The sequence below is a fragment of the Cupressus sempervirens genome, chromosome 4, assembly GCF_028749045.1.
Source record: "Cupressus sempervirens isolate cs-2001-9-10 chromosome 4, ASM2874904v1, whole genome shotgun sequence".
In the NCBI taxonomy this organism is placed as follows: Eukaryota; Viridiplantae; Streptophyta; class Pinopsida; order Cupressales; family Cupressaceae; genus Cupressus; species Cupressus sempervirens.
The window spans coordinates 34,700,436-34,844,614 of NC_143121.1; the positions used below are offsets into that span (position 1 = coordinate 34,700,436).

The 144,179-nt window shown below is 35.4% G+C and overlaps 1 protein-coding gene across 3 annotated transcripts; it reads left to right on the top strand.

Moving 5' to 3' along the window:
- The first annotated feature begins 12,250 nt into the window (after positions 1 to 12,250).
- On the top strand, positions 12,251 to 108,997 carry LOC149559817 (3-oxoacyl-[acyl-carrier-protein] synthase II, chloroplastic-like). 3 transcript variants are annotated; one of them, XM_089824310.1, is made up of 14 exons: positions 12,251 to 12,361; positions 14,938 to 15,502; positions 15,764 to 15,969; positions 16,375 to 16,578; positions 16,717 to 16,827; positions 16,922 to 17,017; positions 17,120 to 17,165; positions 35,294 to 35,373; positions 35,516 to 35,584; positions 36,710 to 36,794; positions 36,876 to 37,030; positions 37,142 to 37,222; positions 106,535 to 106,594; positions 107,754 to 108,997. In XM_089824310.1, exons 2-14 carry the CDS (start codon positions 15,130 to 15,132, stop codon positions 107,832 to 107,834), a joined length of 1,647 nt encoding a protein of 548 aa, XP_089680436.1. In that variant the 5' UTR covers positions 12,251 to 12,361; positions 14,938 to 15,129; the 3' UTR covers positions 107,835 to 108,997. The 3 variants fall into 3 exon arrangements, with proteins under 3 accessions (XP_089680436.1, XP_089680435.1, XP_089680437.1); XM_089824309.1 differs by lacking the exon at positions 107,754 to 108,997 and adding an exon at positions 106,697 to 107,463; XM_089824311.1 differs by lacking the exons at positions 106,535 to 106,594; positions 107,754 to 108,997 and adding an exon at positions 76,016 to 76,389.
- Positions 108,998 to 144,179: the final 35,182 nt, after the last annotated feature.

A 144,179-nucleotide genomic window follows, 5' to 3' on the forward strand; every position in this document is an offset into this window, starting at 1 on the left:
CTCTCGGCTGTGTGACATCTTTTTGGTCTCATCTATGGATTTGGGCCTCACGCACCTTGCGTATATCGAGGACTCCCTAGCTAAACCAACTGTCAGCCTTGCAAACAACCATCTAGGATGTTAATGTGTTTGAAGTGGCTGATCGAAACATTTGTAGAACATACACACTCCTTGGCGCAAGTATCACATTCTAAGAACCACAAACTTCTATCTGGGTGTTCTTATCTATTGCTTGATTTTATTTTACTTGTTGAATGAATGTTTGCCAAACTTGGTCAATCCTAGCTTAGGGCACACTTAGCGTAGTCACTGCTTATTTTAGAAGTTGAATGAGTCGAAGCAAAACAACTGAGATCTCTCAAAGCCAAGCAAATTCAGAAATTTATGTCGGAACAACCCAAACCAAACATAAGTTTCACAAAGTCAAAATCAAGCCATCTCTGGCATACCAAGAACTTTCAGCCAAGAGAAAAGAAATAACACCAAGCCCACGAATTGCCAAACTCCACAAAGCAGAGGACAAAGCTATCGACGAAGCACTTCAAGAGGCCTGGTTAGAGCGCACCATAAAATTTAGCCAATGTCCAGGAGTTAATCCTGCTTATGCCTTACCAACTAGGCACAATTTCTATGATTAGACACCCTTGTTTCTCCACATCTTCTTGGATAAGCTTCACTTTAGAGTCATCTTTGTAGAAAATACAGCCATCTTAGGTTATCCCCTTAAGCATTGTTAGCTCATCCATCTCATTTAGAACCAAACCATCTAGCCAGCAATCCAAAATCTTCACATCCAAGCCTTCAAAATTTGTTGTCACCTTGCCAAAAGTTTGCCATTCCTAAAATCTTCCAAATCCACCAATCTCACCAAGGTTATCCCTTTGATAGAGCTTTGTCACTTGTTATCCCTCATCACCTTGAGCTAAAGGTTGGGATCCACAAGTGGTCAATCTCGTGTTCTTCCTAAAGGATCATCAGTCTATCCTTAAGTTGACACAATCACCACCAAGCTTGCACATAGGAAAGCAGACCTTTTGTGCTTTGGCAACATATCTTTGAAGTTAGAATCCCCCAACCCAATCCTCCTTAGGTTTTGTCATATAGCTTTGCCTCAACCTAGGAAATCATTTGCATAGAAAAGCCTTCCCCCCTTTTGCATCCATCAACATTTATTGCATCTCATCCCTAGGAGCATTTTTCATGCCACCCGTCACTCGCTTAGCCAAGAAGAAAGAAACAATGGAGCCCTATCATTTGGATCGAACAGCATCACCCCCCTTGAGCACTCAACCATCCTTCAACCCAGAGAAAGCTATGCCATCACCTACTAACATTGAAGCTTTCATGAACCAACCAGAAAATGCAGTATTGGTAAACGCCATTATAGACAAGAACAAAGAGACAATCATGGCTAATTTTCGAAGGGACAATGTAGGAACCTTTGACTTTGGAAGACCCCCTCCATTATTAGATCCATCTCACCCATTGTTTGGGCAGCTACCACCACCCATAGGCTCTTATGATCCAAATTATCCTCAATATATGCCAAAAGAAGAGCCTCCATCCAATCCATATGATCCAACAGACCCAAACATACCATCATCCACCCAAGTTGAAATCTCCATGCCGCAAGCCAACCCAGCCACCACCACTCCATCCTTGGTTCATACCTCTCCACTCCAAACCCCCTTTACCCAAAACACCTCATCGTTCACCGCCTTCACTATTGTTGTTGCTGCTCCCCAACCCAGCCTTCCAAATCCACCCATTTCCCAAATTAGTGCTAGCATCTTTGGCCAACCTTAGCAATATACAACAGGGATGCCACCCATGGGGCCAAGTAATCAACCTTTCATCACCCCCAACTTGTTCACCATAGCCCAAAGCACAATCCCATCATTTCCATTAGGTCTTGGGAGCTCAATACCATTAGCCACAAATCCACAAGCTACTACCCTCACTCCATAAAGCTATCAAATCCCACAAGCTACTGCCAATTTTTTGCCAAGCTCGCAAGTGACCCCAGCTCCCGCCACCACTCTACCAAGATTCCAAATCTAGCCACAAAGCTATCAAACCCCATCAATTCCATTCCCAAGCTTTCAATTCCCACCACCTCCACCACCAACTAATCCATTACCACCTATTACCAACTAGTTTTCAATGCCACTCCTAGGAGGTAATCCACCACCCCAGCCAACCACCAATTATTTGCAGATACCATCCCAAATGGGGGCACAACCCACATATATTGGTCAAACCCCACAAGCCCCCCGATCCTTTCCCCAAGCCTCACAACCATCTTATACCTTACCCCCACAAAGCAATCCATTTATCCCACAGCCAGCTTATGTTCCTCAAGCCCAACCTCAAATCCCATATCAACAACAAGCCTCGCAGCACATGTAGCAATATGCACCACCTCCCCCTCAACAACCCATCAACCACCATGCATCTGCCCAAACAATGTACAATCCCTATCAAAAAATCCCTCATAACCATCCATATTCAGTGGCCCCATCTAGCGCATACCTACCTCAAGGCACTCCTACATTAGGGGCACCCCAGCCATCACCTATCAATTCAGAATGGGAGCAAATGAAGACAGCTCTGAAAGCCATCCAAGAAGGGAATGATCTGAAGACATTCAAGTTTGAGAATGTGTGTCCTTACCCATTTGATAGAGCCATTACCATGACACCATTTCCAAAACACTTTGAGGTACCCAAATTTGACAAATTCAGAGTAAAAGGAGACCTTGTCACACATATCAAAGAATTTTACATGCACTGCCAAGACGTGGCATACAATGATGTCTTCCTCTTGCGCCTTTTTCCCAAAAGCTTGGCTAGACCAGCTCTTGAATGGTTTTACAGAATCCCCTATGGCACAATTAAAAACTTTGCTGAATTATCTGAGGCATTTGTAGCCCAATATGCCCATCTTGTTGAAACAGAGCTATCAATAGTTGATCTTGTCCACACCAAGCAAAAAGGTGGAGAAAGCCTTGCCGAATACCTGCAAAGATGGAAAACCCTTACCACCCGCATATCTTGCACCTTGCTAGAACGCCATGTGGTGAAAATGTTTATTGATAAAGCACATCCCAGCTTGGCTCACCACATGACCATGAACTGTTTGCAAACCTATAAAGATATCAAAGAGAAAGGAATGATCCTTGAACAAGGACTCATTAAAGATGGTGTGGTCAAGATTTACAAAGAGGCCAACCAAAATCAATTACATTCCAATGACAAGTCTAGGTATTGGAACAAAAACAAGCATGTTGCAACAGATGGGGTTACTGACACCAGACATGTGAATATTGTTGGTCCTTCTCAAAACCAATCTAACCCACCATATCAACCAAACAACCAACAAGCTATCAATTACCAACAACGGAATAACCAAAGCTATCAAAACCACAATACAAGACCCAACTTTCAAGGGTCTAACAATCAAGCTAATGCCATCAATGTAGCTGCAGGGCAAAAACCCAGATTCCAACCTGCACCTAGAAACTATACACCCCTTGGTGAGCCATTGGATGTCATTTTTGAGAAATTGGCTAAGGAAAACCTCATCAAATTTCCTCCTACCCAGCAAATTGATCCAAGCCAATCCAAAGCTGCATGGTACAAGGACAATGAGTATTGCAAGTTCCATAGGGTAAACGGTCACACCACCCTCAGATGCATGAAACTGAAAGATTATGTGCAAGACCTCATTGATAAAAAAGAAATCACAGTTGGAGCACAAACCTCTCCCAATGCAGGCTTGCAGATCTATCAAAATGTGTTTCCTCCTCATAACCAAAATCCTGGAAAAGCACCTATCCAAAACAACAACAACACCAACAACTGCCAACCAAACCAACAACATGGGAAGAACAATGACCACACTTCATCCTATATAGACTATGGTAGCCTTATAGGTTGTATATTCAAGAAAGAGCCTTCTGTCAATGTTATCAATATCCGAGGACCAGATAATGAGTGTGCAGTCACCACTCGAAGAGCGCGATTTAACATCGCAAGCCCACCAGTTTCATCAGCATCATCAGCTCCATCAAAAAGTCGGTACAATATCTTGGAACACCTTGGGAACATGTCAGCCCAAATCTCCATTTTAGACCTTCTTAGCACTAGTCCTGTGTACAAAGACATCCTTGACAGTGCTCTCATAGAATCCCGTGTCCCTTTTGATATCAATGCTATTGATTTTTGTAATCTTGTTGGACACCTTTCATCCTCATGTGCCCTATCTTTCAAACCCATCGACATACCCGCGGTTGAGCCAGATCACACCCTTCCGCTTCGCATAGCCATCATGGTATCCAATTTCGCCGTGAAAAGAATAATGATAGATAATGGATCAGCCTTGAACATTTGCACCCTAAAATTCATAAAACAAGCTGGGTATACTGAGGCAGATATGATCAGTGAAGTTATCACCATCAAAGCTTATGACAACTTGGAAAGAACTACAAAAGGAACTATTTTGCTACCAATCAAGGTTGGGCCGGTCATCCAAGAGACAGTTTTCTATGTTGTTGATCTAAACCTACCATTTAACATCCTCCTCGGTCGCCCATGGATTCATGCTATGAAGGCCGTTCCATCCACCTACCATCAGTGCATCAAATTTTTGCATCAGGGCACTGAGGTAACCATCCATGCTGATCCAGAACCCTTTGCTTACTGCAATGCGGTTGAAGCTTCATATACAAACCATTGCCCTGGAATAGACATCGGCACAGCCATCGCCAGCTCATCCCACACTTGTAATGATGCAGCAACCATCCTCGCCTCCACCCTATCTACCATAAAGATCAACAACAAAGGTTGTGGAGAATATAGTCTGTCAGATGCATTTGCTATCAGAGCAATCCCACTTGATCCACATACCCATGGACGACCGACATATCACAAAGCTAAGGAGATTCCACCTCCTCGATACAAATAGTTTGGCCCAACAACCTTTGTATCCTCAAAAACCCCTCTTCATGAGGAGCTCACTCCAGATATCAACAATTGGTTACATAAGGATGCACCTCCAAAGAGGGAGATTGTTAAAATATGATTGAAAAGATCATTGTTGAGATAGATTATTGAAAGAGGGAGATTATTAAAGAAGACTATGAGTTTCAATCATTGTTTTGTCACTGATGTCAAACCTGCCATTTGTTGGTAAGACAATTACTTATAAGATTCAAGTACTATCACTTAGTTGATTGATGAAGAGGATTTGATCAATAAGAGGTAACAAAAGCACCTAGAGGAAAGGTTTAGTTATGATTATGTGATGAAGTACAAGGATTAGTTAAGATAGTGATGACATGATGTATTGATAATCTACTTAAGGTTACAAAGGCTGGTTACACTTCGAAAGTTAAGAAGAACAAGTTACACAAAGTTTGTCTACCAAGTTTGACCGAGTGGATAGTAGGTGCTGAGTGAAGTTAGTGCAAACCAAGCAGAAAATTAGTTGGAGCCAAGTAAAAGTTCATTCTAGTGTATGTCGAGCAAAACAGTTGATGTCAAGTAAAGTTTAGTTGATGCCAAGCATCAGTAAACTTTAGTAGGTGTTGAGTAATTTCATAGTGGATGTCGAGAAATGTAGGATGTGCCAAGCATTAGAAGGTTGATAATGTCGAGCTACTACATTATTTAAAAGATCAAAGATTTGATGAATCTGTGCCAACAAGTCTATTTTCTTGAATTTTGTCAACTAAGTGGAAGATAAGGTTGATGAGTTGGCAGCATAGAATTTGAGATAAACCATTTTTAGGTGAATTCAAAGTGGATTCTAGGAGAAGTTTCTATAAGAGATATGAGATATGGGGTAGATACATTGTATCGTACCTAATCCATCTGAACTCTAAATTGGAGGATGAAAATGAGCGAAAAAATATCTTAATTTCCTACTTATAGGAATGTTTGGTCATGAAGAAAAGTTGTCATGTTCAAGAACCTAAGGGAGACAAGGAGTCAAGGGTTTTGCTTCATCAAGTGACCTAAGAGAAGAATTTGCACTGAAATGTTAAGCAAGAAGGCTTAAGGAGATGAATGCTTGAAAGATGAACAAGCTATCAAAGTTGCAAAGTATGAAAGCCAAGCAAAATTAATGACTGAACAGAGATTTGTAATCTGCAAGAGAAGTTGTAAGTTGTATTAGATCAAAGCTCTACTATTACTCTTTAACAATTGTATCGGTCTAAGGTAAATCCTTTGGATTAAGGTTGACCTAATAGTCATTTGTAAATCCTTTAATCGGGTGGCATTCCAAGTGAATGGCCTAAAGTCCTCTAACAAGGCTCACTCCTAACAGGGTGATTGAAATCCTTTAACAGGATCCTTTAACAGGGTCACATCTAATAGTGTGTATTGTAACCTTTAATAGGGTTGGCCTTTCATAGGGCATCACTTCAGAAGAGTGAAAAAGAGTAGCATGTTATTGGTGTTTTTTTCCAAATTGGGTTTCCATGTAAATCATTGTGTCAAGTGTGTTGATGAATCTGTTTTGTTTCATGCTTTACATTCTTGCAAGTTGATTTGACAGTAACCTATAAGTTTTAGTGATTGCATAATCTTATGGATGCATGCATGAGTATGAATGTTTTATGGGTTCACTAAGATGTGAAAAGTTTTATTTATATATCTGGACCTTAGATAATTGATTCACCTCCCTCTCAGTTATTCTAAAGTATTCCAATATTTGGTAGCTTCTGGAATTCACAATTAAAATAAATAAATGATCTGTATTTATCCTTATAAAAAACATTTTGCTTTTTTATTTCATTGGTCCAAACCTTTGCCTTGGGATCCATAAAATCATGTTTCATTTCCAATAAATCTTACCTTATCTTTGCATTGATCTCTGTGAACCGTTTCCTAGCTTGGTAGTAATCAAACATATAGAATTTTGTGTCTTTATAAATATTTATACACTTCTTGTGATGCTAGGTATATATTGTCTATTCTACTGGTAAACTTGACGTCCTTTGGTAACATATTCATGCTTGGTCATAACTATGCTTAGTATACATACTGCTTAGCTATCTTTGCAAATACTTGCTCGATTGTCTCTACGCTTGAACCTTATTCTGCTTATTGACTTAAGCTTCATTTGGGGTCCATAACTATTCAATGCCAGGGTTCATCGACCTCTTTGACAACCATCAATCGACCTTCCTCTTTATCATAGATTGACACTAATCCGTACCATATCAATTGTTGGCTTGAATAAGAAAAAAATCGCAACTAAGCTGTTGTGCATTGACGATACAACACAATCAACCACAAAGTTAGGAAGTCAAATTTTAGTTACTTCCTTAGTTTGTATGCACTCCCTGATTAAGTTTGGACTATTTGTCCTTAATCCCTATTAACCAACACACTCTTCCTATTTGGGGGTTTTGGGATCCCTTTTCAATGTGCATGTTCTTCTTTGTTTGCTCCCTCATGGGCACCAACATACCTAGCAGGGGACGGATTCGCAGGGCCCCCCATTTTGAATGCGTAATGTCTATGTAGTAGGACCCCCCTTAGATGAATAATGTTTTTGTAGTAGGCCCCTCTAAAGGTGTGACAACTACATTGGGATGAAGGCTTGCATGTGTAGGGTTAGGATCCCTTATATTGCCAATCACCATGTACCTACTAGAAATTTTTAAACAAATTGATCAAACAATTATAGAGACTTATATCTTATATTTATGTACAACTAATTTATGCAACCTTTTAATAACCAATTTCTTTCTTATAATTTTTAGTCTTGTTGTATAAACAAAGTTGAAAATTTGAAGAAATAAATTAGTTATTAAAATGTTGCATAAAATAATAATAAAAATATTTCTTATTTATTAATTATAGTGGACTATTGATAAGGAGTGTGGGCATATATCAATTAAACATATTTCATTGTATTAAGAATATTATTATAAAAAACGAGATAATTTTAACAGTCTAGCAATATATGTAAGCTTTTTTCAACATTTAATTCAACATTTTTAAAATTTTAAAAGCTCATATAAAAGAACACATTGACTAATTGTTGAATGAATCTAATTTAACCATTCCAATTAATGAAATTTATATTATTAGATTTATATTAGTTTTAATATTCCCTAAGAATAGAATTTGAAAGCTTTATACAATATGTTTTTTTTGTTACAATAAATTTTAAAACCTCAAACTCATTAGATCTGGATAGAATTATTCAAATTTTACTAATAAATAAGAACAAAAACTTTTAAACATATATTTTAACTCCTAAATAAATTTTAATTAAAAAATTGCAGACCCACTAACTATCAGTAATAAGCTTTGACGTAGAAAATAATAAAAATATTTCATTTTTCTCCAATGTTGAGGAATGGAGAGACGTTTAGGTTGTAGTTTTCTTGTTTCGGTAAGATTTCTTTTCAACTTGTTCGGCTTTAAACTTTGGGAAGGGAAGAATTCATTTCGTATAAATCACGTAGAGATGGGAGGTGTTCACGGTTTATTCTTAGCTCCATATTTTCTTTGTTAACACGCTTCATAATTATTTTTTAATATATTTGATTTCAAAGTAATTATTATTAAAAAAAAATTGTGATGCATTTTTAATAATTTATAATTTAATTATAAAAAAAGTTGTGATGAATTATGTATCATTTGTATGTTTTTGGGACTATGAGATTTAAGGATTCAAAATTAGTTGTTATATGAGTTTAATTTCATTTTTGATGGTATTATTAGATCTTGTATTAAGTAATATTAATTTATTTAATTAAGAAATAGACTAAAGACTCAATGACAATTAAACTATATTGTAGAATTTAAAATTAATTGTATAAATATTCTTATTATATATTTTATGTAGTAACAATAATAATAATTATTTTTGACCTTCAAAATAATATAATAGATCAAATACCTTATCAATGATAATTTACTACACCACTTTCACATATATTTAAATTTTATTTTATTTTTAAAGCCTCATCAAAACTTCATAACATAATTATATTTTATATAAAAGCCACCCTAATTTTTGTCATATGCAATAAGTTCTTCATAATTCTAATGATATGTAAGACAAATTATTTTATTTTTTATATTATTTAAAAATAAATATAAATCAAAGATAAGCATGAATAATGACAACTGCAAAGGAAATAGAAGTAGCTGGGAAGACCAAGATTGCCTTCACATTAATTTAAGGATAAAGATTAATTTTTATTTGTTTATTTGTCTCTTTTATTTGTAAAATCTAAAAGTTTTTTATGCCTTTGAAAAATAATATTAAAATATATATTTTATTGATAATAAAAAGAATGTGAAGAGAATAAAGTTTAGAATAAAGAATATGTAAAGAATAAGATTTAGAAAATCCAAGATAATCATGGTGAAATTCTATATAAAAAATGAGATGAGAGGACACCAAATTGAGACTACATTTATAAATTGTGAAGGATAATTTTTTATTTGTTTTTCAATTTCTTTTATATTACAATAATATGATTGTTTAAAATTATAGTTCCATAATTCTATAAATATTGTATTTGATTTAAAAGGTCTTGTAATGAGACTTTAAAAGTATTGAACATGAATCTCGGAAACTCCTTGAGAAAGGCTAGATAAAAATTAACTTCGATGGGGGCACCTAAGGGTAATTTGGGCCCTTTCAGGTGCTGAGTATGTTGTGAGGGATTTTAGAGGTAACATTGAGATTCTAGAAGGGGAACAACTTTTGGAAGGGACAGACAATGAGGTAGATGTCCAAGCAACATTATTAGCAATAAAATAAAATAAAACTTAAGGTGACAAAAACTTCATTTAGAAGGGGACTCCTAGATAATTATCAATGACATTATCAAAGGAGAGTTAGGAGTATGGTATTTAAACAAATACATATGTAGAATTAAGGCCTTGTTGGAGTTTTTCATAGATTAAAAAAAAAAACCCATGTTAAGAGAGAGGCTAAAGAGGTAGTAGATACAATGTCAAAGCTTAGATTATCTCTGATCAAACAAGACAAGGGGGAAGTTCTAGAAGATTTTAGAGACATCGATGTGGCACAAGTGGACTTAGATATTTGAATAAGCATAATATATGTAAACATCAAAGTGAAATTATGCTAATCAGAATGACTCATTAAGTTTGAGCATTGGTATGGGACGGAATGTATCTTATTATAAAAAGTTGATATTACCATGGAAATCAAAATGAATGTCGGTTGTAATGATGATAAATTATGTTGAAGGCTAGTGGAGGGCAACCATCACATGACACTTGCAGTCCCATTGAATTCAACAATGATCCATAAAATTTTGTGAATTGAAACTTATTGTGTTTAAGAATAATTTGAGAGGCTCTAGAAGAAGTGGTGGGGATTTAACAAGGACAATTAGGGCTAAGTAGGCATTTGGTAAAACAACGACAAATGAGGCAAGAAGATAAGGATAAGATTTATGGGGGTGAATTTCTCATTGCACTCCCTTAATCATTTGCTAGCTTTTAGAAGAAATGTGACCATTTGTTGAATGAAGGGGATTACTTTTGACCAAGAACAGATTATGGATATATTATGTGCTTTCTTGATATGGGTGTTTCAACTAGGAACAATGGAAGATACATTGTGAATTATGTAGAAGTGTGTAAATTTGGAGTGGGCTAGAGGTGCGTGATCCTAATCATTGGGATGGTTGAGCCAAGTCTCGAACTCATGTTAATAAATGCAGGATAATGACATGTAGTGATATGAACAATAAGCTTTAAGCCCTTTTTGGTCTAGAGCACTTCAACAAGGAAGAAAAAGTGAATGGAGGAAGTTTGTGGGGGTTGGGAAGAATTGTTGGTAGAGTTGAAGATTTTGGATGAAGAGAAAAAAATAGAGGAGGAGATGAAGTCAAAGGTGGAAAACAAGGGCAAAAAGAAGAAGGGAGGAAAACACAAGGTCACAAAAAAGATCACCAACTGACAACAACGAGTGACCAAAGAAGCAAATGATCAACACAAAGGGTGGCATGTTCATTCTAAATAATAGAAGAGAGACCATGCTCAAGTGGTGGAAGGAGCAAAACAGGTTTGAAGTTCCTTTGTTTCAGATTAAATATTAGGTTTGGATATAGCATTTTCAACCCATTATAAAATGGCATGGGTATAGATACTTAACAATAAGGACACTAAATAGAGTCAGGTCTCTCCCATTTTGACTATAATTACATAGTTATTCATGAACATGGGTAGGTAGTTGTGATTAGTTAGGAGATAAAGATTATTACCTCTAGGTTACAAGTTGTCTAGAATGACAGATTGTCCATTGAACTTTATGATAATGTTTTGACACTTATGTACTTAATATTTTAAAAATAATAAAAAAATCTATAATTACTGGTAAAATAAAGTTAAATTTAAAAATAAGAAGTTTACCAAAATGTCATTTTTTTAAAAAAAAGATAAATTTTTTCAAAAATACATTTTTTATTGGAGAAAGTGTACTAGTAGTCATTATAGCTAAATTCGCTTGCTATAAGCTTTTAAATAGTACATACATTTCAATGATTCTTTTAATTTCTTTGTATGTGAGCTAATTGCTTATAACTAATCTTTGGTAACAAGAGGAACACTAGAGGATTCCATATATATCACCTCAAAAGTTTACACAACTAATCCAATACATATTGATCTTTTGTTGCTTCAAAGTTATTTGGTATCAACATTTTAGATCAAGGGTGATCCATCATCACCATGAAAGAGTGCATAGAAAGAGGAAAAAATGATAAGTGAGAGTCTAAGACACACTAAAAAGGAGGTAGAGAAGATCAAAACAGGAACACAAAATTCAAAGAGTTGAACCAATACTTATATACAAATGCCCTAAAAAATGATAGTAACATTTTTCCTTAATTTACACTTGGTTTTGAAACGATAGATGAACAATTTATTAACAAACTTATAATTATTATTCTTTCTAAATTTATTCTAAATCTAGTAATTATTAGATAATTGTTGCGGGGATAAATGATCTGTCATTGAATGGTGTTATGTACTCCTTCCCTTGTACTCAAAAGATTTAAATTTTCAAATAGTGTTGATGAGACGTGAAGGATGACAAATGTAGTGTGCACAAACTCACAAATTTCACAAGCACTGTTTTCTCCACATTTACCACATGCCACCTCACTCGTCACTTTTAAACAGTGGCTACCGCGTCAATGCTCTAGTTGACCATGAGTACACATGAAGTAACGTATATGTGGGCCAGGACTGTCTTCCATTTCTCATATCTTTGCACTGGGAAGCGGGTGCACACCAGCGAATTTTGTTTTCTTAAAACACTCATATTTCAGCGACGAAATCGGGGGAAGCAGGTTCTTTTCTGGATTGTCCTCTTTCTTAGGCTTATTTATGAGTAATTTATGCTTAATCTGCCTGTAACAGCCTCTGTGATGTTTCTCATTACTGTTTGAAAGCTGGATTAGTATTGTTCTCTAATAAACAGGAGACTTTTGCATAAATATATAGTCTGCCTGTCTGAAAACTTCAATCGAGCTTTTACGATTTCGGTTTTTTTGTCAGGCTCCATTTTCTGAATTTTCTTGTTTTTGCTTGTGAATAGTGGTGAGTATTAGGTTCTTCTGTTTGGAATGCTGTTTTTACATTTGGAAAGTTGTAACATATATAAGTTAATATCAGGCTTCTGTTTGCTTTAAAAACCTAAAACGTTCTGTGTTAAAGCTGAAATGCATTTTCATGGCTTTGGGTTTTAGCTTTTCGTTGAATATTCAGGCTTCTGTGGTTCTTGAAGTACAAAGACTTTTTTGGCCATTGTCTCTGTTTTCTGTAGGTTTCTTCTCTTGATAGTTCTATCACTAAGGGTTCAGGCTTCAGTTACGAGCCTCAGTGTTGAAATTTTTCTTTCTTTTAACCTTGGGACCACTCAAGTGTTTCTTTTCTGCCGAGTACCGTGCCTTTGCGTTTCGAAAACTTCAATTTGATGTGTGCTGTTAACTACTGGACATTTGGCATGTTTAAAGTGGAAAGATTCTCTGTTTCGAAAACAAAAATGCATTTTAAAGGCACTGTGGCTTTCATTTAATATGAGGCTTTCAGGGTGCAAAATATTGCATAGGATTTTCATCTTGACATTTTCAGCACGTTTTGAAATGTGAGGACTCATGTTTGACATATTTCACAAATATTGTAGTCTTGAATTGAGACTTCCTAATTTTGTTCTGTAACGCGCGCTGTGTGTTTGAGTCTTTGAGATCATTGAAGATTCATAAATGGACATTGAAAATTCAAAAATTATAAACAATTATGTAAGCAATACATGGACAATACATATTAATATTGGAGCACTACTTATATAAGGCCTGAAATCTTTAGGAAAAACAGCCGATTGAAGATTTAACAGCCCTCAGGGCCCCAATAGAGTTCCTGGAGGAATAGCTCTATTCCATAGATAACTGGAAATGACCACACTAATTAGGACAGATAACTAGAAATGCCTAAACTAATTAAGAGGTTCTGATTAGATTAGACATTTCTAGTTACCTTACCAATCAGGAGCTATTTAGGTTGGACATTTCCAGTTATCTGTACCATAATGATAAAATAGAATTGAATGCGCAAAATAATTAGGAGCTCATTAAATTGGACATTTACATTTATCTCTACCATGGAGTAGCGCTAAATATCCAATCTAGTTAAGAGCTAATTAGATTGGACATTTCTAGTTCCCTGTACCACGGAATAGAGCTAAATGCCCAAACTAATTAGGAACTCCCAATTAGTTTGAACATTTCAAGTTATCTACCATTGTATAGAGCTATTCCTCCAGGAACCTTATTGGAGCTGTAAGATCTTTTATATCTTGAAGTTGTTTTTGTTCTATACTCGAGGAAATTTCTATAAAAGCATTGGAATCTTTGAAAACAACGCTGATTGAAGGTATAAGATCCCATAGTCTCAATAAGGTTTCTGGAAGACAGTTTCTATTCCATGGTACAAATAACTAGATATGTCCAACCTAATCATTACACCTACATCTTATCATCCTTAACAGTACTACTTTACCCATTCTGAAAACAATGAATGAGTAATTTTGAAGTTACTTTAGCGAAAATGTTCAGACTTGAGGAAATTCCTTAATTATGTGCTTTTTCTAGTTACAAGAAAATTGCAAATTCAATCAAACAATGCCTTTGTTTGTGAGGCACAAGCGACTGACAGCGAGTACGGGTATTTCCCTTTTCAATCAATTTATAAAGCTTCCGTCCACAGAAATTTCCCAGCCTTTCATATTGCATTTCTCTGATACTAGAGTTTTAATGCAAAAGTCAGTAAAGTACATGACGATTAGGGTTTTTATTAAATCTTTTTAATTATTTTTTCATCTGTTTTTTTTAGCATATGAACAAAATCAAAGATCCATGTCAATTATCTGACATATTTAAGAAACTCTTCAATTGGACGTCTCTTTATTTTTGAGGGATGTTTCTGGCAGATGACTAAAACGCTACATGACTTCAATTGAAAGTCTCCTGATGCCTGCAGATGTTCACATATGTGAATAAAATGGATTTGTATACCAAGGGTTAGGGCATGACTTTTCGGACAATTATGATGGTTTGCTTAAATATAGTGGAATGGATAATGATTTATTTTGAAAGATCTGTAAAACTAAACTATAAGTGTAAATTCGTGCTTGAAGTTTGGATGAACATATATAATTCTTGATTGAGGTCCGTAATGCTCTGGACAAGTGCTTCTGTCACCTGTGCAAAAAATTTTGGCTGCAGATGACAACACTTAAGAACTAATAATATATTGAAATTATGTTGTTTTCAACTGCGCACACACTGATTCACTCATTTGCTTCTGTGTTTTAAAATCTGAAGCTTTGGTTTCTCCAAAATACTAACTTTTATGTCCTGAATTCCAGGTTCTCATTTGAAGGAGCATTTAGGCAATTCATAGGGTCAAACAGCTGATAAATATGATCAGTCTATCTGTAGAGTTCACCAAGTAAATTTGCTCAGGAACATATCATATAGTTGAACTCTATTTGTCAAAATATTAGTTTAAGGAGGATTACAGTGCCACGTTTTTGCTTACTGTGCTGGACAAAGTGCAAATGGCGACAACAGTTGCACCTCTCTGCAGTTGGCTTATTGCTGCTTGCGTTTCTAGGACTGTATTTGAAGTTTCTGGCAATGAACCCAAGGCCATTTCTTCTCCTCTGGGAAGGAGAGCTAAAAGGCGAATTGGCCAGTCCAGACAGATGTCATCAAATTATTCGTCGACTCTCTTTTGTAAGGATCATGCAGTTGCAGGAGGAAGTTTAGTTGGCCTCTGTGGTTCGAGCCTTCAAGGTCTGAGTTCTTGCTTTTCCTTTGAAGCATGTCCAGAGTACAATAACTTAAAGAGATCCCAGTTTTTTCCAGACAGCTTCTTTGGATCCAAACCTATAAAGATTGGTTGGAGGCGGCGGAAATTAAGAGATGCAGGTGTGCAGTTTAATTTCTGTGACAGCTGCATACCCAGTTTTAGACTCCTACAAGAATGACTGAGTATTTTATTGCAAGAAGCTGTATATGTTTAATTCATTATAGATGTACACAGTTGATTAACAGTACATAGAATGTTTGTCCTATGTATGCTAGTTTTAGAAAGGAATCTAAGTTCTTTATTGCCACAATCTCTTAGAATTGATGCACTCTTTTAAATGCGGGCAATTTGTTTTCTAATTCAATCCATTCAATTTGCAGGCAGAGCAATGGCTGTCGCTGTACAACCTGTGAAAGGTGCACTAGAGAAGAAGAAGATTACTACTAAACAAAGAAGAGTAGTTGTGACTGGAATGGGTGTGGTCACTTCCCTTGGTCACGATCCAGATGCTTTCTACAATAATCTTCTTCAGGGAAAGAGTGGTGTCAGTGAAATCGAGAGCTTTGACTGCAAGGATTTTCCAACTGTAAATGTTTTTTATATTTTTATTTTTTAGGATGCTTCCTGTAGTCTAAATTATGCAACTGAACTACACAAGGTGAAAATTTTGTGGGAGGCTATAGTAAACTCATACAACTCACTCTCTGAAAATAAGCTATATAAAGTTTTCTAATGCAGGTCCCAGACATCAGATTAGCATTCTAGTTTGGTGTCCAGGCAGCAAATGATTAGAACTTCACGATGGATAATTTAAAAATGAGCATTACTTCTTGCAAGAAATTCTAGAACAGAGTAATAAATCCAGAGTTTATACTTGACATGGAGGTGGTTTAATGAATGCATTAAAATGTCTTTGACAATTTAAAATTTCCCTAAATATTAATGAGAAAAGATGAAAATTATTGTCTGATTCGCGGGCTATGTTTTGTAGAGAATAGCAGGTGAAATAAAGTCGTTCTCAACAGATGGTTGGGTTGCACCAAAACTTTCAAAACGAATGGATAAATTTATGCTTTACATGCTTACTGCTGGAAAGAAAGCACTGGCTGATGGAGGAATGGACGAGGAAGTACTCAAAGATTTGGACAAGTCAAAATGTGGAGTTTTGATTGGTTCTGCATTGGGTGGAATGAAGGTAATGTCAAATTTCTGATAACATCTGCTTGAAGCCAGCAAAAGCAGTCAACATCAATGGATATTCATGCACTTCTGTGAGGGCAGAATTTTGGTAATAATTACCTATTCTCACGTTAAGTTTAAACTGTTCCATTAGGTGTTCAATGATGCAGTAGAAGCACTAAGGATTTCTTACAGGAAAATGAACCCATTTTGTGTACCTTTTGCAACAACGAATATGGGATCCGCAATGATGGCAATGGATCTGGTTAGTTAACTATGTAGCTACTTATTACCTAATGTTTAGAGCTCCACAGAATAGATGCACACTTACTCTTGCATATTGAATGTGTTGATTGCAGGGATGGATGGGTCCAAACTATTCTATATCTACTGCTTGTGCAACAAGCAATTTCTGTCTAATAGGTGCTGCAAATCACATCATTCGAGGAGAAGCTGTAAGCCATTTGTTCTTCTCTTTTTGCCCTTTATTTTTGGAAAGAGAGATTCATGTTGCAGAGGCATGGAATCATCTAATTTTCAAATTGTTGCGCTTTTAGGATGTCATGCTCTCTGGTGGTTCTGATGCTGCAATTATTCCAATTGGTAAGTCTAACTGCTAATTGTTTGTGGGTGGGCCTAATATTTTTTTTCTCTGATAGCTTACATCTACACACATGCTTATAATCTTGCCTTTCTTGGTCGCAGAATAAATTTTTAGAGGAAAGGTATTTTAGTTTTGTTTTCTGCATGCTAAAAACTCATTTTATCATTATTATTTTTTGGATAATTTAGCTGTGGGTTTTATTGGGGTCCACTCCGAATTGAATTACTATTACAAGTTGATGTATAAAGGAGTCCTAACAAAACCAGAAAGCTTAACACCAATAGAACAGAATAAACCACACAAGCATAACTCCAGTTTCTATAAAATCCTTGTATTCAGCTATGAACCCCAGTAATGAATGGTGCTGTAAACAAGCTGGAAATTTCAATATTCATATCTCTAAAAACCAACCATAAATTTTTGACAACCATTAAAATATCCAGACAGAAATTTTCAACATTGGATAAATGGTTGTCTGTAACAATTAGCCAGCTGAAAACTCCTCCATTTCAACCTGCACTACCTCGAACATCTTGCTTTATTCATTCCATTTCCTTTTCCATGCTTTCATCTATGAACATCAACTTGTTGATCTCCATAAGGGAATGTAAAACCACTTTTGCTCTGTGTCATCTTCCATGTCTAACTCAGCTTCTCTCTAAATTCTGCATAGCCAAAAATGGCCTCATTTGTTCCCCTATGCCCAGGGCCTCTCAAGCCATACTCTCCCAAAAACAATATGACAAAGGACAAAACTTCTAGACCAACTAAAATATAAATTCTGCTCAGCCTTTCATTGCCCACTTCTTTCTCAATGTTCATATTCTTGTATTCCTTCATCCCCTCACGAACCTTGCACACAGATCCTTTTAAATGCCTTCTTTGATCGTCCTATGCTTTTTTTTAAATGCCCCATGCTTTTTCATAGTCCATGCACTAGGCTGTCTCTAACTATTATTACTATTCAAGATTCTCAAAACAAAGCACTAAATGTTAGACAACCTGAAAGTTGGAGAAGGGGGATATATTATATGTGTATATTCATAGAGAAGAGATTCCTATCTGGACCATGTTGACCCCACAAGTCTAATTGAATTAATGATTGAAAATTGGTGTTGTCATTGATTGGCAATTGGTGGAGGAAAGGAGATGTTACAAGGAAACACTACCATCGGTATAAGATTGAACCGGTACACATGCCTATGTTAATTCAGTCTAAGCCACCAGTGACAAATCGACATGAAGGATGGTTGATCACTGATCAACTGCCAAATGAATAACCATGGATGTGACAAGTCAAGAGATTAGTCAGATTGGATGTGACAGGAGCAAAGAGCGAAACGACAAAAGCAAGGAAGGACAAAGGCTACACATAGGCTCACAGAAGGATTGGCAGGGCTACCAGTTTAGATCTGAGGAGTAGAGGTCACACTTGAGGAGTAGGGGTCACATGTTTTCTGTGAACAACTTGAACATGGAATTCAAATTTGAATTCGAAATCGAGCGAGATTCTTGTCATGGGTAACTGTGCCCTTACACTCCAGAGTGCATAAGGACACTTAGACTTCATGAAGAATGCCAAAAATTGTTGCTAATACAATTTTTGATATAGAGCGATTACCAAGAGAGTAAGAATAGAGAGTTATTAGAAGTGCAAGCATGCGAAGAGTGCAATTGCAAAGGGTAGTGATATAACAGACAGGCTGTTCCGAACAACCAAGGATGGAGGTGAGACTGGAGTGCTCACGAAGTGAGGAGAGAAAACATGAAAATCAAAGTATCTTCGAGGACACGCAACATAGATCTACAAGGCAAGACAATGTGATCTTTATATCTTACATTAGATTGCTTTCTCACCATTGCATCTAGTTGTAGCTCTTAACAGGGAAAGCTTCTTCAATAAGCTTTTGTAAATCCTCTAACAAGGTATCTCTTAGAAAGAGATTTGTAAACCCTCTAACCAGGTAGCTTTTGTAGGCTCTTGTAACTCTAATAGGTTATATACATTCCTAGCAGGACATGTTTCTAGAAGAAACAACTGTAGCTCTTGATTGGGCAACCCTTTACATGCATTATAAGGGCTAGTGGGTATATTACTCCCACTGTGGTTTTCATCCTCTCATTGAGGGTTTTCATGTAAAAATTTGTGGGTCACTTGATGAATGCCTTTGTGTGTGAGTTTACATGCTTTTATCTTATTGCATTTATCATTGCTCTAGCTATTAAGTGGTTGTTGTGTAGTTTTGTTAGAATGATATTCAAGTAACAGGTTGGAATGATTGTACTAATTCACCCCCCATCTAAGTATCGGTTGGGACCAATAGACCAACCTTTGCCGAGAAGTGGAGCTAATCTACCCTTGAGTTTGCTAATTTATTGCTTTTCTAAAAGTAGTGTTATTAGTCCGTAGGGTAAAGGCCTTGATTTGGTTCTGGTCCAGCTCAAATACATGTTTGGATGGGGTTGCTTAGGGTCTTGCAAAACACTTGCGAGTTTGTTCAAATGAACTTGAATGTACTTGCAGTAAATTTGGTGGGTATTTCTGTTTAGGAGTCAACTTTTGATGCTTCAATTTTTTTAAAACTTCTAATCTGTGCAAAAAAAGAAGAAAAATTCACCCCAAAACCCTAAAATGTGGTATTCCTGACATTTAAAAGACAAACAAATTCATTTTTCATATTATAAAAGGAAAAAAAAAATATTATTCATCCATGTTGAACCATCATTTTTTCTTGTCATTGCATGAATTAGAGCTGAAGATTGATCCATAAATGTTGGTTTGTTATTTGTACACGTTTGCCAGAATTCATTTGTTACCAGGGAGTTCATAGAGAGATTTTTACTAAAAAGAGAGGTTTATTCCTACATTATTTTACAAGTGAACTTTTTTGTTTTGTTTTGTTTTCATTCTTTGGAAATATGTTGAAATGCTACAACTTTTGGGTGGTGTGGATGTGATGTTAAATATTCAAGCTCATACATATTAGATTTGTTTTTAGCAACAACATTAGGGTTAGGGTTTTGTATTGTTACTCGTGTTTCTTAATGTTTAAGATTACGATGCCAACTTCTAATTTGATGTTTACCTATATACCTACTTGAATTCTTCATAAGTTCATATCTTAAGGGTTTGTGGTTCATGGGTTGACCGACCACTTTATGTTTGTTGCTACCTTAAGCCACTTCCCTTTGGTTTGATATTTATCGGGTCATCTCTTCGGTTCTTTTGTTTTTTCTAGGTCACAGCTAAATATCTTAACAGGTCCCTTTTGCATGACATCTTAACCCTATTTTACTATGCATGTGTGCAAAATGCTTTTAAGTTACATTGTCTTGGATCTCGCTTGTTAATGCATTGAAATGTTTTATTTGTTCCATGAGCTCCCAAGCTAGTGGTTGTCAAGCCTAGCTATCACATGAGTTAGTCCCTAATGTTCGCTCACTTGCTCATTAAAGTCTTCACATTGTTCCAACAAGTCACCTAGTTGGTTTTGCGTGCAGGTGATCTTTTGTTAGGTTTAAGCGCAAGAGGTTGGTGAAGGTTTTAAGTTCCCTCAATGCATTACCGAGCGATGATGTAGATGCCCTTGAGATTGATAAAACCAATGGCTTATTGAAGTATTTTGAGTATTTGGTTGAGTCGATGAGCGATAATATGAATGGATATGTAGAAGATGAACAATCCATGTGGATTCCCTAAAGAGTGAGCTTGCTTGGTGGCTTGTTGGGAGTTTCTTTATGTTCCCACGAGATGGCTAGTAAATGATAATATGCCGACGTGGAACTAAAATCCCTTGTAATGACCCAAATTCCTAACCTTCAATTGACATCTATTATTATATAGAAATGAGCAAATTATGGGTTCTTAAGAAAGGGAATGAACTGTTATAACAGATTAATTGTTTTTTGGAAATATCATAACTAACAAATGATAAAAATAATTTGAAAACTAACTGTTGCAAACAAGATTAGAAGATCATTAACTAGCAGTGCACTTAATTATCTTTACATTTACCCAAAGGAAAGTAATACTACGGTAACAAAATTAATTAGACATCAAATTGAATTTAGATACACATGGAAGGAAAAAGATACTCGTTATCCCTATTAGGCCAAGTTGATTCCTGATTTTTCTTGTGAAAGTCTTGGCATTGGTGAAGAGGAAAAGCATTGACAAAGGCTTAACCTCATAATCACAGACCCAATGTATCCCCTCTCATGCTCCACTAAGAGTGGCCCTATCCTGTGTGAGAAAGAGCATGGGAACACCATCACATCTTGCCACCTGAGCATTTTGGTGTTTGGTGTTGACCACGCAGCTAGCTAGACCTTGGATTCCCTCCTAAAAGTCTATATATCCGACTGGTGGTTACTTTGACCTCTAGTGATCACAACAACATCAATTGCCACTAAAACCTTCCTTGGCCAGAAATTTGCATGGATATTGTGTACCCAATCACCCACCACTCAACTTAACAAACAAGACATCCATCATTGAACCACAATGAGCCGACTAGGTTATATTATCTAGACACAACTTTACTTTCCTTCTTGGTTATTCCTACTAACATAATTCAAAATCTACAGGACATTCCCACATAGTCCATGACTTCATGTTATGATTCATGTTTTACATCTTTCATCTCGACCCAACTTGGCTGTCCTTAATTATTCATCGATGTACCATTTATATTTATTTTGTTCACAGATTACTGGTCTTCCAAACAGGTTTCTCATTCCTTAAGAGGTTATTGTGTGCGAATTTGATGTTATTCTTTGATTTTAAAATGTGATTTACAAGCTGGAAGAGACATTGTCGAGGGATAAGCTTTCCAGTCTCAAAGACATATAGACTTTAATGCCCTTGTACTTACAACTTTCTCGGCTAATCATTATTTTAAGAGTTACTATCAAGCCATGAATCAATGCAACATGAATCGGCTCTCATTGGGCCTTTCAAATTTAATGGCAGAGAGTGGTTATGCAATTATACAACATGTTTATGTGAAATCTTTCATGAAACTTGACATGTATAAACTCCATTTGTAGGCTCGATATCTTACATGAAACTAGACATGTATAAATTTAAAGTATATGTAGACTTGATATCTTTCATGAACTAGACACGTACTAATCCAATCATATGCAGGCTCGATATCTTTCATAAACCAAGTGTAATATCAATAAGAAAATTTTAATCAGTAGAGATGCAACTTGATGATCATGAGACGCTGGAAATATATTGCAGATACTCCAACCACAATCTGTTGTAGCTGTGTAACTCTAAATGCAATGCAAAAGAATGCTTCCTAAAAATCTTGATTACGATCATTGATAACAAGGTGATTATTGCAAAATACGTGTGGTAGATACAAGAGTAGACACTCAGAATGCAAACTCAGAATGGTTGTGATCCTCTTATCATATAGAAAGAGGCTTGATTGTTTTAGCACATGAGCCGAAAAAGAGAGTTATGTGCATGGAAAGAAAGTGTAGGGTAGCGCATAGGAGTTACAATCTTGGATTCAAAACGCAAGACCAAAAGTAATGAATAAAATGATATAAACGATGGCTTGAAAATAATTCATTGATATTAAGTGGAATTAATTTATTCCTCATGTCTCACTATAATGGTATCTCACTTATTTACATATATTTGCATATGTTGCACACACATACATACATACACGTGATGTTCCCAAATATATGTATTTTAATGCGTACGTTGCATTTTAGATATATGTATACATATATATATGTCATATTGAATATACGCATACATACATATATATGTGTGTAACATTTTCAGATGTATTTAAGTACCATGGTACCCATTATACTCGAAAATGTCTGACTTTACAAGAAAGGACTTGAGGTTGACTCACTTTTCAAAGGTAACCTTTGTTTTTAATTCTCTCTGCTGCATATATGAATGTTTATATATCTTATTATACTTGTCCTAGTTAGCTTATGGCGGTCACTTGACATGTGTCTAGTTTGTCCTAGCTTGCGTTCCCTGACCATGGTAATTTAGATTCATACCTGTTAACTTTGGTGGCAGGATGGTGCTCTCGTACTCAATTCCCTCTTTGCCAATGCTTCCCCCTGTCGCCTCGCTACCTACAAGAAGAAATAGCAAGGTGAAAGCATGCTTCCACATTGATCAACTATAATTTGTCATTGTAGCAAATAACCAATTTAATTGCAATAGTAGGTAACTTAACTAACTTTTTTCTTTTCACTTGAACATAAAGAACAAGTATTTCCATTCATATGAACTTCAAAAATGAGTAACTGATTTACCTAACTGCTTGAACTATCAACGGTTAAATGAATATTTTTCAAAACAACAAAATAGGGATATAACATCCTCCCTCATCAATACGTTGAGATGACTCCCCATGTTCCAGCAAGTAAATGAGTTGATTGGATGAGCAGTGAAAATAAAGGACGAGCCCACTCATTGGCTCATGATGATGTTTTGTTCCTTTTGTTCAGTTGTGGATGTCTTGAGTATATGCATGTATACATCCACATGGGTAAAGATTGGTGAAAGTTGGTAGCTTGTGATAGAGCCCTTTTGCAAAATAGGGCCTTCATTTGAGAAATAATGTTGGAGATTCATGATGGAAATATTGCCATTATGTCAAAGAAAAGAAAGCAATATTATTGATGACTTTATGATGATGATGCAACATTTACTTCATCTATTCATATTAAAGATTGTGCATTTGTAAATGAAAAGAAACATCAGACATGTGAGCAGTTGTATAGAAAAAATAGGGAAAATATCACTGAAGGAAGTATAAGGAAGATAGCATAAACAATTGAATACTATTTTAGAAATGATACCATACAACGATTCCATGAATGTTAAATATAGTTTGCACGAAAGCTTTTTCATTAAACAAGATATAATACAGGACAAAAAATAAGGTACTCTCAGTATGGCTTCAATCAAGTAATACAAAGCCGATGAAAAACAATGATGCAGAACCTGAAGATCAAAGGAGACATGCTATGACTAGATGTGGAAAACCAGTATGAAGCAGAGCATATATACTGTAAATGGCTGACGTGTATCTTTCAAAGGCTTTGTTGTTCAAGCAATAGAAGAGCCAACATCAACACCAAGGACAAAGCAAGTTTCGAAGGATGTAACAAATACGTATTAAGGAGAATCTATAGAAATGTGGTCAAAGAAATGTGCGAATGTTTCACAAGAACATCAGCTGATGTGGGTCCAAATATTCCTAAGTTCTTCCAAGAATGCACGCAGTGGTGGCAGCGATCAAATTAATGGCGACTATGGTGAAGGTTTGAAACAGTGATAACATAAAGATTTCCAGTCAAAGAAGTGTTGAAAATGACGGGATGTGAATTATATATTGTAAGAAGTTGATGTTTAACATAGAAACATACGCAGCGGCATCTTTTTAAAGGGATGTGTTCAAATACCTTCTGGCAGCATAGGTGACACATCAATAACAGCAACAGGTTGAAATAGAAGACACACGCACACAGCAAGAGTTAACAATGAAACAGTAAACAGCAACAAATCATAATTTAAAGTATCCATGCCCGAAAAAGAACATTGACAGCAAGGAGCAATGTCAATAAAAGTCACATAAGATACAAAGAAGCTAAACCTGCATGATAAGTGCCATGAATAAAAAATAGAGTCTGAGAGTTGTAGCAGTTCATTGTGTAAGAGCAAAGTTATAATAACAGCGTGTCTTTGCTATTTTGTGGTTGTGATGAAAGTCTCAGTTTGTGGTGGTCAAAGGCATTCATTATGAAGAGCAACAAAGGTCACGATGGAGTCTAAATCATGCAGATATGTTAATACACAAATGGAGCAGCTATAATAAATCCAGATGGAGTTAATTGATCATTATTGATGCCACAATGGAGGTAATAATATTACACATCCCACTCACAGTGTGACACGAAGGCAATGTTCTCATACCAAGTGTGGAAGAGGATATTTCTAATTATCAAAACGACATCGAATAATTTTCTGGTAAATGACAATGGTTATCGTAACCGTGGATAAAACTTATTGTGTAAAAAAAACTGAAAGAAGATCTGCATAAAAGTGGTGACTATTAAAGCGACATCATGGGCGAATAGAGACAACGATGGAAAGTTTGAAATATACAATGGTGATTTAGAAAAAGTCAACAAATGACAAATATATTGACAAATAGAATAATCAGCAAAGGTATATGATTCTGTTGAGAGTTTGATCAAACCCTTAATATAAAAAGATGCCATGTCATTGATCAAGACAATGATAAGGATTGAATATTTTGAAGTATAGCTATCAAGATTGAATCTGTTTAATTAAAGCAACTTGATTGAGGCTTGAGTTGTAAAGAGGATAATAAAAATAATTTGAATTGTGATGGGAAGACATGACTCCTCTTAAAGAGATGTCTATTCTAAAAGTGATGTCTTTTCAGAAATAAAAGACATATATAAGACAGAGATAAGTAAGCAGTGGGGGGAAATAAGGGTGAGAAGGCAGCAGTCAATTGGAAGATAAAAGAGAAAAAGGAATATATGTTTTATGCAGTTTTTGGTATGTAGAATAGTGCAACTGAAGCACAGACTATTTGTACTCATTTTTCAAATTTAATGCAAGAGCCTTGTTTTTCTTCTTTAAAATCGAAGTTCAAAGTATTTTGTTCAGATTTATCCCCTGTGATTATTGATTCTAAAATTAATTTCTACTAATGATGAAGAAGTTGATTTCAATACAAGTCTTTGATTATCAGAATCTGCATATGAAATGTCGTCTATGTGAATTTTGTCTAATTGGTTTTCCCAAAGAAATTAAATTCAACTCGACTAGGGTTTGTGTTACCAATTGAAGCTTCAGTCTATAAAGTAGCGGACAGTGAAGTTTGACTCTATTTACCCAAGGTTGGATAAGGGACTGCTCATAGTTGCATAAATCTCTCCATCAAGGATGGATCAATTTGTGTTCATAAATTTCGTTGTGGTTGTGTAATTGCATAGTTTAGGTTTTTATTTTCAAGTAAAAAATGAAATGCTTTCTGTGAATTGCAGGAACTATGTGAGAATGGTAGTGATTCATTAGGCATCAAACTCTGCCCTAATGATTTAAGGCACTGGTTTTATTTTTTTTAAGCTGCTAGTAACCACCAAAAGAAATCAAATCACTTTTACCTTTCATATTTGTAGGAATAGATTTGTATCTGGAATTTTACTGTGAGGGGCATATTAAATGATAAGAAGTTAGAATAGAGCTGTTGTAATCTAATTCTTATCTGTTCTGGTTCATATAGTTGAGAGTAATGTGCTAAGTCTTCAATATTCACCGTTATTTGTTCATATCTGTTAATGTTGCAAAGAGTCACTCCCTTAGGTCCTACAAAGCCTAAAGTCTAGGAGATTTTAGTCTTGCGACTATTCTTGTCCATTGGCCATTTGTCTTAGTTTTCTATTGATAGGAGAAGGTTAATCCTTAGGTTAATATGAGGAAATAAATGTTGGAACCAACAATACAGTTGAGTGAAAGACCATTTTTGTAACATCCTTGGACTAGGCATTAATTTTGCCCAGGCAAAGATGGGAAACCTATTTTAAAATCACAAGCCATGGCATATATTGAACAGGAATGAGATCATAAATCAAGTCATCCTTTGTTAAAGAAAGGATCTTGAGGAATGATGCCCCCTCCACTGCCTTCTAATGTTCATTCAACATTGTTGGTCACACCTAAAGAACAACCTATGGCTGTCCTTCATATTTGAGATCAAAGGGACTGTTGGAAATGGTATTTCAAAACAAGTCTTAACAGAGTACTGATCATTACATAGTGAGATGGTCTCTATGCAAATGGATTGTCATTCAATATTGTTTGCTCTCCATATTGGCAACAGGTGAAAGCAATTAGTGAGACTCAAAAAGGATACAAGGTTATCAACAAGTACACTCACTAGACTGTTACACAACAGCCTGAGTGTTGAAAGATGCTTTCACTTTTTATCTTTACACTCACAAATGTGGAAAACATAATTCACTTTGCAGTTTAGAAACCTGCTTTGTATTGAGTGATGCAGTTGCAATTAGGATTCCCAATGAAGGGATGCTGCAGAGCCTCAGATCATGCAACCCTCAGAGTTATCACAAGAAGATAGCAAATTAAACATCAATGAGGAAAACAAGGAAATGGGCTCGGAGGATTGCTTCTTACAGTTTCAAAATTGAGAGATTTGAATACAAATTTCCCAACATGAGATCCACAGCAGCTCTTTTTATAGAGTTTGCAACTACTCAAGTCTCCTTTCATGCTGTTGTCTGCATATTCATGCTTTGGCTACCAAACAACCACTACTGATTTTGCAATGACATTGATACAAATATATCATGACACAACACAGGCAAGGAAGTTGAACAGTTCACAAAACAATATTCCATCTCAGTTTTCACCTTTCATTTTGTGTGTGATTCTTCATCTTTTCTTCTGTGCAAGTGCACACAAAGGTCAATGTTTATGCAAGACATGGCCAACTGAGTGACCAAACGCAGAGGTTGCTCCAATGTGCAAAGTTGCACAAGACATCACTAATCAGGTGAGTGCACCAACACGTAATCTGCTCCGATGTACAGGGTTGCACAAGGTTCTGTTATGGCAAGTCTACATTGTTGTTAATAAACAGTAGAGAAGAAAGCTCCTCGTGTAGATTTACAAACACGATGTCTCTAAAAGAAACAATTATGAACTAAAGACGAAGATAGAAACTACTTAATAAACTAAAGACTAACTAACATGACCATTAAAGAAATATTATAATATTCTACTACTATTCCTTAATGGTCATTGTCTATGTACAGTTCTGCAAATTCGTGAGCCTTGAATCAAACTTACAGTACAGTTCCAAGATGCTGAGACTGATCTCTAAGACAATATGTGTATTCAGATTTTATGATGCAGATATAACTGATGTTTTGCTGTATGAACAGTCTTCTATATTAGATCTTGAGTAATGGAGAATATCTTAGGTTATATCTTTGGAAGGAGAATGCTTGGAGAATCAGACTGCTGTAAATGTATGTGTGTTCTCCAAACTACATTCTCAACCCTATATATATCCAATCTAGAGGGTATGTCCCTCAAGGGACATGACCCTTAGTTTAGGCAATAAAACAACATTAACCCTAAATTGGCGATTTCAAGTATTATGTTAAGAATAAACACAACTAAGCATTAGTTTAGTTAAACTCAAAACAATAACACCAATATGAGAATCGCCGGCACCTATAGGGAAGATATAAAAGTATTATTTGCCAATCTTTGGACATATATTACCCATACAAGAAGGTACGGCCTATACTAATAGACCTGTAGTATTATACAGGTTACTTTCTTAACACTCCCTCTTAACCTGATAATCCTACAGAGAGATATCATGTCTAGCAACATCAATATAGATGTTAAGCAAGAATTAATACTCTATATCTGTCTGTCTTTTCTTAGTATGTAGTATCATAGAACACATGATACAAAGTCATATTACTAAATCTGTGATATGACAAATCACTGCTACTAGTGATAAGACACATGTTGTGACTCATAGAAACTGGTATTTCTAAATCACAACGAGATTCTGAATTTAAGATCTACCAGAATACAGGATAAACTTGGCGAATTTCTAAAATTCTTCCTTTATCCAATTTGTGACCTATGAACATAGCAATGTCAATGTCACAAGACAATCTAAAATTCAACTGGATCTTATAGTAAAATTTACTGTTTAGTACATTATCTAAGAGATCGTCACCTCTCATAATGCCTTTTGCACAAGTATTAATTATTTCAGATATCGTCACCTCTTAAATAATGATTACACATGGTGGAGCCCATAACAGTCAATAGCCTGACAAAATAAAATTTATTATTTTATTAATAATCAAAAGAGTGCAAATTTGAATTACAACTCAACCATACCAAGTCTCTTTCTAAAATGTTCTATCTTTACTCTAGATAGAGGTTTAGTGAGTATATCTGTTGTCTAATCTGTAGTACAAATGTATTCCAATTTTACAGAGTTCCTATCTACCATATCTCTTACATAATGGTAAGGAATTTCAATATGCTTGGATCTATCATGGAAAACTGGATTCACCAAGGGCTTGATGGAACTCTGATTATCACAATGAATAATTGCAGGATTTATGGCTTGCCCAAATAATCCCACAAGTAACTTCCTCAGCCATACTGCTTCTCGAGAGGCCATCGTTGCTGCAATGTATTCGGCTTTTGTGGCGCTTTGAGCTACTGAAGACTGCTTTCTGCATATCCATGAAATCAGAGCTTATCCTAAATTGAAACAACATCCTGAAGTGCTTTTCTTGTCTTTAACACTTCCACCCCAATCTGAATTGGTGAATCCATGCAAATTTAAAGCAATTTTATCATATTTGAGTCCATAATTAAGAGTGCCTTGTAAGTATCTCATAATGTGTTTAACGGCAACTAGGTGAATCTCCTTAGGTTCACACATAAACTAACTTATGGCATGAACAACATAGCAAATATCAAGTCTTGTATTTACTAGATACATCAAGGACCCAATTATCTGCCTGTAGAGAGTAGAATCTATTGGAGGTGATTCTGCAGTTGCTTCTTTGAGTTTATGCAAATTGGTCTCCATTGGAGAAGACATAGACTTGCAATTCCACATTCCAAATTTCTTCAAGATATTTGAAGTGTACTTTCCTTGATTCAGTATGATACTATTAGAATTCTGTCGTACTTCCAATCCTAGGAAGTAATGGAGAAGCCCCAAGTCTTTCATCTCGAATTCTCTAGTTAGATCTTTCTTGCACTAATCTATAAGATGATCATAACCTGTGATTAATAAATCATCGACATACAATATTAATATTACCATACCATCTTTATCTCTTTTATAATATAAGTTTGGATCGGCTTCATTCTTAGAGAATCCTAAGCTGGTGAGATATTTATCAATCCTCTCATACCAGGCCGTGGGAGCTTGTTTAAGCCCATAAAGAGCTTTCTTGAGTCTGCAAACAAAGGCATTAGGATCATGGGTTTCAAATCCTTCTGGTTGCTCTAGATAGACTTCTTCTGAAATCTTTCCATTGAGAAATGTTGTCTTTACATCCATCTGATGTACCTTCCATCCCTTAGATGCGGCAATTGCTAAGACAACTCGAACGGTAGTATATTTGGCAACAGGAGCAAAGGTTTCTTCATAATCAATCCCTTCTTTTTGAGAAAAACCTCTAGCTACAAATCTGGCTTTATATTTCTCAATACTCCTATCAGCAGCATGCTTTATTTTGAATATCCATTTGGAAGATAAAACAGATTTTCCTTTTGGCCTTGGAACTATTTTCCAAACATCATTTTTCATAATTGACTAGTATTCTTTTTTCATAGCTTCTTTCCAGGCTGGATGTTTAATAGCATCAGAAGGATTGGTTGGCTCTGTTTTGGATAAATCAATCATATTTGCTATATGACTAGAGAATCTTTTAGGTCTTTTACTTTCTCTGACTAATCTTGAAGGTGCAGCAAAGTCTTGAGCTGCTTCAATTGTTTTTATGGCCCAAAGTGGTCTTTTCTTTGAACTTTCCTCAAGGCTTATTTCATCTTTGACCTCTTCTAAGTTTTCCCTCTGGGATTCAGATTCACTAATTCTTTCAGAACTTGATAAAGGAGAGGGTTCATTGGAACTTATTGCTCTTTTGAATGCAAGATCTTCCTCAAAGATTACATCTCTGCTAAGTTCAATAGTTTTTTGTCTAGGTATGAAAATTCTATATGCTTTAGAAGTTTCACTATACCCTACAAAGATACCTTTCCTCCCAAATGGTTCTAACTTGGTTCTTTTTTCTTTTGGAACATGAATGTATACAGGACATCCAAATTTTTTGAGATGACTTATATTGGGTTTTACTTTAGTAAGTACTTCTTCAGGGGTTTTATCTTTAAGATAGGAGTGAGGGCTTCTGTTTTGAATATATACAATAGTACAAGAGGCTTCTGCCCAAAGATAGTATTCTAGATTTTGGTCAAAAATTGTAGCCCTAGCAGCTTCTATAATTGTCCTATTCTTTCTTTCAGCTACCCCATTTTATTTTGGGTTATAAGGAACAATGTACTCCCTCTTGATCCTTGATTCTTTACAAAACCTTTTAAATAAATCTGAGGTATATTGTCCTCCATTATTTGTTCTAAGGGTTTTAATTTTATGTCCTGAAAATTTTTCAATTAATGCTTTGAATTCTTTAAATCTTTGTAGGATTTCTTTTGATTCCTTGCATTTTAAAAAATAAATCCATGTTTTCCTAGAGAAGTCATCTATGAACAAGATATACTACTAGAATCCTCCAAGAGAGGGAACGGACATAGGTCCACATAAATCTGAATGAATTAACTCAAGTACATTATTTGTTTTCCTAGTACTATCATGAAAGGGGCTTCTAGTACTTTTACCCAAAGCACACCTTTTACAAATACTAGGGTGATCTTTATTTAATTTAGATAATCCAGTAACTATCTTTTCCATAGTTGACAAGGTTTTAAAGTTTAGATGCCCTAATCTTTTGTGCCATATTTCGTTTGAATCTTCTGCTTTGTGAACTAGGACTTGAATGGATCTACTGGGTTTTATATTTAGTTCATACAAATATCCCTTTCTTTGACCAATTACTTTTGCTTTCTTGATGGAAGAGTTCTTAGCCCAAGTTAATACTTTGCCATCCACAAATGCAACATTGTGTCCATCATCTTCTAATGCTGTAATTGAGATTAGGTTTCTTTTAATCCCCGATACATAGAGTACATCTTTAAGAAGAAGAGTATTTCTTGTCTTTAGTTTCAAAGTGCATCTACCAATTCCTTCAACCAAGTGTGCAGAGTTATCACCAATAGTAACTTCACCGTTGACTTTCTCTGATAAGGAGTCTAGAGTATCTTTGTATCCTGTTATATGTCTTGAAGATCCACTATCAATTACCCATGCCTTATTCGAGATTTCATTTGATAGAGAGGAATACAAAACACGGTTCTAAGGGTCATAAGTCCCTTATTCTCTAATAACATTAGTACAATTTGCTTGTTGTTTGGAATTTTCTGGACAATTAGATCTATAGTGTCCAAATTTTTCACATTTGAAACACTTTATTTTAGATAGGTCTTTCTTGGGCTCTCCATTCTTCTGATTTCCCTTTTTCTTCTTGAAGTGCTTTTTCTTGCCTTTATAAGAGTTGGCATTAAGAAGTGAAGTTCGTCATCTTCTACTTTTGGTTTTCCTCATTTTTTAAGTTTTCTTGACTCTTCCTGAAGACAATCATTCTTGAGTCTGTTAAAGTCTGGAAGCTGATCTCTAGCACTTATTCCTTGTGCGAATGTTTCCCATGATTTTGGCAATCCATCTATGGCCATGAGCATTAGTTCAGTGTCATTAATGATGGTTCCTATGCTTGATAATTCATCTCTAATGCCAACAACTCTTAGGAAATAAGAGTTTATTGATTCTTCTTTCTTTATTTGGATGTGATTTAGTTGTCTTTTTAATGCAAGGACCATAGTTGCATTGTTTATTTCAAATGCATTTCGTAATGCATTCATCATATCGTAGGCAGTTTGGTGTTTTGTAAGCATAGGTACGATATCATTCTTAACTCCATCCAAGATGATTTGAATGGCTTTTCTATTTCCATTGGTCCATATAGATTTGTGAGGTTCAACTGGTGGCTGTTTAGATGCTCCATCAACAAATTGTCTAACATTGTTTTCTTCAAGAATCATCAAGATTTGAATTTTCATGCTTCAAAGTGTTCCTTTCCATCAAATTTGTCCTCAGGCTTGATTGTATATGCCATTGGAAATGGAAGACAACTACTGAAAAAGGTTTGAATACTGAAAATTTGTAGAGCCCTAGATCTGATAACTTGGCTTTGATACCATGTACAGTTCTGCAAATTTGTGAGCCTTGAATCAAACTTATAGTATAGTGCCAAGATGCTGAGACTGATCTCTAAGACAATATGTGTATACAGATTTTATGATGCAGATATAACTGATGTTTTCTGTACGAACAGTCTTCTATATTCGATCTTGAGTAATGGAGAATATCTTAGGATATATCTTTGGAAGGAGAATGCTTGGAGAATCAGATTGCTATAAATGTATGTGTGTTCTCCAAACTACATTCTCAACCCTATATATATCCAATCTAGAGGGTACATCCCTCAAGGAACATGACCCTTAGTTTAGGCAATAAAACAACATTAACCCTGAATCGGCGATTTCAAGTATTATGTTAAGAATAAACACAACTAAGCATTAGTTTAGTTAAACGCAAAACAACGACACCAATATGAGAATCGCCGTCACCTATAGGGAAGATATAAAAGTATTATTTGCCAATCTTTGGACATATATTACCTATACAAGAAGGTACGACCAATACTAACAGACCTGTAGTATTATACGGGTTACTTTCTTGACAATCTAACTGCTGTCTTTTGGTCACAAATTCTTCAAAACATTCTGCTGCTGCTGATATTGTCCCTGGGTCTGCAGAATGTTAATGACCAAGAAGCCAAAATTTGTCCAAAAAAGGACAGAGAAGGATGCTCCCTTATGCAGAAAGAGCCAAGAGCCTATCACTGACTTTGCCACTGAGATGAGTCCACCTCTAACCCTCCTAGAATCAACAAATCTTTTGACAAAAAATCATCACAAAATTCCAACCTGATGTTGGATAACAAAGCTGCCCTTCCTTGTAGCCAGAGACATACCAAGAAGTTAGAACAACTGTCATGATTTTGAGGAAAAATAGGTAAACCCTCCAAACTTTGCAAATGAGCAGGATGTCCCGAAACAAATTGCAAGATACTTTGATTTGAAGTTTATAGAGCATTGTTTTTAGGAGAAAAAACTGCAAAAACCCAACACAATTGAGGTGAAAAATTGATCAAAACCCAACATGATTCTTGAGGTGAGAAATCAATCAAAACAAAATAGAATCAAGACATGGATAAAAGAATAAAAAACAGTGAAATCCAACAGATAGTATTTGAGGAAAAAATTATTAAAACCCATCATAAATGTTTTGAGGAAAAAATTATAAACCCAAATAGAGAAATCTTCATGCAACAAAACAAAAGACTTCTCATGGTAAAACAACACATGCAACTCACAAAAAACAAATGCAAGTACACAACATACATGCAAGTACATGCAACCCTAAAAAATCGGATATTCTTGCTCAAGCCAAGAAATCACGCAATCAAAACCCTTGAACAAGCTCGCGATTTCCAACTAAAATCTTCGGAAATGAATCACAATTTGTTTCATAAAATACCTCCGATGATTTTTATTTATCAACATTGAAAAACAAATTTTTGGAAAAGTATCCAGAACACAAAATTTTTCTTAAAAGTTTTGCCAAGATTTATGAAATGCCATTGACACACTTTGACACCATGTTATGGTAAATTGATGTTATTAAACAAATGAGACTAAAGCTGCTTAAATTGAATTACAAAGACGATGTTTCTAAATGAAACAGTTGTGAACTAAAGATGAAAATAGAAACTACTTACTAAACTAAAGACTAAGATGACCATAAAAAAAGCATATTTATGTTCTAATAGATTCAACATATGTGCAAGACTCATTTATGCCTGGCACATATGCTTCAACTTCTAAGCAAAGATTTGTTCTTGTGCAAGGGTACAAGGCTTCATTGCAACTATGTCATGCTGTTGTGCATGAGCAAGCCACTTAGTTTTTTAATTTGTTTTTCTTTGGTTGAGGTAGATTGCTCATGCTCTTGGATACTCTGGCATCATTGTCGCAAAATATATGTTTTTAAAAAAATGTTTGGTTTAAATTAGATGATTTATGGTCTAACATTGCCTGGAAGAGTAAGCGGCCCTCTGTTTTGTTTGCTTATTTTGTTTGTGATACTGAATTGTCTTTAATAAGATCATGTAAAAGTTCTATACAAATCATATTCAGAGATTTACTTTTAATGGGTTTGACTGCTGTCTGGCACCCTCTGGAAGTTTTCATTGAGTTTTGATATGGAAGAGGTATGATTACCTACAGGCCTTGGGGGATTTGTAGCTTGCAAAGCATTATCGCAAAGAAATGATGATCCCACAAAAGCATCGCGTCCATGGGATGCTGTATGATTATTTGTTCATTTACTAAATCTTTATGCATTCTAATTTATTTTCTTGTATTTTGCAATGATGTCAAGTCATTTCATGATTCTTTGTTTGAAGACAGTTTTCCAGGTTGGCTAAATAATTGTTTAACATTTGACAGGGTCGTGATGGGTTTGTCATGGGGGAGGGAGCAGGAGTTCTGCTTTTGGAGGAATTAGAACATGCAAAGGTGCACCCTTTCACATAAGGCATTGTTTGCCAGTGATTGAATTTTTTTTTTGTATTGAAAAAGTTCAAACAACATTCAATCAAACTTGTCACTTTGAAAAAGAGCCAACCCTCAAAACTATTACAAAATTGGAGGGAGGAGCAACCCAACTAAAAGACTTTACATAGAGTTTCTAATATGAACATCCAAGACCATATAAGATATATCACTATTTCTTATAAGATGATACATGCACTATAAAACTATAAATTCTGAAAAACATGATCTGGCTGATCAGTCTCATAAATATGTGCTGAAGTAGTTCCAACACATGTAACTGTCTCCTTGTCAGCATCCAGATGACACTTTTCCATAAGTATGCTCAGATCTTCAATCTCTGCTTGTGTAAGGAAACTCTGATATCTTTCAATGTAATGAGCAGCTTTAACTTCATCTTTGTAAATCAGTATCATCCCATCATGCATCAGCTTCATGAATCTGGGCTTTGTAATCTCCAAGCACAAAGAAACCTGTGACATGATGTAAAAATGTGTGAGTTTAAGATTAAACTCAGTAGGGGATCTTCTCACGTTTTGAAATATCTCCCTGTTCCTTTCCTTCCAAAGAAACCACAGTACTTCACCAGTAAGAGCAAACCAAAATCTGTTAAGAGATAAGTGAAAAGATCTCACATAACCAGCCAATATTTCACACCAAGTAAGACCATTATTTTTTTTCCAATCAATAGGGTACCCAAAGAAAATGGCCCAAACTTTAGAAGCAAAAATACATAAAAAAAAGATATGCTCAAAGCTCTCAGGTCTATTACACAGATTGCAAATCACAGGCTCAACTTTAATGGATGATAAAACTGACCCTGCAGCAAGCTTTTTAAGCAACAGCAACCATCTAAAATGAATAACCTTAGGCTCACAAGGACTCTTCCAAAAGTAATCAAAGAAAAAATGCCAGTTTGAGAAAGGACAGTCAAGACCCCGACAATTAACTAAATGCTGTAACACAGATTGATCATTTTTAAACATATTATAAATCTGCTTAATAGAGGTGATTGAACTTTGGGAAACAAATATATGAATAAATATAACCTGAACGATTTGGGTTTGCTCATTTTTCTTGTTTTTCCAGAAAAGAGGAGCAACGATATATGCCGAGTTCCTTGGGGGAAGTTCTACATCTGATGCTTATCATATGACAGAGCCACATCCAGAAGGTATGAGATTCTGAAATGTTTCCTGGCATTCACAGGCCCTTGCTAATGTCAATTCTTTTCCAAACATTTGAGTGTTTTCAGGCACAGGTGTCCTCCTATGCATAGAAAAGGCCTTGCATCAGGCAGGTATAAGTAAAGAAAGTGTAAACTATGTGAATGCTCATGCAACTTCAACTCAGGCTGGTGATTTGCAAGAGTACAAAGCCTTGATCCGTTGTTTTGGCAATAATCCCGAGGTGCTTATTGAATAATGGAAGTCTTAAATTTAGGGTTTGTTTGAAGTGATTTTGGAGAACTTAACATTGCATTTGCATTTGATTGATCACAAGGCTGGGTTTATGTTTCAGCTGAAGGTGAATTCCACAAAATCTTTGATTGGACATTTGCTGGGTGCAGCTGGAGCTGTAGAAGCTGTCGCAACTGTCCAGGTAATTAATTTAATCTCATGCTCTGAAACAATAGTGATTTGTAAAGTCAAGATAGGCAATATGGATAAATTTTTTAAATGGTGCAGTCAGTAGAATAAGGTGTATCCTCGAGCAGCATGAAAATTGAAATATTATGAGGGAGATTTTCCGCTACCAAGGGATATACACTATTTATAGCAAATACACTTGTAAAAGCTATATAAATGTTTCAGCTGTCTAGAATTGTGCCCTGTATTTTCTTGCCTTTCAATGTGTTTTTAATTCTTCATTTAGATGAACCCTAGTTCACAAATGAGGACTTAACGCACCCAAAATTAAAAAAAATTAGCAAAAAATTGTAAGAAACTTGTAAATTATGGGTAACTTAAAAAGTACTTGAGGCAAAAAAATGAAGCTTTTAACTCTACAGTCATGTTTCTAAGTCTACAGTTGTGTTTTGGGCACATGATTCAGTAGACAGGCAGTTTTAGGGAATGCAAAAGGTACAGTCAAAATACCAGTTTTTGCAGTGTTTTGGGCATTTTTTACCAAAATTTTTCATGTTTCAGTGAGTTGCGAGTCAATTCTGTGAGAGAATTTTTTTTGGAGTACTTGGCAAGTTTGGAAACCATTATGAACCATTTCAAGTCAACTTCCTAGACATTTCACATCATAGGGGGTATTGTGCCAGGTTTTGAATAAGCAACTGTCGCAAAAGTTATCTACTTTACTGCTAGACCACAGCTTGACAGATACTGATGTGGTCTGTGGTCACTTGGAGATTAAGGATATGGGTAGTGGAGGGAACGTGCCATTTTATGAGATGGTAACGTAATGTTGTGGCTATGTTAAATTTTTAATATCCCTGAGTTTCCTGATGACTATGGACAGAAACCTAATTCTTATACGTATATACAATAGATAGATGGTAGTAAAAGCATCTGTCAGGTAATTGTTGACAGTTTGTATTTTGTCTGTATCTGGTATGAAAATATTTTATTGTACTTGAGATGGCAGTGACCCTGTAAGGAATTATGATGTCTTAAAACACCATTTAACAATGTACACCTGTCTTGAGACGTGCCCTGTATTTTGTTGCCACTTATCTCATTTCCCTAAAAGACACTGTAGTCTGTATTTCACTTCTCAAATGAACCGTTATCCATACCTTTATGTACGCTTGTATCTATGCAGGGAAATGTAATGGTAAGTTGCATTTGTGCATAATTTGTACCTAGTACAATGTTGCAAAAGATTATTGCTGAGTGCATATGCAAATGACAATGCAAACTTGTGGCAACCAATTATTGATTTCTATGCTATCTAAAAGTTGTGAGAGGTCATTTTAAAGATTGTACTGTTTTCTCTGAGTATATGATAATGGTATGATATATCAAGTTTTGAATATACTTAGTGGAAATGTGAGTGTACAGATGTGACTCTAATGCTGAGTTTCCTGGTGACTATGGGCAGAAACTTAAATGTATGGGTAGATGCTGGTAAAAACATCTGGGAGTCAATTGTTAAGTGGCCTAAAGTAGTTTCTCTGTGGTTGGTATCCATGTTTCAGTTTTTGCCAAATTTCTAATATAAAGTTTGAAATCTGGCAGACAGTGTGAAAACAAAGAAACAAAAAAATCGTTTTGGTTTGCCCTAATTTATATGGAAGAAGGCTGCATTTGTTGTTAAACTATATTTTAAAAACATGTTTTCAACTAGATTTTTTTCAGATTTATTCTTGTGGGCCTTGTATTTTGCTTTGTTCTGTGAATCTTTGTCTTGTGAATGTTGAGTCGTTGAAAACTGGTAGCTTGGTGTTGATAGTCTGCTGCTCGCTGTTTGCAGATGTGGTGGCTGCTTGTTTTATTCATGTTGACAGTCTCACACTCACCATCATAGAGATGGTGGCTGCTCATCGAGATTTGTTGACAGAATCAATGTAATTTGATTCTGTTTGAAGAGTTCAGCAGCTAAGCTGATGTCAGAGGCATATGTTATTAGACAGGAGGGCTTGTTTGTTGGCTGTTGAGTGTTATTGCAGAGTTATGTGGTGCTTCAATGTGCTGTGGGGAAGCTGCAGCTGCAGGAGGAAAAGCCCTACCACACTTAATAATGTCTGTTTTTAGGTTTCATTCTTTTTGTCTTTATTTTTATTTTCTTTAATCTGTTGTTTCCTATAAAATTTAATACCTTAAAATGTAATATGTGGGATTTTTTTTCTTATATTAAAATTTAATATTTTAAATTTTAATTATTGATATGCAAAACTCAAAATACAACATTTATATTAGAAATTAAATACTTATATATGTGTGTGTATATATATATATATCTATACATATATGTATACATATATATACATATCTATACATATATGTATACATATATACATACATACATATATATGTACATATATATTTATATTTTTATATAGGCCAAGTGTATTGCAGTCTTGGAGGCTACACCCGTTTTCTTTAAAATATAATATAACAGCTTTTCTTAATTGTAGTGAAATCCTAGAATTCCAGTAGCTAATGCTCTATAAGCAAAATGTCTCAAAATCACAGAATCATGGATTCTCGATACTCTCTACGGTCTTATTATATATTTTGCCAATGACTTTAGTTATCCTCCTTAGAGCTTTTCATAATTTGGGAAATGATCCGTTTAATTCTTCTATCCCCACCAAGATGCAATGTTTGCTTCAAGAATTCCACCAATTTAGCCATTTGCCTCCTTCTTGGCCCCATCGGTGGGTTTCTAGTTATAATAATTGACTTCCAACGTATGTTTTTGGAACTAGTGCTCATTTCCTATTGGCGGTCTGATCTCTGCAGCAACAATCTGGAGAATCTTATTAAGCACATGATTCTTCATCACCAATTTTGTCATTGAAGCCCCCCTCACCTTCTCTTTGCATAGGACTAGCAGCATGCCCATGAACATGTATGATAATTGAATTTGCCCTACACCTCTGGTTTGTGACTAGGAATTTCTCCCCCAAGAGGCATTGAATGGCATATGAGTAGAAGGAACTAATGGGGTTTAAAAACTTTTTAGCTCAAAATAATTAGAAGAAAAATTATTTGGTGGGTATCATTGGTGAAATGCAGACATATTTCCATACTATCATTGTTTCTAGCAATGGATGATAGTGTTTTATATCAATTTGTCTCTAGAATGCTCCTCACACTCCTTTGCTTCTCATGATGACAAGAGTTAAAATTGATATGGCATTTAACCTTTGCTTCCCATCTTTTCATGCTGGGAGATCTCTTTCCATCTCAACCATTGTTAAATATGCCAACTGATTATTTCTACTCTTTGAACACTTCCATTCTTTCCTCGTGAGAAACGGAGTCGTTTTATTCCTTGATATTAATTTGAGAATGCAATTCTTCCCAAACATTAACATGATTCCTAACTTCTTGGTCCTTAGCCATGTCAATTTTGAAAGATTTTCGGTGATCCATGAGCTTTGTAAGTATGCTAAATAATGAAGGAGATGGGAGAATGGATACATGACCAGGCCTATAATAATATTTTGTTGATTTTCCAATAAACCTATTTCCATTTATAGATTGAGATATTAATGATCGTCAAGTTGCCTTTGATTTCAACATTCTCTAATTCAAATACACAACAGTAGCACCTATGCCTTTGCCTCATTCATTACATCTTTAAGTTTCTTTGAATTGCCAATGATTAAATTCCCGTCCAATTTTCAACAATTCCACCAACCCGTAATATTTTAGGGTTTCTTGTAGGTGCTCCGTCAATGTTCAGTTTGGCCCATAAACTTGGGTATGGTTGCCATTTTGTGTTGTTTCCTATCTGTTGAATTTATATCACCAATCCCATGAATGAGGGGGTGCTTGCACTTTTATTATAAATATAATCTTATATCATTTTTTTCCTTATAAACTTATCATAACATCTATTTTCTTATATTAATATTCTGTTTTTAGCAAGTTTATATTAGTCATGATTTCTTTGAGTTTCTTTTAATTGCCAATGATTAAATTCCTGTCCGATTTTCAACAATTCCACCAACCCCAAATATTTTAGGGTCTCTTATAGATGCTCCATCAATGTTCAGTTTGGCCCAACAACTTGGGGGTGGTTGCCATTATGTGTTGTTTCCTAACTGTTGAATTTATATCACCAATCCCATGAATGAGGGAGTGCTTACACTTTTATTATAAATATAATTTTATATCATTTTTTTCTTGTAAATTTATCATAACATATTTTTTCTTATATTAATTTTCTTTTTTTAACAAATTTATATTAGTCATGTTTTCTTGTTATATTTATTGTTTTGCAAATTTAATCTGAATTTTATCCATGCTGAATTCAACATAAACATGAACATGACCTTATGTCATACTTTGGTAGTACTCATTCATTTCAAAATATTTTGTTGAGGCTGTAATGAACTTGTGTTGAACTTGACATTGTTGGATAACAGTTTGTCTTCCTTATCTTTTTGGTTTACACCTTGACTCTTAATTTGCCCAATGGCCTATGGAGGACAAAGATGTTAACAACAAAATGGGTCAATGTAGTAATCTATCAATGACCCTTGAATTGAAAGGTACGGCTCCCTTTTGAATGCAAGATATGCAATGAATTTTGTCTTTCGGGTTTTGGAGGTATGCTCTTAATTAGAGAGTAGTAGAGGCAAAATCCAAGTTGCTCAACACTTTAAACAACTTAGGCAATTGAAAGGGGGACTAACTCACAACATGCAATCTATTCTGACCTACAATGCAATAAATGGAAATATGCATAACCAGCTACGATAGCAAGAAGAAAGGAGATGGCAAAATAGGTAATTCTTGGACTACACAATTAGCTGATGTTTTGACAATACTTGGATTGTCCATCTCTTAGCTTCACACACCAGTTTCTGGCTTCCTCATGCAACTAACTATACTAAACACACAAACTACGACATACAACAAAGAGAACAAAAGACATGCTTACGCTGAGGAAAGTAAGACATACAATCTATTGAACAAAGGAAACAAAACCAAGTTCATTCACATTCATTCAATTCTCAACAGTAGCACATTCATTCCATACACTAAACTAAAAGTAAATGAACAACAAAACTTGAAATGGACTCAGAGTCGCACACAGTAGTCCCAGCTATAGGGGTTTGCCCAAAGTAAATTTTGCCAATGTTATTAACATCTTAAAAGGTTACATTTATAGGCCTTCTCAAAATGGCTGGTTACACTAGATGATTGTGTCGCAGAGCATCTCTAAACAAAATCAACTAAAAATAGGACAAGCTTGAATCATTGTCCGTTATAGAGACTGACAAAATGCCATGAATGGCTACAAAAGAAAGAAAAGGGAAAGAATGACAGATGTTTGGAAAAGCATTAGAACATCATGTCTTCTTAGGAGTAACTGATTTGGCTCTATAAACTTTCATGGCTTCAGTTACTTTACCCAGCTCTTTGACATCTAGAATGATGATGTTGTCAGTTTAGACCATCCAGTAGCCATGCATTTTTGTCAGTTCATCTATTATGGCAACCCTTGACTGAAATTTCTCCATTTCTCTCCTTGTGATTGCGTCAACGACTTCATCGAAAAATTCCAAGAACCTTGATTTCATTCTCTCAATATCCATGAGCTTGCCTTTAGTGGACACAAAGGACTCTCTGTGAAATATCTTCAAATATTGAAACAACTTTTCAATGACCTTTTGCACTAGATCGTGTACATCCTTGAGCTCATTTGCAGATCTCATGGAGCTTTCTATAACGAACTCGAAGGATTGTTTTCAGTGAAACAGTGACTCCTTGCCTGTCTTAAGGATTCCATGAGCAATGGCCACATTTGTCTTCATGTCTATTACTTCTTGTAGAAGGGCCAAATTCTCTGTTAGCTTGTCTGCTGCTTTTTGTATGGTTGTCTGATGATTTGAAGTTGCTTCCTGGAGCTTGTGAGCATCCAACACTGGGCTTCCCAGGTTTTCAACTTGTGGGAGACCTTGAGCCTTGATCTGATCTACCCATGCTCGTCCAACCTACCCTAATTGCCTTTCTTGCTGCAACTTTAGCATTAGATTTTTATTCTCCTCTGCATTCGGGTCAAATTGACTTGACGAAGTGCTTCCAAGTGCAGACCTTATGTATAACACCAGTTCTCTGTTCGAGGCCTTCAATATCTCCTTTTTTTCTCTAAGCTCTTCCAGCTTGTCCTCGATTTTCTCATTGGTAGATTTTCACATGTTCACCATGGAGTCATGCATTGGGATGCCAAGATCCACTACCCTGATCTGAAAGTCATCCTTGGAAAGCTCATGAACTTTGCCTTCCTTCTGTGGCTCAACAATCTCAACTAGCATACGACCAGTTGTTGAATCTGGAGCCAGTGCAACAATTGTCTTTTGCTTCTTCGTCTTCTTGGATGACTGAGAGGAAGTGACTTGTGTGATCAAGTCCTTCGATGGGGCTGCTTCCTCATATCTCCTCTTCTTCCTATCAGTTGACTCTTCGAGCCATGACTTTGTAGAGAGCACATTGATAACAAACTACAATGTAGTAGGATTAAATAGCTTCCTCAGGATTAATGGAGTTGGCTTGCTTTGAGAAGCAATAGGGAAGGCGGTGACCTTAGTTACCAAAAGGGCTAATGTATCCCCTTGTTGAGATGCATCTTGTTCCTGGCCATCCATGGGGTTATTGTCACCATCCAAATTGATGACTTGGATAGGGGAAGATGGCTTGGCCACTGATTTTTCTTGTTCTTTCCCCTTATCCTTGTCATCTTGCTTCTCCCCAACCTTCTTGATGTTCAGAAGAGAGCGAGCTTCGTAGGTAGGAGTGAGTGGCACATTCTTTTTTGGAGGTTGGTCTCCACCTTGGCCAATGGACTGTAATGGCCCTGCAGATGTTGATGTAGTAGCTGTGGTGGTTGTTGTTGCGGTTGACTGGGTGGCTCCAGTTGATACTCCACCGGTAGAACCAGTGCTTCTAGTCCTCTTCTTCCTCGCTCGGGTCTACTCCACCCATTTGTTTGTTCTCTTGATTATCCCATGCATAAGAACCTCCATAGTGTCAATGATTGGATCTGCAAGTGGGGTAGACAAAATTGGGGTGCCTTTGATCTTCTCATAGAATGTGGGGTGCATGTAGGCTCCATCATTTGCAAGGTTAGAAACATCAACAAATCATTATATACTTTAATCTCATTAATGATTAGCCACGACCAAAATCTCTCCTGAGTTTGGTACTCGTTGAGACACCCGGACCAAAAGTCTTCAATATTTGGAATATGCTTGTAGGCATATCCCAACTTCAAATGATCTCTTACAAAGTTAACTGGATCATATTGAGGCCTGAGTACCTCATAGTCTAACAACTTAATTTTGCTCTCAAAGATTTTTACCAAATTCTGAGCATCTGATCCAGAGGCATATGAATATAGGCCAACCACTATAGGGAAGGGAATCCCGACTATCTTCTTCACATTAGAACATAGGGTGTTCACTTCAAGGATCTGTCGACACAGTTCGACTAGAACCACCTTGTCTTCTAGAGATCTTGGCAACTTCTTAGGAAACTCTCATAAGCTCCTATTCGTAAATAGGTTGGAAATTGGATGAATGAGCTTCCGAATTGGCTTATGGCCAAAATTGCCTCTGGTGAAAATCTCCTTTCAGGGCATCCTTGCAATTCTCAGCATAGCCTCATTATGAAGGGATCATTAATAGTCACATACTCCTCATAGCTTCTTTGCAGTTGCAGATGTGGGTAAAATTTGTATACTTTAGTGTGCTCATCATAATTGAGGATGCTAGGGAGGCTAGGTTACAAGTGGTGAGTTGCCAAGGCGTAGATCAGATATGAGGACATGTAGAATTGCTTGAATCCTCTGGCCGAATTCAACCACGAGGCGAGCTCATCACAAATAATTTGTGTCGAGTCAATTTGCATATCCTCATCACATATAACTTGTACTGGGAAGAAATGGTGCTTGATGAATTCCAAAATCTCCTCTTTTCCTTTGAGTCTGAGAAGGAGCGCGAGGATATCCACAATGTGGCTTTTTAGATTCGTGCCGAACAAGGTCTTCGACATTTTGCTCTTCTTTGAGCGGGCAGTTTGGAACCATGTCCTCTGCATGTCTTCCCGTCTAAGTGTCTTCTTTTCGTTGAACATGGATGTGGAAGAGCCGAAATCAACATCACAATACTGCTCCTTCACGGGAATACCAAATGCGGACTGCATCAGTGCCTTGTTGATTGAGATGAGAATAGATTGATCGGGACACAAGATCTGCTTTGTTTCCGGATTGTATCTCTCTATTCATTCCTTTACTAACTCAAGTGCATGAACCACCATTGGAAAACTTGCTGCTTCAACTAGTCCGCTCTCTTTAAGTTTCTAAGTGATTGGGTGAATGGGTTGAGAATTGAGTCTTTTATGAAGATCACCCAAATCGTAGAATTTGAAAGATCTGTCTATAAGATCTTTTAACTCACTCTCCAAGCCAATTAACTTATCATAACCAGCAGCTCTGAATGCCATTCGCTATGATTGTACAGGATGTAGTTCTCGATAAATAGCCATTTAAATATACTTGAAGAAACCAATTGCAATCCATTCCGATGAAATAGGTATAGGAATTAGAACGTTAGCACCACATGAACGAAATTAAGTTTGACCAATGATTATAACGGCAAGATTTGCATTTATTCCCATGAGTAACGACTATTTAAACTTTCTGTTCATTTGCATGTAAAATATTAAATTCTTGAAAGCTGTATTACTTTACTTAAAGTAAAGTGATATGACTAAGAATCACTTCACAAATGCTTTAGCTTTTCGAGAAGTGCCTTACTTTGCTTCAGAATTTGGAATGCAGATATACTTGATAATGTTAACATATTCAAGAGAGAGAGAAACTTGGCTTTTTCGCAAACCCATTTTCCTTTTATCCAGGATCGCAACACGGGGAGTAATCCTTTTGCTAGCTTGCACACTTCATTCTTTCACTTTCTGCCTAAAGCTTTTAAACTACATCTGTAGGGTGGAAATATGACTCAAGTACACAGATATATGCAAATGGTACAGAATAATGTAGTTGAGATACACATAAAGTAAAACATATAATGTGCCATTAATACCACAATACTAGTAGGTGAGGAAATGGTTTTTTTATTAATACCAAAAACATCATGCGTACATTGACAATATTCCAAGTAATTATAGAAGGGTCGGTTGGTTGGGAAAACCAATCGACGCATTCCCTCACCTCCTAACTACCCAGCCCAACTAAGCTTTAACAAGTACTAAGCATAATAATTACTTTATTTCGACTACATCTATCCCCCCCAAAAGAAGAAGTTGTCTTCTAGACGACTGTTGAACATGAAAATAACAAAAAGAACTTTGACTTCAAGAAGAGGGATGGGAGGACATCCTTGTGCTTGGAGCTCCCTGTAGTTGATGCAGGTCCCGTTTAGCTGTCTTTTGTTTTGTCCAAATACCTTGCAGTACCCTTAAAGCGTCCATTTTCTTTGCTTCTGTTGCGACGGTCTTGCTTTCCAATTCCGCTTTCTCTATGTTCCAGGCTTCTTTCATGGCAACTTTTTCTGCTTCCCACTGATTGTGAAGATTTTGTCTTTCCAGCCCCCATGCCTTAGCCAAGCTTTTCTTCTGCTGAAGTTCCAAGAAAGTTCCCTGAAAGGCAACTTCAATCGTTGTGAGGGCCTCCATGAGGGATGGCGATTGTTCCTGTCCATTGGAAATGATAGAATTGCTTGTCCATGTAGCAGCCATATCCTCCTTTGAATATCCACCCTGCTCTAACAGTCCCCAATCTGTATGGCAGCCAGTCTGCATAAGTGCGGCCAATGCTACCGTTGTTATGATAGTTTCCAAATTTCAAGACCTAGCCTGCTGCATGAGCTCCCTCATAGAATGTTCCATTGCATGCAAATTAGTGAGAAACAACTCTGCCTTGGCTGCAAAAGAAGCCGTGTCCAGAGGTTCCCCATGTTCACTTTGTATCTCTACCTGTTCCTTAGCAATTGCTCGTAGAGGGGAAGACACCATGCCTTCTTCCTTGATTAACCCGTTAGCCTCTTCCAGAACAATATCCGCCATAGCCATAGCCATCATACTCTCCTGAGGGTGTATTTCTCCCTGCTGGTTATCCACTGTTCCTGTCGACTGCACTACGAGGGCAACTGGATATACTACTTCTGGGCCTAGAGGTGTTTGCAACCTCACCTTATGTGCACACTTTGTCTAGCATCTCTAATCTATTAGTTGAGTACGAGAGTGCTGTTCTGGAGAGATTAGTGGCGCCATCATCAGAAGTGATATTCTGGAAGCCGCCCATGTCGAAATTTGTTGCCTTTCACCTGCCCCTTTCTCAACTCTTTCCTGATTGGGGTCAAAAATATTTTTTGTAGCAGTCTTTTCGGGATCACCAGTCATGTTATGGTAAATCTTTGGGGATTCTGATACTCTTGTTAGAAGTGGCCCCTCCACAGGTGGTAAGAAAGTAACTTCTCATGGAGTCCCCTGTAGATGACTTAGGTGGATTTCTACGTCTTGTGAGTTTGAGGAAGATGAATCCGTATTGCTGGCCTCCTCTTCTAAAGTCTCTTCGTCCTCTTCATCCTCTTTGAGTGTCTGAGCCACAATTGCTTGCTTTGGTTTCTTTTTCTTTGGTTCGTCACCATTGTGAGATCCTATACTCATGGTGTCCATATGGAGCCAGTATGTCATAGCAGGTTTGTAGGGTTCCACCCTATTGGCTGGTATCAATGTCCCTCGATGCTTGCTACTCACTTGAGTGCGTACTCTTAAAAATAAAACCACGGCATGATGGGGCATGTAAAAAGCTTTGTGTTTCAACTCCATGAATTCTCGAAGTTTGTCAGAAAGAAATTGAGCCCAGCTATTTGCTTGTCCTTTATACAATCCATCCACTATGGGAAACATCCAAAGGGCAATATCTGAAGTGTGGCTGCAGGCTGTGAGCCTACTTTTCAGAAAATCTACAATACATCGACATTCATCATTTATAATGAAAGTTTTCTTGAAACCCCTATTGTTCTTCAAGATTACTTCCCATTCAAAATTTTAAAGATCTTTTTGGCACATTAGTTTCAACCACTTCTTCTTGTCCTCTACTGTCATAAGGGTTTTTTTCTAGTTCGTGCCCTCTATTACGAATTCTGAAAACCCTACTTATTTCCTCCACTGAATAAGAAACTGTCACTTGTTGTTGGAAATACTGCACTATAGATCTATGACATGATTTCTCATAACCTGTGATTAAATTCCATAGTATAGGTTGAAACTCCTTCAATTCAAAAATTGGCATGAAGATTATTTTGTCTACCTTTGCTGTACACAACGCCTTTTCAGAGGGTGATTCGCTTCTATTTTCTCCCACTAGGTCCTGCACTCACTTTCCATTACACTTTCAAAAGTGATATTCTTAGTCGTGATTTTCTGCGCCATTTTGCCCTTGCCTTTTGTTCTCTTCCTTATCTCTTTCAGTGCTTTCAATGTGGCATGCTTCTTCTTTTTGGAATCAATAATGTTCCCTCTGTTGGGGTTTCCTATACTTAATTTCACCATTGTGTGGTAATACCTCACTTCCCAACAACATCTCCATTATATTTGGGTTGCATTTGCATCACTAACTTTTTCGGAAGTATCTTTTGAGCATCTTCGAAGGATATTCGCATTTTAGAGTAACTTGACTTTCTATTTTCAAGGCCTTTGGAGAAGTAGCCTTTTTCATTGCCTTGGAACGGAAAACCCCTTTCTCAACAAGATATCTCGGATTGGAGCACAACTAACAACACTTCATTCTTTCACCTCAGTTTGATGGCCTCAAAGCTAGATCTCAAGCATGCCTTATTGATTATGAGCCCATAAATGGTTCATTTAACATCATGCTCACACTATTTGATCATTGGGATTGAGATTTGGCTTAAGTTTATACAACATCGGAAGCAGAACAAAACAACTTCGGTTCCATGAGTACGCAGTAGAAAACCCATATACCCATGTTCCCTCGTAGCACTTGATTTGACCTCTACAAATTTGAATGGGATTCATTCTGGCTTGGATCCATAGCTTCGTAGGCCTTCTCTAGCATAACATAATCATATTTGCAGCTTGTTAATCACTGTCACGGCTTCATCCTTTAGATTCGCATTTGATATAGTTCGCTCAAGGGAAAATCAGCTCGAAAGCTCAGAATTTGTGGGACATGGAATGTTAGGGCAAGATAGCAGTGAATGAAATGCAACGAAACTTACTGCTCATCGGGAGGGCGCTAGAACACACCCCAACCATGCCTAGATCACTTAGACCCCGCATGCACCGAAAAAACATTAAACCCACACAACATGATAAGGAGACCCTGAAAGCAAAGAAAGTGAAATACTCGAGAAAGATGAGAACTAACCTAAAGGATACTTACACATCACACTTGAACACAAACTCACTTAGATTCCAATCTCTTCAAGCTTTAAAGGGGAAGACTAAAACTTGGCAACAAAAATATAATCGATCTTGCATGTAACAAACCACCCTACTTCGTTTTTTGATTTTTGCAATATAAAAATGCAGTGCAATGCAATGCAATGCAATGTATTCAACACTCTTTGATCATCTAGATCTTGGATTGGGCGAGGTGAGAGCATATGGTGTTGGCCCGAACTGATAATGTAATAGGTAATGCTCTGAATGTATGTAAAAGAGTCATATTAGTTGTTATATTGTCATTAATGTCAAAGGCTTAGTTGACTAGACATTATGCTAACTCAGTAAGTGCCACATCATTTGATTGATGAAGAGGATTTGAAGAAAGTATGATGAAGACAAAATTGATATGTAAGGTATTCAATGGGTACTTGAATGAGTTGGATAGTGATAATGTATTATTGGTTTGATTGTTTTACAATCATGTATTGTTGCAATGTATTGAAGAATACAAGCTTAACCGAGTGACAAGGTTAATGAAGGGAAACTGTATTCACCGAATGACTGCTGCATTGCTCGAGTGATTGGCAAAGCAAAAGAGAAATTCAATATTACCCCAGTGAGTCAGTATTAACCGAGTTCTATATTACTTGAGTAAATGTTATGTTTACTGAGTAACAACTGGATGAACAAGTTTGGAGAATTGGAATTTAAGGTCAACTATTGATAAAAAATTGGAAAGTTCGAGATGGTTTAAGGCACGAGTCAAAGTTTGTCACAAGATCAACAATTGGAAAAATTCAATAAGGCTCTGGTGATGGAGATTGAAGAAGGATAAGGATGGACACAAAGTTCAATGGAAGTTATATTTTCCCAGTGTCTAGATTCATTGTATGAAGTTTTGAATCTAGAAATTTGGTATGAACCTAAGATAGGCAACTGTGATTAAGCGGTAGGAAGGATTTGGAAGCTTGAAGATGACTATTTAAGGAGCAAGTCAAGACAATTTTAGGCTACTGGTTTTGTTTTGTTGCTGGTTCGAAGTTGATTTAATTGATGATCATATTATTGGGGTGTTAAGTTGTGAATGTGAAGTTGAAGAAGGTGAAAAAAGATAGTTGAGCTAGGTGAACTGCGCAGTGGGAGGAGAAAGAGGTTAATCAGCTAGTCAAAAGTACAGAGTGAAAGGAGATCCAAGAGAGAGGTCACACAGAGAAAGAGCAAGAATATAAATCTGAACAAGAAAAGGTAGTTGCTATTCTTAATAGATTATTTCTTTGGTTACTTTTTAACCATTGTAGCGAAAAACCTCGGAAGTACCGAGTGGACCTAACAAGTCTGTGAAATCCTATATTTTAACATGGATTAGTGGTGTTTGTAAGTCCTTTAAATTAGGCCACTCTTTAGTCAAGAAAAATGAGTGATAAGGTCTAGATGATCTTTTGGTGAAATCTCTAACAAGGTCACATTAACAATGTGTATGTAACCTTTAACAAGGTTGGCTCCGAGCAGAGCTCACTTTAGAAGAGTGAATATTTTTGGGTTGTTGGTCCTAGGTGGTTTTTCCCTTAACATGGTTTCCACGTTAAAATCATGGTGTTAAATGTGTGAATGTTATTTGTGTTGCAAGTTGTTTTACATGTTCTATAAACTACTGCAACTCAGTAACAACTAAGTTTATGGTCGGTAATCACTAAGTAATAATATTGATACTCGGTACTGTAAAGAACAGTAAGTAAATAGTTTGGAATAAAAGAGAATGAAAGAGTTAAATGATAAGTTGAATGGTTACACTGAGAGATTGCTGTTAAAGTTTATAAAGTTTTGCTGGTACTGAAATAGTTTGAAGGGACTGTATGATAACTGGACATAACAGATTGTATGTATGCAATGTAAAAGGATTGACCAGATTAGTAAACTTGATTTCTGTCCAAACAGCCGATAATGCCAGCATGTTCATGGCAAATGGGCTGAATGAAAATGTATTTAAATGAAAGAGTTATTTGAGGTTTCCAAGATATTTGTAAAATGCATCAGAGAATGGCATGAAACTGCTGCAACAATTAATTTATTGTTCTGGCCAGACTTATAATATTGCTGCAAATACAAATTAATTGCCCAAGAACATAGAATATTGTTCCCGCAACATTACTTCATTAATCCGCATGAAATATACTTCTAAGAGTTGATGCAGGAGGCTGATTATAGGCGGAATTATGCTTTGTTCTTCTGTTAATACTGACAAATCAGAAATGAATAGTACCGACAACACTCAGAAATCACTACTTAGAAACACTCCAACACAAAGAAACAACAACTAGAACACGCTACAAATCTGATATCACTAAACACACCCACACACAGGGAAAAACTAATTTATCAAAGTGAACATATTTATCAGACATTAACAGTCTGAAACGGTGGTTTTTACTGTTGGTACAATGGGTACAAGTACAAAGATTGAAATCTCATCAACTCTTCATTTGTCCATCTTGTAATGACTTGGAGCCATCATGCAATCCTAGAGTGCCTCCAAATCACCTGATAAACACTTGAAATCTTTGGTAGCTCCATTGCTAGGTTCACATGCTCCCGTCCCCGTTTTGACATGTACAACCTACTTGCAGATGGTTGATGCCTTCACAATTCTCCAAAATTAGTATGGCCCTAAAGCAGCATAAAATGGGAGGGAAAACATCAGAATTAAACCATCAATTTATTTATAGTCAGCACTTGCAGTTGTTATGGCCTTTAATAGGTGCTACAACCATTAGGGATGGGTTGGTACAAATTGCACAACAATCAAATTCATCTCATATCACTCCGAATTCACCGATAATGAAAACATTGGCAAAATGATTAACAAATCAAAATTCTTAAAAACATCCATCTTCAGCAACAAATCTGAACATCTTCACATTAAGGCACAACTATGACTTTAGTATGAAATCATCAAATCCTGCCATGTAGGTTTTCATCCCCAAAATCGACATTTCTAGACGGTTTTAGTGCTCAAGAAATAAGAAACTTAAAATCTCCTCAGAGCAAAATAGGTACGAAAAATGGTGACCCTTATTTCTTCACAACATCTCTTTTTATACTTTTCATGGGGCATAAATATTAGTTTTCTTTTTGTTTTCTCCATATTTATTTATTACTTTGAAATTATTATGAATTGTGCAGGCCAAACTAAGTCTAGCAAAGTCACAAAGATATCCACAGTTTCTTGCATTCTAGGAGTAGAACAACTTTCTAAACCCTTATCCTTTGCAGTTTGTTTGGTTGGAAGGATGTTTGATGCAGAGGGTCTAAGTTACTCCAAGAATCCTTTAGTCATTCACTTGTTTTTGTTTCCAACTTGGCACCACCCAATGGTCCAATCTCCTAATCCTCTTCAAGAGGTCCAAAACCTTCTCAACTTGAGGCTCATAGAATCAATATTACTAGTGAGGGATGGGGGACAAGAGACTAAACCTGCCATTTCAACTCTAGGCTTGAAACGGGTGCAAAGGGAGGATCACCAAGCCAATTCACACTACGCTATTAACTAGGGGCCCTGAATCCCTAATATTGAATAAGTTGTCTCCCTTTTCATTCAATTCATTAGCACAACTTCCTTCAAACCCTCTCCCTTTCCCAACAATCTCGAGCAATTCCTACTTTTTTGTGAGATGCCACTTCTCACATCAAATCCACACTTCTCATAAAGGCATTCTTGATAACCAACCCTAGCATTCTCAGGATCTTAGCACAATTACTTGCAGAGAGGTTTGTGTGGATGTATTCTACAATCTTACTAACTCAACTGACTCATTTTGACCCCTTGGAACTAACATGAGACACCCAATTCTCTATTGTTGATGCGAGTTTTGTATCACTTACATAATATATTAGCAATTGAACATTTGATACGAAGTATCAAACATACAATTCCTCTCTTGAAAAGTTATTGCTCATGAGACATGAGTATAACTCCAATGTTCCTTACATCGTTGGATACTCGCTCAGTTTTATCGATGTGATTTGCTGGTAATCACGTAGGCGGCCTTACGCTGTTCATTCAAGGATGACATGGACTTTCATAGAATGATGGTGATGGTGATGGGTTTGTGAAAGCTAAATGATATTGATGAAAAGTGATGGTGGTGGAGGGCGAATGGCTATGACTAGTGTTCTTCTAACTATCTTCTCTTAAGTTCTAAGTCCTAAATTACTTGCTATCCTACTACTCCTACGAATGGAAGGTTAGCAAATGGACGGAGATCGAACCTAACGAGAGCTGACCAGCGGCCTCACTTCCACAGGTGCAATGATTCAAAGGAATAATAAACTAGTTTACCACACAAGGCTTCCCAACCAGCTGCTAGGATGCTAGTAGTCTAGTATTGATCCCTATCAAACATCTACCAATACTACTATGCAACTTTCCATCTACTTTAACTTCACTTAAACAACTTCAAATGCAACCAACTTTAACAACTTGAAAGAAAATCTATGTGGAAGTAGAAAACATGCAATAACACCCAATTTTCTTAATCAACATGCAAATCGCAACAATGAAGAAGAGAGCAATTTTGGTATTATCTTCGCAACAATTTCTCTAACACTTTACAAATGAGAGAAAATGGCCTTGTATAGGGGCCAAAAATACAACGAACGGTGGGGATCAAAACAAGATCAACGGTCCAGATTGGATTCTCAAAACCCTAATTAGGGTTGCCACCCCATCAGCCAATGAGAAGACACCACCTTGTCAATGGACCAATGAAAAAAGTGCAAAAAGTGGCAACCAATGAGAAGGCACCAAAATGGTGGCCAATCAGAAATAGACACTTGTCCTATTCTAGAAGAAAGGGAAATTGCCACTTGGGCTTACATCAAATGATCTAATATAAATCTTCCCTTTTCTTTCATTTTCTTAGCTAAGGCAATGAACTTAGCTAGCCTTTCGTTAACTTCTTCCATAGGAGGACAAGGTGTGTGCTTCGCCCTGAGTTCCACTGACTTCACCACATTGCTTGCTGCTTGTAGTATCTTTTCGTGATCCTTCTCGTATTCCTTTGCAAATCCAACAAAAGCATTGAGAGAGGAAAGGGTGCCCAAATGCTTCTTCTTGATAACAACTTTTTTTTAACTCATCCAACCTTGATCCAATATCTGTCTCATTGATATCCTCTTCTCAGATGTCTTCAAAATCAAGGGCTGCTCCGTTGTCGCTCATCATGGTCGTAATGGAAGTGTCGATGCCTGGGCTGTGATGTGCAACTGCTTTTTGTATATCCTTTTATTGTACTGCCATTGGTATCGGTTATTCGCCTCATTTTCAAGAAGGGTGTTTTGGGCATCATATCCTCTTTGTCTTTCTTAGTGTTTGTCTGCTTGGGATTTTTACTTGCACTAACATCCTCCATGCTCGTCGCCCTATTACGGGATGGTAGAGTGGTGGACCAGAATGCAAGTAGAACCAAGGGAAGCAATCCTTAGACTAGAACGAAAGAAGGAAATCCGCTTAAGGACCCCTTTCAACTCTAAATGATTTGAAATTACCTTTACCAATAGCCAAGGGGGATTGCCCTTCCTTTAATCTGTCCATCCGTATCATGTCCACTATACCGATATTGGTGTCGGTTATTCTCTTCATTTTCGAGAAGAAGGGTGTTTTGGGCATCATATCCTCTTTGTCTTTCTTAGTGTTTGTTCACTTAGGATTCTTTCTTGCACTAACATCCTCCATAATCGTCGCCCTATTACAGGATGGTAGAGTGGTGGACCAGAAGGCAAGTAGAACCAAGGGAAGCAATCCTAAGACTAGAACGAAAGAAGGATGTCAGCTTAAGGACCCCTTGCAACTCTAGATGATGAAAAGTCACCTTAACCAATAATCTTACAGCGACTTTTTGGAATTAGGACTTGATTTTAAGAACTTCAAATCCCTTGCAAATCAGAAATTTATCATGCAATTCACCTCCAAATAAAATTACCCAACCTAGGGCCAAAAATCACAACTTCTTGCAAAAATTAGAATTTTATCTTCCACAAATTTCGGCTCCCACAAAATTCAGCTCCCTCAAATTTCGGCCCCCACAAATTTTGGCTTCCATAAATTTTGCCTTCCACAAATTCCGGCTCCCACAAATTTCGCCCTCCACAAAATTCGCCAAGCAAGAAGAGTGCAAATATGCTCTTGCAAAATCGCCAACACCTTGAGAAGGAGAAGTGAGAAGTGAGGAAGAAATGTGAGAGAGGCCTCCTCTTATACCCAACTTTCTTACTTCCCCCAAGCTAGCCAACTTGGACCCTGGGAGCAAGAAAAACAATAATTAATGCAGAATTATGGCCCACAATTATATACTTAACTAAATATTAATTTTGCTAAAATGAAAATTGCCAATTAGTTCTAAATTGCAAAAAGAAATTAAATGGTGCCTTGGAGATGTTAAATATTTCCATTTAATGAGGATTAGTAATTAATACGTCATTAAAATTGGATTTTGGCTAACCAAAAGCCATTTTTCAATATTAAATTACCAATTTCATAAAAGGCAAAAAGTTTTCAAAGCAATTTTAATCTATTAAAGCCAATTTTTTGCAATTTTTTTCCAAATTGATTTTGCTATGCCAATTAAATAATTGCTTCTAGAGCCAAAAATCGATTTTTTGCAACTTAGCCTAATTTCTACAAAATTAAAATTTTCACCAAAGAAAAATTTAAGATTTTCCAAAACCAAATTTAACAAAATTTTCATTTTTTTTTTGAAAATTATCCAAATTTATACAATTATATCCAAAATTACAAAAGAAAATGTCTAAGTACAAATTTACAATTTTATCCTGCCAAATATTGTTTTTTAAATTTGTTCAGCTCAAGGATGAAATTGGTTGCTTTGGAAAATCAAGCGAAGTCGGGTGAAAATAAGCTAGTCTCTCCCACTGACCTGAAGGTGTCCAAGGCTCAAAAATATCGAAAAATCGGAAAATGTTGGACAATCAAAAAATTTGCCGAGGCGATCAAAAAAAAAGAGGGGGTCCCCAAAATTTTGGGGCGATGGTGTGAAAACATCACAACATCTATCTTGCATATTAGACGTACTGGAAGACCTAGTACCATTTAGCCCTCCAATTTGACCTTTTTGCCTCAAACTTGCAAACTTCTTGAATGAGGGCCCAAGTAGAGACCATTTACGGATACCCTTTTGGAACATATAGGATATATAAGAGATTGGGAATTGGTTTTGGTCTTTGACCACGTCAACATAACAGTGCCCAAATCAGGCCTATATGGCAATTACACTTGGGGTTTAATGGAATTCTTTACTTCCTCTTAACAGATGGCTTGTAGATTCATGTTTGCACATGTCTAGGGATGTTAAATCATCAATTAGAATGCATCCACAACTTGGTTTGTCTCCTCTGCAACACCTTTTCCTACTCTTTGTGGCTTGTCACATGACCATGCCAAGCCTAGGGCATCACCTCAAAAATCAGGAACTGGTTGAATCGGTCTAAAACCTTTCGTGTACATGTATATACCTAACATATCCCAAAGAAATGACCAGATCCCACGGTGGAGTGTTATGAAAAACCCATTTGTTTCTGAGGCCTTCAGGTTTGAAGGGTTTCTAAAATGTCTGCACAAAACTTAATGGATCTTGCTTGTTCCTTCACCAAATGAGATCAGATCTATTGCAAATGAAAGAAGATTCACAGGCTATACAAACATGTCAAAGAATTTGAAAACATGCTCTAAGGCTTCTACTCCTTTTTCTTATAGATCCAACAAATTTATTAATCTAGTTTGAATCTTGTTATCCCCTTCCAAATAACTTTTCATGAATTTCAATGTCAAGATCTTAAGATCCATTGGGAATTTAGGTTCTAGATTATAGACTAATTGAGAATGCTAATCCTTAGGATTTCTCTCTAATAGACTTTTACATTTTAATGATTGTTATCATGTTCTTATTAGTTGACTCATGTACATTATTACCTTGATCGTAATAATTGGATGAATATTTAAGAACTACCTTAGGCTCAAATGTTTATTATAGTAACTAAGTAGAAGACAAGGTTGGGTTGTTGTCACATACTAGTAAGAAAGGCATCTCGATCCTAGTCACGATGAATTCCTCGAGGAACTTGATGATCACTTCTGAAGTTGATTGCTTGCATGCTACATGCAATGCCCCCTTTTTTATGCCATCTTATTCTGCAAGCATTGGGCAGTTTTTATTAAATTTCCAGATGTGAAGGAAGTGTTCCAATGTTCTTGGAGAGATTGAGTTACATTTCTTGGTTTTTGATAGCAATTTGGGTGTTGGTGATTTTTCTAGATCTTTCTACTTATTTTTTGGCGTTCATTTTCCTCAATCCTTGGAGAAAGCCACTATCTATAGTAAGTGCTCATCTGATAGCAATATTTCGAGGTCACTCCTTAGTTTTTAAAGAACATTGCTTTTTTTAGTAAGCACTTGTATGGCAGTGACACCAATCTTTCTGGATTCTTATGCGTTTGTTCCCGAACCTAGAAAAACATTGCTATTTAGAATAATCTCTCATTTGGCTCTAATCTTTTTGTGTTTTTCCTAAGTTTGTTCTCCTTAGTCCTTGAAGAACCTACTACTATTTATATTAAGTGCTAATGTTAGCACTAGTCATCATCTTTAAACGTCTGTTAGTTTTACATGAATGAATTTTTGTTTAGTGTCTTGGCTAGGTTTTATAAGGTGATGGATATTTTTCTAATATTTGCACTAAAATAATAAAGTGACATTTACTTATTCACTCTAGTGTTTAAATAACAAAGCGTCAGACTTAAAGATTTTTAAGTGTATGTTGATAGTTTTATAAGGAAAAACAGAATATTTGAATAGTAAAAGTGCCCTAATTTCCTTTACACTCTAATATAGTGGAGTTTTGGCTCTCATTTTTGAATTGATAATCGATTGATACTCAATACTAAACAAAGGAGAAGAATACTCCTGATGAAGGGTGCTCCCTTTAATACCACAAACACAACAAAAATAGAGAAGCAACAACAATTTGCAAGGAGAATGGGCTTCTTATTATCTCCAAAAGTATGGAATTATAGATTTCAGATATACAATATGCAAAACCACATGGGCGTTTTCCTTACAATATTTTGGAGGACAACCGCTAACAACCACCCAAAACTGCCCTAGACAACCCTACAAACCTTCCTTATATAGGTCATTTCCCCCTGTCCGGGAAGGTTCTAGAATTTGGCCCCAACCCTTGAGGCTGACCAAACTTAAAATTATTTTTGTTTTCATATTTTTAACATTAGAGTTAGCTCAAAACAATTCCAAATTATAATTTTAGGTAGCCAACTTCCGGAGGCCATAACTTCTTAATCATAGACCTATTGGCTATTATAACAACTTTTTGGAAACAACTCTTTTATCTACAGTGTTAGAGGGCACTGTTGGTTCCCAAAACTGTAGATTGGAAATCTAAGAGCCTGCCACTTCTCCGATAGGATTCCAAATCAGTTTTGGCCAATGAACGAGAATCACCTTGATTCCCTTGCACTTTAAGTTTCGCTAAACCTAGGCAGGTAGACGTTCTTCTCGAACTTGATCACTTGGTTTAGAGCTTTTCTAAAGTGAATTTAAGCTTTGGAGGGTTCTTTGGTTGGCAAAGTCCTAGAACTCAATTAAAATGAAATTGAATGCTGAGTGTTTGAATTGAATGAATTGTATAAGGTTTTAACAATGGATTTGTGTTTTGTAAGAAGGAAGTTATAGATTTTTTGACTTCATATATAAAATCAATACTTCAATGGTAAAAGACCAGTGCTTTAGCTTATTCAGGCAACAGAGTCAACTATAATGAAGATTCTAACATACAACTTTATAATGTTCTACGCACAAACTATAAACAGTTTAATAATCAAGACGTGACAGATCAAATATATATACGCAGTTGTAAACTAGTCCAGATTGCGCTTTAACTCCTAAGGTTGGAGAGAAAGATTGGAGATGAATTCGGAAACAATTAAATATTCCACAATCTCTATGATGATTGAGTTCAAAATGCCATAGATGACCTCGTCCACTTATTTGACATAAATTGTTTACAGAATAAAAAATGAATATAAAGGATGAATCAATTGTAGTTTAATTCTACACGCCTTCAATATAAACAAAAAGCATAAAAGGCTTTTATTTATTCATTAAAATATAATAATTAAATTTATTTTACAAAGTCATATTTAAGCACCTTATTCCTCCTTACAAGTGAATGTAAAAATACTTCTTATTGAATATTGAATCTGTCCTCTTTCTTTTTCTAATGTCCCCTATTTATACATTGATAAAAGGGTAGATGTAACTTTTCAAATGAAAAGTCATTCCCTTTGCAAAACTAAATTGCACCTTTAAGTTAACCAACTCTCGGTTTGGATGCATTTTACTTATGAATTATATTTATTAATCTTAGTAATTGCTCTTATTATTATCATTCCCTTGCAATGTTTCTTTTGACCTTATACTATTGTCTTAATAATAAAATGATTTCTATGTGTGAAAAACCTCGACAACATCCATGAATGACACGAATTTGAATGCTTCTGAAAGCAACCGCCTTCCCATATATTGTGTTTTGTTTTGAGCGAATTCCATGTATAAACACGAATCTCAAGTTTAATTTCTTCATGAAATCCTACTAGCGATCCACTGCATCTATTATCTAGGAACGCTATCGAGTCCCACCACTCATATCTCAGGAAAGCATTCAAATAACTGAGTCCAAGGATCTCATGATGCGCAACAAGTATGACTTCTAGAGAACTTTCTTCGCTTTACTTGCTGACCATGACTAGGTTCAACACTGGTGGCAAAGATGGAATACAAGAAAAGTTGTGGATATCTTCCACACATACTTCAAAGGGCAACGTCTTCATTTCTTTGAGCATCATGGACGATATTTTAATCAATTTATTTCAACGTACTTGACACAAACTTGTATCCTGTGCTGCCAAGAGGTATTTGAACATTGTTAACCTTTACTGAGAACTTTCAAAGGCTCGTGTTTGCCATCACTGTCTTCTCTAGAATTGTTATTCGAATATACTCCACCCGTCAACTGCTAGCCTGTTATGATAGTGCGTGACTGAGACTTACAATTGAAGGCATAGAGGAAATCATGATCGATACTCTTCAATAGTTCCTCAATGCTACCAAAATATTCTTTTTTTTTTCTTCCTTTTTGAATCCCTTACTCTGGCTTTCTATAGTGCAAACGGTCCTTTTCCATGGGATTTCGACTTTGAAGAAAACTTCTTGGTGCCACTGTGTATCAACGCATTCCTCAGATGTTGTCACTGGTATGCTATAATTGGAATATTTCTTAAAATATTTTCAGCCTAATTAATTCAAATAATGGTATTGCTTATCACATAACGACAATTCCCACTCCACAATATCCTTTGATGACGATTCATCAAAATTCAATGTATCTTTCATCTTGTTCGAATTATGTGATGTATTGATCTGTTCAACGTTGGACTTTAACTTGCTATTTTCGAGTGTTGAAATGATGTGTGCGACTTATGACAGAAGCTTGGAGATGGACTGGCTTTATTTTTCTTGATCAAATATATTCTGAATTTCTTAAAATATTAGGCAATCCATTTGATGCCCAATAAACAACTCCTTAGGTGCAATTTTCTGATACTGCTAAGGAACAACCTCTTCCATTGCATGTGCAAGAAAATTTTCTTGTATAGACATATCTTCTATCACCGGCTTTGGAGTAGATTGGAAACGAGAAAGCACATCCAACCTTCACACATAACTTCTTAAACAAAAGAGTTACTGTGTATGAACAATGTTAACTTCATTATTTTCACTTATTTGTAATATTTATGAAGCTTAAGAAGCGAGTCTTCTTTGCTCAGTTCAATTGAATTGTTTAGAAAAATTTAGTAGCTTGGAGAGAATAGAACTAATACTTCCATCTCTAGCCTTTGATGGTCTATAGTGTAGTTCATTCAATATATAGAACTTCAACAGCTTCTAATAGCTCACTCAAACCTTCGTAGTGCTCCCTTCTTCATACAATTTGATTCCTTATAATCATCAAAATGTGATATCAAAATTCTTGTGCAAAAATGGATCGTTTCAATTAGAGCTCCATTAGGTGCAAGCATCACTTAGTAGGGGTTTGACCTTGCTTTGGAGCCTCTAAGGCCTTCAAAATTGAGCTCAAAATTTTTATACAAAAAATTATTCCGAAAATCCTCAATAACATCACCAATACATATGATATGGCAACGAAACACAACTAACAGGCTGATGTATCTATGATGAACGTGCACTTGTGAAATTACAACATTCTGAGCTCGTATGACCAACTTACTAAAAGTAGTAAGGTTCCACAAATAGAAACTCTGCACTAAAACAACCCTATTGAAAAGATAGAAACAAAAATGTTTTTGGGTGATGCAAGATTGCCCTTATACCCTAAATGCTCCTACATCAAACACCTGGGGTAATTTGAGAAGTGACCTTGTCACGTCTTAGGTGTTTAGAAGAAAGCCAAGACGGTTAACCTCCTCCTTTGTTAGCCATGATGAATCTTCTTTAGGTTGTCCTTTCCATTTGACTAGATATTCTTCATATGTCTTGTTCCTTGTGCTTTTGCCGACATAACTGTCCATTATATCCTGAATTTCTTTTGTAGCTGAAGTAGTCGCTAGAATACTCCATTGGGCTTTTGTGACTTCATCTTCAACACCCGCTTCATCATACTCTATCGGATCTGCAATGTTAAATACTAGTAAATATTCAATTCAATGGGCAACTCTACTTCATACGTATTTCTTGAATCATGCTTCTTCAATATCTTACATGGTCCAAACTTCTTCATTTTCAACTTATTATATATTCCTATTTGAAATCGCTCCTTCCTTAAATGAACCATGACTTCATCCCCAATTTGAAATTCCTTATGCTTCCTTTTCTCATTTGCCTTAGCCTTGTATTGTGTATTCATCTTGGTAATGTGCTTCCTCACCTCCTCATAGATGTTCTTCAAGTGCTCTGCAAAATCCTCAACTTCAACACTACTTATCTCCTCTTTGTCCAACTTCCTCAATTCAGAAGCATTTCTGGGACTACTTCCATATACAAGCTGGAAAGATGATTTACCAGTGCTTTTGTTGACAAAATTATCATATGCGAATTCCGCTTGTGGTAAAATCAAATCTCATCCTGTTAGCTTATCTCCAACCAAACATCTCAACAAATTCCCCAAACTCCTATTCACCACCTTTGTTTGTCCACTAGTCTATGGATGATGTGATGAGATGAACTTCAAATCTGCCTTTAACTTCTTCTACAATGTGCACCATAAATACTAACGAACTTGGTGTCTCAATCTGGAACTATGCTCTTTGGTAGACCATGTAGTCTCACGAGTTCCTTGAAAAACAATTTTGCCACATCAACAACATCATTAGTTTTCTTGCAGGGAATGAAACGTGCCATCTTTGAAAACCTATCAGCCACCACAAAAATTGAATCATGCCCTCGCTAAGTCCTTGGTAAACTAAGAATAAAGTCCATACTAATATACCCCCACAACTTCTCTTGTACAGGTAATGGCTGATACAACCCTATATTTTGCTTTGCTCCTTTTGCCATCTGACATACTTGACAACTCTGTACAAACTTCTTGATATCTTGTTGCGACTGTCGTCAGTAATAATTCTCGCTAACCAGAGCAATGGTTTTATCTCGACTAAAATGTCCATCCAACCCTCTCCTATGCTTCTTTTTGATGAGATTCTCCCTTATAGAACTCCTTGGAATGCTCAACCGACTCCCTCTGAATAGCATACCAATCTGGATGATGAAATCCAACCACTAATAGGTTTTATACATGCTTTTCAAGCTTCTCCAAAATCAAGATTCTCTAGATACAAACTCTTGAGTTCCTTGAACTAAACCACTTCAATCTGCAACTCTGTCAACAAAAGTTGTCTCTTGCTAAGAGCATCCTCAACCTTGTTAGACTTCCCGATCATGTGTTTAAAAACAAATGTATAACTTAAAACTGAACCCATTTCAAATGCCTTTGATTCAACTTTTCTTGACTGTTCAAATATTGCAAAGCTTGTTGATCAATATAGAAAACAAACTCCTTAGGAAGAAGATAGTGTCTCTACTTCTTTAATGCCTGAACTATAGCGTAAAATTCTTGATCATAAACAAAATACTTTCTTTCGACATCATTTAATTGTTGGTAATTTGGCTAGAATAAGTTGATAAGGCTGTCATTATGGCAACATATTACCTATTTTGAGATGTTAGATCTTAAGGACAAGTTTGGAGTTAGTATAGTTAGAAAATTGTCTAAGTATAATGCTGATAAACAAGGTACAAGCAGAGAAATTTGTTCGGCGAGCTTAACTTGAAGTATATTAGGTTTTGCGGACTTAGAGGAATGTAGTATGGACACCAGAGAGTATATGTTCAAGATTGCAGAATGTTATTTTGAGTTTTGAGTAAGTCATGTACAGATTAGCAGAGATAGGTTTGACGGAGCATGACAGGGTAAACAACAGAGTATTGGCTTTTTGGTTAAGGAATTATTTCAAATTGCCAAAATAATCACCTCACAAAGTTGAGACGACATCCTAGACGTTAACCCACACATGGTAGAAGTTAGTTTTAAGTCTTGAGTAACGTGCAAACATTGCAAGGCCAACAGGTTAAAGATTTTGGTACAAAAAAACTTATCTTTTTGTTTAGCCAAGTATGACATTGTATTGTAATCATATAATGTTTATATGCGTACTTTGTATGCCTGCTATAGATGCAAATTTGATGTATAGAGTAGAGTAGTAGCATTATTGTTTTGTGAAGAGGAACAAAAAGGACTCATAAGATATTGTACATATCAGCAACCGCCAAATTTTGGTATTACTCTATATAACTTGTAAAGTTGTATATGCGTTGTTGAATTTTAATCAGATTTATGAATTATCTGATTTATAATTATAATTATCATACGGTTATAGATATATAAATAATTATGAGATTATATATATTAATATATATATTTAATACATATCCATACTATATTTCTATAATAATATTTAATCAAAGAGTTGTCCTTTATGATTACACCTTATGTTTTTTCTGACTAAAGCTATAAAACATTAACACTCCCTCTTAGCTAGGGAGGATATACACACGGATAAATATTACTTCAATGTAATATTACAAATAACAATTTTAAGGATATTGTAGAAGATTTCCACCATTTGATATCGCATTCGATATCATGAGTATTGGTCTTCCAAATTATCGACACATGATATTCACCGAGTACCCAAATAAGGTTTGATATCATGAGTTCTGGTCTTTCAGAATATCGGCACATGATATTCACCAAGTACTAAAAATACTATCACATCTAATATCATGAGTATTGGTCTCCTAGAATATCACATTTGATATTCATGAAGTACTCAAAAGTTTTGATATCACATTTGATATGATGAGTATTGGTCTCCCAAAATATTGACATTCGATATACACCGAGTACTCAAAAAGCTTTGATATCACATATGATATCATGAGTATTGGTCTCCCAGAATATCGACATTCGATATTCACCAAGTACTCAGAAATGTTTATAATGTTTATAAGGTATGTGGACACAAATTCTCATAATGCGCACCATATAAACATCTACAATGCCAAGTATAATCTATCATGATTTGCAAAAACATCATAAGATATCCATCATAATAGAAAATTAAGTTATTGTAAGATCGTCACCTTTTAATAACTTCTGCAAATACAAGTGATAATCATTTGAAAGTTGTCACTTCCTCATGATGTACATAGGGGGTAGGCCAATTAAAATCATAGTCACTCACAAGGACTTTTGAACTCCCTATGGATATCAGTTATCAGAGGTTCATTTTCAAGATTGCTTTTGAAGAAGTATTAGACTCCCTCTTCCTACAATAACATTCTCGGAGGAAAGGATCAAGGTACATAACTCTTATAGTATGTATTGAAAAACACAAACAAATAAATGAGATTTTAAGGTTAGATTAATAAAAATAAAATATTACAATAATTTGGTATTTTGAGACTCCATCTTAGAATATGTTTCCGAGCTGAATTCACTATAAAAGCATTTCAATTTATTCTTCATTTTGATGAAGATGATAAGGAAATAGAGAACTCCCTCTTAATCCAATATTTCACATGTGTTATGGATATTTGAAGTTCTTTAGAATGGACATCTTTGTGAATCTATATCTGAATTGCTGACTTTGGCAAAGGATGCTTGATGTTTCAGTCTATCAGGGAATTGAAATGCTAAGTGACCATCGTTGTCACATGTCAAGCACTGCATTTTAGAGTAATCTATCTGTTTCCGTTTCCCTTTGAATTTAGGAGTAATCTATCCCGTTTCTGTTTCCCTTTGAATTTAGGTTTCTTCCTTTTACCAACTTGGGTTGTGTGAGAATTTGAATATCACCTCCAAAAGAAGTATCATCTTGAGACATTAACATGCACTCTTCTTATAGGCAGTCAACCTTTAGTTGTGCAAGTTTAGGAAGCTTGGATCAAGAACATAGTCCTTGTTTAAAAGTTTTCCATGATGGTGGAAGTCCTTTTAGTGCTATCATGGTCAATTCTTTGTCATCATAGGTGTGACCAATTGTAGATATGAGATTTAAGAAAATTTGAGCGCACTGGATAAATTTGATCAGGATCATCTCTTAGGCTAGCTCTGATAGCATGTTGAATCATAATCAGATTTATGAATTATTTTGATTTATATTTATATTATCATACAATTCTAGATATAAAATTATTATGAGATTATATATATTTAATATATATCCATACAATTAATTTTATATATATATATATATATATATACATATATATATATATATATATATATATATATATAATAATATTTAATCAAAGAGTTGTGCTTTATGTCTACACCTTATGTTTTATCCGACTGAAGCTATAAAACATTAACATGCTTTGTATGAGTAGTAAGCTCCTATTTTGTATTGTAATTATAACTCCTAATAGAGTTAAGGCTTCTAACAAGGCCTAGTCCTCCAAGAAGGACAAATACAACATACAGATGTAGTAGACTCCTAACATAGTCCATATTTTTCACAAGATACTTTTGATTAGTGAATCATATTGTGGGTACCATCCCCACCAGGGTTTTCCCTTGGCTAGGGTTTCTCCAGTTAACAAACAATGGTGTTATGAGTTTCATTGTGTTATGTTTATGTGTACTTCTCATTTTTATCATCTATGCAAGTTTAAGGATTGTTAATAATATCCATAGTTGGACAAAACTTTGTGGGATACTAATTCATCCCCCCTCTCAGTACTCCTTGTTTCTATCATTAATTTCTCACTAAAATAAGCAATAGGTCTACCTTCTTGGCTCAAAACAACTCTTATTGCATTACAAGTAGCATCATAGTCTATTTGAAACACCTTATCAAAATCTAGAAGTGCTAAAGAAGGTTGTTCAGTAACTTTTTGTTTTAACAATTCAAAATTCTTATCTACTCCTGTAGTCCACTTAAACTCCTTCCTTTCCAATCTCATTGTTTCGATGAATTATCCACAAACATTGCCAAAACTCTTGATAAAAATTCTTTAAAAGCTAGCCAAACCATGTAAACATCTTACCTTAGTAGCACTCCTTGGAGTAGGCCATTTGAGGATAGCCTTAACTTTCTCTAGGTCCATTTTTAGACCTTTTGCTGAAACTACAAATCCCAGATACACTAGCTCGGTCACAAAATTGCACTTCTTCAAATTAATCAACAATTTCTCTTCCCTTAGCTTCTTAAACACCCTATGAATATGCATTACATGCTCCTCCAATGCCTTATTGAAGATAAAAATATCATTTAGGTAAACAATGACAAATTTACTTAGAAAGTTTTTTAGTACCTCATTCATGAGCCGCATGAAAGTGCTACTTGCATTGGTTAGCTCAAAAGGCATTACTAACCACTCATACAATCCTTTTGTCTTAAAGGCAATTTTCCATTCAGTTCATTCTTTGATCCAAATCTAGTGATAGCCACTTTTAAGATCTATCTTTATGAAATACACCGCTTTGCTCAAACAATCCATAATATCATCCATCCTCGGCCAAGGAAATCTATACTTGATTGTGATTTTATTGATAACCCTAGAATTGGTACACATCCTCCATTCTCGATTCGTCTTTGGTGCTAACACTATTGGTACTGTTGGTTCCCAAAACTGCAGATTGGAAATTCGAGAGCTTGCCACTTCTCCGATAGGACTTCTCAATCAGTTTTGGCCAACGAATGAGAATAATTCTTGATTCCCCTGCACTTCAGGCTTCGCTACACCCAGGCGGGTAAACCTTCACCTCAAACACTTACTGTCTGGTTCAAGGCTTTTCTATAGCGAATTTAAACTTCTAGAGTTCTCCGGTTGGCAAGGTCCTTGATCGATGAAACTGAAACTAGATGCTGTGTGTGAATTGAATGAATGTTTTGTATAAGGTTTTTTAATAATGGATTTGATGCTTGCAGAATGAATATATAGATTTTCTGACTTCAATAATAAAAAGACGAGTGCCTCTGCTCATTCGGGCAATAGAGTCAACTTCAGTGAATTTTCACATACAACTTAATAATGTTCTTATACACTTTACTGCCAACAATTAAATAATCAAGATGCAATAGATCAAATATTTATGCAATCTTAAATTAGTCCAGATGAGTTTTAACTCCTCCGGGAGACAAACTGGACACAGATATGGAAACAATTAAATATTTCACACCACCTGTGATGATTGAATTTAAATGCTAAATGACCATGTCCACTTATCCGTTATTTAAATTGTATACAAAATTCCAAAAGTTAATTACAAAAGACGATTCGTCTGCAATTTAAATCTCCATGCTTTTAATAATAAACAAAGAACATTTTATTTTATTATTAAAATAAAAATAATAGAATTTATATTACAAAGTCATATTGTAGCCCTTATTCCTCCGTACAAATGGATATAAAATACTCCTTGTTGTAAATATATGTTTGAATATTGTTTCTTGTCTTTTTGCTCCTCTTTTATATCTTTCTTCACAAATAGGTGTAACGTTTCAATATGAAACATTGTATCTTTTTATTAAATTCCACCTTTTCATGATTTCATTTTGATTTAAAATACTGGTAAGGTATCTATCGATTTGATTGCATTAGGAACTTCATCATTCGTTAGAGATCGAAAGACTTGCGGTAATAATATGCACAATTATAAGACTACATTCTTAACTAAAGCATCCCATCCATTCAAAGATGTAACACCTGAAACTGCATATCGTTGAGAGCCACAAAACCAAACACTACAGGCAACTTTTCAATTCCAATGACTGTAACGCTTCACAGAAGGAATGAATTCAATAGTTACACACATACCTATTGCAAAGATGCCAAGATTGATACTACAAAGTCACTTAACCAATTCGTAGCATCAAATACAATATCCATTGGTGTTTCCCATCGCCAAGTATATCCATAACAGTTCGAAGCCATATATAATTCAATTGATTTTGATATCTCCTGTGTCTTTACTGCATATATGTTATTGCCATCACCTTCAAACCCATTATTGTGCTGGATATGCAAGATATTGGGATATCATAAAACTGTCTTCACACTTATGTTTACATGTTTGGAATTCAATGTCATTAAATTCTCTTTATATGACATCCAATCACGTCATTTGTCTTTGTAATATATTTGTCGCACAACCCTGCCATACACATGCACATATATCTACATGATGGTCATTGCCTCCTATATTATCAAAATCGCTGATCCTTTGGTTAGAACGATTTGTGGATGATTAATATTTGCTTGCTCCAAACATTATTATTATTATTCCCTTTTTATTAGGAAATTGGGTTTGATTGCTTTTAAGACTAGCAGAGCTCCTTATTCCGTATGACTCCATGAATATCTCTATGCCGTGGTTTACTACACATGATAATTCCCACTTATGCATAGTGCTGTCAATTACTTGGAACAGTTACTTCTCCCTTTTCTCATGCTCGTGTAAAACCTTATGTGCTCACTCTCTTCCATAGCAGGGCCCTCACTGGTATAAGCTTTCAATCATTTGTTTGAACATTTGTAGCTGCAAGGATCTTCAGAAATTAAGTGTTGAGGATTTGAGTTGCCTGGAAACAATTATTCTTCACCACTGCTATATTTTGGAAATTATATCAGGAATATCTGATCTGGGGAAGCTGATAGACTTAAACTTTTCTCACTCTTTGAAGCTTGAACAGAAAATTTAGTGTTTTGAAGAATATCAAACTATTTATTGCAATGTCACTGTCATTATCCAAATCTGGAAGCACTGTTACTGAATGCTTAGGGTTAGTTATGATGTTTTAGAGAATCACTAAATATGGAAGGTAGGTGAAATTTTAGGATCTTATACAACGCTTTGTGATATGGCAAGGAAATCATTGAATATCACTGACATACAAAGGAAGAGAGTTTCCCAACATGATCAATTTTATTTTTTCACAAAGGTTTATTATTTTTTAAGGGCAAGGGAATCATGTCAGCATAATTGGAACCTTAAAATTTGGGCTCCATCAGGTACAACATATGGACTTAGACTCTTTCAAATCAACCTCTTCTCTAACAACTCCTGTACTTGTCTGTTCAAGTCTTCACTTTCTGCTGGTGTCATTCAGTGCACTTCCTTATTTGGTAAACTGGATCTTAGAATCAAGTCCATCTAATGACTGATCTGCCTTATTTTTGGTAATCCATCAGGCACATTATCGGATACAATATCCTCAAACTCATTCAACAAGTATGTAACTTGTACAGGTACATCTTGTACTTCTTCTTTACCATCTTTTCAAATTATAGTAAAATACATATGTTCATGTCTCATATCCTCTAGGAACTTTCTTCCATCAACAAAACATATTCTGGCATTACTGCATACCTTTTCTTCTACGTCCTTCAATAACTTTAGCTTATGTCACACTCTATCCTTTGTTATGGAATAGGTATTTGCATGACTATCATGTATAACACCACTGTCAAACTGTCATGGCCTATCCAACAACATATGACATGCATTCATGGGTATGATATCACATAGTACCTCATCATGGTAGCCCCCAATCTTGAACTTCACCAGACACTGTTCATTGACTCTGACCTTGTGGTCATCCTGCACTTAGGCAATCCGATATGGACGTGGGTGTTTGTGCCTCCTGAGTTTGATACAAAATTGTCGGTGCTTTCACAATTGATAACCACATCACAACACTTATCCTCACACTTGCACCTGGTGCGAAACAAGCTCTTCCTTTTCTCAGGTTCATTCTCACTACTCAGCAGGACTCTCTTGTTAACTAGAACTTCTCTTCTTTCAACATCTTCAGAATGTGACGACTTGGCATCTTCATCCACATCTGCAACTCTGGCTTGGCCTTCAGTTCTCCTATCCTTCCTTCATTAGTGCTGAGGACATTCATAGGTCCTAGACTTTTGTGGTGAAAACATTTTCCACGAAACCTCTTCTAGGTCCTTGTCCTCTTCCTCTTCATCTTTGATCTTTATTATTCTGATCATGAAAATGATTGAAATTATTTTCCCTTTGATTTTGGCTAATGCTGGCCTCATCTTTCTTGTGATCTTCATTTTGGCCTCCATAAGGTCGTCCATCGGATCTTCCACCACGACCTCTTCCACTTTACTTGCTCTCAAACTTCTTGTTCAATTTTTCCTCCACTCTTGGGGCAAACTATTATGCCCCTTCAATAGTGTTTGTTCTGACTAGAATTAACTCTTTTTGAATACTTGGCCTAAACCCATTAAGGTAACAAACATCTCTCTCCTTGTTAGCTTCTGCATGCCCTATTCTGATGAGGACTTGATAAAACAATTTTAAATGCTCCCAAACAGATATTCCCACTTGATTCAACCATTGCAGTTCTTTAATAAATCAAGCTCATAATCGATAGGAGTGAATTGTCGCTTCAATTTATCTACCATTCGATCCCATCTTGTGATTTTCTTCTTTCATCTTTTGTTTCGCTCCAATTGAATTTCTCGCCACTAGATCTTCATATGACCCTTCAGTTTGGCCTTCACAAACTTGACCTTATTAGGATCCTTGATATCTTCATACTCAAAATACTCTTCTACTTCATTGAGCTAGTTGAACAATTCCTCTAAGTTACAATTTCTCAAAAATGTGGAGACCTGAACCTTAGGTCATTTTCCAATCTTGGAAATGGCCCTGAAAAGTCTTCCTTTCTCTTGGTTCATAACTTCAGCTTCTCCCTGATCAAGATTTTCTTCTTCCTCGAACTCATCCTCACTTTCATCTGTTACTGCAAAATTCATCCCTCTGCAAATATCTTCTCGCAAGGCATGCACTTGCTTATAGAGGTCAGGTGTCACACCTCCGACTTTTTCGCCACTTTCCCCCTCAGCCGTGGAATTTTTGTGCATATTGTTGAAACCCTAAACCATGGTCTTGGTGCAAATTGCCTCACAGCCAACGATTTGTTTGCATATTTAGGAACTCTTGCTTTGATACCACTTGATGAAGGGTACTCCCCTCACTACCACAAACACGTAACAAAAATAGAGAAGCAAAAAAAATTTGGAAGAATAGAAATTGGGCTTCTTATTATCTCCAAAAGTATGGAATTATGGATTTTAGAAATACTATATGCAAAGCCGCATGGGTGTTTTTCTTATAATATTATGGAAGACAAAGCCACGAAGAACCACCCAGGGATGCCCTAGACAACCCTATGAACATTCCTTATATTGGCAATTTTCTACCATTTGGGAAAGTTCTAGAATTTAGCCTTAACTCTTGAGGCTGACCGACCCTAAAATTATTTTCATGTTCATATGTATTACATTAAGTCAACTCAAAACAATTTCAAATTTAATTTTAGGTAGCCCAACTTCTAGAGGCCATAACTTCTTAGCCATAGACTTGATTGGCTATTATAACAACTTATCAAAAATGACAACTGTTGATATATTTTGCTCAATGGGAAAAAGCATTTGTTTGCCAGGGTTTGACCTTGTTTTGGAGCCTCTGAGGCCTTCAAAATTGAGATCAAAGTTTTAATACCAAAATTCCTTAATAACTTCACTAAATCATATGGTATGGCAATGAAACACAACTGGCAGACTGATACATCTAAGATGAACCTCCACCTGTGAGATTAGAACATTTTGAGCTCGTATGAACAACTTACTAAAAATAGTAAATTTCTACAAATAACAACACTGCATTGAAACAACCTTTATTGAAAAGATAGAAACATAAATATTTTTGGGTGATGTAAGATTGCCCTTACACCTAGGATGCTCCTACATCAGACACTTGAGGTAATTTGAGAAGTGACCCTATCACGTTTTAGGTCTTTAGAGGAAAGCCAAGATAGTTAACCTCCTCCCTTGTTAGCCATGATGAATCTTCTATAGGTCATCCTTTCTATTTGACTAGATATTCTTCATATGTCTTGTTCCTTGTGCTTTTGCCAACACAACTATCCAGTATATCCTCAGTTTCTTTTGTAGCTGAAGTAGTTGCCAGAATACTCCATTGGGCTTCTGTAATCTCATCTTCAACACCCCCTTCACGATACTGTGTCAGATCTGAAATGTTAAATATTGATGAAATATTCAATTCAGTGGGCATCTCTACTTCATAGGCATTTCTCGAATCATGCTTCTTCAGTATCTTACATGGTCCAAACTTCTTCATTTCCAACTTATTATAAGTTTTTATTGGAAATCGCTCCTTCCTCAAATGAACCACAACTTCATCTCCAACTTGAAATTCCTTATGCCTCCTTTTCTCATTTGCGTTGGCCTTTTTGTGTATTAATTTGGTAATGTGCTTCCTCACCCCCTCTCAGATTTTCTTCAAGTGCTCTGAAAAATTCTCATCTTTAACACTACTTATCTTACCTTTGTTCAACTTCCTCAATTCAGAAGCATTTCTAGGACTTCTTCCATATAAAATCTGGAATGGTGATTTACCATTGCTCCTGTTGACAAAATTATTATAAGCAAATTTTGCTTGTGGTAAAATCAAATAACATATTGCTGGCTTATATTGAACCAAACATCTCAGCAAATTCCCCAAACTCCTATTCGCCACCTCTGTCTCTCCATAAGTCCGTGGATGATGTGTTGAGCCGAACTTCAAATCTATCTTTAACTTCTTCTATAATGTGCACCAAAAATACCCAACAAACTTGGTGTCTTAATTTGAAACGATGCTCTTTGGTAGACCATGTAGTCTCACCACTTGAAAAACAATTTTGCCACATGAACAATATCATTAGTCTTCTTGTAAGGAATGAAATGTGTCATTTTTGAAAACCTGTTGATGGACCCCAAATTTTCGGTCTCCATTTGTGATATTGGAAACTCAAAAAGAGTGGGGTGCTTGAAAATTTGAGCTCCACTTTCCGTCAACTTTCACCAAGGAAAGATTAGAATCATAAGTTCTATGGTGATACACTATTGAATAGTAAAATGTTAGTTCATGTTGCAGATGCAGGGGAGATAGCTGTTGTTATTTCAATGCTTGAAGGTGAAAAGGATGGCTCAGAATTGGATACTTGGTAAAATTCTAAAGATGTTGTACTTATGGAAGAAGTAGAAGTTGCTAATGAAGTCTTCGTGCCATTATGTGCTGAAGTGAACATGAACTTAATAGGAAGAGAACGACATTTACCATTCCCAAAGAATATACTCAATGCTGAAGGCCATAAAGGTTTCACATATTTCCACCCATGAATGATTTGAAACAAGTGTTGGTTGAAGACTCTAGTCTGAGACCCACAACTATGCCACCTTGTAAGGAAACCAACCAAGTAAATACAGTATCTAGAGGTGAAGTTTCTGATTCTGCTACAGAATCAAGGGATAGAGATATGCCTACTTCCTTGGTTGGGAACTCTCAAGCTTGTATGTTCATAACTGATTGCCAGAACATAGTAAAACCTTCTGTGGGCGAAAGTTAAGAGGAGAAAGGAGATGTGTTGCAGAATTTCTTCCTCAAATTGCTGAAAGCTTGAACAAATCACATGCTAAAATAGGAGAGAAGCATTCTGGTAGTCATCTTGTTGACATATCTCTCAGTCAAGTTCCAACTAATGGCTCAAGATTATCAGCTGGTAAGGACACAGTAAAGAGGGTCAATGCAGAAGTTGGTATTATAGATGGAGAATCATCCCAAAGAAGCAAAAGGAAAAACCCAGATTCAAAGGATTCAAAATGCTGAGATGTAGTTGATACATGGGATTCTATGTTGTTCAATCAAAGGCATGGAAAGAATGCAAAACAAAAGGGGCAGCAATGATTCCTTCTACAGTTTTTAAAGCAGACATGACAATCAACAAGAGGTTCTCAGTCAACGTTTCCATTAGCAAATGTTTCTAAAGCATCATCAAGTAGCAGAAGGAGGAAGTTGAACCGTCAGCAAATGTCTGAACTATCTCATTATAACAGAGATTTTCAGATTTGAAAAGTAATCATTAGCAATCAATGATAAATTCAAAAGAAGCTGCTGGAAGTTGTGATTAAGATGAAGTATGTATATAGTTCCAGAATATATCAAGTAAAGGTTAATAAGCATCAGGTCTGTGCAAAGTAAATACAATTGTGGTGCTGCCTGGTCTACATTGGTGTCTTCGAATAAGGGAAAATTTAAGATGCACACATGATTGTAATCAGGAGAATAGCCTTTTGCATTCTGCAACAACAGGGAGTTCATGCATCCTTTATCTAAGCTGTGCTTACATGAAGATTTTCAGACCTGGAGCCTTTCCAAATCACCGAAATTTGTATCTGAAAATGTGAAGCGATATTTGGAAATAGTGGAAAATTGCCTTGGAAAATGATTGTTAGAGACACGACAGTAGAAGTGCATCGAAACAGAAGGAGCCTCTGCCTGAAGGGACACGCACAGGATAAACCACTGGAAGGCTATCAATCATTGTTGAGAGGACTCCATTAATTATACCTGTAAACTGTAGCGAAAATCAACCCGATGATAATAATTTATTTTTGTGTTGCCAATCGCATGAGGTATGGCCGGATTTTGTCTTCAGCAAGGGGTTTCAAGTCTTGCGCTTTTGTTGCTTCACGCTATGAGTAAATTCTCAGGCGAAGTATTTCCTAGGATTGCGTGAGTGGTAGTTCTGCCTATTCATCAGTAGTTTGACGTTTTGTGTTTTGTTTTGCAGGTCCAAGTGCGTGGGAAAATCTGGAGTGATCAAACATTTCAAAATGGAGCATTATTCATATTACTAATTTTATCTTCGGATAAAGTTTATTGGCATTGATTATACAAAGTTTGTATTAAGAATAAACTTCCAAGATATTTGAAGGGAGTTACGATTGGTTTGTTGTTATGAAGAGTTGCATCATTTTGAAAAAATTAGATGCCGAATGGGTGTGTCTATTCACCCAAACACCCTTTCATCGCCTATAAATATATGATGTAAAATCAAAATAAGGAGATGACATTACATTATTCATATTTTAAATTTTTTGCCTGCCTATGCACGATGATATATTATATTATTTTATTAGTGGAGAAATGAAGTTTTTGAACTAAGCCCGTGGGTTGAATTACGGAGTAAATTCATATGCGATTCCAGATAAATTCGTAGTAAATAGATCATCTGTAAGGAGTGTCTTTATTGTGATTTATTTCTGGCAAATTTATTTATTTTAATTTCGGAGTTTTAAATTATTATTAAGTTGTGTCCTTTGTAAATGTTTTTAATTTATTTTCTATAAATATTTTAATATTCGGATAAGTGGATTGGATCATTATTGCATTTTAAATTTGATAAACATAAATATTGTGAAATATTTTATTGTTTCCGTATTTATGTCTAATTTGTCTCCACAGGAGTTAAAGTGCATTTTAGAGTTATTCAAAATTGCATTTATATAATTGATCCATCGCATTTGAATTATTAAAATTGTTTATAGTTTAATATATTGAACTTTATAAAGTTGTACATCTTAGCTTATAATGTTGACTCTGATTGCCCATTTAATTAGGCACTGGTCCTTTACTCTTGAATCATAATCCATATGCAAGCAATTTTTTCATTTCTTTCCCTTTAAGGAATTAATATTCAACTGTTGCATTAATCTATATTTATTTTTTATCTAAACATTATTTCAATCATTTACTTTTGTTCTTAGTTCAAAAATTGCAAGTTTAAAGTTTTCCTATAGTTCTTGCCATTTGGGAAACTTTTATTGTATTTGTGTTCTAATCGATCTGTTTTAAGCATCTTGGATCTAAGCATTTCGTCCAGGATTAGGTACACCCGCCTCCGTCTTGCAGAGCCGAAAGTGCAGTGAACTCGAATCGTGTTGTTCAGTTCTGCAAGTTGGCCTTAACCAGTTGGATATCCCAGCATCGAGCAGGCAAGGTTCGTAGGATTCCAATCTGCGGTTTTGGGAACCAACACCTGTCAAGCACCACAAAAATTGAATCATACCCTTAGTGAATCCTTGGTAAACTAAGAACAAATTTTTACTGATATCCTCTCACAACTTCTCTAGTACAGGTAATGATTGATACAACCCTATATTTTGCTTTTCTCCTTTTGCCATCTGACATACTTTGCAACTCTGTACAATTTTTTTGACATCTTGGTGTGACTGTGGCCAGTATTAATTCACATTAACTAGAGAAATGGTTTTATCTTGACCAAAATGTCCAACCAACCCTCCACTATGCTTCTTGATGAGATTCTCCCTTGTAGAACTCCTTGGAATGCACGACTGACTCCCTTTGAATAGCATACCACCTTGGATGATGAAATCCAACTACTTTGTTTTGTTTAGAGTAACAGGTTTTGTACAACCTTTTCAAGCTTCTCCAAAATCAGGATCCTTTGGATACAAACTCTTGAATTCCTTGAAGCCAACCACCTCAATCTGCAACTTTGTTAGTAAAAGTTGTCTTTTGCTAAGAGCATCTGCAACCTTGTTAGACTTCCCTCTCATTTCTTTCAAAACAAATGTATAACTGTGCAAAAAATCAACCCATTTCAAATGCCTTTGATTCAACTTTTCTTGGCTGTTCAAATATTGCAAAACTTGATGATTAGTATACATTAAAAACTCCTTATGAAGAAGACAATGTTTCCACTTTTTCAATATCTGAACTATAGCTTAAAATTCTTGATCATAAACAAAATATTTTCTTTTGGCATCACTTAGCTTATTATTGAAATAAGTAATAGGGGTACCTTCTTGGCTCAAAACCACTCCTATTACAATACCACTAGTGTCACAATCTACTTGAAACAACTTATTAAAACCTCGAAGTGCGAAAACAAGTTGTTCTGTAAGTTTCTGTTTTAACAATTCAAAGCTCTTATCTGCTCCTATAGTCCACATAAACTCCTTTCTATCCCTTGTCATTGTTTTAGTCAAGGGTCCACAAACATTGCTGAAACTCTTGATAAACTTTCTGTAAAAACTAGCCAAATCATGAAAAGATCTTGCCTCAGTAGCACTCCTTGGAGTAGGCCATTCAAGGACAACCTTCACTTTCTTTGGGTCCATTTTTAAACCTTTTGCTGAAACTACAAATCCCAGAGACACTAACTCCTTCACAAAACTACCCTTCTTCAAATTAATCAATAGTTTCTCTTCCCTTTAACTTCTTAAATACCCTACGAATTGCATTATATGCTCCTCCAATGTCTTACTGAAGATCTAAATATCATCTCGGTAAACAATGCCAAACTTACCCAAAAATTCTTTCACTATGTCATTCATGAACCACATGAAAGTGCTCAATGCATTGGTTTGCCCAAAGGCATGAATAACCACCAATATGATCCTTATTTTGTCTTGAAGGTAGTTTTCCATTCATCTCCTTCTCTGATCCCAATTTGGTGATATCCACTCTTCAGATTTATCTTTGTGAAATACACAGCTTCGCTCACATAGTCCATTATATCAGACATCCCTGGCAAGAGAAATTTGTACTTGTTTTTGATTTTATTGATAGCCTTAGAATTTGTACACATCCTCCATTCTTCATTCTTCTTTGGTGCTAATACTGTTGTTACAACATATGGATTCAAACTCTCTTGGATCAACCCCTTTTGCAACAACTCTTGTATTTGTTTGTTCAAATCTTCACTTTTTGTTGGTGTCATTCAGTGCGTTGCCTTATTTGGCAAACTGGCTTTTGGAATTAAGTGCATCTAATAATTGATCTTTCTTACTGGTGGTAATCGATCAAGCACATTATCAGATACAATATCTTGAAACTCATTTAGTAAATTTGTAACTTCTGCAAGTACATTTTCTACTTCTTTACCATCTTTTGGAACTATAGAAAAACACTTATACTCATGTCTCATATCCTCTCAAAAATTTCTTGTATCAACAAAACATATTCTAGCATTACTGCATACCTTTTCTTCTATGTCCTTCAATGACTTAAGCTTATGTTGCACTCCATCCTTGTTAGGGAATAAGTATTCACACGATCATCATGAACAACATGCTTGTCAAATTGCCACAACATATGACATGCATCCATAGGTGTGATATCACATAGTACCTCATCATGGTAGCTCCTAATCTTGAACTTCACTAGACACTGCTCATTGACCTTGACCTTGTAGTCATCCTACACCTAGACAATTTGTATGGACATGGGTGTTTTTGCCTCTTGAGCTTTAATTTCATGAGCATCTCCTTTGACACCAAATTGTCTATGCTTCCACTATTGATAATCACATTACAACACTTATCCTCACACTTGCACACAGTGCAAAAAAAACTCCTCCTGTGCTTAGGTTTATTCTCACCAGTCAACAAGACTCTTCTGTTAACTAGAACTTCTGCTCTTTCAACATCTTCAGAATGTGATGATTTGGCATCTTCATATGTGCAACTTTGGCTTGACCTTCAGTTCTACTATCCGTCCTTCCTTGGCATTTAGGACATTCATAGGCCCTATGACCTCCGCAGTGAAAACATTTTCCACAAAAACCTTCTCTTCTAGGTCCTTGTCCTCTTCCTCTTCCTCTTCCTCTTTGATCCCTATTATTCTGATCATGGAAATAATTGAAATTATTTTGCCTTTGATTTTGGCCACTACTGACATCATCCTTCTTCTAATCTTCATATTAGCCTCCATAAGATCTTCCACTGGCTCCTCCACCACGACCCCTTCACTTTGCTTGTTCTCAAACTTCATGTTCAAATTTTCCTCTACTCTTAAGCAAATTGGTATGCCTCTTCAATATTGTTCATACAGTTTTCACCTTGTCAGCTTCCGCATGGCCTGTTCTGATGAGGACTCGATAGAATTCTTCTGTATACTCGTGAACAAATCTTCTTGCTTGCTTCAACCATTGCATTTTCTACAGCAGATCAAGCTCATAATCAATGGGAATGAATTGTTGCTTCAATTTATCTACCATTCGATCCCATCTTGGGATACTCTCCTTTCCTATTTTGTTTCACTCCAATTGAATTTCTTGCCACTAAATCTTAGCACAACCCTTTAGTCTGGCCTTCACAAACTTGACCATATCAAGATCTTTGATATCTTCATATTCAAAATATACTTCTAATTCATCGATTCGACCGATCAATTAATATAGATTAAGATTTCTCGCAATTGTGGGGACCTCAATCTTAAGTCTTTCCCAAATCTTGGAAATGGCCATGAAAAGTCTTTCTTCCTTGTGGTTCATAGTTTTGCCTTCTCCTTCTTGATCAAGATTTCCGTCTTCCTCGAATTCATCCTCACTTTCATCTATTACTGCAAAATTCATCCCTCTACAAATCTCTTCTTGCAATGCTTGCACTTGCCTCTGGAGGGCTCTAACCTCAGGGTCACACCTTGTTACATCCCAATTTTTGACCTAGTTTGAAATATAACCGTGGAGGTTCGCATGAAGTCAGTTGACAGTTTAATTTGATATAATCTAGTGAATTGATAAGTTGGTCGTTATGATTTCAAGTGTAGATGACATGTTAGTTGATCGTTAATCGCCAGTCCATGAAATTAGGATGAAAGGTTAACTGTTATGATTATTTATGATTATATAATTTATAATTTAAATTACGGAGAAAATTCTTGCAGGGAGCATGCCAAAGGGGTGGAAGCATTGTCAGAAAAGAATTAGGCAGGGCATCGCCATCACTGGGCAGATGGGTAAAGGACCTAGCCAGAATACATCTGCGGGACTTGCATGAGTTATTTAATAATTTAATTAAAATAATTGGGATAAATATTAAACGTATATTAAAGGATTTTAAATTATCTTTTGTTGTAGTATTTTTAATAATTTTTTATAAATGATCAATGATTTGGCACCATTATAATTTAATAAGTAATGTTCCTTATACATATAAGATTTTAATAACGTTCGAATTATAATAACATTTCAATTATTATAATTCTTGAATTATAACTTTCTAACTCTATTCTTTTCGATCAAATATTCTTTGCTTTTTAACGATAGCACTTGGCATGGAGATTGATTTATTGTTGACAATTTGAATTGTATAGTTATTTTTCAACTTTATTTCTTTAAAAAAAATAAATTTGATTTGATAGGCTTTCGGATGGTTTCTTGTAACTGCTGGAAGTCGATTAGCCAAGATCATCTTTATATTAGAAGCTTTCCGAGTGCTCGGACTTATTCTTTTCATCATTTTTATTCAGACGGATTGGGGACTTATGGCTTCCAACATAAGAAGGAAACTGCAAGCTTAGTTTTAGATAATGATCTCATTCTTTTCCTACTGCACTCATATCTCCCTGTCCATAGCCAAGCAAGGATCAAGTCTCTCTACCTGCCATAAGAGAGTTCAGGGCCAGTCTTTTATTTTACGGCCACCCAATTTCATCTACTGCGGGTCTCTAAGCAAGATAGACGGGATTATGAGACATAGACACTTCTCAGGCATTAGTGGCAAAAAGTCACGTAAGAGTCTACCTTTAAAACTCGTGTTACTTTCCATTGCTATCCATAAGACCCGAGCTGTATATAAGTTCTTTGTTTTTACTCTGCAAAGTGTGTCGTTCTTCCTGTGTGACATCGATCTGTGCTTGATGCACATCGTATTCCATTTAAAAGTTTGCCACTTCCTTAGTTGCGATATAATACAATGATAAAAGCCGGTCATAATCTCTCCAAGTTTATTGTGTTCTTTAAAAAATCTGTTGTGACCTTTGCAAGCAATTGTTTTACCTTGTGATAGACTATCAATAACTAATGCTCAAGTCTGTGAAATATCTTGTAGAACATTCAATTTCCCTTGGTGTTATTCTGATTTATACACAAGTTTGGTGTTTCCTTTATTTAAATACACATCCAAATATGAGATTTCTTTGATTCATGTAAGATCAATGGCCAGAATGTTATTATTTTTGATGGTAATCAAATGCATTTTGATATATTACAAATAAAGGGTAATGAGATACTGAAAAATAGTACACCAAGGATTTCACCCGGCATAAATGCCAGTATAGGGTATAGAAGGTGTAAAGTATCCATGTGGAAAAAATCTAAAGGCACCAAGGAATCACTGGCTTGATGGCCTGAGAATGGTGAGATGTAGAGATAACTGCAAACACAAAGGATATTAAAATAATAATATAAACAATGCATAAGCTCATGCATGTACCACTCATGAAGTTTGTTGTGAATAATGATGTCAATTTCATGATCTTTAAAGAATATAATCACAGAATGTGAAATGATGATTGCATGCAAACTTCTTGAATAAATGATAGAGCTGTCTACTCTAAGAATTCTGGGTACCTGGGACTCACCCAATTGTGTAGCCAGAAGAGGGGTGATGAGGCGTGAGAAAGGAATCATCAATAATATGAACCAGTATCAGTTAGGACATTTCATTATTTATCTTTTATTATGAATTAATAGCTCATGCAAATTCCTGTTATGGTGATCTCCTACTGCCAAGTTGTACGGTGAGTTAATTATCAAAAAGTCCAGTGAATGGTAAGATGATCCCTGTCAATTCCGGGTAGGGAGGGCCAATCTCGTTAGAGATCGTGTGGGGATATATATTGTGGTCCGAGGTTGGGTGGTTAAGCCCCTGGCAATGTTTCACCTCTCTCAAGATGTTGTATATGCGTCAGACAGAGATAAGCCATGCAATCAATTGTTTATCGGAAATAGGTATTATCATTTTTGTTTATGAGAAGGTAAGATTAAATTGAAGTATTTCATTGTTATCATTATTTTACTTTCATATAAATGAATATTGAATATAAATAATTATCTAATCTTGAGAAATTGTCACAGATAAGCAATCGGAAGGAAAAGAAATCCGAAGCCCTGATTGATTGTGTGACAGCTGGAACCTTAATTGATACAGTGGTATTGGAAGCCCTAACTGAATCCATGGTATCAAAAGCCCTAGTTGAATCCGTGGTTGCGGAAGCCCTAAATTGAATTTGTCGTCGCGAAAAACCCTAGATAAGATCCGTGGTCACGGAAGCCCTAAATTGAATCTGTGGTCGCGGAAGCCCTAAGTGGTAAAGCGGTATCAGAAGCCCTAAATAAACCGAAGAAGCATACTTATATGATCTTCAGTGTCAATTTTTCGAGGTATGTGATTTCAATTTTCTGAAATAATTTCATTAAAAGGTATTTCAAGTATTTAGTTAAGAAATTTTTATTTAACTGACTTTAACGGTAAATCTTCTTCATATGAACCTGAATGATGTAACTGCCTTCTTATGAAATCGAAGTTATAACTGTATTTTATGCTTATGTTAGATGTTAAATTAGACCTAGAAAATCTGGATGTTACACACCTCTGGCTCTTCCACCACGTTCCCTCCATGGAGGCATTTTTGTTTTTTTGCTGAAACCCTAAACCACAGTTCTCGTGCAAACTACTTTACATGTTAATGTTGTAGCTTCAGTCTGATCGAATTGATCTAGAGTTAATCCCCAATGGTTATTGGTTAGACATTATTGCATTTGATTAATCATCAATTAGACACAAACACACACACACACACAGAGACATATTGTTGTTAATAATGTCTAATGGAAATTAACTTACCATAACCAATATTGATTAACATAGAGACATGTCTCTTCTACTCCTATATATATGCATTCGGATCTGCACTTGGAAAACACAGACCACGACATTAGGGAGTGCCATTACACTTGCAGCGATCCTATAACCTCAACATGGTATCAGAGCTAGGCTGCAAATGTAACAAATGATAGAAAAGGAAGAAGTTATTCAAATAAGAAATCACTACATACCTTTGTGATTCTCGCATGACAACAATAGTCAAGAATTGATGAATGATATGGAGTAACAAAGATTAAAAGACAACATATAACCAACAATGTGTAAGATACAATGTTTTTTTTCAGCCACATCGGGGTAAGAGGAGATGACATGAAGTATGGGGAAGATATATTTTACGTTTAATTTTGGCAGCGCTTAAGGAACATATCGCAGCCAAGGGGGTATTGACCACCTTGGCGAGAGGGCATAGACCACACGATAAGGCAAGAAGACTGGAAGAACATGTTAGTTAAATCACAAGGAAGACAGTATCAAAGACACAAGTATGGATATTTGGACGAACACTCAACATAAAATTTGAAGAATGACGGGGAACAATATCATACATCAATGATATTGAGTGAGATCACATTACCTTGGAAACGGTATAATTAATGTGAGTTTCTACCAATGATAGAACAATATTCAGGCACCCCTGCATTTATCTAGCATATCAAAGAGATAATATTAAAAAAAGGATATTTAGGTTATAATTATATCGGAAGTCTATTAGTGCAGATAATAATAAAGAGTGAGCCTCTGCCTCGTTTAGAAACGATATATTTCTCTAGCATACTTTGATTATTTGCAATACAATATTAAGATTGCAGAAGACCATGGGAGGATGGTGGCCTCATAAGAGCGATGATTTAGCAAAGTCTTGTGGTGGTAAAGATGGAAGCACCTAATACGAACAGTACAAAGTGGGAATCGCAAACAAGAATAGCAAGAGCCATATAGATTTCAGAGGGAAAATATTGACAACATGGATACATGCATAATAAAATTAATAAAAATTACGGAGATTGGCAATCTACAAGACATTTGATTAGCATTCAAAGAAGAACAACTAATGAATAGAGACGTTATGTATGACAATTGGGAATGCGACTTATCATATTCAGGCATGGGAATTGGCCCACGAGATGTAATTCTGGTGATTGCTTAAGCCGCTTCTTTTTGAGCTCATTCTATCTTCGCTATCTGCTGTGAGAAACAAGCTACTGTTGTTGGTTCATCTAAGAGTTGAGTCATCAAGGATTTTGTTCAAGACTAATTGGAAGATCAATGAGAGTAGATATAATATATTTGTGCATAATACATCTGTGTTTGATGTTCGTCACATCACTCGTCTGAACTGAGTCCTCCTTGATCAGGCATTAATCATTCATTCTGGGCGTAAGTATTTTTTTTTGGGCACAAGGACTGCTGGATGACAGCAGCTTAATTCTCTGAGCATATCGGAGTTTTCCCTTTGGTGTTTGGATTAGAAGTGGCATAAGCTATGTATTGATGCATTGATAAAGATTTTTTTTTTCAGTGCAGCTCTTGGAGTCTTAGTTTGGATGCCTATTCTCATATCATGGCCCTTATTTCTGGAGCAATACCTTGTATGTGTCGCTTGTTATAGGATAACATGGCCTTGGCCGACTTGAGATGGCTACTCAATTATTGGAGGCAATGTCAATTTGCATTTCCAAACAACAATATCATTTTGAGTTTGATCTAATCCCCTTTCCATTCACCACAATACATTTGGTTGCCAATATTCTGATTTTGTTTTTCTGATATCTCTTCAACAGCTCATCATTTGTTCTCTTTTATCTGACTCTGGTTGCTAAGCTACACCTTTAGGGATTGATTTGTATTGGTGCATTCATTGCATCAAAGGCATGAGTTACTGCTGTATTATTTAGATGTTCAAGATTTACACTTATCAGAGGTTGAAGCATGTGGGTGGGTGTGATGTGGTGACTACAATGACATCATTATAAACAAGTGGAGGTATTTTGTACTATGCTGAAGGAAGTGAAATTAATCTGCCAGAATAGAACTATGTTGAACAAAGAAAATTGTTGCCTACTTAAGTGTGGGAATTTTATGAGAGTTATGGGTCACCTTTGTGATTACTCTGCTTCTGAACATGTGTGTGGAGTCGCTTCTACTTCAATATAGATTCTTCAAATTTGGAAGGCTAATTCTTTCATTGTATTTGGTACGTAATTCATTACTAAGAGCGTAATTCATTACTAAGAGCAAATAATTTATATTTGCAAATACTTTGGACTGATTGGTTATTTGAGTTTGGAGTCTTTTGACGGTTGCTTCAAATATAGAAGTTGATATTAATTCATGCATGATTGTCTTTCATTGGACTTAATAGTGATCTATAAAATGGAATAAGTGGGAATTTTACATTGTGGGGAGGGAACAATAACCAATGTTCCATTCCCATTATTTGACAAATGCTTATATGGAGGCATTTTCTGTCTTGGCGGATATGGACCATTAAAGCAACTTGTATCAAGGATGCACAAATAAATATTCATTAGCTTTGAATATTACATATTTCTACTCATTGTATTCTCTCTCTTAATTGTATATGTACTATAAGAGTTATTTTCCTTGATCTTTTCCTTAATGCGTAGGGATGTTCTTGCAAGAAAAGAAGGCTGGATAAAGTGAAGCTCTTGAAACGAATATCTTTAATGATTAAGATTATGAGTATCCTTCTATATCAAGGAGTATGATACTTCATCAAAGGCAACCTTGTATGAGGTCAGCAGGTTGATATTAGTCTTACAGGGAGTCTGACATTCCATCATAAGCAACCTTGGATGGAAAAAGTCAACAAATTAAGAGGGATAAGATCAAGGTGAAAGTCCTTGTAATGCATTCTTCTCTTTGAGAGAGAAGTTTGAGGTAAAAGCCTTTGTTCCGCCCTCTAGGAGCAGTTATGGTGGACCCACCTTTTGACATGGTTCATGGTGGATATCATGTGAGTTACCCGTTTGCATGTGGATAATGTCATGAAAGGTGATGATCTTTCATTGATGTGTTTGTGAGATCGCTATTGTAAAGTGACGATCTTAACAATGACTTAACCTATTATCATGATGGACTGCATTAAGTGGTTGTCCCTCAATGTGTCGAAGATCTTGATAATGAATGGATCATGACAGACTACATTAAGTTTGATGTCCTGGAATGTGTCGGAGATCATGATACTTATCATGATGGACTTCATTAAATTGTTGTCCTGGAATATGTCGGAGATCATGATACTACATTTGTTCTTCTTGAGTTCTTGATCAATTGTCATGATAGACAACAATGTCTTAGATTTTGCTAGAGATAATGATAACTAACGTATCACGATAGACTACATTAAGTTGATGTCCCAGAGTGTGTTGGAGCATAATACTTGTCATAATGGAGACTACCTTGTTATCCTTGAGATCAAGGTTGTTATCTGATAGACTACATTCAGTATTGTCCCAGAGTGTGCCAAAAATCAGATAACTCATATTTTTCTAGGATATGACATTCTTGTTGATAGGCATGTTGGTGTTGATGCTAGTTCTCACATCACAAGAATGTGAAATTGATAAGATTGCTCAGAATCAAATCAGCATTTTGTGAGATGGTTGTGTTGTTTAAATCCCCTCTCACTAAGAGGGAGTGTTGATGAGATAACATTAGTTGGATTATATCTGATTTGACGGATATATGTATATATCCTTAAATATGTCATTCCAAGAATATCATATTGAGATGATATCTTCTATATGCTTGAGAGCATAATGTGTTCTATAACAAGCCTCTCTAACCAAGAGGGAGTGTTAATTTTGTACCTTCAATCGGATTGAATTGATCTAGAGTTAATTCCCAATGGTTATTGGTTAGACTAGACATTATTGCATTTTGATTAATCATCAATTAGACGTGTGTGTGTGTGTGTGTGTGTATGATGTAGGAAGGTACAAGAATTTCTGTACAACATGTGAAATAAACTCAACTTAAACACAACCAATACTCCCTACTTAGAAATGCATAGGAAGCTACACACAAATTAATGAAGACATGGAGAGTACAAGGCCAAATGCAACATATTTGTAAATGTATTTATTTCACTTCACATTTAAAGAAACCACAACATGCCCGATTGTGAGGCCTTCCAGGTTGCAGTCTTATACAAAAAACAAGAATTATGCAATCTCAGAGCCCTAGCTCGCATCTTCTATCTTCTTTTCTCTAGGAATGCTTTTCCATTACTACTTTCCTACATCTATCCAAGCTTCTTTTATAGCTAGCTGAGTCACAAGTAGGCTAGTCAAGCATTTAATTACAATATAGGTCCATACTTTGAAGAGTAAACCAAGATCCGTACAAATGACAATATGAAACAATGCACACTTAAAGGTTTGTCAACACTTGTGTTAGGAGTCGGCTCCTAACTGCACAAGACGCCACATAATCAATGAAAACCATGCCAATCAGAACAAACGCTACATAGGATGAAAACAACAGGGAAAACAAGACCGCAAAGAATGACATAGAGCTTGAGAAATATAGAACATAAGAATTTGTGCACTTAAGATAAGGATCTAGGATAGGTCTTGGACATGATGACAACTGCGCATAACATGAAAACAAAGCAGCAACGACTACCACACGAACAACAGACTGGTATAGAAAACAAGAAGTATTTTTGGTTGATGCAAGATTGCTCAAAGACCCATGATACTTCTGCATCACTGTATATTGTTAATAATGTCTAATGGAAATTAACTTACCATAACTAATATTGATTAACATAGAGACATGTCTGTTGATGTGAGTTTTTGTACCACTACATAACATATTAGTAATTGAATATTTGATATGGAGCATCAAACACACAATTCCTCTCTTGAAAAGTTAATGCTCATGGGATATGAGAATAACTCCAATGTTCCTTACATTTGTGGATACTCACTCAATTTATTGATGTGATTTGCTGGTAATCACGTAGGTGGCCTTATGCTATTCATTCAAGGATGACTTGGGTTTTGGTGAGATGGTGATGATTTTGTATGAGTGCCAGGGGATGTTGATGGTGACAGTGATGGTGGAGGATGTAGCACCAGATAATGTTGATTGCGCGAGGCAATAATGCTTCTAATGACTTCTACCTTCCTAACTTTCTTAGAGTGAAATTCGACTACTCAACTACTTGCTATTCTCCTCCTCCTATGAATGAAAGATTAGCAAATGGACGGGGATCGAATCTAATGAAAGCTAACCAGTGGCTCCACCTCCATAGATGTAATGATTCAAAGGAAAAGAGAACTAGTTTACCACACAAGGCTCCCTAACCAGCAGCTAAGATGCTAGTGGCCTTGTTGTAGATCCCTATCAAACATTCACTAACATCACCATACAATTAGCCATCTACTTCTACTCTAACAACATGAAATGAAATCCTACTTTAATTTGAGAGATGAGAAGAACCATGCAATACACCAAAATGATCATGTATATTGGCCATGCAAGCCACAATAATGAATAGAGAACAATTTTGATAGTATTTTGGCAACAATTCTCCAACATAACTCTCTCACAAATGAGAGCAAAATGGCCTTATATAGAGGCCAAAATTACAATCAACGGTAGAGATCAAAAACAAAATCAACAATCTAGATTGGATCTTAGAAACCCTAATTTGCCACCCCTTAGGCCAATAAGAAGACGCCACCTCGTCGATGGACCAATGAAAAAAGTGGAAAAGTGGCAACCAATGAGAAGACACCAAAATGGTGGCCAATCAGAATTAGACACTTGTCCTATCTTAGAAGAAAGAGAAATTGTCACTTGGGCTTACATCAAATGATCTTCTAATATAAATCTCCCTTTTTCTTTCATTCTTTTAGCTAAGGCAATGAACCTAGCTAGCCTTTCGTTGACTTCTTCCATGGGAGGACAAGGTGTGTGCTTTATCTTGAGCTCCGCCGATTTCATCACGCTGTTTGCTGCTTGTAGTGTCTTCTCATGATCCTTCTCATACTCTTTTGCAAATCCAATAAAAGCATTTAGGGAGGAAAGGGTGTTTAGATGTTTCTTCTTGATAGCAACCTTTCCTAACTCATCCAATCTTGATCCAAGTCTTGCCTCATTGACGTTCTCCTCTTCTTCGATGTCTTCAAAATCAAGTGCCACCCCAACGTTGCTCATCATGGTTAAAATGGAAGTGTTAACGCTTGGGCTGTGCTGTGCAACTGCCTTTTGTATCTCTTTTTTGCCAAGGGGGATTGTCCTTCCTTTAGACTGTCCTTTATCTGTGGCATATTTACTATACCGACATTGGTATTGGTTACTTGCTTCATTTTTGAGAAGATAGTTGTTTTGGGCATCATATCCTCTTTGTCTTTCTTAGTGTTTGTTCTCTTATGATTCTTGCTTGCACGAGCATCCTCCATCTCGTTGCCCTATTACAGGATGGTAAAGTGGTGGACAATGTGATGGACTCAAATTTTTCATGTTGGAAACCTGAAAGAAGTATGGTCATAGATATCAAAGATTTCCAGAACACTATACGTAGAGATTTTCATTTGTGCAAAATGAGTGGGGTGCTTAAATACTTGAGCTTCATTTTCTGTCGATTTTCATTAAGGAGGGATCAGAATCATAAGTTTTGTGATGACACAACAAGATGTCAATACATATTGCAAATAAGGGAAGGATAGTTTTTGTTGTTTCAGTATTTGATGGAGAAAACCATGTTTCAATTACAGAAGAATGAACCTGGCAATGCTGCATCCTATAGAGCTAAATATAATATAAATAAAATTTCTTCAGCATTACAAAATCAAAGAAACATGGAGAAGATATAGGTACTATTGCACCTGCTAAAGATGCATTGAATTTCCAGAAGTAGAGATCTGCATTGAATCGGTTTCTTGGAGGTTTGAGTCAAAAAAGATGTAGCAAATGATTATTCTTCAAGAATCAACACAGCTAATAAGAGTGGGAGGCAACGACAATTCAAGGGCCATATTCAGCAGTAGTGTTTCAATGCATCCTGAAGGTTTCTTGAGTTTTGTCCGTGGTGGAATTCTCGTAGATGAAATGGGTCTACGAAAAGCAGCTGAACTACTTGCTTGCATTTTAGCATACCCTAAAAAATCTACTCAATCAAATATGATTTCCAAAGGGAGACTGACAGAAAGAAATGAATGTGTATTCCCTTGAAAAGGCCAAAACTAGAACGTGTTGAATGTGTTTGTGGGGCTGTTACTGAAAGTTACAAGTATACTGGCTTTTGGATTCAGTGTGATGTATGCTTGGCAACATGGAGGCTGTGTTGGAATTAGAGACAATTATCAAGCAAGTGGTAATATGAGGGATGGGAAACTTGTAAATTTTACACATGCATTTTGGAGCTTTATAAGTAGCTCTAGAGATACGAGTTCAAGAAGGAAAAAAGCTTCAGTAGTGAACGACGTTGTTGATGTCACAAAGATTAAAGAGAAGTTTATATGTAAGACCTGTGCAGAATTGTTTCAAATTGTAGGTAGTAAAGTGGTTTCAGGTGCAACTCTTATTGTTTGTCCCGCACCAATATTGCAACAATGGCAGATAGAGACTTACCATCATCCAAAGGGGGATTTTTAAAGGTTCTAGTGTACAAAGGTTTTAGAAATCTCTCAACTCATTCTCCATTTGAAGCAAAGTATTTGGTACTGAAGATTGAATTTTTCTCATTTATGCTTTCTTAACATGAGCAGATCCTATCTGAAAGGAAGGTGAAGCATTTATTAATTATTTTGGAAACGGAATTAATAGGCAGCAAGTTAGTTAAAATGCAATCATTGGCATGGATGTCGTTACATCCCTGGAAGGTGATATCATTATTAGAAGATGCCCAACAATCAAGGAATGTACATGCTTTCAGGCGGAGATGTCTAGAGACAAGCGAAGACTGGAATTTTGTAGGTTTTTTAGAGGATTGTGTACATGTCATGAAGCCTCCCGCGTTCGCTTTTCACCAACCCGTATGTTGTAACATTGTCTGGTTATTGATGTTTAGTGTTTCGTTTTTGTAGGGTTGAGTTCGTGGGGAATATAGGAGCTTTTCTGCAGCAGTAACATTCAAACGAATTATATTCTTCATCCCGCGTCCAGGAGTTATTGTGATTCGCAAGAGGAAGAATGAATATAACCAGCAAGCGTGCGGAAGGATAGATAAACGTCGTCGGGAGTATGAGAAGAAGCGATATTTTGCCTAATAAAACTGTTCGCCGGAATCATGAAGACCACTGCTTACAGATATCATCATGGCTGCCCATGCACAGGATCTTGATCAAACTAGTTGGCATGGCAAATGATTTTCCTTTTGAAGGATATATGTGGAAGTAATTGGGGCATCAGAGTTTCGAATAGTTTAGTTTCTTTAGCAAAACATTGAACAAAGCAACTCATCGATGGTTAATTAATCACAACCATATTTCAGTTTTTTGTTAAGTTGTGATTAGGTATGATGAAAAGGTGCGATGTTTGATTTGAGCAACTGATACCTTTTCAAATATTTATAAATATAAGATGTAAAAGGGACAGAGGATATTATTGAGATTGTTTCCATTTTGAAATCTGTAAAACTTCTTATCAATGTTGTTTGAATCTTTTTGTTTGAGAGAGAGGCTGGAGATTTGAACAAAGCAAAGGGGAGTTCGATTTTTTCAGTATTGTTTCCAAAAATTGTATGGATTCAGTTGTGTTGGATTGAGCATCAAGATTTTGAGTGTCTGCATCACGATTTGTCCAACAATAAATCAGTAAGAAATTTTATTTTGTCTTAGAGTTGAATCATACATAACTCATCCTTTATAGTTGAGGTGTTCATTTGTTTTTAATCTATTAATTTGATAAGTACATTAAAATTGTTCGTTGCTGTTCAGATTTGATCAATGCAAATAGTGTAGGATATCATCTTGTTCTCATTATTTGTATCTATTATGCTTGTGTGATGTTTAAATCATAATAGACTGATTTGAATACATTAAGTCGTGACAATTTGTGGCATCAAATTAACTAGATTATTAATAAATATCATGCCAATAATATTGTAAGGTTGTATGTAAGAAATGTATGTTTGACTCTATCGCCCAATTAGAATTCAGCATTGATCATAAATCTGCTCATAAATTTTGAACCCAATGCTAGCATTGCTCTATTCTTTTCCTTTGGCAAGCTGATTTCATTTAGTAATTTATCTATTTTCATTTCAGCGACATATAACATCTTAAATAAAGTAATTGAAGTTTGAAGATAAATAATCCAGAACGTTTCCTTGATGCTTGCCAATTGAGGAGTTAATTTGATTTCTGTAATCCTATAAATTATCTTGGAATTGAGTTTTGCTATCCAAGATTTAGATAAATAGGCCTTGGTCGAGTGGAACCAAAAGCGAAGAGGATTGAAGTCAATCCTATCAAGTTGGCCAAAATCAGTTAGACACCCAGCATCGAGCAGGCAAGGCTCGTAGGTTTCTAACCGGTGATTTTGATAACCAACGCAATGAATGCAAGAAGAATCAAGGGAGACAATATCTAGACAAGAATGAAAGAGAGAAATCAACTTAAGGACCCCTTTCAACTCTATATGATTTGAAGTTACCATTTACCAATAGTTGGGTTTTTTTTTGGATTTTTACTTGTATCATGTTTACTGTACCGACATTGGTATTAGTTATTCACCTCATTTTCGAGAAGAAAGTTGTTTTGGGCATCATATCCTCTTTGTCTTTCTTAGTGTTTGTTCTCTTAGGATTCTTGCTTGCATTAACATCTACCATCTTGTCAACCCATTATGGGATGGTGAAGTGGTGGATGATGAATGCGAGAAGAACCAAGGGAGACAATGTTTAGACAAGAACGAAAGAGAGAAATCTGCTTAAGGACCCCTTTCAACTCTAAATGATTTGAAATTACCTTTACCAATAGCTGGATCTTCTTTTGGAATTTAGGATCAGATTTGAGAATTTCAAATCCCTTGCAAATCTTGAGGCCCTAGCTGAAAAAATCAGAATTTTGTGCTTTTGGAATTGTCTACCATTTGCCCCAAAAAATCAGACCTTATCACTTGTATTCTTCACCAACAAAATTGTCCAATCTCTAGGAGAAAATCGCAGCCCCTTTTGAAAATCAGAATTTTGTCTTCCACAAATTTCGGCTCCCACAAAATTCGGCTCCCTCAAAATTCGGCTCCCACAAAATTCACCTCTCACAGAATTCGACAAGCAAGAAGAGTGCAGACCTGCCCTCACTCATGAAAAATTGCCAAACATAGAGATCTCTGCTATGAAGAAATTTGCCAACAATAATGCCAATCTGCCCTAGCTGGAAAAATCACCCAAAGAAGATGCCAATCTGCCTTAGGAAAATCGCTCAAGGAAGAGAAAATTTGCTCCTAGCCAAAAATCGCTTAAAGAGGAGAAAATTTGCCCTTTTAAAATCGCTTAAAGGAGAAGACATCTGCTCCAACTCAAAAATCACCTAAGCACCAAAAAGGAGTGAGGAATGAGGAAATGAGAGGAAAAAATTTCCTCTTATACCCAACTTGCCTCTCCTTCCTAGCTGGCTGATTGGGACCTTGGGAACAAAAAAAAATTAATTAGAACACAAGACATGGTCTCCAATTAAATGCTTAGCCCAAAATTAACTTTGCCAAGATGAAATTTACTTTTTTAAATTGCCAATTAGACCAAGATTGCAAAAAAAAAAGTAAATAATGCCTTGGAGATGCTAAATGATGATTTAGTAATTAATATATCATTGGCTAGCCAAAATCCATTTTTCAATATTAAATTACGAATTTCATTAAAGGCTTAAAAAATTTTCAAGACAATTTTAATCCATTAAAGCCACTTTTTTGCAATTTAATTCAAATCGATTTTTAGTTTTTTGACAAAAAATAAAAATCATATCTAGAGTCTAAAATCGATTTTGCAATTTGATTTCATCTTCACAAAAGAAAATTTTTTCACCAAAGAAATTCAAGATTTTCCAAAAACTCAAGTTTAACAAAATTTCACTTTTTTGAAAATGATCTAAATTTATACAATTACATCCAAATTTTCAAAAGAAATCGTCTAAGTACAAAATTTTCAATTTTACCCTGCCAAGTGTGGTTGTTTGAAATTTGTTTGGCCTAAGGATGAAATTGGTTGTTCTGGAAAATCAAGTTTGGAACCAGGTGAAAATAAATCTAACCCCCTCCCCTCTGGCCTAAAGGCGTCCAAGACTTGAAATTTAAAAAAAAAATGAATTTTTTTTGGACAACTCAAAAAATTTGCCAAGGTGATTAAAAAAAGGGGGGTCCCCAAAATTTTTTTTTGGGGCGATGGTGTGAAAATGTCACAACAATGTCTCTTCTACTCCTATATATATTGATTCAGATCTGCACTTGCAAAACACATACCGCAACATTAGGCAATGCCATTACACTTGTAGCAATCCTATAACCTCAACATTATAGTCGACAATATATCTACACGTGTTGGAACTCCTGCTTTGATACCACTTGATGAAGGGTACTCCTCTTAATACTACAAACACATAGCATAAATTGAGAAGCGATAATAATTTGCAAGAACAGAGAATGGGCTTCTTATTATCTCCAAAAGTATGGAATTACAGATTTTAGAAATACAATATACAAAGCCACATGGGTGTTTTCCTTACAATATTCTGGAAGACAGAGCCACAAACAACCACCCAAAACTATCCTAGACAACCCTACAAGGCTTCCTTAAATAAACAATTTTCCACCACCTAGGAAGGTTCTAGAATTTATTCCTAACCTTTGAGGTTGACCACCCTGTTAGTGAACAGATTGTCCTTCGAAGAAATGTGTGCAAATCTGACCCTGAATGCCCAAGTGAAAGGACAAATCAACACCAACAGTTGGACAGGCTATCATGGGATTGATAACCTTCCTCTAAATTTTATCAGGTACAGCTCCCCGTATGAGATATTCAATGAATCAAATGTGAATGCTTTTACTGGAAATCATAAAAGGATATCAAACATCTACCCGTAAATACAACGTAGATGCAAAAACCTATACTATTGCGTGAAAAGAAAGTAAGGAACATCAGATGACACAAAGTTCATTTGTTGAACACTGCATTGTGTAATGAAAACGAAAATATGTTTTCCATCTTCTTGAGGGAATTAAAATCAAAGCTTTGAAGGATGACATAATAAAGAAACAATGATATCAGATTGTAATTTCAGAGAAAACTGAAAATGACTCAAAGTTCGTAATTAGTGAAAGGAAAAATACATTATAATCAAAGTTTAATGTGTTTAACCTCCAGTCTCCCTTCTCTAACTGTAAAAGACCACAAAGACTCTTTTACACATTACAATCTAACCATTATTCAAAGAAAACATAAACTTTTTCCACAATATTACATCAAACACTAAAATTTTATCTTCATCTCAGACACACAGTTCTGAAAAGAAAGAAAATCTGCCCATGCTCTGTCTCTCCCAGTCTCTCAAGAAAATGAAACAATTTTGCAAAATCTCCTCCCCTCCTGGAACACACAGTTTGCAGTTTGGAAGAAGGAAGAATGGAACCCCCTCTCTGCTGCTGCTACTTTATTTATTTTCTCCTATTGTCGGTTCTTGTTCTGTTTGGGTAACTGATTCTTGAAAGAAGACTTCTTTTTATCTTCCCAGGGCATTGGATCAGTTATCTTTCTTATGACTCGGCATCATCTTTAAACTTTTGCCAGCTTTATTATTTCAGTGGCCTCTCAACTTTATAATACCCTGCTATGTTAAACAACATTTCCAGATTTCCCTTTAGTTGCATTTAATTATTTAGTTAAACACTTTGTGAGCTCATCTATGGTATATGCATGGACAGGTGGCATTTTTCTTTATGCAACATCTTCAGGCTCAAATAATAACCACCATATGTTGTTATTTGCCAACAACACACCTCTTCTGACAGATGTCAAAGATAGACATAAAAGCTTGTAATGTTAAATATTGTCTATTTCTCTTAACTTACACCTGTCGAATGACTCTTCAGATCTTGATTAATAAATCCCATTGAATAGCCTCTTTAACTAGTGAATTTACGTCTCAAGATCTATAATTAGGAAACATAACACTCTTTGAATTCTTATGCATGAGCTGTCAAGGTGGCATTTGTTGGTGATGAGGCTCTGTCATAATTTTGTGACTGTGATTGATAGTTTTGATAGTGATCTACTCAGTCAACTATAACTCGTGAACCAAGAACAGTTTCAAAGATTGCTCCGGTCAGATCGTGCATAACTTGCCTCTAAGCAACATACCCAAAATTGAGCCAAATCCAAAGGTTCAATTGGAAGTTATGCCCCCCGCATTGAGACCCAATTTGGTTGTTTGCATTCTGTAATTGTTATTTCTGAGTCGATAGAAGTGCAAACAGTGATGTATATCTCATGATTTCGGACACATCTTGGAAATTGCTCCAGTCAGAAGTTAGAAAACTAGGATTGCAAACACATATCCAAAATTGAGCTTGATCCAACAGTTGAATTGTGAGATATGACCCCTGAAATATAATTGTTTTTCTGTCATCAGAGAATCTGAGATTTCTTCTGCTTGTATATGTTTATTCCACTTTAAGATGGATGAATTCTAATGTAAACTCATCGAATGTCACTTGAGATTGGTTTGGCCTTCTAAATACTTTGGTTTCTCAATTCCCAATTCCCATAATCCATTATAATTCTAAGCTTTGCCTTGAAAGGATCTTCCTCAGTCTCTAGCTTGAATTTCCTAAATAAGCTATCTTGTGAACCTTGGATTTGAAACTTTTGATGATATGTATATGATTCATTGAAAATTTTATTCATAGAACTCATAGCCTGAGTTTTACTCACAACTTTAGTAACCCCATGATCAAGATGTGTGCTTGCAACTCTGTCAATACACCTTCGAGTGAGTTCTGTTCCAGATTAAACCATCATTACTGATATCACCATTAATGGATTGACATTCCTTGTGATATTGAATCTGTACATAAGACTTGAACTTTGAATTTTTGACCTCCGAACCACTGGGCTTGACCTTCATCTTGACCTATACCTCTGCACTTTCTTGAAAATGTTGAGCTGACTGAATTATGAACAGAGAATGGATTTGGGTATTAAGTTGAACACAATTTTTGAATCATTCTGAATTAACAAATGTGCATTTTCGAACCCATTTGAACTGGCGAACCACTTTGAACTACTTGGAACCTCTTTGAACCTCAGTTCGAAGTGCTTCAAGACACTGCACTTTCCAAATCTGATTTGAACCTTTGAACCACTTTGAACCACTTTGAACCTTAGTTCAAAGCACTTCACAGAGGTTCAACACCTGGAAATGAAAGTTTAAAACTATGACCATATCGGGTACTAACACACCCCTAAATTATTTTCTTTTTCATATTTATTACATTAGACTTGACTCAAAGCAATATCAAATTATAATATCAAGTAGCCCAACGTCCGGAGGCCATAACTTCTTCCTAGTAGACTCGATTGACTATTTTAACCAGTTCACAGCTCCTAATCTATAACCAAGCGTCTGTCAACTAGGGTTTGACCTTGGTCGGAGCATCTAAGGCCTTCAAAGTTTTTATACCAATTTTTTTACCGAAAATCCTCAATTACTTCACTTGTACTAATGATATGACAATGAAAACTCAGCTGGCAGGATGATATATCTATAAGATGAACCTCCAAAACATTTTGAACTCTTATGACCAACTTACTAAAAATAGTAAGTTTCCACAAATAGAAACTCTGCACTGAAATGATCCTTATTGTAAAGATAGAAACAAAAATATATTTGGGTGATGTAAGATTGCCCTTACACCCTAGATGCTCTTGCATCAACTCCTTAAAAAACAATTAGAAGATTTTTCTATAACAAAAATGATTGACAACTAAAGACAAAATAGAAAGCTATTAAAATTATATAACTTAAAAAATAGAAAGTTAATAAAAATTGATTGGCTGACCTAAAATAATGTTGCTTACATGACCAGTATAATAAATATCAAAGTCTTACTTTAATACACTCCCTTAATGGTCATTCTGCTTAACTACACTACAAAGACCGCAAGTCATTTGGCCACTATTCCTTCTCTTTAGAACATTTTGCGACATGAATTTTCTTCTGAGATTCGTCTTGGTTAAACTTTTGATCAACCATCTGCTTTATATAGAGCTTATTCATATGACCAAGGACAAATTGAGTGCCTTTAAACTTGACATTGGGTAACCAAACCATCCCTTCTATTATCAAGAGACATGTAAATTGAGATCAACTTTGTTGATAAAAAATTGACCAAAAATTGTGAAACCACAATTTTGCGAAAAATTGTCAAAATAAGCTGATGCAAAACAACTCCATGATTTTGTAGTAAAATCATTAAGCCCTGGATATAATGCTGAAATCACACATGATTTTGTGGAAAAATCGACACTCCCTTTTTTGCAGAAAAATAGAAAAAAATACACATGATTTTCTCAAAAAATGTCATAAGAAAGCAGCAAAAAATCACAATTTTTGGTGGAAAAAATATTGCAAAAACCCTCTGTTGGCAATGGGCCAACGTTTCTCGCTGGATTTGTGACATGGTTTAACCTCTTGTGTCTTCTATAAGTCTAGTGATTGTTTTGGGCATTGACAAGTAGAGCTTTTGGTGCAATGACAATCCTATCTAGTAACAAGTGGTATCAAAGCTTGGTCACATGTTTGAATCCTTGTAGGCTATAGCAAGTAACGCTAGGAGGGAGATTGTTGGCAGTGGGCTAGCATCCCTCGCTGGATTCGTGATATGGCTGAACAACCTCCTTTGTCTTTAATAGGTCTTGTGGTTGTATTGACATTGGCAGGTCAATCTTTTGGTGCAATGAAAACCCTCTCTTGTAACACCCTCCATGGTTTTTTGGAAAAAAATAATGCAATACTTATGATGATTTTTGGGACTAAAATGATGCAAAAACCTGCTATGATTTTTTGGGGAGAATCTTTCAAAGCTCGCTATGAATTTTTTGGAAAATTTGTATAAAATCTTTGAAGATCAGAAAATCTAGCAATAGTTAGTTACAACAACAGAAAACCCTTGCAGATCTAAAAAAAACTTTATTTTTCTAGTGAAAAACAGTAAAGAAATCAGCAAAAACCACAATTTTTTCTAAAATAATCATCAAAAAGATGAAAACCCATGATTTCATTTTATAATTTAAATAAAATGATAAAAATGGCTTCTAAAAATCTCCTAATGAAGTTTTTAAGAAATATCACAAAATTTATTCTATAAAAAAATTCACCAAAAAAGGCCATGGTTTATGTTTTGAAAAATCTGAGCAAAACTTAGAAATTCTTAGGTACTGCCATTTTCTTTTCCAAATGAGATGACAATTGATTGATATTCAATAATAACCAAAGGAGAGGAATACTCCTTACCATAATGGAAACAATTGAGATCTAAAGACAGAAAAGAAACTTAACAGTTTAAGAACATAAAGTTAGTAAAAATTAAGTGATAAAAAATAAAGTTAAATTACCGTTATCCTAAATATTCCTAACTATTACAATATTACTTCAATAATTTTTTCATTCAGAATTTGCACACATACATAGATGTTGTCGGGATGAGATTTGGAGTTCTTCCTAGTGTTGTAGTGTACAGAAACCCTCTTCAGTCTTGCTGGTCTTGGTGGTGAGACCCCCCCTAGTTGTTTTGGCATTTCATTTAGGAAATACATTGAGTTTCATAGAGTTTTTGGTGATTCGAGGTTTCTTAAAGATAAAATCTGCATGAGTTTTTGATAGCTGTTTGGAATCATATTTTGGTAAATCTTCTGTAGTGTTTATGGCATTGCTTTTGGTGTGTTGGTTTAAGGTTTTGCAGCGTTTTTTGGGCTTTTCAAACCTTTTTTTCGAGCTAGCCAGACACCAATCCCATGTTTATGGGTATTGCTTCAAAGGATTTTCCCAAGCTAGGCAACCACTTCCATATGTTATTTTGAATGGTTTCAAGCATTTATAGTTTCTTGGTGAAATTGCTCAATTGCAAGTCATTCTTTATCAAAAGTCACAAGTGTTTTGTTTTGTGCACCATGAAGTGTTTGGGGTGATGATTTCTGCCTTATATGAGCTCAATCAGAAGCTTTGAACAACTGCAGATCCTTTCTAAGGCTGTTCTGGAAAGTTTGTACCAGTTTGGAGATTTTATTGATGTGCCGTCCCTTTGCAGGTTTAGGAAGACAGTTATGTGAAGTGTCCTCAGATTGGCTTTGGGGTTTCATATCTCATTGTAGTGGTTTAAACTGCTGATTGGAAATTGTAGTCTTGTTGGGTGGCCATTGGATGAAGTCAATCCAAAGCTTTGAACTACTGGAGATCCTTTCTAAGGGTGTTTTGGAAAACTTGGACTTAGTTTGGAGATTCTAATGCCGTGCTGTCCCTGTTACAGGTTTAGGAAGATAGCCTGTGCATTTTGAAGTGTGCTCAGATCCGCTTTGGGGATTCATATCTTTCATTGCAGTGGTTTAAAGCAGTGTATTTGTTGTTCAACTTATCGCCATTTTATATGTAATTGCATTTGTTTCTTAATAAGTCAACGAGTTTGACTAAAAAACTACACACTTAAATCCTGATAACAATATCACAATTCTTATTAAGATAAATTTTTATTATACTTCAATATTTTTTATTAAGATATGAATGCAATCATGCTAATATACGGTTTTATTTAATTATTAAATAAAACCATAATATATAGCATGATTGCATTGAATGAAAAATGTGAAAAAGAAAAACTTGGAAGAGAATTTTAATTGCAAGAGGCTGCAAAAAATGGGGACCTGAAAATCTACTTCTAGATGTTGATTTTCATGGATCTGCTGCTAATGTATTAAGTTCTGCCTTCTTAGGTATGTATGTTCCAAAGGCAGCTCTATTTATATTAATAAGCATAAGCCATATGAGTTAATTAATAATTAAAATTATAATAACTATAACCATAGTTATATATATTATTACTATATTAATTTATCTCATATAATAATAAAAACACAGACACACACACACACACACACACACACACATCTCATAGATAATTATATATAGGTATTTCCAACTGAAGCTACCACACATCAACACTCTCTCTTAGCTAGGAAAGATAAACACATGATCATAAATTACCTCAATATAAGAATATCTTTGATTAGAAGATATTCAACATTTTGATATCACATTTGATATCATGAGTATTGGTCTTCCAGAATATCAACATATGATGTTCATTTAATTACTCAAATAGGGTTTTGATATCACATCTGATATCAAGAGTATTGGTCTCCCAGAATATCGACATTTGATATTCACCATATCGACATTCGATATTCACCAAGTACTCAAATAAGATGTGATATCACGAGTATTGGTCTCTTAGAATATCATATGATATTCACCAATTACTCAAAATAAGGTTTGATATCACATTTGATGTCAAGAGTATTGGCTTCCCAGAATATGAATGATATTCACTAAGTACTCAAAAGGTTTTGATATCACATCTGATATCAAGAGTATTGGCCTCCCAGAATATCAATGATATTCACTAAATACTCTTTGAGTAACGACCTTCCAGAATGTTGAGATGCAAGACATTCAACATATACTCAATTTGTTTGATCTCATAATACAAGTTATTGTAAGATTGTCACCTTACAATAACTTCTGCAAATGCAAGAGGCATCATTTGGAAGTTGTCACTTCTTCGTGATGTACACATGGGGTAAGCCCATTAAAGTCACAGTCACGTGGTATATTTATAAATCACAGTCCTCTTGACTACTACAATTTTTTGATCATTGGATAATCCATCTCAACGTGGTTTACTCCCTCTGAATCAATAAGACCGAGATCACCAAAGGTTGACTAATCACATCCTCTATCTTCTCTTTCAAACGGATGTGTCACACTTCCTTTGAACATCAATCTTCTAAGCTTCTCACCAATGATGCTTTTGTTGGAGCGTCAGACTTCGTCTAGATGTGATATCAATCGTCCTTTTCCTACAATAACATTCTTGGAGGAAAAGACCAAGGCAAATAGCTCTTATAGAAATACAAATAAATACTTGTCTACATATCAATATTTAATCTTTCATTCCATTAGACTTTATTGATGCCGAAAATAATCATTTATTACACTAATTAGTTCATTAAAAGAGATTATATGGTCGAGTTAGTCATAGATTATTAATCTCCTCTCATACTAACACACTATTTCCTTTGTGAAATATTCTATAATATCAAATTTTGATAACCATTTACATTAGCCTCTCTACTATTTTCCATAAATGTACATATATATCTATCCATATAAATGAATTAATAAATAATCACAAGCATGAATAAATATGGTCACGCTTCTATTGATTAATATTATTTAGATAATATTGAAATAATATATCATACCTTAATTAGATTGATCAACAACTCCACCAATGTCCACGTAGGTATCCTGGTTTTCATTCCTATCAACAACCCAAGAACAGACCTGACTCACAGAGTCTTTGCAAAATTTTAAATAAAACAAACAACTCACTCTATTGGCATTCTCAATGCCCTTTGCTCTCCTTATGATAGCCGCATCACTGTTCCGATCCAAGACGTCCTCCTAAGACGTGCGTGCATGAATACTCCAGCACAATTCTCACGGCACCATAGTGCCTTCCAATCTCTACAACACCCAATCCTTCACATTGTCGGCATACATGATAGTCTCCAACTCTCAATGGACTTAATATGAAATACTTTTCATTCGGGTCTATCTTTGGACTACAACTGTCTGACTTATGACAGTGTCATAGTCATGTGTTACTGCACATTCTTCTCCTCACCGTGCCTTTTCCTGTAGCAAACAGTCTCAACATGGTGGACTGTACATACAAAGGGACACTAAGTCTGATCACCACCATTGACACATGAATTAATGGCGCAGACCATACCTATATGGATAACTCCGCATTGACTGATGTTCCATCTCTCAAAACCATTGCCCTTGCTGTGTGCACTCCATCCTCTGTCACGAATCCCTCAAGGACATATGTATAACCGCTGGCGTTGCCAAATACCTTGATAAACACCCTGTTGTTCCTCCTCCAACCACAATATATTCATACATTCTCGCAGCCGCCTTTTCACCAACTGCTGTCATAAACAAATATGGATGTTTTGATTACATCTCTACCATACCTGATCACCCTTTCTCAGATATAGTCATTTTCTTCTATTACATCGACTCTTTAATTTGTAGCTCTGACATAATATTATTCATTCTAAACATTTATGAAATGTAACTTCTGATGCAACAAGAGATGGTCTTCAAACTTATTTATCTCTCCAAGAGTATTTAGATATCACAGAATTGACCCTTTATCACTTATTGAACTTAACAGGGTGTAATCGAACCTGCTGTGATATCATGTTGAATTTCATGGATCTGCTGCCAATGTATTAAGCACTGCCTTCTTAGGTATACGTGTTCCAAAGGCAGCTCTCCTTATATTAATAAGCATAAGCCATGAATAGACATGTTCCTTTAAGACACATCTATTAGGTAATTAATAATTAAAATTATAATAAATAACCATAGTTTTATGTATTATTATTATATTAATTTATCTCATATAATAATAAACACACACACACACACACACACATATATATATATATCTCATAGATAATTATGTATAGGTTTATCCAACTGAAGCTATCACACATCAACATTAGATACCACCACTATGTGCATATTTAAAGTGGTCTTGAACATTTAGTGAAAACATATTTAGGCCCCAGTTTTTCAATGGATTCTATGAGGATATTTGCAGTAAAACTTGCATCTTTTGTTTGCCCCTCACTGTCTTAGAAAAACATCACTTCTTTAGGGCACACTAATATAACATTGATCAATGGTCTATTGTTACAATCTTTCCATCTATGAAAATGATGGATAAGCTTGTTTTGGGCTATGAAGTTTTTTGATCACTCTCATGATGTCTCTACTGAAGCTTTCTCCTTCACCAATAAGGTATCCTGCCAATAAAGTGATCTAACAATGTTGATAGGAAGCTGATTGACATAAATGGAATGATCATACTCTGATTTGTTGCCTCTCTGATTTCATTTTTGAAGGCCTTGCCCAATGGGCATCTTTTCTGTAAAACCGAAAGATTGGCATGAAAGAATGCGGGCCAGTTGGTTGTGTGAAGCCACTAGGAGGTTTCTGCAAGCTTTTCTTGGCAAGAGGATGCGCAAGAACCTTTGACATATTACGTTGTCATGTCGCCATCCTCTTTTTCTTTATCACGAGCCAATATTAGATCCTTCGGCAACCTTTTTTATTTGGACCTGGTCCTTTCATTAAAAAATCTGAGCTCGTATACTCTTTCTGACAATAGTTATATTGCCAAAGAAAACTCACTCCACTAGTGTATGTCACCAAAGAGGCGACACTGCATCAAATTTAAAGTGACTTGCTTCATTTGAAGCAACCAAAGTAGAACTTCCAGCCATTTCGTATGATTGTAAAATGAAAAATGTTAAAAATTAACAACGCTAGAATTGAAAAATAACAGCATTATAACCCTTTATAATGCAAAAGTTAAAAAAAGAAAAAAAAAAAAGGGGAAAAAAAGCAAAAAAAAAAGTTTAAAAAAATTCAGGAAAATACAAAGTTCAAAAAAACTCATTAAAAATATTTTGAACAAATTTGGAAAATCAGGAAAAAATATTGGGAACCTGAAAAATAAATGAAAGATATTTTAATCTTTGACGGTTGGATCTTCCTTGTACACCTATTCTTAACCATTTTGTGTACATTTTACTCCTTTGTACGTTTAATAAAAATAAAGCAACCTTCAAAACCCAACAAATATAGTTTGGAGGGAAAAAATGGTTTTATTGGTGCTTTGTGTTTGTGAAAAAACTTCCGAACACCAATTTGAATTTGAAGAAGTCAAGGGTGAATTGCATCTTTGAGGGGCATGAAGGAATAATCAAAATGCTTCATTTTTGTTTGGAAGACAATTTTTTTTGGCATCTTTGGTCATGGGTATGCTTGTCTGCACCTGGGTATGTCAAGGGCTTGCCCAGGGTACTGCTCGGGCGTCCAAGCAGTACCTTGGGTAAATATGGGGTCGTACTAGCACCAGACTGTTTCCCAGACCACACTGGGACTTGAACTAGTGGTTATGAAGGACCTGGTAACAGAAAATATAGTGTAATGAGGTACCTATTGTACCTATTGTAATTTAGAGGAAGTAAAGTTTTCTTGCGATTGTAGCTACAAAAGAAGTCATCTGACTTCTAGATCTTTTTATTTCTCTCTCTGTTCATTTAAAACCATTTAAAAGATTTTTTTTTGTGTAGAGTTAGTTTGGTAAATGTGATATTTGGGGTAGCAAACTAGTCTTAAAGTTTAATACTTCCCTTATGTATGGACCACTTCCCTTGATCATTTATTGCATGATTGCGTGTGTGCCTATATTTGTCTGACCGAAAGCTGATCTGGATTTTGCAGGCCATTCGTACAGGTTGGGTCCATCCCACCATCAATCTTGAAAATCCAGAGAAGGATGTGGTGAGTTGTTTTTTAGTATTTTAGTTTATAATAGGTTGTAGTATAAGATGCTGATTTTTTGATTAATATAACTGACAATTATTTTCAAATTACTGACTTTAGGATATGAACGTTATTGTTGGCCCAAAAAAGGAGAGGTTGACCATTAAGGTCGCTTTATCCAATTCTTTTGGCTTTGGAGGTCACAATTCCTCTGTTCTTTTTGCTCCTTATGAAGAATGAAATGAGAATTAGCGAAGTCACCCTTCTGCCAATGATTTATTATGCTATGCCCAAGGTTGAAATTGTTTGAACTTGAGCTTAAATTGCAATTTAATTCTTCAATGGAGATGAGTCTGCAGTGGCTAAAGTATTATGAACGTCATCTCCTCGTAGCATTGATGGGGAGCTTATATCCTTCTGAAAAAATGTGTTCTGAATATATATATATATATATATATATATATATATATATATATCTATATATCTTGCGTCAGAGCATAATTACAGATGTTTGAAATGCCATGGGACAAGTTTGAAAAGAAATGGGTTATAGATGGTCAGTGTATTATGAAAAGGAGAAACACTACATTACTTGCGATTCATATTGTTCATTGTTATAGCTATTCAATATGATAGATCATCTCTACATATTCTTCACTAAAGATAAAATTCTATCCTTTTAAAAATTCTTGAAAGCTATATTTAAATGTTATTCTATTAATGAATGTTTTAGGTGAAATTCATGGCATTGGCGATGAAAATGATAGATATACCACTTGCTAAGATAGCCATGTGGGAAAACTTGGGCGAAATGTGGCCTCATAATAATTTATTTTATGATTTCAAGCTATATATGCTTATGAATGATTTTGAGAGAGCAATCAAAATTTTGTTGCATTGGACTCTTCTTATACGGGGTATACAAGTAATCTCGGCTTAAAGCATTGGCTGCAAGCAAAAGCCTACAAGTCACTAGAATGTTGGATATGTCGGTTATTGTTAATATATTTAATATTTTGTTTAGTCTTCTGCGTTTTCTTCTTCATCATTTAGCTCTTATAATTGGAAATACTAGCATTTGCAATGTTTTGTGCTGATAAGAAAATGTTGTTATTACTTACGGACACAATACGGATTGAGATGTACACAGCATTCTTACCATTTTTCATTTTTCCAGAGTGAGGCCACCTTTCTGGCAAAAGATATTATTCCAGGACCGATTCTTTTCCCAGCGCCAGACTACATTTTCCAGGACTGAACATTACGAAGACTATTTTGTGCATATAAAACAATGCTGAATGGACAGCAATATCACAGAGAGATAAAGAGGGGTTGGTAACAGCATTCGACATTTCATAAATTTTAAAAAGATGATACAGGCCATAAATTTGACTGTGTTGGATAAATACAAACTTTGAATAGGTGTAATGAAACCACAACGCATTTATAAAATATATGATACCCTGTGTCATACATACAAATGAAGTGATAGTTTGAAGTGGACATTGTAAAGTTGGGGTCGAGGCACGTTTTCCATATTTTATTGCCCATTTCACCTCAAATTGGAGAGCTTTCGTGTAGTTGGGTGGCGACAAGTATGTTGTTGCTTCTGACTGGGGTGTTGCTGGCTATATGAGATTCCCAATTGTTTTTCCTTCCCATGCATTGGACACGTATTTAATTCAATTGGCATTAATGGCGTGAGAAATTTGTGCCCAGTGTGAGGTCCGCTTGTATTCTCTAGCCTTGTTATCCTTCAATTTGTTTAAATAAAATGTGTGATAATTGTTCTGCGAGTCCTGGGAAATGGAGAGCTGTTTGCAGTAAATCCATCACGTTGAGAGCGGATTTGAGGGCAAATTGTTGGCATTGGAAAAGGAAGCTCAAATTCCGCAGCACGTTGATTCCGTCTGGATTGTCAGGTGACTAGGCCACGATTTTTTCCATTCAACCGGATGGAAAACCTGTGATTAGAGTACATGGCAAGTTTGCATGCTGACATTTTGAAGAAATTTGGAGGGAGATTGGACTCTTACCTGTGATTATGTCTATTTTTTCTGGTGCGAGACAACAATTCTGGGACTAAATTTGTTTCTAAACATGAACTGTTTCCAACGCAATACGACTTTTCTGGCATTTTTGGTGCTTGAAAGTCCACAGAGATATGAATAAGCTATTGGCTAATTATTTTATAGCGTCTACTAGGATTTGAACCTGGGGCTTAAACTATGGAAGACCCAATTATTTTACTATTTGAGCTTTTTTTGTTTGACATCCTTGTATATATAAATATTTAGAGTCAGCTAGGTAAAGTCTTCATATACCACTGCAAATGTTGGATATATATACAGGCATGTGGCACTGCACTATCTCTTTCCCATTTCATTGTATTTGCAAATATAAAATCAAAATTCACGATTATAGTTGCTTAAAGGTTTGTGGGTGAATTTGGTGGTATAGATATCTCTGATTCCTGGTTACTGAACTTCATCCCTCCAAAAAACCTTAGCAATTGTTTGAAGGTTGTATTGCATTGTCATCAAGAAAATGGATCTCATAGTTCTTTTCGAGGTCATATGTTGGTTATTTGTAGTCTTGTTTGCAACCAGTTGTTATCTTGTTAGCAACCATAGAGGGAAGCTAAAATGCCCAAACTAGAAGTGAAATCTTGAATTGGTTTGGTGGCTAAGCCATGCAAGGACATATTCCGAAGCTGACATTAAAGATAACAGTATGAAAATTGATTGATCAGAAGTTTGATCACTAGGTTATTCTGATAAGAGAAAAGCTGTCCAAGATTATAAGAGCATTGCTGCAGGACAAGTCAGTGTTGAAACAGACTTATCTGAACATGGACAGCAGTTACGATGTTACACTGTGGAAAGGTGTCAAGATTAGGAGAGCGTCTCAGTGTAGGTATTGGCAACTATCAATACACAACATCAGAATATGCAAAAATTGGCTGCAGCTGAATATGAGTGTTGAGTGTTCCATTCATTCTCATGAGAGATGGGTTATGTGAACCACTAATGAAATATGGGTCAATGAGTCTGACTCAGAAAACTACACAGTTAAATCCTGATAGTAATATCATACTATGAAATCTGTTGTATTGCATCTCCTAACAGCATTGGGGATGTTAGCAATCAAAGGCATTGACAAAATAGTCTGAAATGAAACTCATAAAACTACTCCTCGACGCTGAAACAGGTAAAAGATCCAATACCATTGATTTAACTTCTGAAGCACAAACAAAAGTTTCAATTTAGTCACTGTAATAAATTCAGTGTGAAGCCCAAATAAAAGTTTCAATTTGGTCAGTGTATTAAACTCAGTGAGAATCGAAGTATAACCGCAATAAACAATATCATCTCTTTTGAGGTTTGGAAATCTTTCTAAAAAAAGATGAGGAAGCAGCTTAACTTTTGTAAAAATAAAGTAGTTTTTCTATATCTGTAAAATAAACTAGTTATTTATAGTCTGTAAGTATTAGTGGATATCAATACACATGCATTATCTTTGAGATTGTACAGATCTAAACGATGTAAGAATACAAAGCAGCTTAAGTCAGGGCTGTGTTCAAGTCGAGAATCTTGATTATAAGAGGCATATGTGATTTATGTATTGTTAGATAACACCTAAACAATATTAGAATACAAAGCAGCTTAAATCAGGTCTGAGTTAAAATTGGGAATGTAGAAAATAAGAGGCATGCATGATTTATCTATTGTCAGATAACACAACGGGAGATGAATAGATTTTGAACTGGAGGTTTATTAAGGAATGTGTTGATATGAAGGTATTGGACTTGTGTCTAGATGGAAAAACTCCATATGGCCCAGGCAACTTTCCTTTAGACCAAAGTTGTTAAGGAAGTTTCTCTATATGGCTCGTGACGGATATTGCAAAATTACTATAGACGCCATAAACAAAGGAATACAGACCATCCAACTAGTCACCATTATCATGTATATTGGTTTTCTCGCTGGGGCTAGACGAATAAGCATTGATTCGAAAACAATAGTTTTTAGATCAAGGTTGCATGGGGGCAGCGTGGTGGGGATTTGGGTACTTAGAATATGGGTACGAGCACACTATTTTTCTAAAAATAGGGGATGGGGTATTTGGGTACATCAAATTTTTAAATATGATCTAGTATTTTATAGAAAATATGAAAGTATGAGCCATGTCATGAGCTTTCAAAACAAGAGCAGCGATCAAGTTTGCAGATTTAACATTTTTATATATTGTTTTCAGTGTCAAATCTGCAATATATCTGTAATAATAATATATGCTAAATGTTGCGTAATTGAAAAGACAAACTTTAAACATGAAGAAGTAAATAAAAAATCATATAACAATGACATTGTAAATGATAAATGTCTATGCGAGCAGCGATATTGTATCAAAGTTTCAAAATAATTACATATTGGATTGAGCTTGATAAGCAAAAAAGGTGATATGCAAACAGAATATTAAAACAAAAAGTTGAAATTTTAATCAGCATCCTTAACTATTATGCTGTCTACTAAATATCCATTGAGTATCTAGTACTCGGGTATGTGTACCCAGTACAACGGGTATGTGTACCCAGTACATGGATGTGTACTTGTAATTACCTAAAGTTGCTCTTCTAAAACACGAGCCACTAATCTAAAATATTGATCAAAATCATAAAAGCCTCAACTAAAGGGCACTCAATTTCTATTATTTTTTTGATTTGATCATCAAAATTGCATGACTCATCAACATTTGCAAAATCATTAAAAAACAATTAATTCTCGTGCACACACACAAATAGATATTAGTTGACATTATACTTAATTAAATGTCCTAGCACCATAATTAAATTAAACTCATTTGCTATTTACAAATGAAAAATTAATTAATTTGATAAAATTGAAATAAATATTTAAAAATATCAATTAATATTAACTAAAAGAGAAAAACATTCAATTATCTTCAAAATTGACAAAAACAAAAACAAGGATAATTTCAAGTTTGAGTAAAAAGTTGAATTTGCACAATTAAATATTTTAAAAATAGTTAACTAAACTATGCATAAATTGAAAATGCAAATTAACTAAAGAATACATAATTTTTAAAAAGAAATAAATATGTTAACAAATCTTTACATATTAAATCAATGTTATCTCCTTTATCTTTTGAAGTCACTCAAAGAGTGATTGGTTATTTACCTTCACATCTTAAAACATTTGATCAACTGAATGTGCATGCTTTAAAATTTAGCTTTAAGTCACTTTTGGATTAATCTAAATTGTCCATCTCATTCAATCTCGACCATCGATTTTCTTGGGTTTTTTTTATAAAAACAAGGCTCCTCATTATTTCTTATGTGCAATTGAAAGGTAAAGATACTATGCTAGTTTTGCTCTAGATGTATTATGCATCAAATTTTGAGGAATTCAATTGTTTGGCTTATTTAGATTAATTTTGCATTTTATCTAGAATAACAATATGTTAGGAATTGATGATATTGTTGGCACTTGAATGTTGTATTAGTGACATATTTTGTCATTGATGACAACATATGTTCATTGGTTTATGATAGCCTCAGATTTTGTATATAGCAAGCTACTTAACATATTAATACAAATAGTGATCAACATATTTGGATATGCAAGCTCAAATTTGTGTAGTAGAATGTGTGTAGATATCATATCTATGTTTGTTGTACTTCATATGATGTTCTTGATAAATTATGGATAATTTTATGAAGACCTGTAGCAAATCAATATGCAAGAAATCAAGAAAAGACAGTTGTAAATATTTTTGCTATATTTCACATAATTTATCCATCACTTGTCTTTGATCAAATCATCATTTTCTTATTTATTCGATAATAACCTATGGTTTGACCACTTTATCCTAAGTCTTTTATTTAATTGAAAGAACTTGTCTCCTTTTAATTAAATAAAATCCCCAAATCCCTTTTTTCCTAAGTGTGCACATGAAAAACATTATTCCTATTTAAAAAAAAAAAAGAAAAAATGGATTTTGAGAGGCACACTTTCCAAGGTGGGTGGAATCTTTATTCTCTTTCACACATCTTTTGCTTCTTAAACATAACTGTTGATATTTCTTAAGTGAGATTCTTGTGCACATGGATCACTCAAGAGTCATTCTCCACCCTTAATTTTGCTTCTTGATCTCTACCATCAGTATCTCTTTAAAATGAGGCTTCTCCGCACTCTCTCATCTCTTACACTCACATGCTATTGTTATGCTATAGGTTTTCTTACGAAATCATGACAAAGGTAGTTGCAAATGTTTTTACTATATCTTATTGGTGAACAAGAATCAATGTTGTTGAGCATGGAATATGGTAGAAGAACTGTTCGTGCATGCATGTTTGGATTAAAAGTCATTTGAATTATTTTGGAAAGGTCACTTGTGTGTAATGTGAGATGTATTTTACTAGTAGTTGACTGTGATTGTAGCGTATGTATTTGTAATCACCCAAAATTGGTCATCTAGATCACGAGCCCCTTTTCTAGTAATTTCACATAATTTATGCATCACTTGTCTTTGATCAAATCATAATTTTCTTATTTATCCAATTATAACCTATGGTTTGACCACTTTATCCTAAGTCTTTTATTTAATTGAAAGAACTTGTCTCCTTTTAATAAAATAAAATCCCTAGATCCCTTTATTCTTAAGTGTGCCTATGAAAAATATTATTCCTATTTTAAAGAATAATAAAAATAATATTTTTTTCTCACATGTGAGGCAACTTTCCAAGATGGGTGGAATCTTTATTCTCCTACACACTGTTACCATGAATGTTGATGGTATTCCTTTGTGGGAGTATCCTAAGCATTGGAGAGATTGTTAGCATGATTGACATGCTGCATTCATACTTGTGTTTGTCATTGATGTCAACATAGTATTGTTTATGTGAAGACTAATAGAGTAATAGACAGAGAATGAGGTCATACAAATTGCATATTGATGATAAGGTCATGCACAATTGAGAACATATTGTATATTGTGTTTTGATTAAGTGGACAAGTGTGTGAACAAAAAGTTGAAGGCATGCAAAGTGCACAAAGTAAGAGCTCCCACGTATAAGTTGTAAAGACTGTGAGCCCACAATATTGTGTAATTATAAAATTATTGTATTATCTTAATAAGCTCCTATTACAATTAATTGGGAAAGCCTCAAGTTTGACTCAAGGAATTGTTTTGAGGATATGGTATAAATGAAGGTTATTTTCCTTTTGGTGAATAGGGTATGCAAGTATATTCAAGTGTGATATGAGAAATACTTGGTAAATGCGAGTAAGCGATCCAAGGGATTATTTGGATGTGAAGTTGGTTATTTGGGTATTGAGACCAAAAGAGGATTGGTCCAGTTAATTGGACATAGGAGTTTAAGATCATTCATTTCTATTATCCTGCAAGGAATAACACAAAGATTAGTTGGACAGTGAATTCGATGGTCTTGCCCCTAAAGCTGTTTGGACAGTGGGTCCTTCTACCTTCTATGTAGTACTCCCATTTTTTGTCAATATCAGAGTTTCAAGGATTGGCCTATTATTGTGATCCTCGTAGGCTAATTATTGTGGATAGATGGTCTCTTCAGGCAGTGGCTTGGCTTGGGAGGGTTTTATCTTCTCCACAATTTAGTAAGCTATAGGTTGGTCTTTGTTTGGCTTAGATTGGACTTCATTTGAGCTTAGTTTTGTGTATTTACTATTTGTGGTAAGTTGGTGTTGATTGAGATGAACCTTTTCTATTTTTGGAAAGCACATTTTGTCACATGGAGAAATAATAGGTATAACTCCTATTTCAAATGACATATTTAAATGATGAGTATTTTGGGAGTTATTATATTTTTAGTAGTCAAATTATTATTAATTTATTAAATGACTTATTATAAAGTTATAATTTAACTTTATAATTTCATTTAAGTTGAGAGTTGAGTTATCATTGGAAAGAGCCATTTATTAATTAGTTAAGCCGAGTCAAGTGAAAAAATCTAATGGAAGCTTCTAATTAATGTTGTGTGGTGAAGCTTTTTGAGTGAAGTTACATTTTGGCAACAAAAAGGGCATTTGGAGGTTATAAATACAAGTCCATTTGTTGAAGAAAGCATGCTTGAATATTTTATTTTCTTTTGATGCCTTTGTGGCTTTTTTTTTGAGTTCTGATATTTTGTGGCCCTTGCTACCCTTGCTAAAGTATAAGGGTTGAGTCTGAGAAGTTATTGGCAATTGTGTAGAATTATACAATTGGTCAGAATCTCCTACTGTATTTGTTGTAGGTAAGGAGAATAATCTTGATTGTTATATACTTATTGAAGCATTTGGCTAAGGTTTTTGATGTTGAGAACTGTTGGGTAATTTACAACTGAAGTGTTGTGAATTCCCTTCTTGAAGATTATCTAAAATCACTGTTGAGGTAAAGTGATTTGGTCATTTGTTGGACCTCCTTATTGTATTTTTTTGTGGCTGGGAGATATCATTTGTGTTGCGAAATCTTAGATATTATTTTACTATAATCTTGAAATTTGGGTGATGATCTGAATTCTGAGTTGTTCCATTAGATCTACAGTCGAAGTATTGTAGATTCAAATATGAGAATTGGTTGAAGGTTGGCTTGCAATTTGCTGTTGTTGTTTAGCATTTTTCTTGTCTCCTACTATTTTTCGTTGTGTCTAAGGAGAGTGTTTTGCTAATAACAAGTGATATACTTTGGAGAGGAATTAGTGATCCATTGCAAACCTGTGCTTTTAATTTGGAGGTGTGATCTATGGTGTTCTTGTTTGCTATTATCAACATTAACAGTGTTTTAGTGACTGCTATACGTGGGCAGAATTTGGGAAGCATCATATGCCATCATAGAAGCTAGAAGAAGCATTTTACTGGTCCAAAGATCACCAAAAGAGAGCTACGATCAAACTTTAATAGCATGCGATCTGTCCATTAGTGGTTGCGACCAGATTTGTGGGCCTATGATTTGGAAATTAGGGCCCATGTATGGGATTTTGAAGGTGTGTTTCACTGAGATCTGCAACTGAAAAATTTGCAAGTTGGTATTATCAATGATTCTCTTATTGGATTATACAAAAATAGTGGAGTGTATACGGAAATAAATTAATTTAAAATGACTAGCTGATGGACTTTGTGAATGGTAAGAGAAATTGGAGTTTGTTGTTTTAGCACTATCATGACATAGTTAGAAGATTTGATTTGTGTAAGGAATTGGAGTGTAAGTGATGGTTATCTAAAAATACATGAATGGTTTACTAATTGAGACAAGAAAATTTATATTTTATGACATGAGTGGACTTGTGTTGAGATAATGACTGTTGACTTGTTGTACAACCTGAGTTGGCCTAGTGGTGGAGAACTTGTACTCTTGAAAGAGAGGTCACAAGTTCAAATCCCATTGGGGGGTAGGGTATGTATGCCTCGTTTGTAGCGCCAAGTGCCTCTCGAAAAAGAGTATGAGGTAGTCCCATATCATTGTCACCATATGTAAACCCAAAAACTATGGCATAGTGTCGTGGACTATAAAACCCACTTACTTTTTACTTACTTATTACATAATATTGTTATATTGTATTATTTTATTTTGTTATGTAATGTTGCATCTAGATGGATGTGAAACATGCAAAGATTCCCATGGGATATACTTGATGAGTTGTATTGTAACATTGTGATAATATTTCGTATAATTATTTAATATTGGAAAAAAGAAATTATGTGTCCAATATTGACGTAGTGCAAGGTAGGAGAATCCCCAAAGGAGATGTCCTAGCCCCCAACTATACAACCATGCAGCGGAAACATAATAACAAGAAGCAACAATGCAAGATCTGATACCAAATCATAATAACATATTCATAAAATATAACTGATTACATGCAATGTGCCGGGTTGTAAGGCCTTCCCGGTTACGATCAGATACAAAGCAAGTAATAGTTCTGCAAGATCCCTCAAGATCCAAACCCAAGCCCTAGCTAGTCCAGATCCACATTCTGGTAGAAACCTCCAAGGAAGATCTCAACTTGAGCTCACAAGCCCACCAAACATTCTCTTTGTTTTCCAAGCCGCAACGACTAGCCCTTCTCAAAATTCACTCTCCCAAGCTCCTCGTTTTCTCCACAATGGATGAATAATTCCTAAAGACTCCCCCACCAAACCCTACTTATACCAATCTAGGCCACAAGTTGGTCCAAAACACAAATTAAATGCAAATAAATAAATTAAATGCCAAAGTCGGCCTCCTACAACAATTAAATTCCCAAAATTGATGTCTTAGTAAAATCACGATATCTCCTAGCTTCGGATGAATTAGAACTTGTGCTTCGAACCATAGGTAGAAGTCTAGGCCCTCTTCAATCTCTAAAAGTTTCATCCTTTAACTCATTGTGGAAAATTAGTTATACAACCTGAAATAGACACCAAATTCTCAGACCATGCCAAGCAACCAAAGACCATGTCGAGCTCCATAGACCATGCCGAGTTCCAAAGACCATGCCGAGCAACCAAGGACCATGCCAAGCTCCCGAGACCATGCCTAGCTACATAGATCATGTCAAGCTCCCTAGACCATGCCGAGCTCCATAGACCATGCCGAGCTCCCAAGACCATGCCGAGCTCCCTAGACCATGCCAAGTTTCGATCCTTCTTTGATCGAGTACCAGTCCAAACACCCTCCAAAGCAACTACTAAGCCTCCTCCCATGAACTTCAAAGCAGTCACCAAGTAAATCCAAGATTCTCCTGCATCAAATATTAAATGCAGGGTCAATGGGTTAGGTAGAACATGGTTTCATCATATGGTTTATGTAAGACCACTTGGTAGTTTTATGGGACTTGCTACTATATAAGTAGCCACAAGGGTAGTTGTTGGTGTGAGAAGATATAAGGGAAAAAGGCAAGAGTCAAGCGAGACAAAGCATGACAGGTTAGCCAAGGGAGCATTTGTGAAGGTTGGAAGCATGGCATGGGATGTGTGCATTCATGCTTGTTCACATGGATTGCTTGGTTGTGGCTATGGCTTTGAAGGCTTCCATAGTTGTATTGCAATGGTATTATTGTTGAATAATACATGGTGACTGTAAGAATTTGTCTTAGGCCAGAACTCACCCAAGAACTAAAGAACTCAACACAAGCACACAGTAGACCAAAATAGACAGAGTATAATCAGAATGACGATATTATTCAATAACTAGATTGAGAGTACACTAGGAGTGCCTGAATATAAAAGCCTCAATATAGCTTCTAGAATGCATAGAAGTTAGCATCATGATATGTCATACAACCAGGCACATGTCCACCAGATATGGATTATTCTCCATTAAGCACAAGATTAAGTGTGATGATGTGAGGATAAGCCTACAATGGTGTAGCACGCAAATCAGTGGAGTAGACAACATGTGCTAAATGAGAAGTGCAGATAACTGTGTTGTCAACATGAAAAATCAGTAAATGATGCATACTCCTGTGTTGTAGACACCATGTGCATAATTTGAGTTGTGTAACTCAATGAGAGTACACAAACTCCTAAGTGTCTCACCTAAAATAATAATAAAATAATGCATTAACCTAAGTAAAACTTAAGTGTAATAAGTAAATACTTAATTACACCAAGATACATCCAGTATATACATAAGAGAATGATGAGAGGAGGAAGAGAGACAGAATGGGCTCCCCCCCCAAAGAAGAATGCCGAATAGTGACTGCTCCGATGAAGAAGCTGATCCAAGATTGCAGAATGGTGTTCCTCCCCTTAGGAAGAAACGATGCCAAGGGTACAAATGAGACGCTTCCATTGTGTGTGGAAAGAATCCCATGGATAAGTGATGTCTCTGAAACCTGCTCAACTGGCTGAAGAACCTATCCCAAAGAATTGTTTGTCTCTGCAACTGATAAAGAACCCTGCTACAACTGTTGATCATAAGTGTCCACAATCACTTCAACCTGTGACAATTGATCATTTAGAGAATGAACAAGAGTGTCTAATGGAGCCCTCATGACAACTGAAGAAGGTATTTCTGCATCAAGAAGAAGAGGCAGATCATCAATACTATCCCCCAAATCTATCACTGAACCTGTATCTGGAAGACTGAATGCACCCTGCTATTCTGGACCTATCACTGTGGCCATGTATGCATGTGGACTGAACTAAAGAAGTGACCTCTCATTGTATCTATTGATAGAACTCCACGTGTCTGAATCTGTTGAAGCACTATCGCTGAAATCACTTTCAGTATCCACACTATATGATCTACGAAGAGGAGTAGAGGACAAGCTTGGAGAACTTTCTTCAAAGTATACATCCTTCTCCACAAATATCTGATGTGTCTCAGGATCTAGAAGTCTATATGCCTTCACACCGTCTTCATAACCAATGAAAGTACAAGGCTAAGATGATTGTGCCTTGCATCCCCTAGAAGATTTGTTTGCCCATGCAGGACAACCGAAGACTTTGAAGTGTGTCACAATAGGTTTTCTACCGCACCATGCCTCAAAAGGAGTTTTGCCATCTAAGGGTGGATGAGGAGAATGATTAAGAATGTGAGTGGCACTTGAGATTGCTTCGACTTCTAATGATGGATCTAGAGACTTGGCTTGTATCATGCAACTTGCCATAGACTTAAGAGTTCAAATCCTCAAAGTTGCAACATCTGTCTTATGTGGACTCAATGTTGAAGGAGTCTGAAGATCAATTCCCTCATGTCTGCAAAAGTCCTTAAGTCTTCTGTTCACATCCATTTTTTCATTGTCCATGCGGAGTACTTTGATGACCTTTCTACATTTCTGTTCTACATGAGTCTTGAAGTCTAGAAACTTGTCCAACACTTCATTCTTACTATGCAGAAAGTAGACCCAAGTGAACCTTAAAAAGTCATAAAAAAAAGAGAGTATGTAGTGACCTTGGCTGAATGCAAAAGGACCTACTAATACCATGTGAAATATCTGAAGAACACCAATTGCTCTAGAAGACTTCCCTCATTGTAACTTCCCCTCTGAATGCATATCCACTGAATCTGTTGAACATTCACCTTTAGAAAAGTTGATTTGAGGTAGACCTTTCACCATTTGGTATGTGCAAAGTTGTTGAAGATAGTGATAGTCAAGATGACCATACCGCTCATGCCATAATTGCATGTTTGAATTTGATTGTGATAACAAGGCCTTTGAAGAAGACTTGGGTACAAAATGCAAGAAAGAGTACAACCTCTTGTGATCATTCACTTTCCCCACTGCAACCAAGGAATTATCTTTGAGACTATGCACCTTTACTGAGTCTGGAAGGAACTCAACTCTATGTCCATCTTTGAAGTGAGTGATTTGGTAGATTGAAAGGAGATTTGAACTTAGGTGTGGAACATAGAGAACCTTTTGAAACTCTCCATTTTCCATTTCCACATTGCCTTTTCCTTCAACTTCCATTTTTCTATCATTCCCCATGAAGATGTGTGGTACCTTTGAGTGATTCAATGAAGAAAAATCCTCCTTTGAAGAACCCATGTGATATGAGGCACCTGAGTCAAATATCCATTCTTTTGAAGAGTTTTCATTTGCCATGAATGCTTGCCCTTTGCCCTTGGAATCTGAAGATGATCCTTTCTCGTTATAAGCATTAGGCAATGGAACATTATGTTTCTTCATGATGTTGGTTAATTCATCGATCTTTTTGAGATAAAACTCATGCTCTTCATGACCTGATTTCTTGCAATAAGCACACTTCTTCTTCTCCTTATTATTGTTGTCCCCTTTCTTGTTGGAATTCGAGGATTTGCCTTGTTGATTGGATTGTGGTGTTGTCTTTTCTGCATCCTCAGATTTGTCTTTCTTCCACTTCTTCTTACCCTTTCCTTTATTTGAAGATTGTCCAGCTGAATTTTGAGAACCCTCATTGGCTACCAATGCTTTGGACTGAGGTGATTTGAGAATCCCCATTGATTTCAACTTCTTTTCTTCATCATCCAACAGTTTTGCATATTCATCAAAAGTGAGTTTCTTGTAGGCAGACCCTAAGGTAGTCTTTGAGGTGTTAAAAGAAGATACAAATGTGGAATATTCTGATGGCAGCTTGTTATGGATGAGATAAATTAGTTTGTCATCTTTGATAGAACTCCCACAATCACTAAGCTTTGTCCTTAATTCATTCACCTTAATGATGAAGTCCTGGATTGAGTCATATGACTTAAGATCTAAGGAAACAAGCTCATCTTCAATTTTGAAAACATTCTCTTCAGACACTTTCTCATAAAGGCTTTCGAGGGTATCCCAAGCTTCCTTAGATGTAGTACATTTCTTGGTTTGATACATGATTTTATCATCTACCTCCAAACATATATCACCTAGGGCTTTCCTATCCATTGCTACCCAATTTGAAATATCACTTGCAAAAACATTATCACCTGTTGGTTTAGGAAGAGTACCATCTACATATTGTGAAACTCCATTATGCATTAAGTGATACAACATTTTGATTGACCATGAAGCATAGTTATGAGGAGTTAATTTAGGAAACTTAAAGTTTCCCATAATGCATAAAATGAAAGAAAATTTGCAGAAAAGAGAGAATACAACACCAAGAACACCCCCCTTTTCACTAAATCAAGAAACCCCCCCCAAAATAGATGCTTTGGGCACTTTATTAGTAGTGCAATTACAATGGGCCACTTGCCAATTTTGGCCTTCGTGGACTTCTGATTTTTTCTATTACAACCTCTTAATAGAGTGCAAATCTAGAACTTTACAATGTGCTACAATACTGAAGCATTACAAAGCAAAGAAAGGCCCTATTGCTAAAAGTGAAAATTTTGTCCACACAACACTACAATCTGATACTAGATCTGGAAAGTAGACGAAACAATACGCACTTTCAAAAAAAATGAAACTTGTTTTCGACTCTAGATGTGCCCGTACGGAGCGTTTGAAGTTGCAAAATGCAAGATTATCTAGGTACAGTTGAAAAAAAATGTCATTTCTGAACAATCCATCACCAAAACTAGAAAATAGTTGCACCACTAAAAATTTTAGAAAATTTTACCCAATTTCAAAAAAAAAAGCACCTGATTTGGAGTCTAGATGTGTAAGTTATGGCTTCTTGAAGTTGGACTGCAAAAATAAAAATGAATTTGGAGAGGGGTTGCATCAGCGAATCACAGGGTTAAATTTGATGGTCATACGACCATTGTAGCAGTTGTAATTTGGCCCTGGAATGACATCCAGATGGGCGTCAATTTTAGCACAGCGATCAGATGACGTTAGTAGACCCTAGCCAAAAATGACATCAGCTGATGATGTTTTCATATGAACAATACGAAAAGTCCACATGGACGATGACTGTATGCTGACTCAACAGATCATACCGACTGATGTGGCAATGACTCAGCAAATGAGGTGGTGTGAGAGTCACTGCTGACTGGTTCGAATGCTGGTACGACAGTTTTGCACGTGGTGAAGGTCGATTGGTGCACGAGGACAGATAACTATCCATGTGGGCAGCTCAGAGCAGGCCGCATGTCCTGTCTTTGTACAGCGCCAAAGGTTTATAACAGTCGCCACCATTTGGGATACTGCGGCTGGAAAAATTTAATGAGGTGTTGGTATATCCTCGCAGGTTGCCAGAGAGTATGTGATTAGTCTCACATTGGTGGGTTTATTAGACTCTACGGATTTTATATAGTAGAGTCTGCAGCTTATAAGAAAAGGAAGAAGCCCGCCAGATTTGGGCTAGTCACTGGTGGAAGCGCCGAATATCATGTGCTGGGAAATTTGTAGAGGCTGCTGCTGAATTTGGCAGAGTGCATAGTCTTATATGCGCAGGTTGTACGAATGAGTATAGTAAAATGCCACCTACCAAATTAATATAAAATCCACCAAACCATATAGAGAGTCGAGCCGGGGTGTCACTGCCTGGTTCGGCTAAATTTTTTTTCTCGACTAGGGTAATAAATAATTTCAAAAATAATAATTCAAAAATACCCAAAAAATGCAGAGAATGAATAATTCAGATCCGAAAAATAAATTCAATAGATCTGAAAATGATCATACCCAATTGCGAATCGGTGCCTTCGGGTGCCGGTTTGCAAATTTTTTTTGCCTCACGATCAACTTTCACCTAATATAGTCAAATTTATAGTCGATCTTCACCGAATTGATGCTCCGGACGCAACGATGAGGTCAGATCTAGCTCTAGACGCTCCCAATTTTTGTGGATCCTTTGGATATGTGTGAAGGTGCTGAAGCATGAATGGTCTCGAACGGCTTTGTGATGAGAATCCTCCTTGGCTTTGATACCATGTAGGAATTTGGCTTAGGCCAGAATTCACCCAAGAACTAAAGAACTCAACACAAGTACACAACAGACCAAAGTAGATAGAGTATGATCAGAATGACGATATTCATTCAATAACTGGATTGAGAGTACACTAGGAGTGCCTAGATATAAAGGCCTCAATAGAGCTTCTAGAATGCATAGAAGTTAGCATTATGATATGTCATACAACCAGGCACATGTTCACCAGATATAGATTATCCTCCATTAAGCACGAGATTAAGTACGATGATGTGAGGATAAGCCTATAATGGTGTAGCACGTAAATCAGTGGAGTAGACAACATGTGCTAAATGAGCAGTGCGGGTAACTGTGTTGTCAACATGACAACTCAGTAAATGATGCATTCTCCTATGTTGTAGACACCATGTGCATAATTAGAGTTGCGTAACTTAATGAGAGTACACAAACTCCTAAGTGTCTCACCTAAAATAATAATAAAATAATGCAAAATAATTAAATAATGCATTAACCTAAGTAAAACTTAAGTAAGTGTAATAAGTAAATACTTAATTACACCAACAGTGACGAATGCTTTTGGAGGCTGAGTTTTTCCCTCAATGAGGGTTTCCAAGGTATATCTTGTGTCACAATTTTTTGTGGGTATGTTGTCTATTCTCTTGCATGTGGAATTTAAGTACATATTTATTTTAGATCTATTATGGATTATGTGGAAATGGTTATATTCTTTCTTGTAAATTTCCTTACAAGTGGTATCAAAGCTATGGTTTTATTATTGTAACCCTAGATTAAATCCATGGGAATGCATGAGAGGAAAAAAGAAAGGGCAAGATATATGAGTTTTTTATTGCAGATCTGAGGGTTTTGGATTTGCTATTATGATGAGATATTGGTAGATTTTAGAGACGTGAAATTGTTGGACAAAAGGGTTTTTTGGATGCTTCATTTAAATGAGGGTTTTAGTGGGAGCTTGCAGAAATGACCTCCTGGGTAAAACAAACCTCACCATTGGATCTGGGTCAATGTTTCCATTAATTTTGATATATAATATGCCCTAGTTTGGCTATGGTAAGAGGAAATGAATGATTTTTTTTGGTTTCAGCCCGTGATGGCCGTCAAATTTATTCCTGTTAGAATTTTCGTAAAAAATAATTGCAGCAAAAATGGTAAAAACATTGTCTTAGTAAAACAACCATAACATTCTCTCAAAATATCAAATTTTAGACTTCTTAAAGGCGTTGAAAAGGTAATTTAGAGCACTACAACTTGATGTAGGTTTGGTTCTATGATTTTGACATTTTGTTAGGTTTCAAGAGCCCAAAAGTCAGATGTTGTTTACTTTGAGCACAAATTAGGGCATAACTTGGGCATATGAAGTCAAATTTTGGACTTCGAGTAGTCAACAGAAAACTCTTGGAGAGCTTTACACATTGGTTCAACTTTAGTGTAGGTTTGATATAGTTTATTTGGTGATATATTAATTTGAATAGTTTATGATATATATTGACTATGGTAACATTTTGAGTTTATTACATTGTATGTTTGGAGATTTGGATTTTGATGTCATTATATACTTAGTTCATATTTTAGATTGGTCTCATGATGATATGATTATCAGTGTTTAGTTTGGATATGTATGATGACTTGCTAGGTCTACAAGTTGTGTAGTGTTGTAAGTGGTCTATACTTACAGGTTGCATTCATAGCTTGGTTATGGGTTATCTTTGCCTATTGATCTTTCACTATTGGTGCATATTCAGATTAGTGGCTTGGATTTAGGTTGTCTATGCCCTAAGTCACATGATTTGCTGATTTTTTCTTCATGTAGAAGGGATGAGATGTTGTTACTAGGTACATTCATGACAAAGGATTGTGGTTGACTATTTTATGCTAATAGGTTGGACATATTGAGAGTCAAAAGCTCAGTTTATGGATGTGATCATGGTGCCATGGATTTGGCTTGACATGATTGGATATGTAGATACATACTTGATGTTCATTGGTTTGGATTCCTGATTTGATTATGGTGGTATATCTTCTTGGTTGACGATCATAGTTATTTGGTTTCTTTTGATGAGCTCATGATGTGCACTTTGAGTTCTTTGATTGTTTGATACCTTGGTTGATTCTCATGGTTAGAGGATGGTTTTTTCTCATCATGATGTCATGGATAGTTTGGATACATGGTTTAGTGAGAGTTTGTGGTAGTGATGAGGTGATAGTGTAGGATTAGTTCCTGGTTTGGTTTGTATCTTCTTGGTTTGGAGATCTTGGTTTCACTTGGTATTGACATTTTAGTTGTGTGAGTGTAGACCTGGAGGATGTTCATGTAAGAGATGGGTGTTATGATGCCATAAGTTTCTTGATATGACAGATGAGTGGGAGTTTTCTTGCATTGATATATTTTTTGAGTGTTTGCAGATGTTGTAGGTTTGTCTTAGATCCTATTACTACAGAAACATCTTTGACATTTGCATGGTGCACTTGATTATCTTCATGGTGTGTGAAGATGGTTAGATCTTGAGGACTCAAGGGGTTCTTGGTTATTGTGAGGCCTCCTTTTGACCCATCATATTATTGCTGATACATTGTTATTTTGATACATCGAGACATTGTCAGATAGAATAGACATTATTATATTATTTTATGTTGTGTGATGTTTTACTTTGAGATGTTTGATCATGTTATTTAATATTTTACTGATGATGTAGTATAGTAAGTGAATGCAGAATTAGGAAAATGATTAACACCTTGATTATGTAATTTTTTAATGGTTAAATATCTAAGCAGAAAAGAGATAAATAGTTATTTATATAAAAGATTGATGTTTTGATTTATCTGAATTATCTAGATAAATTTAAGTATATGCATGTGATTTTTCTCAAGCTACTGATGTGTGAAATGAGCATGCAAGAATATTAGCCAGAAAATCTAACAAAGAATTGAAACTCGATCCTATGTACAGTTTGTGAAAACCAAGGTTGAGTCTAATGAAAGATGTAGATCCCGTTGTTTCATATTTCATTTGTATTGTAAATTGAATGTGTGTATCATTCTGTAATCATTAAGTGTTAATGTTTTGTAATAGTGATCTTATGGTGTCACTTGACACTCGTGATTTGTATATGCATTTCAACATGATAAGTAGGGTTAGCTGAATAACCTAAGAATTTGTGTTGGACTAGGTTAGTGACTTAATACTAATTAGTTAGTAATTGGGATTAATTATCCTAATCAGGGTTTAGTGTTAAATTTACATTCTTAGGGGTTTTAGGAAGTCAAAATATTTCAAGTATTTTAATAGGTTCCTAAATAGTCCTAGAGGCCAAAAATTATGAAAACTAAGTACATAGGGGGTATATGTATGGGTTGGGGGCATTTTCCACCCCTCTAGCCCCTATCGTTGACTTTGGTGACCACTCAAATATCCCATTTTTGCTTTATTGCGAAAATTGAAACTTCACCATGAGTTGTCAAGTTATACTCCACCATGAAGTTTGATTTAGTGATGAGGTTAAGTTAGAAGACTCTAGAAGCCCTTTGTCAAATGGGGAGTTATTGCATTTTGTAAGTGGTTGAGTTAGGAACCTATTTAGTGACAGATTTGAGGGTGGAAGGTTATACACCCAACCTCTAGATTTAGAGAGAAAAGTCAAGATTGAAGGAAGAAGGAACGATATCTCTTCTCAAATTTTAGTTTTCCACAACCATTTGTGAAGGTAGGAATCCTTCAAGTTCATTTTCTCATGTTGTGTTTCATTTCTTAAGTAGGTTTTTGCATATGTGTGTTTGTGTGTATAATGAACATGTTAGGGATGGGATTGTAATGGGTTTTCTTTAAATATTTTTCTTTGTGTTTTAAGTTTTTATTTTTGAGGGAAAATTGTAAGGGTTGTGTTGGCATTACTCACCCTCGAATAGTGCAGAAGTGGCCATGTGCGGGAGGAGGGCTTCAGTTAGACTCCGACAGTGCAAAGTCTCTCCTCATGATGAGAAGAGGGAGAAAGTAGGGTGTTATGGACCCCTACTTGTTAGTACAAACCATGTTTGTGTTTTGAAAAATTAAAAAGTGAAAGAATAAAAGTTCTTGTAATTATAACCTTGAAAGGGCATCTATTATGGTGTTGTGACTGATGTCTCCTATTTGGAAAAATCCACCTTCTCCCTAGTTTTGTTCGATAACAAACTTATTGTACAAACCTAGAATGAGAGTAAATGGGTTAATTGTGTTGTTGTGTTAAATCTGTTTGTCTCCTAGTCAATTTCATTCTCTCCATGATCACCTTGATGAAATTGTAGATTTCGTAGTGGCTAGCTTGTTATAGAGCCAAGTAGAAACTTAGAGTTGTTATTTAAATTCAAATGTGTTGGAAGATTTCTCCTCGGGATAATAATCCTTTTGTAAAAATGTTATTGTTAAACTTATTGTTGAAATGATTATGATCATGAGTTTTCTTCCCTAGTTCTTTCCTGAGGGAGTCCTTGAATCAAATGATTGAATAAAAATGGAGTATGTTCCTTTCATATGATATTTCTTGTAATTCAATTTATATGCGTATATTTATCGAAAAATGGATGCAATAGTGTTTTGCCTTTCCTATGACATTCTTAAAGTTCAAATTTCTATTCATGGATTAAATTGTAATTAGAGGAAATGATGATAAATAGAGTTATGCAAAATTGATTCCAAACTATGTTAATAAAATTTGATTTTATGAATGGTATTTCATTTTGCATTTTCATAATTATCAGGAAGCATAATATTCCTATTTGAATACTCAAGCATTACATCAAATTCTATGCTACAAATCAACTTAGAAAAAAAAAACATCCCCTTTGGTTAAGTAAATACATTTGAACATCGAAACTTAGAAATAAAATGAGGCTTGAAAAAAATAAAATAATTTTTTAATCTCCTTACAGAAAATATGCTCTCTGCCCTTTGTATGGGGAAAAAAATTTAATCTCCTTTAGGATAGAGCATATTCCCTCTAAAAATTCCTTTTAAATAACCTTGTTTTATTTAATTAATATTATAAATTTAAACAAACAAAAAAAATTATACATACATACATACATACATACATATATAACACCTAACTATTCAACCCTTATCCTATGTATCCTAAGACTCACCCAACTAACTTTAAACATAACTACCTATTCCCAAAAGTGGGCGCATATCATCAATTTCATAGGGATGAGATTTGGGTGTAATAAAGGAGTCATGACATAGAAGTATTTCCCTTTAATGTGATTGGAGGATAGCTTGGTTAAGTGTCAATCAAACTTGAACCTCCCCTTGCCACCGTACCTTCTAAGGTTTTCTTGGGACATCATGATGCAAGTTGGGAGGTACTTCATTGGAAGGGGTAGCATATTAAATAGGAGGGGGTGACACATTTGACTGGACGTTTTCCACCCTGATCACTCCCCATTGACCCCAAGGTGCACTAGCCCTTGGGCGATGTGGAAGGAAATGTGGGGACCTTGCACCCATGTGGAAAGGAGGTGGGTGGGGGTTAAGGGCTGGGGGGGGGGGGGGGGGGGGTGTAGGTGGTGTTTGAAGACCATGAATTAAGGTATGGTTAGGCACTAGGGGGTGTGAGGTAGATACATAAGGATTAAGAGTAGTTAAGGTTAGTGTAGTTTAAAGTTAGGATTGTTATTAAAAGTTAAAGTTAGATAGTAATTAGTGTTAGATTCAGTTAGTGTTTTGAAATTAGATTTTAGTAAATTTGAATTAGATAATGTTAAATGTTAGTTTAGTAAGTAATGTTAGATGTTAGGAAAATTAGTTAGTTTTATTATTTGTTTTAGTATTGTAGTTAAAGTTTTAAGTTAAATGTTAAAATTAGTTTTTTAATTAATTAATTTAGATTATGTTAAAATTTAAAATTATGATTTATTGTTAAATGTTAAGATGGGTAAGTTTTATTTTGTTGCTGTTGTATTAAGTTAGCTAGTAGTTATTTTAATTAAAAGATGTTAGTAGACTACTAAGGTTATTTTCTTAGTATAGTTAGTTATTTTGTTTAATTTTAATATTTTGATTAGCTAGAATGAGAATTATTTAAATTGTTATTAGAGTAATTTGATTAATGTTAGTTAATTAGTTTTAGTTGTAATTTATGGTTACTAGTAGATTTAGTGTATTATTGATTTATAGATGGAATATTGAAAATAAAATAAAAATAAAATATTGTTTTAGATTAATTTAATTTAATTAAAATATATATTATTTTATCATGTAAGGCTTAATTAATATTAGTAATGTTTAGGATGCAGTTGCTAACACTAAAATTATCAATATTAATATAGTGAAATTTAAGATTGATTTGGAAAGATGAGTTAGTTAGCAAGATAGTGGGGGTGTTACATTGGGGTCTAATATAAACACAAACAAATGTCGAAATTGATTAAATAATGAATGTGTAAATATAATGGTTTTATCCTACACATTGGTTATAAACTAAAACACTGTATTAAGGTGTTGTTAGGGAAATCTATATCCGCCTTTCAAACATCCCTGTAGTTTAACTAGTGAAAAAAAAACATATCAAATTTTATCAAAACCCTATGTGTCATGTAAGTCATAGTCTACCCTATATCAAGATAGTAGATTTATTAAAATTTAAAATAATTTCCATGTGTTTTTGCTTCGTATTTTGGGCATGACAGTTATCTTCATGGTGTATGGAGATGGTTGCATCTTGAGGACTAATGGCGTTCTTGGTAAAGGTGTGTTTTATGCTTTCATTTGATATGTTATCCTTGGTGTGAGGATAGTTTCATTACTATGTCATGGTCTACTCTTGATACATGTTTAGAGCCTTAACATGTTATAGTATGTTCATATGGAGCATGTTATCTCTTTGGTTGAGATGGTTAGATCATGTTGTCATGTTTATGTTCTTGAGGCCATTGTTGGAACTTTGACATTGATCGTTTAGTTTATTGTTATTGATTACATTAATCATAAGCTAGATACTTTATTATATTGCTATGTTGCATTTGGAGCTGGCATGGATTAATTGATTACAACTGCTCATGGATACTTAGAGATGGTGGTGATGTTGATTTCATTTAGATTAGAGAATTAGTTGTTGGGTTAGTTGATGGTTTTAGTAGGAAGTCCAAGGGGCATTCACTTGATATGGACTTGAGAGGAGATTGTTCTTAGATGAGTCTTGGTTGGAGACTTGGATATCTTGATCAACATTCTCATTCCCCACTCTTGGTCTACTCAACGGTTTGCTACTTGAGAGGTATAGCCCATTTTTTCTCTCAGTTGTATTATATTTATGCTTGTCTTCCATGGATATGGATCTTGAGCTATGGTACATGAGTTAGTTCTAGAGGGTTCATTTGAGAGATGGTTTAACATTGGTTATCTCCATTTTCATATGTTGTTATGCTAGTTGAGTTTGGGAGATGGTTTTATATTGGGCATATTCCTTGGATTAGGAATGATTATTGCTTGATTTAGGAGTGGTTTATGAGTTTGATCTTCTTGTGAGAGGCTTACATCCATGATTGGTCATATGATTTGAGTGTTGTGGCTTATTGGTTAGGGTTTTATGGAGGAGATAATACTTGCACAATTTACATCTAGAGGTGTGTGTAGAAGAACATGATATAGGTTATGATTTACATGGTTTCTCTTTGGTCTTGGTTATCCTCTTAGATGTTCAATTTTACTTACATTGGATTTGAGATTAGTTGGAGATTGTGATCACTGGTTTGTGCTCATGTATGTCATGTGAGAGATGACATGGCTATTCCTTTATCTCTTTCCTCTATTGGTTGTGGAGAACTTGGGAGAGCATTGGAGACTTGTTATAGAGACTTATGATGAGAGTTGTTTTTGCAGGTTATTAGTTTATGTGTTGTGGATGTCCTTGAGACTACATAGATTCACTTCTTTGAGATGTTTTGAGTGGACTGGTTATAGATTTGACATTATCTTTTGCAATGGAAGCTTCTTGGTACATATGTGGCAGGTATTTCTCTTGAGACTTATAATTGTAGGTTACAGATTAGATATGTTGATTATGTGAGGTTCACTTGGTATATCTTTGAAGGTATGAATAGTTGGATGGGTTTGGCACTTTTTGTGGGTGCTATTTCAGGTGTGGATATTTTGACAATTATGGATACATGTGATTACCTTTGGATTAGGTTTTTGTGCTTGGAATTTTAGTTGGTATAGGATTTTATGATCTTCTAATGCAACAGGGTGGGTGGCTTTCTCTTTGGATGGCTTCTATGTATGTTAGGTGATAGTGACATAATAGGAGGCGAGATCATTCATGTTTGAGATGCTAGATACTTTGATTTTTTTGTGGGTACTAGGATGGAGCACATAATGTACTTTGATCCATGATGGTGGGTGTGCTAGGAGGGATTGTTCCTTTTCTCATTTATGTGGCTACAGATTAACCCTATGTAATGTATAAAACAAGTGGAATATTGTTGAGATAATAGCTATTACACACATTGCATAATATTGTTATATTGTATTATTTTATTTTGTTATGTAATGTTGCACCTTGATGGACATGCAACATGTAAAGATTTCCATTGGATATACTTGATGAGTTGTATTGTAACATTGTGATAATAATAATAGTAGATTTTCATAATCCATTTGTAAAAATAGTGATTTCTAGATTCGATTGTGTGTGATATTTAAACATCAACATTTCAAATCACACTACATGATCCATCATCAGGATGAGAAAGTGCAGGCTAGTAAAGATATGCATATTTGTGGTAGTTAGCACATATTTGTATTCTTGACGCTTTTGTCTACACACATATATGTATGTGTGTACATATACATCTATGTATGTGTGTACACATACATATATTTACGTGTATATATATATATATATATATATATATATATATATATATATATATATATATATATATATGAACATATATAAATATTTATGTGTTCATAGATATATACATACATGTGCAGATACATGCATATATAATATATACATTCATACATGTACACATATGCGTGCATAGATACATTCACATAGATATATTTTTATGTATGTGTACATATATAAATATATGTACATACATGCACATTTATATATGTATATATGTTTGTGTGTGTGTGTGTGTGTGTATGTTTGTACATATGTAGTGATATAGTTATATAGATCTACATACATACCAATATATTTTGTCTTACTTTGATATTTAACCTCTCATTTATATAGAGTTAGTATATTTTCTTGTTTCTATTGTTTTCATTATATCTTATGTGTTTTTCTTGTTTTTAGATTTGGGTTCATTCTCCTTTTATTTTTTGGGGTTGTTCCTTAAAAAATTGTATTCTTTGTTCCCTTTTTCTTTGATCTCTCTTTCTTTATATTTTTCAGGTGTCACACTTTTCAGCATGTGTTCTCTTATTCTTTACATTGTTTTACGTGCTTCCCCTCTCCTCTTAACCCTTGAGTTAGGTCTAGTCTACATATCTTTACTACCCTACACTTTCTCATCTTGATGATGGATCATGTAGTGTGATCCAAAATGTTGATGTTTAAAAAACACACATGATTTAATCCAAAAATCACTATTGTGATAATATTTCATGTAATTATTTAATATTGGGGAAAAGAAATTATATGTCCAATATTAAATGATGGGTTAATGGGTTAGATAGCACATGGTTTATGTAATACCACTTGGTGGTTTTGTGGGACTTGCTACTATATAAGCAACCACAAGGGTAGTTGTTGGTGTGAGAAAATATAAGTGAAAAAGGCAAGAGTCGAGTGGGACAAGGCTTGACAAGTTAGCCAAGGGAGCATTTGTGAAGGTTGGAAGCATGACATGAGATGTGTGGATTTATGCTTGTTTACATGGATTGCTTGGTTGTTGCTATGATTTTGAAGGCTTCCATGGTTGTATTGCAATGGTATTATTGTTGAATAATAAATGGTGATGGACGCTTTTGGAGGCTAGATTTTTCCCTCAGTGAGGGTTTCCCAGGGTATATCTTGTGTCACAATTTTTTGTGGGTATGTTGTCTGTTCTTTTGCATGTGGAATTTAAGTACATATTTATTTTAGATCTATTATGGGTTATGTGGAAATGGTTATATTCTTTCTTGCAAGTTTCCTTACAACTTGAAGATTGTCATTAGATCTATTTCAGTAATATCAAAGTTTGTTAGCAAAGTGTTTAACAAAGTATCATAAAGATAAATTAGAAGAGATAATTGGGGTTTGTTAAAGTCATATCTAGCTAGGGATATTACATTCTACAACTCCTAACATGGTTGGCACAACTCTCAACAGGGTTGGAATCTCTTAACAGGGATTCAAAGTCTCCTAGCAAGGACTAATATGTATTGAAAGTATTTCATTGGCTCCTAATAGAATCCATCCTCTTACAAGGAACTTTTATATTAGTACATCATTTTGTGGGTACCATCCCCATTAGGGGTTTCCCCCTAGTTAACGTATCTGGTGTTATTGTGCATGTGTATCTTCATATGGTTAATGATTAATAAGGTTGATAAATGTTTTAATGATTGGTTAACTGATTTACCCCCCTCCCCTACCTCGCCCTCCCTCTCAATTATCTTGGTGGACTTTACTTTATACAAATTAGTATTAGAGCATCTAGTCCTTGAAGGAAAAGATTATTAGCTTAAGGAGATCAATGCCGAGTCACTTCAGAAAAGAAAGTTTGAAGTCTGATGGAGTTAATTTTGATATTCAAAAGATGGAGTTCCTTGGTGAGATATCAGAATCATGTACATAACAAAAGATTGAGTTTCCAGATCTAGAATCTTTTTGTTGCATACAAAAGAATAGAATCACAAATGAAGATAGATCTAGATCTGAAGAAGACAAAAAGATTGAAGAAGGAATTGCTCTACTTATGAAAAGAGAGCTGGATGGTATGAAATTTTTTGTTTTTTGGATATGTAAATAATTTGGTCTTTTTTCATCCAAATGTCCTAAGAGAGTAAGGAAGACTAGAAATGATTCCTTTTTGGATGATAATCAAAAAATTTAAAAGAAGTATGTAAAGATTCTTGAATTATAGTGATGATAAAGATAATGAGTTTGAATTGGTTAAGAAGGAGAAAGTAATGGAAGAAACAACTTTAGTAACTATTATTGATGAAGAAGAAGATAATCTTAAATCCGTTGTAGAAATGTTGAAGTTTTCTTTGAGACTAACAATGATTTATAGAATGATGTTGAAGTTTTTGTACAAAGAGAAGAACTAAGATCTAAACCTAGAGAAGAAGAGTTGAAAAAGAAACACCTTTACCTAACATGAATTTGACATAGAATCACCCTGCTAATCAAATTATTGGAAGCAAAAAGAAAGGATTTATGACAAGAAACATAGTACATGTAGATTTGTGTTTGATTTCTTTGGTTGAACCAAATAGTGTAGATGAGGCATGAAAGGATGATCATTAGATTGAAGAAATGAAGGAAGAACTAGATTAGATTGTGAAGAATGAGACATGGGAATTGGTTCCTAGAACTAAAGACAAGAATGTAGTAGGAGCTAAATGGGTTTGCAAAAATAAGATGAATAAATAAGGTAAAGTTGTGAGGAATAAATAAATAATGGTATGTAAAGGATATTCACAACAAGAAGGTATAGACTATGAAGAGACATTTGACCCTATTGCCAGAATTGAAGTAGTAAGGATGTTCTTGGCTTATGCATCAAGTAAGAATTTTGAAGTATATTTGATGGATGTAAAGTCAACATTTCTAAATGGAGAACTTGAAGAAGAAGCATATATTGAGCAACCTGAAGGATTTCCTTTGATAGAAGAAAATGACATAATATGTAGATTGAAGAAAGAATTGTATGGTCTAAAGCAAGTATAGAGAATCTACTATGCAATATTGGACAAGTATTTGACAAAGTTGGTATTTTCTAAAGGTATGACTAATAGTAATTTGTACTTGAAAGAAATTGAGCATGAATTGTTGATTATTGTGATATTTGTTGATGACATAATCTTTGGAGGTAATGATGAAGCAAGTGACAAATTTTTGATGAAATGAAGAATGAATTTGAGATGAGTATGATTGGTGAAATGAAATATTTTTTTTATGTCTATAGATAGTGCAAAATAATGATGGCATCTTCTTATTACAATTTAAGTATTTGAAGGACTTGCTAAAAAGACTTGGCTTAGAAAGTTGTAAGCCTATTGGTACACCTATGATAATTGGCCACAAGTTATTTAGCAAAGATGAAACACCTACAGTTGAGAAGAAGTACATATCCATGATTGGGGGTTTGTAATATTTGACTCAAACTAGACCAGATATAGCAAATGTAGTTGGTATAGTAGCAAGATTTCAAGTAGATCCTAGAGAAGCACATTATGTAGTAGTAAAGAGAATATTCTTATATTTGAAGGGTACACCTAATTTTGGTTTGTGGTATGAAAAATCAAGTGATTTTACTTTATGTGCATATGTTGATGTGGATTAGATAGGTGGTATGGATAAAAAAAAATAGTACAAGTAGTGAGGCATTTTTCCTTGGAGGAAGATTAATTTCTTAGTTAAGCAAGAAACAAGACTGTATCTCATAGAGAAAAGCATAAGAAGAGTATGTAGGAGCATCAAAAAATTGCAATCAGACCATGTAGATGAAGCAGACACTGAAAGACATTGGGATAGAGTTTTTAGAACCTATTATCATGCATTGTGATAACACAAGCACAGTAAGTATGTCTAGGGATCCTGTGTTGCATTATAAGACCACACATATATCCATTAAGTATCATGTTTTAAGAGAGAAAGTTGTAGAGAAAGAAACCATATTAGAATATATGAGCACAAAAGAAAAGATTGCAGATATCTTTACAAAGCCTTTGCCTAAAGATACATTTGAGTATTTGTGAGGTATGCTTGAGGTCATGCCCCTACCTACTTTTGAGTAGATGATGTAGGAAATGCATCAATCTAGTGGTACATAGCAGCATTATCTAGACTGAATGCTGATTGTAACTATATGAGGGAATATCTGTAATGAGAAAAGTCATCAAGGACTCTTGGTAGCTAGTACAAAACATTGTCATTGGACACTTGAGCTGGTTGAAGACTTGGAGTAGATGAATGACATAATAAAGCTTTTTTCACTTATGTCAATGGGGGAGAGATTGCATAAAAAACATCTCCTATGTATGGGGGAGAAGTGTTGTAGATGGATAATAAGTTAAAAACTCTCTAGAGATTGTGTACATGAAACATGTATGTATGGGAGAGAATTGTTCTTGGATAGATTGGTTGATATCAATAGGGGAGAAGTTCTGAACAATTTATTTCCATTCATGTAAATGGGATAAGAATGGAGAGTTGTTCTTGGTAGCCTACATTTTCACTATGCAAAAATTTTGGAAATCAAGAAAGTAGTGTTCTACAATTATGATTTTCATGCATTTTATTTCTCTTGTTTCAAGAGGAAACCCTAGGTTGATTAATTTTTCCCTTTTGGTTTTTCCAAAGTTTATCTAAGCCCTAGTTTTATGAATGAATTTAAAATCAAGTACCTTGTGCTTCACAAAGAAAATTTCATACCCTATAGTCAATGTTTAAATTTCCCTAGGTCCTTTTCGATAAGTAAGAAGTTGTAAGCCTAATTAAAATTTTTCTAACATGTATATGATCTTATGGTTTAGGGTTAAACATGGAGTCGTAAGTTGATTTCTAAAGTATTTGATAGTTACATCCAAAGGATCAAGTGTATGAGCACAAAAGTCATTTATCAAGACTCTCGACCTTACGATTATGCTGAAAGTTTACCATTGTAAGTCTCCTTTTAAAATTTTATTGGTATTTATTATCTTACAAAGAAGGGGTTTAATGAGCAAGTGTAAAGGGATTGGGAATGTGACCTAAAAGGTCTCCATAGATATGAATAAATGAAGACTATGGGATCACAAGGTATTAATATGAAAGCTTCCAAAGTTATGGCTTAGGGTTAAGCACATGTTTGGAGGACTGAAGTAAACTATGACACGTTCTAGACGCATGATTAGGTAAGTCAAAAGGTAAGTTCAAGCTTCTAGGGTTACGACAAGTTGCTAATTGATTGTCAATGTATGGTCGTGGGTGAAAGTAAACATAAATGATTGAGGCTTCCAATCTCATGAAAGACTCAAACGTGTAAGGCCATAAGACATGTCAAGAAAGGTTTTGATGTTGCTACAAGGGCTAATTGTAAAGGCATAAGGAGTATAAAGGAGGTTCTCGATGCCATACATAAAGGTTACAAATGACCAGTGTATGCTCACAACTTAAAAGATGACATGGTAGACAAGTTCCATGATACTATGAGGAACTATTAGTTGTAAGATCATATAGATATTTTTTCACTCATATGAGGTTACAAAAAGCCAAATTTTTAATGAAGTGTAAAATCGTAAACCCTAAGTTGGCATAAAAAAATGCTTTCCCTTTCTGAGTTGGAATAGGACAAGGGGTTCACCCAAACAAATCCTTGAAAAGACAAAGTTAAAACTACTTAACAAGACAATAAGTCAAAATCTTAGAAGTGACAATTAAGTTGTAGATTTGAAAGCTTTGTGCATGTTGATAGTTAACGAATAAATAGGGTTGATGAAAAACATATGCAAACAAAAACACTCTCTAAGAGAAAATAAGATACCCATTGCTAAGAAAAGATTTACTAATCTCCTGAAGTTATAGAGATATCAAATTTGCTAAGTGTTCTTTAGAGAGAATTGTAGAGTTTGAGAAGAGAAAATGTTTGAAATGGAGATAGAAGAAGTCCAGTCCAAGAACACTAAGGTTGCAGAGACTTCAACATAAAAGACCAAAAAAAATAGATAGAAAATACCAAATAAGTACATTGATGAATGGATTAAATTGTTCCCAAGGTCATCAAACACTATTTCAGCAAATGACCATGATTTCAAAGATCCATATGCATTCTATAGAGATTCAATTTTCCATGACACCAATGAGTATGATTTGTTTCTACATTGGAAAGTTGATGATCCACCATATCCCCTAAAACCTCACATCAAAGGGAGATATTCCAAAGAAGGTGGATAAGATGCTTCCCATGAGAAAATTTAAAAACTACTTCCAAATAACAATTTATGGTACACATAAAGTATTGGGAAGTGATGACTCTGAAGTGATATTTGGATTAATATCCATTATGGTTCTTGATGTTCAAGATGCTTTTCATAATGCAGAGTATGATTATGTAGGTATATAATTAAAAATATACAAGAACAAATTGAAGTAGCTTAGAGAGGAGACCTCAAAAATTTTAGGTTCCACCATTATTCATTGCTAATGCACCTAATATTGTATTATAATGTTGGATACCTCAGCCTAGATTTTATTGATCAAACATTAGATGAGGATGGGGCTTTGCCAATGCAATTATGGACACGGGTATGGAATAGGTATTACCATTACTCTGATTCATTTTCCTTCTTTAATAATTTTATTGTTGTGATTATGAGAATGTTGAACCATAGCTTAATTAGAGCTCCTGATATTTTAAAGAGATTAATGAGGCCAACCCTTTTACCTAATAATGAGAAATTTGACCATAATTGGGTTGATGTGTTTCTATTCTAGTAGTTCTCAATTTTGAGTGTTTATTCCTATCCTTAGCCTCCCCATGTATTACCAAGATTCATTCCTCCAAGGCTAGCTATAATTGACTTTATATGGTAGTTGATTTTGATGGATAGAGAGTACCTAGGCACCAAGTCACATAAGGGAACCTTCTTGTGTAGGTGCTTTAGGATAGGGGATTTTTCAATTGGAAAGGAGTCTCTTCAAAAAATTAATGCATATTTGAGACATTATAACTTATTCACTACCCCTTATAGAATTTATGATCTTGAGGGTTTTGTTAGATGTACTCTAAGGGAAATTAGGAATTACACCTTTCCAAATAATAAGGAGATACCATAGGAGGATTTAATCAAAGACATAGTAGCTAAGGGAGAGGTTGATGAAAGGTTAAGAACGTATGAAGATATACTGAGGGTAGAGAATGAGCTGAAGAGGACATACCCAAAATTATAGGGTTTTTATATAGAAGTATCATATGCTGACAGACTCTACAAGATGCTTAAGAATTATGTTCATATTATGTCATAGATGCTAGAAGAGCGAATTTCAATTTACTAGAGCTAGATGTTTTCTTATAAGTGACACAAGAAGAGCCTGGAACTTCTACATGGGTGGAAAAGGGGCACAAAAGATAGAGGGTTATCCAGATGCCTAAAAAAGAAAAGGAGAGAACATTATAGTTAATATGAGATAGGAAAATTTATTTCCAAGATAAAGTGGTGGTAGTAGAGAATTCTCTGACTAACTTGTAGGTAAAAAATTGCTAGGTTGGATGATAGAATCATCCTATTTGAAAAATTTATTTAAGATGATGAATTCATCAAATCTACAGAGTTTAAGAGCTTCCTATATAAAGTCAAGAAAAATGAATTGAAACTAACTCTTAAGCCAGGGGAATCATTGGAAAAGTAGAAGGAGCTTATTGAAAAGTTGTTGGCTTATGATCCTGAGAATGAATTGATGACCCCTACTAAAGCTAGTGATCTTGTACTAAGAAGTGGTATGCTTCTAGTGTTATAATATATAGTCCACTAATATAATTGATTCACCCCTCCCTCTTAGTTATATTAGTGGACTATATATTCTAACAATTGGTATCAAAGCATCAAGTCCTTGAAGGATAAGATTAACAACTTTGGGAGATTGATGGAGAATAATTTTAGAAAGGATAGTCCTATATTTGATGGGGCCAACTATGAAAGTTTGAAGGAGAAGATGAAGATTCATCTATTGTGCATGGGTTCGGGATATTGGATCTTGACAAAGAGAGAAGATAATCATTAAGTAAAAGAAGCTTGAAGGATGCAATAAAGTAGAGAGAGATCTATTCATGTGTAACATGAGAGAAAGAGAAACTCTACTATCAACTCTTCTAGAGATTGAGTACAATTAGGTAAAGTCACTTGAAAAATCTTATGAAATTTGGAAAGCATTAGAATCTACTTTTGAAGATGATACACATGCAAAGAGAATGAGATTAAAAAATTGGATATGTGCATTTCAAGATACTAAAATGATGGAAGATGAATCTATAAGAAGCTATATTGGTAGAATATTAGAAATTGTTGCTGGAATTCAGTCTCATGGTGGAACCAAGGAAGAAGATGAAGTTATGTGGAAGATCTTGAAAAGTTTGACACTACTTTTCAAACAAGTAGCTCAGATGATTAAGCTAGTAATTCCCTATACTAAATATTTCAAAAAGGAAACATTGCTTGGAAGATTACAATCTGTAGAAGTAGATCTAAGATAGTATGGAGATCTAGCTAGAGTCAAAACAACTTTCAATGTCCTAAAAAATTGACCTAATCTAAGAAGGAGTGCAAGCACACATGGAAATTTTGTTGTTAGCAAATGAAGATGAAACTATTCGTATACAAATGAAGATGAAGAATGTGATGAGAAAGGTCAAAGTGAAAGTGATGATGAATTAGGATTTGTGGCTATCAGGGAAGATGATCTTGATAGAGAAATTAGAGAAGAAAGAGCTCTAGTTTCCCAAGTGGAAAATAAATCTAATTGGATAATTGATAGTGGTGATATGAATAAGTTTGTTAAGTTCAAGAAGCATGATGGAGATATTATTAGAGTTGGTAATAATGCAACCTATCATATAACATGAATTCGATCCATTACTCTTGGTGGTAAAACTAACACTAACGATGTTTATTTTGTTGATGAATTGAAGCATAACTTGTTGAGTGTTGGATATTTGGTAGAAATGGGTTATCAGTTGCAATTCACTGAGAAGATCTACATTATCAAAGATAGAGATGGTAAGCTAATTGGAATAGTCACAAGATCTAGAGGTAATGTGTTTCAGTTGAATCCTATTGAAATGACATGATTTGTAGATAAAGTGGATAATAGTTGGTTGTGGCATAGAAGATTTTGTCACATAAACTTTGATAATATTGTGAAGGTTAGTAGCACATTTGCAGTTAGAGACTTGCCTAAGATTACAAATCCTACTAATGTTGTTTGTAAAGAATGTGATGGAGACACAAACCAAGAACAGAATGGAACCAACAGAAAGGGAAAATATATTAACTGAGAAAATAAGATAGTACAAATAGTACAGAGAAAATAAACTTCAGAACATGCCCTAAGGGCTTACAATAACATAAATCTGGAGAATATTTCTCCTTTTAGCACCTCCTCTCAAACTCCACTCCAAACTGCCTTTTACAATGTTAGAAATCTCCTTAAATAGACCCCGAAGGGTTAAGGACTAGGAGTACATTCTAGAAAGTGCTAGTAGGCATCCACCGACGAAATAGAAGGTTCCAGAAGCTGCGTTAGAAGTCGGTGCAGATCTAGAAGAATCCAAAAACGGTAACCAAACTTCCGGGAGGCATAACTTTTGAACCGTAGCTCCGATTGATGAATCGTTTACATTTTCAGAAAGCTCTCAAAGTGCTCTATAGCCCTATGGACAAGCTTTGCTCATCCCCCATTTTTTGACCCTTTTCGAGGTCATTTAATGCCCCAAACCGAGCTTTGAAGCATTCTTAGGAGGTCTCCAAAACTCGAAAAACTGCAATAACTTTCAAGCCGTGGGGCCTATTGACCTGATTCTTTTTATGGAATGCTCTAAATCATGATTACATTCATTTGGCCAATTTGCACCTTCTAGTTTACCAAAATGATGGCCCAAATACATGCTCCTATTTTTTTCGAGATTTTCAAATGCACTGATAGTTGAACTATGAGAGTTGGAACCTCTATTTGAGCCAAATGGGTATCCAAAAATGTAAAGACATGAAACAGAAACTAAGTCTAAGTACATTTTTTTGGGTGACACAGGATTGCCCTTATACCTCTGGATGCTCCTGTATCAGAATGTATTTTGGCTAAATAGAAGAAAGTATCATTTCCTAAAAAGAAGTTCACTATCACAAAGAAGTTGGAGATCATTCACACAGATCTGAGTGGTCCTTCTAGAACAAGAGGATTCTATGGTGAAAGATATTTTATGATTTTTGTTGATGTTTTCACTAGAATGATGTGGGTAGCATTTCTCAAAGAGAAATCTAAATCTTTTGAGAATTTTAAGATATTTAAGAATAGAGTTAAGAATGAATTTGGTGTTAAGATAAAATGTTTGAGATCAGATAGAGGAGGACAACTCACCTCTAGAGAGTTTAACATATTTTGTGAAGAGAATGGAATCAAAAGGAAACTATCTTCACCTAGAACATGAATGAGATTGATGAAAGAAGAAATACATCTATAGCAGAAGCAACAAGAGTGATGTTGTTTGAGAATGATATTTCTAAGACATTTTGGAGAGAAGCAGTCAACACAATAGTATACACTCTAAATAAAGTACAAATTAGAAAAGGTATGAGAAGACAACTTATGACCTATGGTTTGGTCATCCACCATTAGTTAAGTATTTCAAAATATTTGGGAGCAAATGTTATATTAAGAGAGATGATGACATTGGTAAGTTCAATCCAAGAATTGATGACAGTATGTTTCTTGGTTATTCTTTGAAAAGTAAAGCATAGTTTTAACTATAGAACTAAGACAATAGTTGAATGCACAAATATAAGGATTGATGAAAAGTTAGGAACTAAGGAAAATATGGTAGATTATTATTCAGATGATGAAGAAGATAATTATGGAATTGTTATATAGATAGCAAAAGTTTTCTTTGAGACTAACAATGACTTGCAAAAGGATGTGTTAATCATTGAGCAAAGAGGAGAGTAGAGATTTGAACCTAGAGATGAGATAAGAGTTGAGATGTCAACTCCTATCCATAATAGGAATCTAACAAAGAATCATCCTCTTGAGAAGATAATTAGAAGAAAAGACAAAGGTGTGATGACAAGGAACATAGTAAATGAGGAGATATGCTCGATATATCAAGTTGAATCTAAGAGCACAAATGAAGCATGTAAAGATGATCATTGGATACAAGCAATGAAGGAAGAATTAGATCAAATTGTGAAGAATGATACATGGGAGTTAGTTCCTAGAATTAAAGATAAGAATGTGATAGGAACCAAATGGGTATTAATAAATAAGATGAATGAGCAAGGCGAATAAGACCATAGATAGGGATATTCAACAAGAAGACATAGACTATGAGGGACATAGACACTTGTAGCTAGAATGGAAGCAATAAGGATGTTCTTGGCTTATGCAAAAGATAAGAAGTTCAAGGTTTATTAGATAGATGTTTAATTAGCCTTCCTGAATGGAGAACTTGAAGAAGAGGAATATATTGAGCAACCTAAAGGATTTTGTCGTAGAAGTACCTAGGTAGGCTAAAGGGTAGGCCTAGGGTTTCTTTGGTGTTTTTGGCTTGTAGTGATTCTAAAAAAATTAATAGAGTAATAATAGAATCAAATTGGTCCTAAGGTGAGGTTAGATAGGTTAGAAGAGCCCCATAATGCAATATTGCTCCTAATTGCTCAAAATTGCTCATTTGGCTCAATAGAGCATTTTTGGGTTTTAAGGAAAAAATAGGGAAATAAAGTGTTTTAGGGTCCTTATTAGGTGTTTTGGGTCCATCTTAAGCCTTTTGGAAAGTTTGATAGCAAGTAGAGCAAGTTTGGGTAGATAATTTGCAAAGTTGCAAAAATTGCTCATTTCTTGCAAAGTTGTCATTGACAACTTTTGCAACTTTTATGAAAAAAGAGAAACTTCTTCATAGAATCATTTCAACCACTTAAAATAGTTGGAAAGATAAATTCCAAGCCTATATAGGGTTGAACTCAACCTTTTCAAGAGGTTGGAAGAAGGAGAAATGACAGTGTACGGATTGTAATCAACATCTTTATTACGACAATTTCTTGCATTGAGTATTTTTTCATGCTTTTTATGGATCAAACTTAGGGTTTTTCTAAGTTGGAAGTGTTAGTGGAGGTTTTCCTTTTTTTTATTTTAGTTTCTATGTTGTTTTAGACAGTTTTGTGTGTTCAAATAAATTATTTTGTAAGTTAGCAAGTTGCTGTTTTGAACTGGGCAGCCAACACAAAATGGAGTCTTAGGGCCATTTCCCACCATATGAAATGTATGACCTCTTGGGATTTGGAACTAGGCTCCTTGTACATTATGTATAGAAAAGGAGAGCCCATGGGAAAAGCATTTTTAGTGTGATGTCCTAGGTAAGCAAACCATGTTTGGTTAGGGATCTCAAATCTGAAAAAGAGCATT

Coding starts and splice junctions, on each gene's coding strand:
- LOC149559817 (XM_089824309.1), top strand. CDS start 15,130: ATGGCGACAACAGTTGCACCTCTCTGCAGTTGGCTTATTGCTGCTTGC. Junction 15,970..16,374: donor ACTGCAAGGATTTTCCAACT/GTAAATGTTTTT, acceptor TATGTTTTGTAG/AGAATAGCAGGTGAAATAAA. Junction 36,795..36,875: donor GACAGAGCCACATCCAGAAG/GTATGAGATTCT, acceptor GAGTGTTTTCAG/GCACAGGTGTCCTCCTATGC.